This window comes from Rhinopithecus roxellana, chromosome 2, assembly GCF_007565055.1.
Source record: "Rhinopithecus roxellana isolate Shanxi Qingling chromosome 2, ASM756505v1, whole genome shotgun sequence".
NCBI classification, from domain to species: Eukaryota; Metazoa; Chordata; class Mammalia; order Primates; family Cercopithecidae; genus Rhinopithecus; species Rhinopithecus roxellana.
The window spans coordinates 185,540,413-185,684,591 of NC_044550.1; the positions used below are offsets into that span (position 1 = coordinate 185,540,413).

The 144,179-nt window shown below is 35.0% G+C and overlaps 1 protein-coding gene and 2 pseudogenes across 6 annotated transcripts; all 3 read left to right on the forward strand.

Moving 5' to 3' along the window:
• Window positions 1-44,170: 44,170 nt before the first annotated feature.
• LOC104668690 (UDP-glucuronosyltransferase 2A1) lies at window positions 44,171-112,698 on the forward strand. 6 transcript variants are annotated; one of them, XM_030925106.1, is made up of 9 exons: window positions 44,171-44,421; window positions 48,313-48,382; window positions 55,603-56,371; window positions 64,855-65,484; window positions 101,734-101,882; window positions 105,169-105,300; window positions 106,277-106,364; window positions 106,825-107,044; window positions 111,429-112,698. In XM_030925106.1, exons 3-9 carry the CDS (start codon window positions 55,657-55,659, stop codon window positions 111,706-111,708), a joined length of 2,214 nt encoding a protein of 737 aa, XP_030780966.1. In that variant the 5' UTR covers window positions 44,171-44,421; window positions 48,313-48,382; window positions 55,603-55,656; the 3' UTR covers window positions 111,709-112,698. The 6 variants fall into 6 exon arrangements, with proteins under 6 accessions (XP_030780966.1, XP_030780954.1, XP_010369749.1 ...); XM_030925094.1 differs by lacking the exon at window positions 64,855-65,484 and having other exon boundaries at window positions 111,429-111,711; XM_010371447.2 differs by lacking the exon at window positions 64,855-65,484 and having other exon boundaries at window positions 55,606-56,371; window positions 111,429-111,711.
• On the forward strand, window positions 48,912-50,104 carry LOC104668689 (annotated as a pseudogene).
• A 13,093-nt stretch (window positions 112,699-125,791) lies between the features above and the next one.
• On the forward strand, window positions 125,792-126,897 carry LOC115895240 (annotated as a pseudogene).
• The last annotated feature ends 17,282 nt before the right edge of the window (window positions 126,898-144,179 follow it).

A 144,179-nucleotide genomic window follows, 5' to 3' on the forward strand; every position in this document is an offset into this window, starting at 1 on the left:
ACAGCAGGATACTGGTACCAAAACAGACAAATAGACCAATGGAACAGGACAGAGTCCTCAGAAATAATACCACACATCTACAGCCATCTGATCTTTGACAAATCCAACAAAAACAAGAAATGGGGAAAGGATTCCCTATTTAATAAATGGTGCTGGGAAAACTGGCTAACCACATGAAGAAAGCTGAAATTGGATCCCTTCCTTATACCTTATATGAAAATTAATTCAAGATGAATTAGAGACTTAAATGTTAGACCTAAAACCATAAAAACCCTAGAAGAAAACCTAGGCAATACCATTCAGGACATAGGCATGGGCAAGGACTTCATGTCTAAAACACCAAAAGCAATGGCAACAAAAGCCTAAATTGACGAACAGGAGCTAATTAAACTAAAGAGCTTCTGCACAGCAAAAGAAACTACCATCAGAATGAACAGGCAACCTACAGAATGGGAGAAAATTTTTGCAATCTACTCATCTGACAAAGGACTAATATCCAGAATGTACAAAGAACTCAAACAAATTTACAAGAAAAAAACAACCCCATCAAAAAGTGGGCAAAGGATATGAACAGACACTTCTCAGAAGAAGACATTAATGCAGCCAATAGACACATGAAAAAATGCTCATCATCACAGGCCACCAGAGAAATGCAAATCAAAACCACAATGAGATACCATCTCACACCAGTTAGAATGGTGATCATTAAAAAGTCAGGAAACAATAAATGCTGGAGAGGATGTGGGGAAATAGGAATGCTTTTACACTGTTGGTGGGACTGTAAACTAGTTCAACTATTGTGGAAGACAGTGTGGCAATTCCTCAAGGATCTAGAACTAGAAATAACATTTGACCCCACCATCCCATTACTAGGTATATACCCAAAGATTGTAAATCACGCTGCTATAAAGACACACGAATACATATGTTTATTGAAGCACTATTCACAATAGCAAAGACTTGAAACCAACCCAAATGTCCATCGATGATAACTGGATTAAGAAAATGTGGCACATATACAGCGTGGAATACTATGCGGCCATAAAAAAGGATGAGTTAATGTCCTTTATAGGGACATGGATGAAGCTGGAAACCCTTATTCTAAGCAAACTATTGCAAGGACAGAAAACCAAACACCGCATGTTCTCACTCATAGGTGGGAACTGAACAATGAAAACACTTGGACACAGGAAGGGGAACATCACACACCAGGGCCTATCATGGGGTGGGGGGAAGGGGGAGGGATAGCATTAGGAGATATACCTAATGTAAATGACGAGTTAATGGGTACAGCACATCAACATGGCACATGTATACATATGTGACAAACCTGCACGGTGTGCACATGTACCCTAGAACTTAAAGTATAAAGAAAAAGAGAGAGAAAAAGACACATTATGGAGCAACTATTATGTGCCAGATAATGCATTGGCATTTTAATAAATATTATTTAATTCTCACAGAAAAAAAAAATTCATATGGAATCAAAAAAGGAGTGTGAATAGCAAAAGTAATTCTAAGCCAAAGAACTAAGCCAGAGGCACCGTACTACCCAAATTCAAAGTATATTATAAGACTACAGTAATCAGAACAGAATGGTACAATTACAAGAACAGACACATAGACCAATTGAGTAGAAAAGAAAACTCACTATTGAAGACACACACCTGTAAACATCTGATTTTTGACAAAGGTGGACAAAAACAGAAAATAGGGAAAGAACTCCCTATTCTATAAATGGTGCTGGTATGACTGATTAGCCACATGCAGCGGGATGAAACTGTACTCTTATATTTCACCCTATACAAAAACTAACTCAAGATGGATTAAATATTTAAAGGGAAGACTTCAAACTATAAAAAATATTTAAATGGAAGATTTCAAACTATAAAAATATTTGAAGAAAACCTAGGATAGAATTTCCTGTCAAGAGCCTAGGTAAAATATTTTTGAATAGGTCTCCAAAAGCAATTGCAACAAAAACAAAAATTGGCATGTAAGACATAATTAAATTAAAGAACTGCACAGTAAGAGAAGCTATGAAGAGATAACACAGACAATGTATGCCAAGTGTATACATTGCTGAATTGACAGACTTTTCAGTGAAATGAATGGTGCTTGGAAAACTGTGTATTTATATGCAGATAAATGAAACTAGACCTCCTATCTCTCACCATATATAAAAATTAAATAAAGAAGCATTAAATATTTAAATTTAATACCTCAACTGTGAAAATACTATAAGAAAACATTGAGGAAGCACTCTAGGACAGCGTTATGGACAAAGATTTCTTGAGTAAGACCTCAAAAATACAGACAACCAAAGCAAAGAGGGACAATGAAATAACATCAACCTAAAAAGATTCTGCACAGTGAAGTAAACAAACAACAAAGTGAAGAGACAGCCTACCAAATTGGAGAAAATATTTGCCAAGTACCCATCTGACAAAGGATTGATAAGCAGAATCTATAAGGAGCTCAAACAACTCAGTAGGAGAAAAAAAAAAAAAAAAAAAAAACACCCAGAAAACAAATTATCAATTTTAAAAATGGATAAAAGCTTTGGGAGGCCGAGGCGGGCGGATCACAAGGTCAGGAGATCAAGACCAGTCCTGGCTAACATGGTGAAACCCCATCTCTACTAAAAATACAAAAATTAGCCGGGCGCGGTGGTGGGCACCTGTAGTCCCAGCTACACGGGAGGTAGAGGCAGGAGAATGGCTTGAACCCGGGAGGCGAAGCTTGCAGTGAGTGGAGATCACGCTACTGCACTCCAGGCTGGGCGACAGAGCCAGACTCCCTCCGTTTCAAAAAAAACAAAACAAAACAACAACAAAAAAAAGGGTAAAATATCCGAACGGATATTTCTCAAAAGAAGAATGACCAACAAGTATATGAAAAAATGCTCAACATCACTGATCAGACAAGTGCAAATAAAATCTATAATGAGATATCTTATCCCAGTTTAAACGGCTTTTACTCAAAAAAGTAAGCAATAATAAATGCTGATGAGGATGTGGATAAGGGGGAACCCTTATACACTGTTGGTGAAAAGGTAAATTAGTACAGCCATTATGGAAAACAGTGTGGAGGTTCCTCAAAAAACTAAAAATATAACTACCTGTGATTCAGCAATTAATACTACTGAGTATATATCCAAATAAAGGAAATCAATATACTGAAGAAATATGTGCACATGCATGTTTAATGCAGGACTATTTACAATAGCCAAGATATGAAATCGACATCCATTTCTACCAATGGACAAATGGATAAGGAAATCCTGGTACATAATACACAATGAATTAATATTCAGCCATAAAAATAATGGAATCCTGTCATTTGCAGCAACATGGATAGATCTGGAGTTTCCTCCAGTTATGTTAAATTAAATAAACCAGGCACAGAAAGAAAAATATTGCATGTTTTCACTCTTATGTTGGGGCTAAAAACAAAAATTAACTCACGGACGTATAAAGTAGAAGGATGGTCACCAGAGGCTGGAAAATGTGGTGAGAATGAGGAGTTTAAAGAGAGCGTGGTTAATGGCTACAAAAATCAAGTTAGAATGAATAATATCCAGTACTTGGTAGCACAATATAGTGACCATAGTAAACAGTAAGTTATTGTATATTTTAAAAGAACTGAAAGAGTGGAATTGAAATTTTCCCAACACAAAAACAATAAATGCTTGAGGTGATGGGAATCCCAATTATCCTTATTTGATCACTATACACTTTATACTTGCATCCAAAACAACATGTACCCCATAAATATGTGCAACTATTATGTATCGATAATAATTAAAACTAATCTTTTTATCTTCTAACTAGAATATGCAACAGTTCATTAAGGGAAATAATAAATGGAGAAGTGCAAGCTGTAAATTCTCTTTAGCTAGGATTGTAGCTTGTCATTACTACACAAATCTAAAACTAACGACACTTTGAAATTTCTTTGCCAAAGATTTTTATTTTTTTGGAAGGGTCTTTAAGTTTCATTGTCCCACTTGAAAGTACCTCCGGTGTATGTGGCACCTCTAATTAATGATAGTGGAGTAAGAAACATATGCATAAGCTTTTGCCCATACTTTTTTTACTACTGTTTTGTAGTTAAAATGTAAGCGAATAAGAAATATGTAATTGGTGAAAATTGAATATAATTCCAGTTTCCAATCACCAGGGATTTCTCAACTTCTCTGATTTTGATTTCTTCATCAGTAAAATAAAGTTAGGATCAGAGAACTTTTGCTAGGGTTCAACATGAAACGATGTGTAAAAGCACTTTCAAAACTTTAATATAAAAATCCTTATCCTTTAGGGTATACTGCCATCTTGTGGATGATGGTTGATAGTGCTGAATAAGTATGACAGGTCCAAATTACTAGGAATTTAATAATTTTGTTGATGGCAAAATAATAGTTTCTCTCTCTCTCTCTCTCTCTCTCTCTCTCTCTCTCTTCTCTCTCTCTCTCTCTCTCTCTCTCTCTCTCCCTCCCCCCCCCAACCAAGATGAACACACACAATGTATTTATTGGGAAATTCTGTGGTTATTCTCCAAACGCTAGTTTGTTTGGTGTTTATCAAGAAAGACATTTTCAGGTTAGAGCTAGTGCTATTCATAAGTTAAAGTTAAAACAAAGATATAAGTACATTAAAGGTTTAAGGTGATTTCATTAGCAACATATAGACTCCATTAACAGGTTTAAAATAATTTTAAACAGTAAAATGACATAATTTTTACTCAATACTGTATATTAAAACTTCTAAATCTATTTCCACTAAAATGTAATTAATATCCAGGATTGTCTGATATAATTTTCAAGATCATTGAATTAAAATAGAATTAAGTTTTAAAATAATACTGGAAAATAGTATTGTCTCATCTCAAAATGTTCAATACCTAGTTTCCTGAGGAAGTAACAAAGTTAACATAACAATAACAACAAAATGATAAACAAGACATTGTAATCCTAGCGTTATTGTGTTTTAATATGCCGTTTGGAAATCACTCACATTTGAGTTTAAATGAGAGATAATTTTCCGGGTCGTAAGAATTAATTTGTTCAAAGTCATTCAATTAGGGGTCTATATAAATTCAAATTACAGAAAAACTTGATTGCAGATTTTTAAATAGAGAGTTTGTATCCATGTTGTATAATCATCATAGTTCTATGAGAAAATATCATTTCACAGAGAAAAAGCCTGGGGGAAAATGTGTGTGTGTGTGTGTGTGTGTGTGTGTGTGTGTGTTTGCGTGTCTGTGTTGTGTATGCAGGTTGAAAGGGGGAGCATGCATTGAATTTGATAGAACTGGTTATATTTCACTTGAAAATATCTTGAGACATCAAATTAAATAGGGTCAGATATTCCAGGAACTCAAATTCATCAATATAGTTGAGGAATTATACTAAAGTTTGGCAAAATTATTGTCACATGAGACCAGATTTAAAAAGCACAAAAATATCTAGGCAAATTCTAATACATTTCTAATTGTATTGATTTAAATGATCTTTTGCTATTCCTGCTGCCAAAAATTAATTTATTTTAGCCTATGGTAGTTGCATGAACATTTAAATAGAGCACAGATAACTGAACACTTTCAAATGTTTCCATTTGCACCCCCCCAAAAATCAAGTATGTAAAGACTAAAATATATTGTCTGTTAATTCCTGAAGCCCTTAATATAGTAAAATCTTCATGCTTTTCAGATTCAATTTTGGTTGAAATTTTTAAATATGTACTTCTAACTTTAATTGATTCTATTAAGCAACACTTGTAGAAAAGTCTTAAATGTAACCCAACACCCTTACTGATTTAAAAAAATAGCAGTGAAATTTCTTTTTCTTTTTCTTTTTCTTTTTTTTTTTTTTCATTATACTTTAAGTTCTAGGGTACATGTGCACACCGTGCAAGTTTGTTACATATGTATACATGTGCCATGTTGGTGTGTTACACCCATTAACTTGTCATTTACATTAGATATATCTCCTAATGCTATCCCTCCTCCCTCCCACAACCCCATGATAGGCCCTGGTGTGTGATGTTCCCCTTCCTGTGTCCAAGTGTTTTCATTGTTCAATTCCCACATATGAGTGAGAACATGCAGTGTTTGGTTTTCTGTCCTTGCAATAGTTTGCTCAGAATGATGGTTTCCAGCTTCGTCCATCCCTACAAAAGACAGGAACTCAACCTTTTTTATGGCTGCATAGTATTCCATGGTATGTATGTGCCACATTTTCTTAATCCAGACTATCATTGATGGACATTCAGGTTAGTTCCAAGTCTTTGCTATTGTGAATAGTGCCACAATAAACATACATGTTCATGTGTGCTTCACGTGTTCATAGCAGCATGATTTATAATCCTTTGGGTATATATCCAGTAATGGGATGGCTGGGTCAAATGGTATTTCTAGTTCTAGATCATTGAAGAATCACCACGCTGTCTTCCACAATGGTTGAACTAGTTTATAGTCCCACCAACAGTGTAAAAGTGTTCCTATTTCTCCACATACTCTCCAGCACGTGTTGTCTCCTGACTTTTTAATGATCGCCATTCTAACTGGTGTGAGATGGTATCTCGTTGTGGTTTCGATTTGCATTTCTCTGATAGCCAGTGATGATGAGCATTTTTTCATATGTCTGTTGGCTGCATAGATGCCTTCTTTTGAGAAGTGTCTGTCTATATCCTTTGCCCACTTTTTGATGGCATTGTTTGTTTTTTTTCTTGTAAATTTGTTTGAGTTATTTGCAGATTCTGGATATGAGCCCATTGTCAGATGAGTAGATTGCAAAAATTTTCTCCCATTCTGTAGGTTGCCTCTTCACTCTAATGGTAGTTTCCTTTGCTGTGCAGAAGTTCTTTAGTTTAATTAGATCCCATTTGCCAATTTTGGCTTATGTTTTCATTGCTTTTGGTGTTTTAAACTTGAAGTCATTGCCCATGCCTATGTCCTGGATGGTACTGCCTAGGTTTTCGTCTAGGGTTTTTATGGTTTTAAGTCTGACATTTAAGTCTTTAATCCATCTTGAATTAATTTTTGTGTAAGCTGTAAGGAAGGGATTCAGTTTCAGCTTTCAACATATGGCTAGCCAGTTTTCCCAGCACCATTTATTAAATAGGGAATCCTTTCCCCATTTCTTGTTTTTGTTGGATTTGTCAAAGATCAGATGGCTGTAGATGTGTGGTATTATTTCTGAGGACTCTGCTCTGTTCCATTGGTCTATAGCTCTGTTTTGGTACCAGTACCATGCTGTTTTGGTTACTGTAGCCTTGTAGTATCATGTGAATTCAGGTAGCGTGATGCCTCCGGCTTTGTTCTTTTGGCTTAGGCCTGTCTTGGCATTGCAGGCAGTGCCTTGGGCAGTATGGCCTTTTTGACGATGTTGATTCTTCCTATCCATGAGCATGGAATGTTTCTCCATTTGTTTGTCCTCTTTTATTTTGCTGAGCAGTGGTTTGTAGTTCTCCTTGAAGAGGTCCTTCACATCCCTTGTAAGTTGGATTCCAAGGTGTTTATTATCTTTGAAGCAATTGTGAATGGGAATTCACTCATGATTTGGTTCTCTGTTTGCCTGTTATTGTTGTATAGGAATGCTTGTGATTTTTGCACATTGATTTTGTATCCTGAGACTTTGCTGAAGTTGCTTATCAAGTTAAGGAGATTTTGGGCTGAGACGATGGGGTTTTCTAAATATACAATCATGTCATCTGCAAACAGTGACAATTTGACTTCTTCTTTTCCTAAATGAATATCCTTTATTTATTTCTCCTGCCTGATTGGCCTGGCCAGAACTTCCCCTCAAGACGAGCAACCCCAAGACACATAGTTGTCAGATTCACCAAAGTTGAAATGAAGGAAAAAATGTTAAGGGCAGCCAGAGAGAAAGGTCGGATTACCCACAAAGGGAAGCCCATCAGACTAACAACAGATCTCTCAGCAGAAACTCTACAAGCCAGAAGAAACTGGGGACAATATTCAACATTCTTAAAGAAAATAATTTTCAACCCAGAATTTCATATCCAACCAAACTAAGCTACATAAGTGAAGGAGAAATAAAATCCTTTACAGACAAACAAATGCTGAAAGATTTTGTCACCACCAGGCCTGCCTTACAAGAGCTACTGAAGGAAGCACTAACCATGGAAAGGAACAACTAGTACCAGCCACTGGAAAAACATGCCAATTGTAAAGACCATCGATGCTAGGAAGAAACTGCATCAACTAACAAGCAAAATAATCAGCTAACATCATAATGACAGGATCAAATTCACACATAACAATATTAACCTTAAATGTAAATGGGCTAAATGTTCTAATTAAAAGACAGAGACTGGCAAGTTGGATAAAAAGTCAAGATCCATCTGTGTGCTGTATTCAGGAGTCCTATCTCATGTACAGAGATACACATGAGCTCAAAATAAAGGGATAGAGGAAGATCTACCAAGCAAACGGAAAACAAACAAACAAAAAAGTAAGGGTTGCCATCCTAGTCTCTGATAAAGCAGACTTCAGATCAACAAAGGTCAAAAGAGACAAAGAAGGCCATTACATAATGGTAAAGGGATCAATTCAACAAGAAGAGCTAACTATCATAAATATATGTGAACCCAATAAGGAGCACCCAGATTCATAAAGCAAGTCCTTAAAGACCTACAGAGAGACTTAGACTCCCACACAATAACAATGGGAGACTTGAACACCCCACTGTCAACATTAAACAGATCAATGAGACGGAAAGTTGACAAGGATATCCAGGAATTGAACTCAGCTTTGCACCAAGTGGACCTAATAGACATCTACAGAACTCTCCACCCAAAAACAACAGAATATACCTTCTTCTTGGCACCACATCACACTTAACTCCAACACTGACCACATAGTTGGAAGTAAAGCACTCCTCAGCCAATGTGAAATAACAGAAATTGTAACGAGCTGTCTCTCAGACCACAGTGCAATCAAATTAGAACTCAGGATTAAGTAACTCCCTCAAAACTGCTCAGCCACATGAAAACTGAACAACCTGTTCCTGAATGACTACTGGGTACATAATGAAATGAAAGCAGAAATAAGGATGTTCTTTGAAACCAGTGAGAACAAAGACACAACATACCAGAATCTCTGGGACACATTTAAAGTAGTGTGTAGAGGGAAATTTATAGCACTAAATGCCCACAAGAGAAAGCAGGAAAGATCTAAAATTGACACCTTAACATCACAATTAAAAGAACTAGACAAGCAAGATCAAACACATTCAAAAAGTAGCAGAAGGCAAGAAATAACTAAGATCAATGTAGAACTGAAGGAGATAGAGACATAAAAATCCTTCAAAATATCGATGAATCCAGGTGCTGGTTTTTTGAAAAGATCCACACAATTGATAAACGGCTAGCAAGACTAAGAAAGAAGAAAAGAGAGAAGAATAAAATAGACACAATAAAAATGATAAAGGGGATATCACCCCCAATCCCACAGAAATACAAACTACCATCAGAAAATAATATAAACACCTCTATGCAAATAAACTAGAAAATCTAGAATAAATGGATAAATTCCCAGACATATGGACCCTCTCAAGACTAAAGCAGGAAGAAGTTGAATCCCTGAATAAACCAAAAATAAGTTCTGAAATTGAGTCAGTAATTAATAGCCTACCAACCAAAAAGACTCCAGGACCACACGGATTCACAGCCAAATTCTACCAGAAGTACAAAGAGGATCTGGTACCGTTCCTTCTGAAACTATTCCAATCAATAGAAAAATAGGGAATCCTCCCTAACTCATTTTATGAGGCCAGCATCATCCTAATACAAAAGCCTGGCAGAGACACACAAAAAAGAGATTTTAGACCAATTTCCCTGAAGAACATCGATGCAAAAATCTTCAATAAAATACTGGCAAACCAAATCCAGCATCATATCAAAAGGCTTATCCACCACGATCGAGTTGTCTTCATCCCTGGGATGCAAGGCTGGTTCAACATAGGCAAATCAATAAACGTAATCCATCACATAAACAGAACCAAACACAAAAAACACATGATTATCTCAATAGATGCAGAAAAGGCCTTTGACAATATTCAAATGCCCTTCATGCTAAAAACTGTCAATAAACTCGGCCTTGATGGGATGTATCTCAAAATAATAAGAGCTATTTATGACAAACCCACAGCCAATATCATACTGAATGGGCAAAAACTGGAAGCATTTCATTTGAAAACTGGCACAAGACAGGGATGCCCTCTCTCACCACTCCTACTCAACATAGTGTTGGGAGTGAAATTTCTTAATCAGATGAAAAATAAAAAACAACAGCTATTAAACAAACAAACAAAAAACAAAATAAAACAATCAAGAAACCTAACTTCAGAAAATTATCTACTTAATAATGAATAATTAGAATAATTTTTAAAAATCAGGATCAAGACAAAGATGTTCTTTAACATCTCTTCAATTTAATGTTTAATTTGATGTTTTAATTAATGCAATATACATATTTACATATTGTTTTCTAAAACAAAGAAATTGCTGAATTATTCAAAACAGAAAGTTTACCAGAATTGCTATATATTAAAATAATATACAAAAGTAAATTGCAGTCTTATACACACATAACAATCAGAAATGAAATTTTAAAATTACTGAATGAGACACTACAAATAATACAATATACCTAGTAATAGTTGTAACATGAAAAGATTATAGTAATTCTCAAATAAATTATCTCAATGGTTAATTCTGTGTTTGTATGAACTTGGTTTCCAAAATCTGTGATATAAATAATGGGCTTGATATGGTTTGGCTGTGACCCCACACAAATCTCATCTTGATTATCCCCACATGTTGTGGGAGGGACCAGGTGGAAGTAATAGGATCCCCGGGGGCAGTTTTTTGCTATGCTGCTCTCCTGAGAGTGAATGAGTTTCACGAGATCTCATGGTTTTATAAGCATCTGGCATTTCCCCTGCTTGCACTCATTCTCCTGTCCCCACTTTGAATAGTTGCCTTCCGCTATGATTGTAAATTTCTTGAGGCATCCCCAGCCAAGTGGAAACTGAGAGTCAATTAAAACTCTTTCTTTACAAATTACCCAGCCTCGGATATTTTTTCACAATAGCATGATAATGGACTAATACTGGGCTCAAAACAGCTAAAATACATTTGAAGGACAAAGTCATAAATACTCACTTGAACAGATATTAAGGTAAATAATAAATAATAACACAAGTAATAATATAGTGTAGTAACAACACAGTGATGGAAAACTAGCATATAAAGAAAGGTAGAGACCTAATCATATATGTGTAGCTAATATGTCACTGCATTTCATACCACTGGGAAATGGGAAAAATTATAGATTGCTTAATTAATGACCTGAAACAATTGTTTAACCACATAGAAACAAAAAGAGAACTGCATTTTTTTGTTTGCCTAACAAAACCAATGACAAATTTCTTAAAGAAACAGATTTTAGAAAAAATAATTTTTATTAAATATTATCTGTCAAATAGACATAGAGTACTTATATAATACATACTCTTAATGTATACACAATATAATGTTTATTACATATTAGTATTATATATGTTATGTTAACAACTCCTGATCTAGAAGTTGAGAGGGGCATATATTGAGTATTTTGTGTGTTATAAACTTTAATTCTATGCACTGTCTGGATTCAAGAGGATGCTTAATTGTCTAGCAAAGAGAAGGGTGTCTTCAACTGACCTATAGGGTTAGGGGAATATGGAGGTTCAAGGTTCTCAAATACATCAATCCATCTGTCCCAAACCTATGTCTTGGCTTTGGTGTAGGATATTTGAGCTGGCTAGAAAAAGTAATTGTTATGATTTCAGCATCCTTTGTAATTCTGATAAGCCAAAGATTAGGTCCTGGTTATGATTTTCAAGACAGTTTGCCCATTTGCTATGGGACATAAGGGTCTCTTTAAAAATTATACTATAAGTACTGTACTCTAAATACAGTATAGTGTATATAAGGCTACAGTAACCAAAATAACTGGCACAAAAACAGACACATAGACTAATGGAACAGAATAGAGAGCCAAGCTCTCCCACAACCATCTGATCTTTGAGAAAGTCAACATAAGCAAGCAATGGGGAAAGAATTCCCTATTCAATACATGGTGGTGGAGTAACTGGCTAGCCATATGCAGAAGATTGAAACTGGACCCCTTCTTTCCACCACATACAAAAAACAACTCAAGATGGATTAAAGACATAATTGTAAAAAACTAAAACCATAAACACCTTGGGAGATAACCTAGAAAATACCATTCTGGACATAGGAGTTGGCAAAGATTTCATTATGAAGGTAAGAAAAGCAATTGCAACAGAAACAAAAATTGACAAATCGGACCTAATTATACTAAAGAGCTTCTATACTGCAAAAGAAACTATCAACAGAATAAACAACCTACAGAATGGGAGAAAATACTTGCAAACTATGTGTCTGACAAAAGTCTAGTATCCAGAATCTATAAGGAGCTTAAACTAACAAGCAAAACAACCCCAGTAAGAAGTGAACAAAGAACATTAGCAGACACCTTTTGAAAGCAGACATACATGAGGCTAATAAGCATAGGAAAAACTACTCAAAATCAATAATCGTTAAAGAAATGCAAATCAAAACCACAAGATACCATCTCACACCAGTCAGAATTGCTATTATATAAAAGCCAAAAGATAAACAGATGATGTCCAGGTTGCAAAGAAAAGGTAATGCTTATATACTGCTGGTGGGAATGTAAATTAGGTCAGCCATTGTGAAGCAGTGTGGTGATTTCTCAAAGAACTCAAAGCAGAATTACCATTCAATCCAGCAATCCCATTATTGGGTATACACTCAAAGGCATATAAATTATTTTACCTTAAAGACATAGGCACACATGTTCATCACAGCACTATTCACAATAGCGGAGACATGGATTCAACCTAAATGCTTATCAGTGGTAGACTCAATGAAAAAAATGTGGTATATATACACAATTGAATACTATGCAGCAGAAAACAAACAAACAAACAAACAAAACAAAAAAAACAAGATCATGTCCTTTGCAGCAACATGGATGGAGCTGGAGGTCATTATCCTATGCAAAGTAACACCAGAACAGAAAACCAAATACATGTTCTCACTTATAAGTGGCAGCTATAACATTGAGTACATATGGACATGAAGAAGGAAACAACAGACATTGGGGCCCACCTGAGAGTGGAGGGAGGAAGGAGGATGAGGATCAAAAAACTACCTAATGAGTCCTATGCTTATTACCAGGTTGATGAAATAATCTGTACATCAAACACCCATGACACAGAATTTACCTATGTAACAAACCTTCACATGTACCCCTGAACCTAAAACAAAAGTTTGAGAAAATAATTATTATAAAAAAATAAAACCCGTCATGGATGGCTTCTGCTTTATATTGTGTCCTGAGATATACATGGCTGAATTGATTCTGTTATTTTCTTTCTACCTTACTTTGTTGAAGGTAATAAACACAGCTAACAGCTACGTAATCTTATAATTGTTATTGGTCCCATATTTCTTAAGTGTATATTTTGCACAAGAATAGTCCATCCTCTTCCATCTGTTCCTCACCACAATTCACCAATAATGAAAATAGTAGTAATTGTGATTGTACTGCATGCCAAGTGATATCTACCTCACTTCTACCAGTAATGTAGTTTTTATAGCTATATGGCCTAACATTGCTACAATATTACTCTCTGTTTTGAGTTCCCAAAGAAATAGGCTCTCAGGAAAAAATTTGAGTGCAAATTATTTCTGTAAGAAGCATTGCCAGGTAGTTCCACAAGGGCAGTGGGTAACATTAAATAGGGAAAGGACAAGATCCAATATAAAGGTATGACTAAGTCACTTACCACTGTGGGAAATTGTGCACACGTGTAATAAAAATCAACATAATATTTAACAGAATATTGTGTATTCTGTTCAATATTTAAAAATGTATAAAATAATATATCTTAATAATAAATACAAAAAATCATTACAAAGAACATGAGAATCAAAGAATTGAAGTCACAGTCATAAGAAGCAAACGAGCAGATAAGATATATAGAATTGTATCATAATATTTAATTTCTTTAGATGGCTATCAAATAGATTAGTATTTGTTTTACCTCACTTTGTGTGTGAAATTATGTATGACTATGTATAAAAATAGTTCAAATAAAATCTTTGAGATGAAGGTAAAAAATTGAGCTTAATACTTTTTATAACAGATTTATTTGAAAGTAAATTAAACAAAAGTACATAAGCAAAAGCATTGCAGAAAATAAAAACAACAAGAAAGACGAAGATTTTACAAAATTAATGCAGGCCAAAATGCCCAGAAAAAGCAACTTAAAAAGGCATGTTGTATATTGTAAAATATAACAAGAACATTTAATTTTTGTGAATTATGTTTTCTTGAAGAATATGAACTTTATTATTTCTTATTTACTTTCTATATGCTTATTTTGTCAATTAGTAAAAGAAGGTCATAATAATCTCCAAGTATAAATGGGACTCTGTCTATTTCTCCTTTAATTTTCATCAATTTGCTTTCTTTACTTTGATGCTCTTAGGTACATATATATTTCTGATTTTTATGTCTTCTTGATGAAATGACAACTTTAATTATCAAATCACCATTTTTCTCTAATAATTTCCCCCAAAATCTACTTTATTTGATGTTATTGTAGTCACCCCTGCTCTATTATACTTGTATTGCTATAAAATGTGTATTCTCATTTTATTTTTAAACTTTTTATTTATAAAATGAGTTTCTTCTAGACATCATATAGATGTCTAGAAAAACCAATCTGACAATGTCTAACTTTTAGTGAGAGTAGTGAGGAAATTTGTATTTATTGTGATTATTCACATGTTTGAAGAGAAATTTATTATTTTGCTATTTGTTTTATAAATTCATCTTATCTCTTCTTTGTTTTTTTTTTTCTTTTCTACCTTCATTTGAATTAGTAGAATATATTTTATAATTCTATTTGACATTTTTATTGGCCTTTTAGATATTTGTTTTGTTCCTTTTTTTGTAGTTGTATGTTCAGTTTGCAATTAATATCATCTTTTGCATAACAACTTTACAACAGTATACTTCCTGTACCTCCTCCCAGATTTTCTGCTATTATTGCCATATATTTTACATCCATGTGTTATAACTTCACAATACAATAAATAATAGTAGTTATTATTTTGGTTTTAAGCAGTCATTTAACCTTTAGTGATATTAAATAAAATTTTGAAACGTCTTTCATAATCACACACATATTTATAATTTTAACACTCTCCATTCACTTGCCTACATCCAAATATCCATTAGATATTATTTTTCTTCTGCCTTTAATTTTTTTGTAAAGTAGTGGTCTTCTAGAGAAGATTAATTTTCTTGTTTCTTGTAGCTATAAAAAATCTTTAGTCTTTATTTTTAAAATTATATTTGCTGTATATTTAATTGTCTGGGCATACATATATTTATTACAAGGATTGTATTTTTTTCAGGACTTTTTAGATTTAACTTTATTGTTTTCTATCTTACATTACTTTTAATGAGAAGTCTGTTTCTATATTTTCTTCATTCAGTAGGTGATACGGTTTTTAAAACTTTTCTACAATTTTGAAGGTTTTTTTCTTTATAACTGGAGTTCAATACATTGATTATGATGTGTTTGTGATGTTTTTTTGTCTTTTTACCTGGTTAATTGAATTTCTGGGATGTAAGCATATATAGAATTCACCAAATTTGAAAATAATTATTATTTCTTTCAAAATTGGTTTCTGTTGATGCTCCCTCTGTTAGGGAATCTAATTACATGCATGTTGGGATGCTTTGTTTATTTTGTAGGGGGAGTGAAGAATGGTTTTGTTCATTTTGAGTAGTTTATATTACACTATTTTAAAGTTTATGATATTTTTCTATAGTATGTCTAATCTGTTAATACTATCCAAAGTATTCTTAATTTTAGATATTGTGTATTTCATCTCTGGTAGTTTAATATAGGCTCATGTTTAGATCTTTTATTTTCCTCCTCACATGCTCACTTTTATGTTTTTCTGGCCATCGCTACTTTTTTTTCAGGTCTAAACTGTATTATTCATGTAAATTTAAAATTCACACACAGAAATACAGAGCAACTGCTAAGTATGGTAAAGATACATCCTTTCAAAAGCTCCAGGCAAGAAAACTTGCAAAATCAATAAACAAATATTAAAACTCACTAAAGAGTCTAACAGATTGTCTGAGAAAATATTGAGTTGTAAAACTCAATAGCATTCTCTAAACCAGATACAATTAGAAAATACAGCCAAACCTATCCTTGGAGGATTATCTTAAAGAAAGCTCAATAGCCATAAGCTGTTTATAATCGCTATTTTCAAGTCTACTAATTCCATCATCTGTGACATTACTGTTACTTGGTCTATTAAGTAAAATGGCATATTTTATATCATATATGTCACATATTTATGATTTGTTGAATATTTCAGAACTTTTCGCTACGATTTTACCTTGGTTACTGGACTTTATGTATGTATGTATGTATGTATGTATGTATTTATATTCTCTTAAATGTTTGGTAGTTTTGATCTGGTAGAGATAAATTTCTAAATGATCCATTAGAAGCTAGTTTTAAAGTTTATTAAATCAAATTCCAACATTTTATTTCAGAGTAAATTTTACACCACCAATGAGGTAATACACTTTAAGGAATGTGCTTTGATGTATGGAGACCTTTTCAACATGGCAGGAACCAATATGGACTAACTATTCCCGGACCACCTACTGTTTGTAGTGGTTTTATGCCCTATTATAGTAGTTTCCTCACCTGCATGTGCAGATCAGTATTCTGACAAAGACAATGATTATTGAAGGGGCTTTGATGATTACTGTTTTTAATTTTAAGTGGTTCTTTACTGAAGCAAAATAGTTCACATTTCTGAAGAAAAAATGAACTTAATTGTTTAGTTAGCTTCTAGTGATTATGTTTGCTGCAAGTTATTTTATTTTTCTTAACTTCATGGGACACCCTTCTCTCTTAAGCATCTGTTAGTCTTTTTATCACCCTCAAGTGTCTTTTATGTTTTTTAATGATTCAAAAAATTGATTTATTACTTTGTTTGGAAAAAAATATTTTATTTCTAGAGAGCAATTGAACTGTTTTATAACAAGTCATTACTCTACTTTATAAAATTATAGTGTTCTATCAGGTTATATTGTGGATCAAATTGCATCACCCTATCATATTATATTGTCATTCCTGGCTGAGACTATAATTACAGATAAATTTTTACCTAAAGTTTAATTATTTTTAATCTTAATCAAATGTTCTTATAGAAAGCAGATAAATCATTTTAAAATATATTTAGATAGAATATAATTGTCACAGGTATCGAGACTAAATAAATTTTTTAAATTAGGAAAAAAAATTAGTCTCTTTCTTAAAATGTTTTGCAAACTGGATCTCTCCCTTTTTTAATGAAAAATATTCTATGTTACTTTAACGTAACAAGAAGCCATGAAGCTAGAAGGAATAACTTTGCTTATTTTGCATCTTTTCCTAGAGAATAATACATTGTCACACCTGTGATTATAGTCAGAGAAGACTTGGGCAATATTTATTACACAATAAATGTGGCATAATTTTAGCAGAAAAGTATGTCTCTAAATGTATTACATCAAATTTTATTGTCTTTTAATTAAGATCCTCTTTCAGTATTTTAGTGCCATGATTTTTATCTCCTTATTCTACATATTTTTTGTGCCAATATTTATTTTATACTTTTAGAGATGATTTTCTTGAGTGTGTTTTCTTTGTGTAATTACCTTAAAATTTATATCATGGAGACTAGAGTGGTTCTGTGTTTGTATACTATTCTGAACATAAATATGATCCCTATTATATTTTTAGCAATTGTTAAATTATTCTAGCAAAATATCCATGTATTAAACTGATTCAGGTATGAGTTACAGAGATCTTATAATATTGTCTTTTCAGCACTTTTGAGTGCTCCACGTGTCTCTGGCGAAACGTACGTTGACTGCTTAGTATCATGCATCCCAACACATTACCTTACCCCCATATTTCAGTGTGTCATTTGCAGAGTTATATACTTTAAACACAATAAAACAAGAATTTAAAAAATTTTACGGGAGGTGTAGTTGAGGAAATAGATATATCTTTATGGCACAAAAAGAAAAAAAAGTTAAATGTTACTGTACTGACAAACGTATAAGCTTGGGCTTAAGAATAGACGAAAACAAGAAATGGGGAAAAGATTCCGTATTTAATAAATGGTGCTGGGAAAGCTGGCTAGCCATATGTAGAAAGTTGAAACTGGATCCCTTCCTTATACCTTATACAAAAATTAATTCACGATGGATTAAAGACTTAAATATTAGACCTAAAACCATAAAAACCCTAGAAGAAAACCTAGGCAATACCATTCAGGACATAGGCATGGGCAAGGACTTCATGACTAAAACACCAAAAGCAATGGCAACAAAAGTCAAAATAGACAGATGGGATCTAATTAAACTAAAGAGCTTCTGCACAGCAAAAGAAATTATCATCAGAGTGAACAATGGGAGAAATTTTTTGCAGTCTACTCATCTGACAAAGGACTAATATCCAGAATCTACAAATAACTTAAACCAATTTACAAGAAAAAAAAAAAAAAAAAAAAACATCAAAAAGAGGGCAAAGGACATGAACAGACACTTCTCAAAAGAAGACATTTAGGCAGCCAACAGACAAAGGAAAAAAAATGTTCGTCATCACTGGTCATCAGAGAAATGCAAATCAAAACCACAATGAGATAACATCTCACACCAGTTAGAATGGTGATCATTGAAAAGTCAGGAAACAACAGATGCTGGAGAGGATGTGGTGAAATAGGAACACTTTTACACTGTTGGTGGGACTGTAAACTAGTTCAACCATTGTGGAAGACAGTGTGGTGATTCCTCAAGGATCTAAAACTGGAAATACCGTTTGACCCAGCCATCCCATTACTGGGTATTTACCCAAAGGATTATAAATCATGCTACTGTAAAGACATATGTATACGTATGTTTATTGTGGCATTATTTACAATAGTAAAGACTTGGAACCAACCCAAATGTCCATCAATCATAGACTGGATTAAGAAAATGTGACACATAGACACCATGGAATAGTATGCAGCCATAAAAAAGGATGAGTTTATGTCCTTTGCAGGGCCATGAATGCAGCTGGAAACCATCATTCTGAGCAAACTATCACAAGGACAGAAAACCAAACACCGCATGTTCTCACTCATATGTGGGAATTTAACAATGAGAACACTTGGACACAGGGTGGGGAACATCACACACTGGGGCTTGTCAGTGGGTGGGGGCTGGGGTAGGGATAAGCATTAGGAGAAATACCTAAGGTAAATGACGAGTTGATGGGTGCAGCAAACCACCATGGCACATGTATACCTATGTACCAAACCTTCACATTGTGCACATGTACCCTAGAACTTAAAGTATAATTATAATAATGAAAAGAATAGTATCTTAAGACAATAAAATTGCAAGAGGAGCTGCTCATAAAACTAAACTAAAATTTTAAAAAAATGAATTTTGCTAGCTAGGCATTAACCCTTTCTACTATTTGTGGTTGAGATTTTAAAAACAGTAATATACATATAATGTTCATTTCTGTAAACAGATTATTAGGTATTATTACCTATCATTGTAACTAAAGATAAAAAAAACTAGGGTACTTAATGAAATGTTACAGTTTTGAAGACCTATAGACTTCATGATATAAAGGTAATGTTGATATTATCTTTGGTTATACATACTGAATTTTGACATGAATAACATATATGAAGAAACAATATAAAATTTTTACAAGATAAATGTGTGCTTTCAGAAAAGTAATTGAGTTTCTCTGTGTCATATTTTTACTCACTTGATATCAAAAAATATGTAAAATCAAAGAAATGCTTTCAAAATCAACAGAATATGGAAGATAGGCTCTCAGGATCTCTAAAATATACTTAAATGTTTTTTTCAATTTTAAAATTTCTTTTGAGTACACGGTAGATGTGTATATTTATGGGATACATGGTATGCCTTTCATAAAGGCATGCAATGTGAAATAACCAAAATAGCCACCTTATGGAGAACGGAGTATGTGTCTCTTCAAGCATTTATCCCTTGAGTTACAACTCAATTGCATCTTTTAAGTTATTTTATAATGTAAAATTATTACTCACTATAATCACCCTATTCTGCCGTAGGTCTTATTTATTCTTTCTATTTATTTTGTACACATTAACCATCTCCACCTCCTTTCTCCCTCCAACCCCTCACTACCACTCTCAACCTCTGGAAACCATCCTTCTTCTGTATATCTAAGAGTTGAATTGTTTTGACTCTTAGATTCCACAGGCAAGTGAGAACATGTGATGTTTGTCTCTCTGTGCCTGTCTTATTTCACTTAAAATAATGATCTGCAGTCCCACTAATGTTGTTGCAAATGACAGAATCTCATTCTTTCTTATGATTGAGTAGTACTCTGTTGTACATTATGTACCACATTTTCTTTATCCATTTATCTGCTGATGGACACACAGGTTGCTTCCAAATCTTGACTATTGTGAAGAGTGCTGCAACAAACAGGAATGCAGATATCTTCAATACAATAATTTCCTTTCTTTTAACTACATACCTAGCAGTGAGATTGCTGGATCATATGGAACCTCAATTTTTAGTTTTCTGAGGAACCTTCAAACTGTTCTTCATAGTGGTTGTGTTAATTTACATTCTCATCAACAGTTCCCTTTTCTCCACATCCTCAGCATCATTATTACTCTCTTTTGGATATAAGACATTTCAGCTGGGGAGAGATGATAGCTTATTGTAGTTTTGATTTACATTTTTCTGATGAACAGTGATGTTGAACACCTTTTCATATGCTTATTTGCCATCTGTATTTCTTCTTTTGAGAAATGCTTACTTCGCCTATTTTTTTAATGGGTTATTAGATTTTTTTTTTTCTGTAGAATAGTTCGAGCTCCTTATATACTTCAGTTATTAAACCCTTGTCAGATGGATAGTTTACAAATGTTTTCTCCAGTTATTTTGGGCTTTCTCTTTATTTTGTTAATTGCATTTTTTTTTCCTGTGCAGAAGCTTTTTAACTTGTGATCCCATTCGTCCGTCTTTGCTTTGTTTGCCAATGCTTGTAAGGAATTGCTTAATAAATTTTTCTGTAGGAGGATGTCCTGGAGATTTTCCCAAATGATTTCTTTCAGTAGTTTCATAGATTGAGGTCTTAGATAAGTCTTTAATTCATTTTAATTTGATTTTGGTAGATGGTGAGAGATAGGAGCTAGTTTCATTCTTCTGCATATGAATATCCAGTATTTCCAGTGCTGTTTATTGAAGAGCTTGTCTTTTTTTTTTTGGTGTATATTCTTGGCACCTTTCTCAAAAATGGGTTCCCTGTAGGTGTGTCATTTTTGTTTCTGGGTTTTCTATTCTGTTCTGTTTGTTGATGTGTCTGTTTTTATGTGAGTACCATGCTGCTTTGGTTACTGTAGCTCTGTCATATAATTTGAAATCAGGTAATGTGATTCCTCCAGTTGTGTCCTTTTTCCTTAGGATAGCTATGGATATTTTGGGTCTTTTGTGGTTCCATACACATTTTAGGATTTTTTTTTTTCTATTTCTGTGAAGAATGTCATTGGTATTTTGATAGGGATTGCATTGAATCTGTAGATTGCTTTGGTTAATATGGACATTTTAATAATATTGATTCTTCCAACCAATGAACATGGAATATCTTTCCATTTATTTTGGTGTCCTCTTCAACTTATATCACCAGTTTTTTATAGTTTACATTATAGAGACCTTTCACTTCTGTGGTTAATTCCTAGCTATTTAATTTTATGTGTGGCTATTGTAAATGGCATTACTTTTTTATTTCTTTTTCATATTATATGCTGTTGGAATATAGAAATGCTGCTGATTTTTGTATGTTGATTTTATATGCTGCATTGTTACTAAATTTGTTTATCAGTTCTAATAGTTTTTCAGTGGTGCCCTTAGGTTTTTCCAAATATATGATCATATCATCTGCAAATAGGACAAGTTGACTTCTTCCTTTCCAATTTGCATATCCTTTATCTTTCTCTTGTTGGATTTCCCCAGTTAGGACTTCAAGTACTTTGTTGAATAAGAGTAGTGGCAGTGGGCATCCTTGTCATGTTCCAGATCTTAGAGGAAAGGCTTTCGGTTATTCCCCATTTAGTATGATACTAGATATTGGTCTGTTGATGTCATTTGGATTCGTGTCCACGCCCAAATCTCATGCCTAATTGTGATTCCCAGTGTTGCAGGAGAGGCCTGTTGGGAGCTGATTGGATTACAGTGGGTGGATTTCCTCCTTTCTGTTCTCAGGATAGTGAGTGAGTTCGCACTAGATATAGTTGTTTAAAAGTGTAGAGTACCTCCCCTTTTGCTCTCTCTTCCTCTTGCTCTTGCCATGTGAAAACATGCCTCCTTCCTCTTCACCTTCTGCCATGATTGTAAGTTTCTTGAGGCTTACCCACTGGTGCTTCCTATACAGCCTGAAGAACTATGAGCCAAATAAACCTCCTTTCTTTATAAATTACCCAGTCTCAGGTAGTTCTGTATAGCAATGCAAGGGTATACTAGTATATTTGTCATATATGGCCTTTATTATGTTGAGGGTTGTTTCAAGACTGTGTTGGAAGGATGAGCTTGAGCACTTAAATGAGGGGGATGAGAAAATTAAAACTTTATTACTGTGAGCAAATATTACAACAAAAACAGCCTTGTAACAAGAGAAGAAAAAATGTAACCAAAGCTCAACAAAATGTAACCAGAAGCTCATCAGACCAGAGGAAGAGTCATCACTGGAGTCAGAAGGCAGATGCCTAGCATCCTGGAGTCAAAGTTGTAAGCAAATGTCACAGCAAAAGCAGCCTTAAGAGGTATAAAAGAACTAACAAAAGAAGACAACATTTAACCACAGCTCACCAGACCACAAGAAGAGTCATCACCAGAGTAGGAAGGCAGACACCTGGGATTCTGCAGTTGGAATTGGTGCTGTTCCCCAGCACACAACAACAGCCTTCAAACCTCCTTCGTGTAAGCTCCTTTTATTAAGTCCAGTTGTTACTTTGGGCACCCTCTTTTATTTGCTTGGGAAGGCCCTTCCTGAGCAAGCAACATTGAAACAATCATTATGGGAGCAATGTTCTGGGACGCCCTCTAGGACTTTATCCTTCTGGGAGCAGTGTTCCAGGACATGCTCTGGGACTTAACAGTCATTCCAAGAGCAGTGTCCCGGGACATGTTCCAGGACTTGAGGTAATTTCTGGGCTTTTAGAAAAAATCTTACACAAAGTGTTTACCTTTTCACCTTTGGTGCCCCTGTCTCTTATAGATGGAGGCATATTTTAAAATGGTGTTAGTGTGGCCATTTTTTTCTCTTCCTAAAAGGGTGTTTATCATGAGGGGATGTTGAATTTAGCGAATGCTTTTTCAGCATCAATTGAAATGTTTATATGATTTTTATTCTTCATTCTGTCAATAGGATGTGTCACATTGTTTGATTTGCATATGTTGAACCATCCTTGCATCTCAGGGGTAAATCCCATTTGGTTATAATAAATGATATTTCTAATGTGTTGTCAAATTCAGTTTACCAGCATTTTCTTGAGGATTTTTGCATAAATATTCATCAGAGGTAATGGCCTGTAGTTTTCTTTTTTGATATGTTTGTTTCTGGTTTTGTTATCAGGGTCATTCTGGCCTCATACAGTAAGTTTGAAAGTATTCTCTCCTCTATTTTTCAGAATAATTTGAGTAGGGTTGGCATTAGCTCTTTTTTAAATATTTGGCAGAATTCAACAGCAAATCCATCAGGTCCTGGGCTTTTCTTTACTGGGAGAATTTTTCTTACAGCTTTGATGTGATTACTTGTTATTGGTCTGCTCAGGTTTTGCATTTCCTATTGGTTCAGTCCTGGTAGATTGCATTTCTTCTAGATTTTCCAGTTTATTTCTGTATAGTTGCTCACAGTAGCCATTAATGATGCTTTGAATTTCTGCAGTATCAGTTGTAATATCTCTCCTTTCATTTCTAATTTTATTTATTTGGATCTTCTCTTTTTTTTCTTAGTCTGACTAATGGTTTGTCAATTTTGTTTAACACTTCAAAAAATGAACTTTTCTTCAATGATCTTTTTATTGTTTATTCGCTTAAGTTTTATGCATTTCTGCTCTAATCTTTTTTATATTTTTTCTTCTAATTTTGGGTTTGGTTTGCTTTTGTTTTTCTAGTTCTTTAAGATGTATCATTAGATTGTTCATTTGACATTTCTTCTCTTTTTTGATGTTAGGCACTTACACAAATAAACTTCTCTCAGTATTGTTTTTGCTGTATTTCATAGGTATTGTAGTGTATTCTCATTATCATTTTTCTCAGGAATCTTTTCAATTCTCTTCTTCATTTATTCACTGATTCTTGGTCATTCAGGAACATGTTGTTTAATTTTGATGTATTTGTATAGTTTCCAAAACTCTTTTTGTTTTTAATTTCTAGTTTTATTCCACTGTGGTCAGAGAAGATGCTTGATATTATTTCAATCATTTGGCTGTTTTAATACTTGTTTTGTGACCTAACATATGGTCTATCTTTGAAAATGATTCATGTGCTGAAGAAAAGAAAGTGTATTTTTTAGCTCTTGGGTAAAATATTCTGTTAAGACCTATTAGACCTGTTTGATCTATAGTACAGATCAAATCATCTGATTATTTGATCTGTACTATAGATCAAACAGGTCTAATAGATCTTTATAGAATGTTTCATTTTTGTTGATTTTCTCTCTGGAAAGATCTGTCCAATGCTGAAAGTGGGGTGTTGAAGTCTCCAGGTATTATTGTATTGGGGTCTATCTCTCTCTTTAGCTAGAATAATATTTCTTTTGTATGTCTGTGTGCTCCAGTGTTGAGTGCATATATATTAAAATTGTTATATTATCTTGCAAAATTTGTGTCCCAAATTGGTGGGTTCTTGGTCTCGCTGACTTCAAGAATGAAGCAGCAGACCCTCACAGTGAGTGTTACAGTTCTTAGAGATGGTGTGTCCAGAGTTTTTTCCTTCCAGTGTTCAGACATGTCTGGAGTTTCTTCCTTCTGGTGGGTTTGTGGTCTTGCTGACTTCAGAATTGAAGCTAGGTCTTGCTGGCTTCAGGAGTGAAGCTGCAGACCTTGACGGTGAGTATTACAGTTCATAAAGGCAGTGCCTCTGGAGTTGTTCATTCCTCCTGGTGGGTTCGTGGTCTCACTGGCTTCAGGAGTGAAGCTGCTGACCTTCGCAGTGAGTGTTACAGCTCATAAATGCAACATGGACCCAAAGAGTGAGCAGCAGCAAGATTTATTGTGAAGAGTGAAAGAACAAAGCTTCCACAGCTTGGAAGGGGACCCAAGAGCATTGCTGCTCCTGGCTCGGGTGGCCTGCTTTTATTCCCTTATTTGGCCCAACCCACATCCTGCTGATTGGTCCATTTTACAGAGTGCTGATTGGTCCATTTTACAGAGTACTGATTGGTCTGTTTTGACAGAGTGCTGATCCGTGTGTTTACAAAACTTTAGCTAGACAGAAAAGTTCTCCAAGTGCCCACCCGATTAGCTAGACATAGAGAGCTGTCTGGTGCACTACAAACCTTTAGCTAGACACAGAGTGCTGATTGGTGTATTTACAATCCTATAGCTAGACAAAAGTTCTCCAAGTCCCCACCCAACCCAGAAGCCCAGCTGGCTTCACCTCTCAAATTGACCCTTTAATCATTATATAGTGACCTTGTATGTCTATTTTTATAGTTTTTGTCTTGAAATCTATTTTGTCTGATATAAGGTTAGTGACTCCTGCTCTCCTTTTGTTTCCATTAGCATAGAATATCTTTTTCAATCCCTTTATTTTCAGACTATGTGTACCTTTATAGGAATTGCGTTTCTTATAGGCAACGTTCAATGGATCTTGTTTTTTCATCCATTCAACCAGTCTATGATTTTGCCAGCTATGTCTTTTGATTGAAGAGTTTCATCCATTTACATTCAATATGATTCTTATTTGACAAATACATACTTGCTCCTGCCACTTTATTATTCATTTTCTAATTGTTTTATGGCCTTCTCTTCCTTCTTTTCTTCCTGTCTTCCTTTCATGAAGGTAATTTTCTCTGATAAGACTTAATGTCTTGCTTTTTAATTTTGGTGTATTTATTGTATACATTTTAGGTTGATTTTACCATGAGGCTTGCAAATACTCTTACAACCTATTATTTTAACCTGATAACCACTTAACTCTATCTACTTTAACAAACAAAACAAAAATAAAACAAATAAAAACTCTATGTTTAAAATTTGTCCTCTCACTTTTTTACTTTTTATTGTCTCCCTTTACATCTTATTGTACTGAGTATGTCTTGAAATGTTGTTGTGGTTATTATTTTTTTGTTGGTTTATTATTTAGTCTTTCTACTTAATATAAGAGCAGTTTATACACCACAGTTACAGTGTTATAATATTCGGTATTTTTCAATGTACTATTACAAGGGATTTTTGTACCTTCTGGTGATTATTTATTGTTCATTATTGTCATTGTCTTTCTGATTAAATAACTTTCTTTAGCATTTCTTTTAGGACAGGTCTGGTGCTGAAATCCCTCAGCTTTTGTTTTTCTGGAGAGTCTTTATTTCTCTTTCATGTTTGAAAAGTATTTTCACTGGATATACTATTCTAGGGTAAAGGTTGTTTGTTTTTTTATTTATTTTTATTTTATTTGTTTTTTTCCTTCAGCCCTTTAAATATGGCATGCTACTGTCTCCTGGCCTATAAGGTTTACACTGAATACTCCGATGTCAGGCATATTGGAACCATTTTGCATGTTGTTTGTTTCTTTTCTCTTGGTGCTTTTAGGATCCTTGTTTTTTTTAACCCTTGACCTTTGGAAGTTTTATTTTTAAATGCCTTGAGGTGGTCTTATTTGGGTTAAATCTACTTGATGTTCAAAACCATCTCATACTTAGATATAATTTCTTTGTTTAGCTTTGGGTGTTCTCTGTTATTATTCCTTTGAATAAACTTTCTACACCTTTCTCTTTCTCTGCCACCACTTTAAGGCCTATAACTCTTAGATGTGCCCATTTTAGACTACTGTTTAGATTCTGTAGGCATGCTTCATTGTGTGTTTTTTTTTTTTTTTCTTATGTCTTCTGACTGCATATTTTCAAGTAGTCTGTTTTCAAGCTTACTAATTCTTTCTTTTGTTTGATCAATTATGCTATTAAGGGACTCTGATGCCTTCAGTATGGCAATTGCATTTTTTCAACTCTAGTATTTTTTGAGAATTTTTTAAATTATTTCAATCTCTTCGTTACATTTATCTGGTAAAATTCTGAATTCTTTGTCTGTCATCTTGAATTTCTTTGATTTTCTTCAACACAGCTATTTTGAATTCTGTCTGAAAGGTCACCAATCTCTGTTTCTCCAAAAACAGAGATACCTAGTGCCTTGTTTAGAGAAGTCCCTGGTGCCTTATTTAGTTCACTTCATGAAGCCATGTTTCCCTAAATGGTGTTGATGCTTATAGAGGTTCTTTGGTATTGAGGAGTTAACTATTTATTGTAGTCTTCACTGTGTGTAGTTATTAGTAGCTGTATTTTTTTGAAGGTCTTCCAGATACTTAAAATAACTTGGGTGTTGTGATCTCAGCTGTATCTTCTTCAGGGAGCACCATAAGCTCAGTAATACTATAGTTCTTGCAGGCTCATAGAGGTATTGCTTTAATGGTCTTGAACAAGATTTGGATGAATTATCTGTTTTACCAAGCAGAGACTCTTATTCCCTTCCCTTTCTTTCTCTCAAACATTCAGAGTCTCTCTCTCTCTCTCTCTCTGGTGTGAGCCACCTATATCTGGAAGTAGAGTGACACAAGAACTGTGTGGCCACCACCACTATGAATATGCTGGGTCACACATGAAGCCAACACAGCTCTGAGTCTCACCCAAGCCCTGCTGAAACAACTCCCTCACTACTATGTATTTGCTCAAGAACCTGGGTACCAAAATCAGCAGGTGAAAAAGCCAGCCAGGCCTGTGTTTTTCCCTTTAGGATGGTGAGGTCCTTCAGGCACTGGGTGGGTCCAGAAGTGCTTTCCAGGATTCAGAGATTAGAGCAAAAAATCTTATAAGGCTATATGGTATTCTATTGTATTGTGACTGAGCTGGCACTCAAACCACAGGACTCAGTTCCTGTCACTCTTCCTTCTTCTTTCAAAGGCAGAAGAGCCTCACCCCATAGCCACCTCCACCCCAGCCCACACGGTGTACTACCACACTACCACTGATGTTCTCTTAAGGCCCAGGTTCTCTCTCTTTCTCTCTCTCTCTCTTTTTTTCTTTCTTTAGTTATGTAGTGGTATTTAGTGTGTATTTATGTTTTAGGGTAGTATGGTATGGTTTTCTGTCGGAGGATAGAGACGATATATGTGATTATTTTTTAGTTGCTTCCCTACTTCATGAAGTTACTTCATTCCTTCTTCATTTCCTCTTCATCATTTCATTCTTCTTCCTTCCTCTTCCCTTTCTCTTCTCTTCTTTCTCTTCTCTTTCTTCTTTTTCCTTCTTCCTTCCTTCCTCCTTCCTTCCTTCCTTCCTTCCTTCCTTCCTTCCTTCCTTCCTTTCTTTCTTTCTTTCTTTCTTTCTTTCTTTCTTTCTTCTTTCTTCTTTCTTCTTTCTTTCTTTCTTCTTCTTCTTTTTTTTGACAAAGCCTTGCTCTGTCATCCAGGCTGAAGTGCAATGGTACAGTCTTGGCTCACTGCAATCTCTGCCTCCCAGGATCAAGCAATCCTCCCATCTCAGCCTCCCAAGTAGCTGAACCTACAAGCACATGCCACTACACCAGGCTAATTTTTTGTAGTTTTAGTATAGATGGGTTTTTTTCCATGTTGCCCAGGCTTGTCTGGAACTCCTGGGCTCAAGCAATCTGCCTGCCTCAGCCTCTTACAGTGTTAAAATTATGGCATAAGCCACGGTGTCCAGCCAGCCCAAGGTCTCGTAAGTTGACTTGTGGTGAATGTTGCTTTCCCTGGAACTCACCTGTTAAGGAAGTGGGCTCCTCTGTGGCCTAGGTTAGGTCCAAAAATGCCATCCAAAAGTCAAGTCCTTGAACTAGGGACTTTGAGAGCCCAAATGGTGCTCTACACCCTTATGGTCATGCTGGTACCTAAAGTGCAAGACAAAGTCCCCTTTAAATTTTCCTCTGCTTTTCTCAAACAGAAGAAGTTTTAAACCATATCCAACAGAGCTGATAATGTGCTATGTCTTACCTGAAGCTAGCATGTCTCACATATGCCTCTGAATGTAGAACCTGAGTATCACTGCTTGTTATTCAGGGCCCAAGGGCACTTCAGTTAGCAGGTGTTGAATGTTGTCAGGACTGGGTCTTTCCCTTCAAGGCAACAGGTTCCTTTTTGGCCCTGGATGTATCTAGAAATGTCATCTGGGAGCTAGAGTTTGGATTAGGGACTTTAAGACTTTCACTAGTGCCCTATCCTGCTATGTCTGAGATGGTATCCTAGATTCAAGATAAAAATGTCCCCACTCTTCTTCTCCTCTCAAGTGTAAGGAAGAGGTCTCTTTTGGAGCCATAAGCTGTACAGTCTGGGTTTAGAAAAGAGATGATGTCAGAACTCCCTTGACTGTCCTATCTTATGTCTCAATATATCACATGAGCCCCAGTCTACCCTCTCTGGGCCTGGTACAGCAGTAGGACTCACATAAACTTTGCAATCCTTATGTCCTAGACTGCCTTTCAAGTTTACTTGGAGACACAGAGCACTGTAGTCCTCTGTGGTGAGGTTTGCAGGCACTCAAATTCTGACCACTGGACTTGGTCAGGTCAAACCCCCTCTGACTAGGGCTGGTTTAAATGCTCCCTCTGTGGGTGGGTGTTAGCTGAGTTCTGTCTGGGTTTACTTTCTTCTCTGAGTTCAATACCTTCCTCTTGCTGTGTTCTCCTCGTCCAGTGCCTGGAAGTGCTCTCCACACCACAATGCTGCTGTGGAGTGAGGAGGGGTAGCACCTGCGATTCGTGACTTTTTTTTTTTTTAACTCTTCAATGCTTCTTTCAGTTATATCAAGTTAAAAGCTGGTACTATGAGCGATCACCTGATTTTTCTTATAAAGATTTTTTTTTTTTTTTTTTTTTTTTTTTTTTTTTTTCTGCATAGGTATTTGTTAACTTGGTGTCCTTGTGGTGTGTGGAGGAATATTGATGGAGGTTTCTATTCCACCATCTTGCTCCATCTCTTGTGAAATATTCTTAAATGAATACAAAATTTAATGTCTTGAAAAAAAATGGAGAACCCAATATCACGGTTTTTTTTTGTTTGTTTTTTGTTTTTTGTTGTTGTTCTTATTGCATGGCTTGATATTTGCATGGTTGTTTCTGGAGGAGATAAGGATAGCAAAGATTAATTTACTAGCTATAAAATCAGCTAGAATTTCCTAAGGAAAAAAGAAAAACATTTACTCGTTATTTTTCCAAATGAGAAGGCAGATTAGCTGTCAAAGACCATTGTTCTGAACTTTAGCTTTCCTCTTATTTGATATTCTATAGAAATTGACAAAATTTTAAAACCTCATATACTGGGTGAGTAGAATACAAAAATGCCACCTGATGAGCACAGGGATTTTTTCTGACTATGCTAAAATAAGTACAGATACAAATGTTACCCTTAATTTTTATTTTTTCTTTACCATATTGCATTATCACGTATCTCCAAATATCAGGTAGTATTGACAGATTATATTATAAGCAATACTCTTTGAGTGCTCTAAGTACAGAGAATGAAAATGGAAAAGAAAATAAAATTAGAATTTAAAGAAGATTGGAAGAAAATCACTAATTTAATTTAATAAAAAGTGACTATTTTTGTGTATCTCTAAAGTGTTTAAAATTATTCCTCATATAGATTTTGTATATGTTTTATTAAATTTATGCTTTGTAGAGGACTACGTGCTCACAAACAAGACGTTCCAGATAAGTCCTGCTCTTGCAAACAAAGCAGGGCGTTCCTTCCCTGCAAACAGGGAGGACAAAGGGGCCCATTGCAAACAGCAGACCCTGGGGGCTTGTTTATGTGTAAACATCTTGAAAATCCAGAAAGTCGGGGAAAGATCAGAAAAACAACGTGTCTTGTGACTTGGTAACATTCCACAAACGACTGTATAAAATAAAGCGGAGCGTGTCGTTTGGGGCGGCCGCCATGTTTGTCTTGTCTTATGTTGTCTTGTGTGTTCATTCCTTTGTTTAGGAAACATGTGGACCCCAACATCTGGCACAGAGAGCAGGGTCCGTGGCTCCACGAGAGCAAGGAACCGGAGGGGGAACACCCCGAGCAGGCACGGGGAGACTTCGGGCAGGTAAATAAATAAATGAAGGGGGACCCACGGGAAAATTATGGGGAATTCCACCTCTCTGGCCTCCGAATATTTGCAGTTACTCCAGGGACTGTTGATGTCTATAGGAGTAGAAGTTAGTTAAGGAACATAAGACTTTGAAGCGATTGTTTGCCCATGTTGAACAACATTGTTATTGGTTTCAATATCAAACCAAAGTGCAATTAAATCAAAAGGAATGGTTACAAGTGGTTAAAGTCCTGCCTCAAGCTCATCAGCGAGGGCAAACGATGCCTCTGACTTTGTGGACTTTGTGTAGTTCCATTACTCAGGCATTAGAGTTACTTGAAACTGACTCAGAGAGTGGCAATACTGCCACAGGAGGTGAGGCATCTGAAGCTTTAGAGAGGAATGATCCTAGAGAGAAACATATTTATGCCCTGGTTGCTGAGGACAAGGAATTGGAAGAAGAGCTACTGCCTCCTTCATCTGAAGGAAATTCTGATTTGCAGCGTATTTTAGAGATGTTACAACAGTTGTTAAAATTGCAAGGTGCCGCTGCTCCTGTTTCTCCTATCTCTCCACCATGAGCCTTCCCTGTTACCTTGAAAAAGATTTCCCTTTGCCTCCACCTCCAACCTCTTTGCCTATGTCAGGTCAGGTTTTCTCTGTGCCTTTTCCTCCTGTAGGAGAAAAGAAGGAATAGAAGGAAAAGGATGATTTCGAGGAATTAAATTTATTCCCAATAACACGGGCTGCTTTCGGCCCCAATGCTCAGTTCCCAAACGGTGGCCAGAATGTGACTTTTACAGCCCTACAATTTAAATTTTTGAAAGAAATGAAAGCTGCAATTTCTAATTATGGACCTCAGTCACCGTTTGTTCTTGGCCTTCTCGATTCCTTCTCTTCAGAACATATGATGATTCCTATTGACTGGGAAACGTTGGGACAGGCTGTCCTTGATCGTTCGCAATGGATTCAATTAAAAAGTTGGTGGTGGGAGGAAGCAAGAAAGAAAAGCTAGAAAAAATGCTACCCGAAATCCCCCAGGACCTACTGAAGAGCAGCTTATGGGTTCAGGGCAATACGCCACTCTTTATGCTCAGGCAGGCCTAGATGATATTGCTCTCACTCAGAATAAAGCCTTGTTTATAAAAGTGTGGACTAAGGTTGAAATAGTGGGTAAAATTTCTTTATCTTTTGCAAAGATCCTACAAGGAGCCACAGAGCCGTATCCAGATTTTGTAGCCCGTCTTCAAGATGCTGTATTAAAGACTGTAGGTTCAGGCCCTGCTGCTAAAATTCTTTTGGACACTCTGGCTTTTGAGAGTGCTAATCCCGAGTGCCAAAAATTGCTGCATCCTCTAAAAACTAGTGGAGCTGATTTAGATGAATACATTCGGGCTTGTGCAGGTGTTGGAGGAGCTATTTACAATGCTCAATTGTTTACTGGGGCACTTTCTAAGGCTTTAAAAGGCAATTCTAAACAAGGTGTATGCTATCAGTGTGGGAAACCTGGTCATTTTAAAAAGGAATGCCGGAAAAAATTAGGCTCTTCTGCTCTAAAAGAAAAAATGGTTACCATCTGATATGTGTAAATGATGTGGCAAGGGTTGACATTGGACCAATGAATGCCGTTCAAAAACTGATAAAAGTGGGAATGTATTGTCACCCCTCTTGGGAAACTGGAGCCGGGGCCCACAGGCTTGGGGCCCCAACAACTACAATGCAGGCCTACCCCAGTACCCAGTGAGCAGTAGCTTACAACATCAAGGAATGACCTCAAGTCTTCCTTAAAGACATCTTACCTTACCCCAGTTTCTCAGCTTTATGCTGTCACTAAGCAGAGTGCTGCTGCTGACCTAGCTATTGTCCAGCCTTATACTTTATCTCCTAATGGAGGAATATATAAGTTGGCTACTGGAGTGTGTGGTCCTTTGCCAAAGGGATATGTAGGACTTTTGTTAGGTCGAAGCAGCAGCGCTCTGTGGGGGTTAATGGTGGTCCCAGGAATTATTGATCCTGATTTTACTGATGAAATCCTTATTATGGTACAAGTTTCATAATTTATGCACCCAGAGGCAGGGAAACATATTGCACAATTGCTTTTATTGCCTTTTTTTCCTTTCTTATCTAGAGGTGTGTCTCGTCAAGGAGGTTTCGGTAGTACTGGGAAAACTGTTTTCTGGGAAACTTTAGTTTCTGATCAAAAACCTTTATGTTCATTGCAAATTAATGGGATACCTTTTGAGGGATTAGTTGACACAGGAGCGGATGTATCTATTATATGCTTGGCTCAATGGCCTGATCATTGTAAAAAGAAACAAGTATCGGTTACTGTATCTGGCCTAGGTACTGCTTCTATATTCTACCAAAGTGTCGAGCCCCTGAGCTGTGTAGGACCTGAAGGACAACAAAGAAAAGTGTTCTTTTATATTGTTCTCATTAATATTAACTTTTGGGGCCATGATCTTTTACAACAATTTGTTGCCTTTTTAAGCATTCCTAATATTTCTTCAGCTGCCAAAAATATGATGTTCAAAATGGGCTACAATCCTTTAAACTCTTAGCCACTGTCCACAAGCCTCAAACTTTACAAGTGAAGTGGAAAACTACAACTCCTGTTTGGGTGGAACAGTGGCAATTATCTAAAGAAAAACTTTAGGCTTTAAAGAATTTAGTTAAGGAACAATTGGCCGAGGGGCGTATTGAACCAAGTACTTCTGCATGGAATTCCCCTGTGTTTGTCTCATCAAAAAAAAAAAAAAAAAAAAAAAAAAAAAGGAAAATGGCACTTATTAACTGATCTTAGAGCTCTAAATGCTTGTATTCAACCTATGAGGACTTTACAACCTGGGCTTCCTAATCCAACTCTTATCCCACAAAATTGGAAATTAATGGTTATAGATCTTAAATATTTTTTTTTACTATCCCGTTACAACCCCAAGATTGTGAAAAATTTGCCTTTACTGTTCCCAAATATAATAATGGACAGCCTACTCAAAGACATCAATGGAAAGTTCTTCCTCAAGGTACACTTAATAGTCCTACCTTATGTCAAGGGTTTGTTCATAGAGCCTTAAATCCTGTTAGATGTCAATTCCCTACTGTGTTAATATACCATTATATGGATGATATTCTATTAGCAACTCCTGACGAAGTCCTACAAGGTCAAGTTTTTCAGGTCTTATAACAACAATTAACTCTATATAATTTACATATTTCTTCTGAGAAAATACAGACTCAATTTCCTATTCAATATTTGGGATACCTTTTAGCAAAAAAACATATTCGGCCATAAAAAGTTTAAATTCAAAGATATCAACTTTTAACCCTTAATGATTTTCAAAAACTGTTAGGAGACATAAATTGGCTTCGCCCCATCTTAGGCATCCCTACTTACAAATTGCGACATCTATTTGCTACCTTAGAAAGAGATTCAGATTTAAATAGTTCTCATCAATTATCCCCTGTAGCAAATATATATATATATATATATATATATATATATATATAGTCATCTGTAGAAAATAGAATTAGTAAAGCTCACCTTGATTATATTGCACCCAATCTTCCACTTTTGTTGTGTCTTTTTCATACTCCCCATTCGCCAATGGCCATTTTACACCAAGATAATAATATTCTAGAGTGGCTGTTTTTGGCTAATAAAGCCATTAAAAAAAAAATTCACCTCTATTGAAAACTCATGAAGGTTGGCAAGTGGCTTGCACTGAGTATACTGGTTCTTTTTCTCAGCATTATCCTAGTAATAAATTATTTGCTTTTCTGCAACAATATTTTTTACTGCCATATAATCTTATCTCTTACACTCCAGTTAAAGATCCCACCTTTTTCACTGATGCTTCAAGCAATGGAAAGGCTGGATACTGGACTTAAGACAATTCAAAAATTTCTCACTATCCATTTGAATCAGTACAACAAGGAAAACTTTTTGCCATTCTTATGGTTCTACAAGACTGGCCTCAAATCCCTTGTAATATAGTTAGTGATTCCCAATATGCTGTATATGTAACTAAATATATTTCTCAGACTTCTTTACCATTATTTCCTCAAACTCCTTTACAAAAAATATTTTCTTTATTATTTGTAACTCTTACTTCCAACGGGCTCAGGATGAGCACCAACTACATCATACTAATAGTTTAGGATTACAACAGCAATTTTCTATAACACGCCGTCAAGCCTGAGCTATTGTCAGAGCCTGCCCATCTTGTGCTCCTATTATTGCACCTTTTTAAAGTCTAGGTATTAATCCTTGAGGCATTCAACAAAATCACATTTGGCAAATGGATGTAACTTATGTTCCTTCTCTTGGTCGTTTAAAATATGTTCATTATACTATTGATACGTGGTCACATTTCCAGTGGGCTATGCCATTACCCTCTGAAAAGGCTAACTCTGTTATTACTCATTTACTTACTTGCTTTGCAGTTATGGGAGTCCCTGCTAAATTAAAAACTGATAATGCCCCTACTTATTGCTCTCGCAAATTGGCTGCCTTCCTCTCTTTATACCATATTCATCATTCCACTGATATTCCATTTAACAGTCAAGGTCAAGCAATTGTTAAAAGAGCCAATGATACCCTAAAATTACAACTTTTAAAACAAAAAGGGGGAAATGGGTGAGATTCCCCAAAACATCAAATTCTGAAAGCCCTTTTTACTTTAAATTTTCTCAACCATTGGCGTCAATTACAGCAGTCTGCAGTGGTGAAACATTTTCAACAGCCTTTAGAAAAGCCGCAAAACAGTAATCTGTGGGTGTATTATCCTTCATTACAAGGGAAATATTTAAAAGGAAAAGTTTTACAATGAGGCCAAGGCTATGCTCTTGTCTGTACAGGTGCTGGAAACAAGTGGTTTCCATCTCGACAGTTGAAACAGTGCCGTGGCGAAGAGGAGCCGATCCAAAGAGTTCCTCAAGAAATTCCAGGAGCTGAATCCGAGTGCTCAGAGAACATTACCTTCGGAACTCGACGTGCAGAGCCCCCAACATGGGGTCAACTGAGAAAGCTTACTCAGGAAGCTGAAGGGGTTGTTCAACAAGCTGGGCAGCCCAAAACCCCACTGACTTTATTCCTGGCTATGCTGGCCATAGTAAATTGTCAGGTAATGGCTGGGGAATTTACATACTGGGCTTATATTCCTTTTCCACCCTTATATCAAGGTGTGGCCTCGGGAGACAGAGAAGTCCCAGTATTTACTAATTATACTGCTTGGATGCCATCGCCTTTTTAAAACCAGAATCCTGAATTAGACACTGGCACAGTAAATAGTTCATATCAATTTGGGGTTGAAGGGTTACCTATATGTCTTGGGAGCAGTCCACATTGTCTGCACCTTTCTCATGAGGCTTGGGCTGTTCGCTCTAACCATAGTCATATCTCTGCCTTTACTATGATTATTGTAGCTCAAAGTTTTAAGTATAATCATACTTCAGTACTTAATGAAACTCTACCAACTACATTATCTTTATGCCCTACCCCTGATGTGTCCGGAGATGTTTTCCAATTAGAGTGGACTAGGTGTAGAGGTAGTGGGCCGTGATTATTATTAGAAGTAAAAGGAAAAAGTCGTAATTACCTTGTCACAGATTGGAGTGTACATGGAGATTTTCAAACTAAATTTAGTCATGTCAACCTACGTTGGCATAAAGGTAATCACAGCATTGCTGTGGATGGCAATGAAACTATTATTTGGCATGATGGTGGTCTATCACCCTCTATGCCACATTTGGCTAATACTTCACAAATACAAAGTCATATTTGAAAGTTGCTAGCTGCTGGTAAACCAATGTTCACTTTCATGGGAAACATGTCCTTAAATCTTACTAATATTGCTAACCCTTTCCATTTATCTTTGCATCAAAATAGTTCTGGATATGTTATTGCATGTGTAAGAAAGCCTTACTTGTTGTTGACAGGAATTCTTAAATGGGATAATAATACAGAGGTAGTTAACTGTACAAACAATTGTACATTCTTAAGTTGTATAAATACTAATTGGTGGAATAATAATTGGAATGAGTCTCATTCTGATTTATATATACTAAGAGCCAGAAAAGAAACCTGACTACCTGTAAACTTAACACGTACTTGGAGTGAATCTGCTGGGGTTACTCAAATTTACAAGGTTATGCAAGATCTTGTCCACTGCAGTCAGAGAATGGTTGGAATCATCGTGACCGTGGTGATAGGACTTGTAGCAATTGCTTCCACCGCTGCTGTTGCTGGATTAGCTCTACACCAGAGTATACAAAATGCAGAATTTGTGCAACAATGGCATGAACAATCACATTTGTTGTGGCAGCAGCAACGAGACATAGATGCTCATTTGACTGAACGAGTGGATAATCTGGAGCAAGTGGTTTCTTGGTTGGGAGATCAGCTAACAGTGTTGAATTCCCGAGCTTTGTTGAAATGTGATTGGAATACTACCCAATTTTGTGTTACTCCTGTTCCTTTTAACAGCACTGTATATAATTGGACTGAGATAAAGAGACTTTTAATTGGTCATAATAATCTTTCCCTAGAAATACAAGAATTAACACAGAACATTTCTGAAACATTTTGCAATCAGTTACCATTGCTGACTGGTGCAGATTTGATGACGGATATCACACAAAGTTTGACGTCTTTGGACCCTATGAGCCCTGTAAAAACTTTGCTGACCTCTGTTTCTAGCAATGTATTGATTGTTGTTCTTGCCTTTGTCATTTTCACAGTCTGCTGGAGACAGTGCCAAAGGGCAAACACCGAATCCCAGCGAGCCCAACATGTAATGATGGTTTTGAAAGAAATTCAAACTTGTAAATAAGGAAAGGGGAAATGTAGAGGACTACGTGCTCGCAAACAAGATGTTCCCGATAAGTCCTGCTCTTGCAAACAAAGCAGGGCATTCCTTCCCTGCAAACAGGGAGGACAAAGGAGCCCGTTGCAAACAGCAGACCCTGGGGGCTTGTTTATGTGTAAACGTCTTGAAAATCCAGAAAGTCAGGGAAAGGTCAGAAAAACAACGTGTCTTGTGACTTGGTAACATTCCACAAACGATTGTATAAAATAAAGCGGAGCGTGTCGTTCGGGGCGGCTGCCATGTTTGTCTTGTCTTGTGTTGTCTTGTGTGTTCATTCTTTAGTTTAGGAAACACGCAGACCCCAACAATGCTTAGTTATTTTATCTTTTTTATTGGATTAAGAACAATTTATCTTTCTTATTGTATAAAATTCTACATATATCTCAATTTAAATTTTATATCTTATTATTTTCCTCTATATACTCTTTTGAACTTTATAATAGTTTTCCAAATATTCCTCCATATGAACTGCAACTAAAGATAAATTACCTCTCCCTCTCTGTTTTTGACATAACAGATTGTCTTCTTTTGTCTAACTTTTCTCATCTATACCTCTAAACACACGTTTAATTGTAATAAAGATAATGGCCTCCGTGTCTTACTTTGAATTTAGTATCGGTATGATGCTGGCCTCACAAAATGAGTTAGGGCATATTCCCTCTTTTTCTTTGGATTGGAATAGTTTCAGAAGGAATGGTACCAGCTCCTCTTTGTACATCTGGTAGAATTCGGCTGTGAATCCATCTGGTCCTGGACTTTTTTTGGTTGGTATGCTATTAATTATTGCCCCAATTTCAGAATCTGTTGTTGGTCTATTCAGGGATTCAACTTCTTCCTGGTTTAGTCTTGAGAGGGTATATGTGTCCAGGAATTTATCCATTTCTTCTAGATTTTCTAGTTTGTTTGTGTAGAGGTGTTTATAGAATTATCTGATGGTAGTTTATATTTCTGTGGGATTGGTGGTGATATCCCCTTTATCATTTGTTATTACTTCTATTTGATTCTTCTCTTTTTCTTCTTTATTAATCTGGCTAGTGGTCTATCTGTTTTGTTGATCTCTTCGTAAAACCAGCTCCTGAATTCATTGATTTCTGAAGGATTTTTTGTGTCTCTATCTCCTTCTGTTCTGCTCTGATCTTAGTTATTTCTTGCCTTCTGATAGCTTTTGAATGTGTTTGCTCTTGGTTGTCTAGTTCTTTTAATTGCAATGTTAGGGTGTCAATTTTAGATCTTTCCTTCTTTCTCTTGTGGGCATTTAGTGCTATAAATTTCCCGATACACACTGCTTTAAATGTGTCCCAGAGATTCTGGCATGTTGTGTCTTTGTTCTCATTGGTTTCAAATAACACCTTTATTTCTGTCTTCATTTCATTATGTACCCAGTAGTCATTGAGGAGCAGGTTGTTCAGTTTCCATGTAGTTGAGCAGTTTTGAGTGCTTTTATTAATCCTGAGTTCTAGTTTGATTGCACTGTGGTCTGAGAGGTGCTCTGATTTTTAGAATTTTCAGCTTTTCTCCTCTGATTTCTCCCCATCTTTGCGGTTTTATCTACCTTTGGTCTTTGACAATGGTGACATGCAGATGGGGTTTTTGTGTGAATGTGCTGTTTGTTAGTTTTCCTTCTAACAGTCAGGACACTCAGCTCCAGTCTGCAGCTCCCAGCATGAGCAACACAGAAGATGGGTGATTTCTGCATTTCCAACGGAGGTACCAGGTTCAACTCACTGGGGCTTGTCAAACAGTGGGTGCAACCCACAGAGAAGGGCAGGATATTGCCTCACACAGGAAGCATAAGGGGTAGGGGAATTCCCTTTCCTAACAAAGGGAAACTGTGACAGACAGTACCTGGAAAATTGGGACACTCTCACCCTAATACTGTGCTTTTCCAACGGCCTTAGCAAATAGCACACTAGGAGATTATATCCACACCTGCCTTGGAGGGTCCCACACCCACAGAGCCTTGCTAACTGCTAGCACAGCAGTCTGAGATCAAAGTGCAAGGCAGCAGTGAAGCTGGGGGAGGTGTGTCTGCCATTGCTGAGGCTTGAGTAGGTAAACAAAGCAGCCAGGAAGCTTGAACTGGGTGGAGCTCACCACAGCTCAAGGAGGACTGCTTGCCTCTGTAGACTCCTCCTCTGGGGGCAGGGCATAGCTGAACAAAAGACAGCAGAAACTTCTGCAGACTTAAATGTCCCTGTCTGACAGCTTTGAAGAGAGTAGTGGTTCTCTCAGCATGGAGTTTGAGATCTGAGAACAGACAGACTGCCTCCTCAAGTGGTTCCCTGACCCCCGAGTAGCCTAACTGGGAGACACCTCCCAGTAGGGTCTGACTGACCCCTCATACAGCCTCTGAGATGAAGCTTCCAGAGGAAGGATCAGGCAGCAACATCTGCTGTTCTGTAATATTTGCTGTTCTGCAGCCTCCACTGCTGATACCCGTGCAAACAGGGTCTAGAGTGGACCTCTAGCAAACTCCAATTTCAGTTTTCTTAAATGTGTTGAGACTCATTTTGTGGCCTATCACATAGTTTAACTTGAAGAAAGTTCCATTCACTATTGAATAAAATGTTCATCCTGCAATTGTTGAATGAAATGTTCTATCTATATATCTATCTGTCTATCTATCTATCTATCTATTTATCTATCAATCAAGTCCATTTGTTCCAAGGTGTAGTTTAAATCCATTGTTTCCTTGGTGACTATCTGTATTGATGACCTGTCTAGTGCTGTCAGTGGAGTACTAAAGTCCCCCACTATGATTGTGTTGCTGTCTATCTCATTTCTTTGGTCTATTGGTAATTGTTTTATAAACTTAGGAGCTCCAGTTTTAAGTGCATATGTTTTTAAAATTGTGGTATTTTCCTGTTGGTCAAGGCCTTTTCCCATTATATAATGATCCTCTTTGTGCCTTTTAAATTCTCTTACTTTAAACTTTGTTTTGTCTGATATAAGAATAGCTACTCCTGCTTGCATTTGGTGTCCATTTGCATGAAATGTCTTTTTCTAACCCTTTACTTGAAGTTTATGTGAGTTCTTATGTGTCAGGTGAGTATCGTGAAGGCAGGAGATAGTTGGTTGGTGAGTTCTTATCCATTCTGAAGTTTTGTATCTTTTAATTGGAGCATTTAGGCCATTTACACTCAAGGTTAGTTTTGAAATGTGAGGTACAATTGCATTCATCATGCTCTTTGTTGCTGTGTACTTTGGTAATTTTTGTTATTTTTGTTTGTGTTTTGCTTTTAAACTTGTATTTTTGTTTTATAGATTCTGTGTGATTTATGCTTTAAAGATGTTCTGTTTGATGTGATTCCAGGATTTGTTTCAAGATTTAGAGCTCCTTTTAGCAGTTCTTGTACTGGGTTGGTAATGGTGAATTCTCAGAATTTGTTTGTCTGAAAATGGCTGAATCTTTCCTTCATATATGATGCTTAGTGTTGCTGGATACAAATTTCTTGGCTGATGCTCGTTTTGTTTGAGGAAGCTAAAGATAGGGCCTCATCCATTTTAGCTTGTAGGGTTTCTGTTGAAAAATCTGTTGTTAACCTGATAGGTTTTCCTTTATAGGTTGCCTGGTGCTTCTGTCTCATAGCTGTTAAGATTCTTTCCTTCATCTTAACTTTGGCTAACCTGATGACAATGTGCTTAGGTGGAAATCTTTTTGCAATGAATTTCCTGGGTGTTCTTTACACTTCTTGTATTTGCATGTCTAGGTCTCTAACAATGCCAGGGAAGTTTTCCACAGTTATTCCCCCAAACATGTTTTCCAAGCTTTTAGAATTGTCTTCCTCCTCAGGAACACTGATTATTCTTAAGTTTGATTGTTTAACATAATCCCAGACTTCTTGGAGGCTTTGTTCATATTTTCTTTTTCTTTTTTTTCTTTCTTTGTCTTTGTTAGATTAGGTTAATTCAAAGACCTTGTCTTTGAGCTCTGAAGTTTTCTTCTACTTGTTCAGTGGTATTACTGAGATGCTACAGAGGATTTCACATTTCTAAAAGTCTGCTGAAAGTTTCCTGAATTTTTGATGGTTTCTTTCTTTAAGCTGTCTATTTCCTTGAATATTTCTCCTTCAATTCTTGCACCATATTTTTGGATTTCCTTGCATTGGGCTTCACTTTTCTCTGGTGCCTCCTTGATCAGCTTCATAACTAACCTCCTGAATTCTTTTTCAGGTAAATCAGGAATTTCTTATTGTTTTGGAGCCATTGCTGGGGAGCTAGTGTGATTTTTTGGGGTGGCTGAAGTGCCTTGTTTTGTCATATTACCAGGGTTGGTTTTCTGGTTCCTTCTCATTTGTGTATACTAAGTCACAGGGAAGGTCTAGGGCTGAAGGTTGTTGTTCAGATTTTTTTTTTTTTTTTTTTTTTTTTTTGGTCCTATGGGGTGATCTCATGATGTAGTACTCTCCCCCTTTTCCTGTAGATGTGACTTCATGTGAGCCCAATTGCAATGATTATTGTCTCTCTTCTGGGTCTAGCCACCCCATGAGTCTACCCAGCTCTGGGCTGGTACTGGGGGTTGTCTGCACAGAATCCTGTGATGTGAACCATCTATGAGTTTCTCAGCTGTGGATACCAGCACCTGTTCCATTGGAGGTGGCAGAAGGTGCAATGGACTCTGTGAGGGTCCTAGCTTTGGTGGTTTAATTATCTGTTTTTGTGCTGCTTGGCCTCCTGCCAGGAGATGGCACTTTCCAGAAAGCACAGCTGTAGTAGTGTGGAGAGATACCCACAGTGGATGGGACCCCAGAACTCCCAAGGTTAAATGTCCTTTTTTTTCTTCTACCAGGGTGGATAGGGAAGGCCCATCAGATGGGGGTGTTATAGGCCTGTGTGAGCTCAGAGTATCCTTGGGCAGGTCTTGCTGTGACTGCTGTTGGAGATGGGAGTGAGACTCCCAGGTCACTGGAGTTGTGTACTTAGTAAAGAGGTGACAACGTGCTAGCAGCCTTTGCTTGCTCTTGGTGCCTCCTTGGCCTTGGTGTCTGCTCTGGCTGCACTGGAAGAGCCCTTCAGCCCGCTGCTGTGCTGTGGGCACCCCTTTCTGGGGCTGGCAGAGGCTGGAGCCAGCTCCCTCTGCTTGCAGGGAGGTGTGGAGGGAGAGGCATGGGCAGGAGCAGGGCTGCCGGTGATCGCGGGCAGTGCAGGGTCTGGATGGGCATAGGCTTGCTGGGCTCCACACTCAGCACAGCAGTTCCGTGCTTGTGGGGCTTGATCGGGGGGCACAGGCTTTCTCTGGGCTGCTGGAGTGCCCAGGCTAGGTGCTGCAAAGTCCCACAGTGAATGCCATTGAGAGGTGAAGCTGGATGGTTTTCTGGGTTGGGTGGGGACCTGGAGAACTTTTCTGTCTAGCTAAAGGTTTGTAAATGCACCAATCAGCACTCTGTGCCTAGCTAAAGGTTTGGAAATGCACCAATCAGTGCTCTGTCAAAATGGACCAATCAGCTCTCTGTAAAATGGACCAATCAGCTCTCTGTAAAATGGACCAATCAACTCTCTGTAAACTGGACCAATAAACATGATGTGGGTGGGGCCAGATAAGGGAATGAAAGCAGGCCACTCAAGCCAGCAGTGGCAAACTGCTTGGGTCCCCTTCCACACTGTGGAAGCTTTGTTCTTTTGCACTTCACAATAAATCTTGCTGCTGCTCACTCTTTGGATCCTTACGACCTTTAAGAGCTGTAACACTCAATGCAAAGGTCTGTAGCTTCACTCCTGAAGCCAGCGAGACCATGAATGAACCCACCATAAGGAATGAACAACTCCAGATGCGGGGCGTTTAAGAGCTGTAACACGCACCCTGAACGTCTGCAGCTTCACTCCTGAAGTCAGTGAAACCACAAACCCACCAGAAGGAAGAAACTCCGGACACATCTGAACATCAGAAGGAACAAACTCTGGACACACCATCCTTAAGAACTATAATACCGTGAGGGTCGGCAGCTTCATTCTTGAAGTCAGCCAGACCAAGAACCCACCAATTCCAGACACACTGGGAGGATATGGCTGCCTCTGCTGAGTCATGCAGGTTGTCAGGTAAGTGAGGGAAAGCCAGCAGTCACAGGCCTTACTCAGCTCTCATGCAAACTGAAGGGCCAGTCTAACTTCCACCATGTCCCCCTCAACAACTTGGAGTCTGTTTCCAGGTGGAGGGTGAGACCCACTTGAAAACTTGCCTGAGGCTTTCCACCTCCCAGCTGCCAAAGAAAAGGGCTTTAGTTTTGCCCCCTGTCTGTGAAGTCTGCATGCTGGATTCATGCCCTCCTCCAAGTACTGGCCAGGAGGCTTCACGCCCCATTCAAATTGTTACAAAGTTCAGGTAGAGAATTCCTTCTGCCTGTGGTATTTACCCCCTACTTCTCTGGTCAACCTCCTAGTGGATCCCTGTGGTGCCAGGCAGGTACGGGCTGCTTGGGGGACCCAGCGAGCTCCCAGGGCCTTTCTGCTATTTCTCCTACCACTGTATTTTGCTTGACTCAGCTCTCTAACTTGACTCAGCTCCAGGTAAAGTCAAAAACTTCCCTGACAAGCAGACATTCAGATTCTCTAGTGAGGGTGTGTGTTCAGAAGAGAAAGGTCTCCCTTTACAATTTCTGCATTTGGGACAGCCACAGTATTTATGGTGTCTCCTGGGACCTGAAGAAACAGTCTGCTTCCATCATAGGATCTGTGGGTCCTCTCAGGATTACTGGTTTGCTCTTGCAGTAGATCTTGAGCTAAAATTCACAGTGCAAACCTCTGTCTCCTGCTATGTCTGGAAGTGCAATCTAGTCCTGCTTCCCATCTTCCACGATGCCTCAGTCATCACAAATGATCTTTTAATAACACTATGACTAAGCATGCATACTCTGTAGTCAGATCGTATACATTTAAGTAATGCTTGTGACATTAAGTTTCTGAGTGATACTGGGCAAGTTGCATAAGCTTTCTATGCCTTAGCATTTTCATCTGAAAATGGGAAAAAATAATATTACCTACCTCAGAAAGTTGTTGTAAGAATTAATGTACATAGAATTCTCAAAATAGCACATGGAACATTGTGAGTGCACCATAAATGTGAAATTACAAAATAATCTGAAAATGAAATGAGATAAAAATTTATATTGAAGTAACAAGTATAAAATTAATCACAAGAAGAGAATCATTCACAAGAATGTAAAATCTGAGAAGCCATTTAAGAATGTATTGTGTGGTAAGCTGTTTGCCATATGGCCTTCAAAATTCTCCCACTATGACCCTAGGCTTGGCCAGGTCACTTGTTTGATCTAATAGAACTCTACAGAAGTAAACTATGACTTCAAGGTGTAATCCTTAAGAAACCTTGCAAGTATTATCCTCACTTTTTTGGGACAATGCCAGGGTGCAGCTAGATGGAGTTTCTTTACATGAGAGTCTAAGAACATTGTTTCAAGAGAGTGAAGGCAAGAGTCTACATCCAAAACTCAAGTGAAGCCACCTTAGACAATCTAAGTGGAGTGCGTTAGGGTTCTCCAGAGAAAGAGAACCAACAGGATGTGTGTGTGACTGTGTGTGTGTGTGTGTGTGTGTGTATGTATGTAGAGAGAGAGAGATACGTACATTTATTTTAAGGAAATGCTTCATACAATTGTGGAAGCTTGATAAGTCCAAAATCTGCAAGGTAGACCAGCAGGCTTGAGACTCAGGGAAGAATTGCAATTTGAATCCAACAGCAGTCTGCTGGCAGAATTACTTCTTACTTAGGTGTGATGCCAATTATTGTCTATTAAGGCCTTCTACCAACTGGATGAGGCCCACCCACATTGTGAAAAATAATCCAGTAAAATATTATCTCATTCCTAAAACACCTAGACAGAAATATTTAGAATGATGTTCGACCAAATATCTGGGCACTATGATCCAGCCAAGTTGGTACAAAAATTAGCCATCACATAGAGCCCCCAGGATGACTTTTGCTGCATGAGGTGTATACAGAGAAATCAGTAGAACTGTCCAACTCAGCCCAGCACAAACTTCTCACCCAAAAAATTGGTAGCAAATAAAATGATTGTTGGTTAAAGCTATTAAATTTGAAGGAACTTTTTTTGCAGCAATAAACAACTGATACACATAGGAAACATAACTCAGAAATTAAAATGAAAAGAAAATATTTGACATGAATTTTTCAAAATACTTTTTAAACATTGATACAAATTATTGTCATACATGATATGAAATATTGCTGTTTTACAAAGAAGTTTATTGGTTAACCTTGAAGTTGATAACAGTTTATCCAGTATTTCTCATTAATTATAAGTGGTGAAAATTGCTGTCATTGAATTGAGTAAAATGAGTCATTTCCAAGAAAAGCTTCACCAATTTAAACTATTTTCTTGTTACAGAGTTAGTCAGGTCTTTACCTGTCAGTCTTCATGGGAGGGTGAGTAGAATAACAGTGATCTTTTACACCTAGAAATGTATTGGAATCATAGGAAGTCTTCAGGTCTACTGTGTCCAGTGTTCATTACAAATTTTCCTTATTTTGAGTCTCTCTTTTGTCAAGTTGGGAATCACGCTGTTCAATATTTTCAGTTACTGGCTTTTCTCATTCTGTCCTAGATAGAAATTTAACCACTTGTAGCAAGTAAAAATCTTGGACAAGCAAACAACAAAAAAAAACTTTTATATTACAGTAAATATATTTGATATGAATTTTACAGTACAGAGAACCAAACAGAATTTTTTTAAATAGCTATCAATTATTTGGCTTAAAAGGAATGTGTGTGTGTGTGTGTGTGCATGCGTGTGTGTGTATGTGTTTGTGATTGGGATTATAAAAAGACAATAAATAGAGTATGATCAAACAGATTTGAGTGAAAACTATGGTAATCAAAAAAATTAACACACATGCTGTGTTACAAGTGTGAAGGCAAAAGATACATTACTATAAGTGAAAAGACTCAGAAAAGTTTCCATTTGAGGGCTCATGTTGAAATATTTGCATGAAGACTCATTTTATTTAGCTGAGAAGTTAATTATTTTAGCTGTTCAAAATGGAGAAATCATTATATGAAGTACACACATTACTTCTCTTTTATCAAGATTGAACTTGCACTCCATAAACTGATGAATATTTGTAGTCAGATGCATGCAATCCAAGCTAATTTGAACTTAAAGACTTGTGTGGGGCCTCCACTGTTCTCCTTTATTTCCTCTTTAATGTTATCATACAAAGTGTGTCTCTGTGGGACCATGCCATACTTATTAGCTGTATGAAATTTATTTCCACATTTCCATAAGTTTGTTTATCAGCAAAAACAACAAATGGTGACGTTCTATCTCAGTAATTAGTTGTTACTAAATATGACATATTTAGGACACTATGCCAAAAAAAATACTAAGTTATTTTTTGCTACTTCAAAATATTTGCACAAAGAAAGAGCAGTAATTTTCTTCCCCAAGGATGGTGCATAATGAAGGTGTGCAATTTTAAAAAAAGTTATTTCATGATCTACATTACTATCTTCTTTATGGCAAAGATCAATTAAACCACCCACTTTCATCATCATGAATCAGGAAAATAAATATATAAATAAATAAAAATAAAGACATTTTAATTTTCTTAAATTTCTTTTCATAATAATAATAAAAATAATTGTTTCATGCGTTTGAGGGACATTAAATGCTCATACTTATTCATAACAATCTCAAGATTACTAATTATTGTCAATCTTATTTTAGATATATCCTGACATACTTGGTTAGTGGGGGTGGGGGCAGAGATCATGAGAGTAAATGCAAAATTCAGCGCAAATAGTTGCTAGGGAACCAATAGAAGGTTACACCTTTGACAAAAGGTTAATCTGCTTCACAGTGTAGTGGGTGGAAAACGTTAAGTATAAACGACTTTACGTAATCTTTATTCCATTTAAGATCATATTACTGATTATATTATTCTTATTCACCTAGGATTTATTTACATTCAGCTTCTTCCTTAATGTCAAACGAGTGCTGTTAAAGTTCCTTCAGGAAACTTCAGGTAAGAAACTAGAAAACTTCATGATAATCAATATAAAATGTATATTTAAATTTATTTTCCATTTTCTTCTTAAAGAAATATCAATCATTGAAAGGTTGGTTTAGCTTTTGGTTTGTTTCATTGCTTACCCATGAAAGCGTTATTAGTTCTAATTTATAATTTGAGGGATTTTTCTCCCAGATTTTATACTTCAAAATAATTTTACAGATATTGAGGGAACTGTATGGACAGAGCAGTAAGTTGAGAGTTTTGTCTAAGTGTGAACTCACAGTCCTCTTTAGGGGTTCTTCTCATGCCTCTTGTTCCTACCAGTGGAGAGTTGTTTGATCCTTCATTAGATGACACATAAAGTAACAAATAAGAAACTTTATACTGACATATGGTGAAGACAAGGATAATGTAGACAAGTGACCACTGTGGTCTTTAAGACAACACATGAGGGGGCGACCTGTGGGCTGCAAGGAGGAGCCTTGCCTAACTTTCAGGCAGGGCAGTGCAGACGGCGGCAGGAGAAGCTTTCGTGAGCAGGATGAATGCAGGCTCAGATCCTGTGGTCATTGTCTCGGCTGCGCGGACCATCATAGGTTCCTTCAATGGTGCCTTAGCTACTGTTCCTGTCCAGGACCTGGGCTCCACTGTCATCAAAGAAGTCTTGAAGAGGGCCATTGTGGTTCCTGAAGATGTGTGTGAAGTCATCTTTGGACATGTTTTGGCAGCAGGCTGTGGGCAGAATCCTGTTAGACAAGCCAGTGTGAGTGCAGGAATTCCTTACTCTGTTCCAGCATGGAGCTGCCAGATGATCTGTCGGTCAGGTCTAAAAGCTGTGTGCCTTGCAGCCCAGTCAATAGGGATAGGAGACTCCAGCACTGTGGTTGTAGGAGGCATGGAAAATATGAGCAAGGCTCCTCACTTGGCTCACTTGAGAACAGGAATAAAGATAGGTGAGATGCTGCTGACTGACAGTATACTCTGTGATGGTCTTACAGATGCATTTTACAAATGTCATATGGGTATTACAGCTGAAAACATAGCCAAAAAATGGCAAGTGATTAGAGAAGATCAGGACGAGGTTGCAGTCTGTCCCAGAATAGGACAGAGAATACACAGAAAGCTAGCCATTTTGACAGAGAGATTGTACCAGTTTTGGTGTCATCTAGAAAAGGTCTTATTGAAGTTAAAACAAATGAGTTTCCTCACCATGGGAGCAACATAGAAGCCATGTCCAAGCTAAAGCCTTACTTTCTTAGCGATGGAACGGGAACCATCACCCCAGCCAATGCTTCAGGAATAAATGATGGTGCTGCAGCTGTGGTTCTTATGAAGAAGTCAGAAGCTGATAAACATGGGCTTACACCTTTAGTACGGATAGTTTCCTGGTCCCAAGTGGGTGTGGAGCCTTCCATTATGGGAATAAGACCAATTCCAGCCACTAAGCAAGCTGTTACAAAAGCAGGTTGGTCACTGGAGGATGTTGATATATTTGGAATCAATGAAGCCTTTGCAGCCCTCTCTGTTGTCATAGTTAAAGAACTTGGATTAAACCCAGAGAAGGTCAACACTGAAGGAGGGGCTATAGCCGTGGGCCACCCTCTTGGAGCATCTGGCTGTTGAATTCTTGTGACCCTGTTACACACACTGAAGAGAACGGGAGGAAGTTGTGGTGTTGCGGCCCTGTGCATTGGGAGTGGGATGGGAATAGCAATGTGTGTTCAGAGAGGATGAATTGCTTAAACTTTGAACAACCTCAATTTCTTTTTAAACTAATAAAGTACTAGGTTGTTATATGTGAAATCAGAGGACCAAAACACAGATGGAAACCATTTCCTACATCACAAAAACCCAAGTTTACAACTTGTTTTACTTTAATGTGTAATACTTAACTCAAGGTACAAGACAATTGCATTTAACATTGTTATAAATAAAAGAGACATCAGATCAATAATAAAATAAAAGACAACACATGAATAACCGGATGTAAGAGGTCATCCTCAGTGGGAATTTTATTTTCTTAATATTAATAGATTTTTAAATATTTATTTTAAAATCTACTTTAAATATAAGTTTTATGCTATACATCAAGTAAGTTTTATGCCAAATTAATTTTATTTATTAAAAAAAGAAAAACGATGGCCGGGCACGGTGGCTCACGCCTATGTAATCCCAGCACTTTGAGAGGTGGATCACCTGTGGTCAGAAGTTCAAGACCAGGTGAAACCTGTCTCTACTACATATACAAAAATTAGCCAGGCATGATGGTGGTCGCCTGTAATCCCAGCTACTCAGGAGGCTGAGGCAGGAGAATAGCTCAAACCCGGGAGGCGGAGGTTGCAGTGAGCCGAGATCATGCCCTTGCACTCCATCGTGGACAACAGGAGTGAAACTTTGTCTCAAAAAAAAAAAAAAAAAAAAAAAAAAGACATAAAGTTTTTCTAAAGAAAATACTTCTGTAAAAGTAATAACCAAGTAATAACCAATTGTGTTAATATTAATGACATGCTTACTCCTTTTGGGTGCAACTGTTAACCAGTAGAAGGCATGTGAGTTATCAGTGGCGAATCTTTACATGTCTGCAGCAACTTCAATTCTTGCCTCCTCAGAAGAAAGAATTTGACTGAGGGGCATAAGGAAGAGAAGATGAGACTGACACGAGTCTTGGAAGAGACTCAAGTGGGCACCTGAAGTGCCCCGTTTAACCTTGATCCTAGGACTTTATAGGCTCGCCTCTTTTCCATGATTCTTCCTTTAGGGTCGGCTGCCCACATGTACAGTGTCCTTCTTACCCTTAGGAAGTGAGCATGTACAGTCTGTTTAGGAAGCTGTATATATGCTCATCTGAGGCTTTCTTCCCTTTTTTGGTAAAGTGTCCCTAGATGGTTGCACTTCAACATTTTGCCTCTTAATGCACGTGCCCAGGAAGTCACTCCTCTCTGGCATCTGCATTCAATTAATGCTTTAATGTTAACAGCTGTGGATCATAGAGAGATTGTCTCTCCCAGGCACTGGCTGCAAAATTCTCATTTTTAGGGAGGCAGTGTGATAATCATCAAACTGTCACCTGACATTCCTAATGCTTATCTAATTACCTGTAACACAATTAAGCAAAGTATATATTTTATTATCATTATCTAAGATGAAAATATTTGAGTATGCTGGCTGGGCGCGGTGGCTCAAGCCTGTAATCCCAGCACTTTGGGAGGCCGAGGCGGGCGGATCACGAGGTCAGGAGATCGAGACCATCCTGGCTAACACGGTGAAACCCCGTCTCTACTAAAAAAATACAAAAAACTAGCGGGGCGAGGTGGCGGGCGCCTGTAGTCCCAGCTACTCGGGAGGCTGAGGCAGGAGAATGGCGTAAACCCGGGAGGCGGAGTTTGCAGTGAGCTGAGATCCGGCCACTGCACTCCAGCCTGGGTGACAGAGCGAGACTCCTTCTCAAAAAAAAAAAAAAAAAAAAAAAAATATTTGAGTATGCTAACTTCTTCTGAAATATGTTAGTTTTTTTCTCTGAACTCATGAGCGTTCACAAATATTGTAATCATATTACACTTAGTTTATTTTTATTTTTAATTTTTATGTGTACATAGTATATATATGTATATTTTATGACATATTTGTGATGTTTTGATACAGGGATAAAATGTATTTCTTTCAAAATTTTTCTGGCAAGGGCAGATTAGCTTTTCAGTGATTTTAAGATCAGAATAATTACAAACACAAATTCAGACCCACATTTTAGGCAAAATCTTTCTATTTAACAACCTCTTTATGCCTTTTGTTGTCAATATAACTTCATTTAGTTTTCTATTAAATTTGAAAACACAAATCAATCTAAAATTTAACCTGACTAGTGTGAGAAATTTTTTAATAGTGATCATATTTCTGGCTATTCATGCTGTATTAGCACATCACATGTATCACATGCATTTATGCATCTATTATGTAGTCCACAAAAATTAAAATAGAAAACATTTGAAAACACTAAAGTTCATCAGTGGCATAACACCAATTGCTTTTGTGCACACTGCTTGTCATGCACATCCAGGTACCTTGTACTTCAACACAAGTATCAAATATCATACCTTTCATGAAGACTTTCCTATCCTCCACCCTACCCTTAATCCCCGCAAAAAGCTGTAAGTAATCTCTACGGATCTCTGAAAACACTATACCTATGTCATTTCATATGAAGGCCCTTGTTAATTTCTCTAGGGAAGAGAAGAGAAGGGATTACCTGAAAAAGATAATACATTTTAAACATCACTTTTACTCCAGGTAATATACTTGAGGCTTAATAAATACAATTGTATCTATTTAAATATATAGTTTTCTTATATGTTGTATTATTACATAATTTATGGTATTTATTGTATATTCATTTTTAGTATATTAACAAATATGTTTATTTTATTTTATTTATATTCTCAAACTCAAGTTATTTTTAATTTTCATTTTGTATATGAGAAAATTTGGTCTAATAAATGTTAAACAGCATAATGTTAAGCTAGGATTCTTTGGCCTAGTTTATTCTAAAATCTAAATTATGTTTATAATATCTTGCTTACTATAATGTATTACAGTGATTTTTTGTCACAGATATGTATGCATTTTTCTTATCTTTCACTGATAGACTATAAAAGTAATATGAGAAAGATCTCTTGGCTTCCTCTTCTACCTAGTAGGTACTGCTGTGTGTGAATAATAGGTACCCAATAAACACATAGTGAAGCAGCTTAAGGTCACTGGAGCAGTCTCCCTGTCTGAGGTATTACCCAGAGGTCTTTGTCTTAGGACCAAGAAAATTAAGGTGCATGGACATCAAGGGTGAGGTTGGAGTGAAAGTCTAGTAAGTGAAAGGGGAAAGTTCTCCACAGCAGAGAGGGGGACCGAGAGGATTGCCATTTCTCAGTTGAATGCAAAGACTTTTATAAGCAAGCCAATGGGGTGGGGTGTTTTTTATTTGCAAAGGTGCGAATTTCTCACAACTCCACCCACTCCCTCTTGTGTGCATGCAGGCCCTGAGTTATTCCATATTATCCTGTTTCCTTACTGTGCATGTATCAGGAGATGGAATTTTCCATTGCAGACATCTCTGGTTCTGTGTAACTAATCTTATCTGTGCACATGCAGGCATGTCTTAGGCAAGCTTCCCTGTGTAAGTTCTCTTATTTGAAGAGGATAGGAACGAAAAAGAAAAGGAACATGCTCACTGAAGCCCACAGTGTGTATATGTATATGTCTTTTGCTGGTTACAAAAGACAAGGGTCTTTTATGGTCTACCTTGCCTCTTTATCTGTGCTTGAAGATTGTGCAGCTTCAGGCTGCCCTTTTGTTAGAAAGAATTTTACCAAAGGACCTTGTTCTAACTATCTGCCTAACTGGTTTCTTGATTTCTCCTCTCTCAATAGTACTTGAATAAAATACCATATTTACTTATCTAAAACTGAATCTGATTCCCAGCCAATAAATAAAATGAAGAAAATAACATCAGTGAATCATGACATCCTAGTGAATCATGACAATTATTTTAAAGTTTCTTGCCAAGTCACTATGAACCAGGCTGACACCAGGAAGGCAAAAATTTTGTGCACACCATAACATCTTCTGCAGAGAGCCTAGAATGGAAATACATTCAAGGAATTTTATGATCACTCTGTTAAACTTTGAACAGTACTTTATAAAAGTAATTGTTTGAATGAAACAGTTGATGTTTTCATACAGATTATTTTTGGTGATGAGAGAGCTTAGAAGAGATGATTTTATGATATCACTAAGAATATATCATTTATAATTTCAGAAGATTTATTAACACAAAAAAGATCACTCTGCTTATTCACAGGCACATGCATACAGACATAATATTTTCACAGAGATTGCTTTACTTAAATTACTTGATCCGATATTATCCAATGTGTGTTACACAATTTTGTATTGTGTTATCTTGCTTTTAGAAGGCTGCTATTCATATGGATTCCTTAGTTGGTAAGGGGACATGATACATTTTGATGGGGCAGTCTATCCCAGTGGTTAATACAATAGGCTGTGGGAGTTAGAGATCCTTAAGACTGCTACCATTAGTTCCCATCTTTTATTTATTCTTATTTTAGGGGTTCAAGTGCAGTTGTGCTGTCTGGGTACATTGTGTAGTGGTGAAATCTGAACTTTTAGTGTACCCATCACCCAAGTAGTGTACACTGTATTTCCATTGTACCCAATAAGTAGTATTTTCTTATTTTGCTTTAGGAACATGGCAAGTTATTCAATCTCTTTGGGCAGTGGTTTCTTTTTCTTTGATGTGGGAATAATTATAAAAGATCCATAATTGGATCTTTTTTAAAATAAGCAAGAAATGAAATTAACGTGTTAAAGAGTTTGCATAATGTCTGACATACAACGAAGACTTAATAAACGCTAGCAATCATTGAAGGGTGAGTCTGGATGTCAAGTAGCTGTTTTTCATGCAGGTTAGATAGCTTTTGAGCAGCACTTTTGGTAGATGTATGCTTGACTTAGTAATTCTCTTTAAATAGCTCCTATTCACTAGTAACATAACCTATAATCTCTTGCACATATTTTATTTTATTCATTTATTTGTAATATTTACTTGGTGATTAACATAAACTATTTTTGTAAACATGTTACTAAAGTAGTTATATACTATATGTGTTATACATATTATTTATAAGTATATTTGAATTTATAACTATATGAATTTATAAATATTTATAGTAATATATATTTATAAATATTATTTGACATAATGTTATATATTATAACTATTATTATAATGTCTAATTGTGACAAATGAAATTATATTAATGCATTAAAAATTTTAAAACTGACAGCATCAACAACTTTAAATTTCTGAATGAGTTTTGGTCCTAACTGAGGTTTCAATATCTAGACATGAATGTAGAGTTGAGATATACAGAAGCTTTTATCTAATTTAATTGTAAAAATTTAACAATTATGAAACACACAAAAAAAGATTGGAGGATTAAGTTCAAAAGGAGGATTAGACAGCAGGAATCATAACTAAAACATTAAAATTAAAGCAACAGGTTGAGAAGTAAGACACATTACCCATACATCTGTAAATACCCTAAAATATGGAGCTACTATGACTAGTATCACTTTGTAGAGAGAAGTGTTTTAAGGGTATTAATGGTTTGCCTCAAAACTGAGAAATCCTTTTGTCTTTCCTTTTCTTTTTCCTTTAAAAGCAGAGAAAAACATTTGCTTCACATCTCATCAAATCTTCTGCATCAAGCCACATCATGTTAAACAAGCTGCTCCTGTTCTCCCTTCAGATAAGTCTCATAGGAACCACTCTTGGTGGGAATGTTTTGATTTGGCCAATGGAAGGTAGTCATTGGCTAAATATTAAGATAATTATAGATGAGCTCATTAAAAAAGAGCATAATGTGACTGTCCTAGTTGCCTCGGGTACACTTTTCATCACACCAACCTCTAACTCATCTCTGACATTTGAAATATATAAGGTGCCCTTTGGCAAGGAAAGAATAGAAGGAGTAATCAACGACTTCGTTTTGACATGGCTGGAAAATAGACCATCTCCTTCAACCATTTGGAGATTCTATCAGAAGATGGCCATAGTAATCAAGGACTTCCACATAGTATCTCAGGAGATCTGTGATGGTGTTCTTAAAAACCAACAGCTGATGGAAAAGCTAAAGAAAAGCAAGTTTGAAGTCCTGGTGTCAGATCCATTATTTCCTTGTGGCGATATAGTAGCTTTAAAACTTGGAATTCCATTTATGTACTCCTTGAGGTTTTCTCCAGCCTCAACAGTGGAAAAGCACTGTGGGAAGGTACCATACCCACCTTCCTATGTTCCTGCTGTTTTATCAGAACTCACCGACCAAATGTCTTTCACTGACAGAATAAGAAATTTCATCTCCTACCACCTACAGGACTACATGTTTGAAACTCTTTGGAAATCATGGGATTCATACTATAGTAAAGCTTTAGGTATGTAACAAATTTTGTTTCTATTACTTGAATTTGAAAAAACAGAACTTTGTGGAGCACCTTCTTTATTTCTCATGTCTACTCTTTTTTAATTCCAAGTATTGATATACTATGTGTTACTATCACTTGATAGCACAAAAGAAGATAAAAGACATTGTACTTCAGAAGCACAATGTATTGTTTTCTAATTGCATGGACTTAAAGATATCAATTCAGTTCTTTTATGGATAAAATATAGTGACAAATGCTTTAGTCTAAAAGTCAGACTCTATCTCATGTAGATATTATGCTCAAAATAGAAATTGCCTAGAAACTGCAGGGATGTGTGGAGAAAGCCAGAAAATGTCAAACTTTCCACAAGCCTATTATTAATACTGACATTATTATGCATGTTTAAGAACATCCATATAAGTTGATAATCTCTGATCATCATTTAATAAATATTAAGGCTCATAAAGGAAATACATTAAGGCTTTATCACCTTTAATTGTAAGGTGTGAACTAAAACCATTGATCTAGATGATTTATCCATGCTAAGCTTATTTAACTTGCTTAAGTGTGATACGGTGTTTACCTGATAAATAAAAATGTAATCAATGGTACTAGCATCAAAAAGCCTATATTGATTATGTTGATATATTTATGCACATATTTGTCTAAAAATCAAACAGGCTTTGTCTATTTTTTTGCTTTTGAATTTTATCATTTATTCTTCATTAATTATAGATTTCTTACTCTTTACTAAGCACTCTTTTAGATAGGAAGACTAAAATAAAGTCCATCTGTTCAAGGATTTCACAAACAAATAAATCAGACATTAAAAGGAATATTTATTATGTGAATTACATAAATATGGAAATATGTACCAAATACAAAATGTAGAGGAGTTAGGTATTATGTTGACAGAGTGTGTTATTCTGAAAAACTTCAGAGTTCAGGTGGTGCATAAGGATACTTTAAAATACTGAATGTGAGTTTTCCTGCAAGGTAAGAACAGGGAAGGAAAAAGCATGCTCAAAGTTAAAGACAAAACAGCCCAGGGGCGATGGATATTTCTGATAATTTAGTATTGCTGAAGGTTCAAGTGTAAGGTAGGGAGGCATGGGGGAAGATGCTAATGACGTTGGAACCACAAGAATGAGTGAATTAATTCAATGAATATTTCAAAGTCTCCTGTACATCATTCTGAAAACATCTTAATCTAATAAGCAATTGAGAACCATCTAAAGGGAAATGTTATGACCTGATTTTCATTTTATGTAAAACATTTGGACAGATGTGGCAGTAGAGTTGAGAGGTGTGAGACTAGACTAAGTTATCACTCTAGGAAAGATATGGTAAGAGCCTGCCCTACACAAGTGGCTGATAAATGGAGGAAAATAGTGCAGTATGAGACTACATAGCAACACAATTAGGAGAGCAGGAGCTTATAGACAACATCCACATAGTAGTCTGTGGCTTTGAAAAGTAATTCAGTCTCCTTGCACCTGAACCTCATTTATGTCATCTCTGACAGGGCTACTAAAAGGACTAAATTTACATCTGAAAGGATTTAGAATGGTGTGGCCCAATCAGCCATGACAGTGAATATGGGAGAATAAAAATTAATACTGTATTGAATTTTGGACATGTTGTGTATGTGATACTTTGGGGAATATTTAGCAAAATCCAGTAAGCAGCTGGATATATGTGGTGAGATCTCAGAGGTAATTTCATGGGTTAGAGATTTAAGTGTCATCTAAATAAAGATGACACTTATGTAATTTTATCTCTCTTATGGTAATCTAGTTTCTATGTTTTCTGCTATCTTATTACATGCAGGTCACCTGCTATTTTTCTGCTTTCATACATAACATATTTCTGAAATTGTCAACAATCAAAAGATTTGAACTCAAGCAATGCATTTACATATTCTAAACATGATTTTCTTCCCAGGCAGGTAAAATTATTTCACAATACACAGTTGCAGCTGATACTTTGTATGTAGGGCTAAGTATTATATATTTAATGTTTACGTTGCTTTCTTGCTAAACCTTACAAATGCAGACATAAACCCAATGATAATCAGATAGAGGAGGAATGTTTTCCAAATTTGATAAGTTATATTTCTCTAAGATTTTTTATCTTATTGATACATAATAGATGCACATATTTTGGGGGTACATGTGTTATTTTGATACATATGATAAGTAAAGATCAAATGAGGATAATTGGAATATCTGTAACTTTAAATATCCATCTTTTCTTGATAACAGGAACATTCCAATTATCATCTAGCAATTTTGAAATGTACAACAGATTGCTAACTGTAGTCACCCTACTGGTCTATCAAAGACTGGGCTCAACTGTCTATTTGTACCCATTAATCAACCTCTCTTCATCCTCCCTCTCCTTACTCTTCCTAGCTGTTATTAAGTTCTGAGGCTGTAGCTTCTCATTAGTAACACTGACATATTAATTTATGTGCATTCATTTATTGATAACAAAGTAATAATGCACAGACTGCAGAGACTGTAATGTTTGCTAAGCAGAGCTTGTAAGGCCTGGGATGGTTACTAGCTAATGAATGAACAGCCTAAATGCTATTAAAAATAATTTAAAGATGACAAAGTGTACTAGGTAAAACAGTGGGTTGCATGAATGTTGGCAAAAGAAGAAAGTGAGATTTCTGTGTAGTGATACTTACTGACATGTTAGCTTCTTTTCTACAGACCTCTGTTCTAAAATAACTGTAAAGTTGATCTATTTCAATCAAAATAAATATGCATAGGTTAGTATGTGAATGAAGATGTGAGATACTACAGCCATGTGAATGATTATTATCAAAAGCTGGTAAGCCAGTTGTAATTAACACCGATAGCAAAAGTCATCATCTTCTCTGGGTGTGGCCTAGGATTGGTCTAAAATTCAAAAACAGATCTTTATCTCTTGGAAAGTAAAAGAAAAGCTAGTTATTCTATTATTCAGAGAATACAAACCTTGGTACGATGATTATAGATGAACCTTCAAGTGTCCTATAGAGATAAAAGTGAATGGGAAACATCTTATGGCTGAAACTAGATCTTAAAAGAGAGAGGAGAAAAAAATTGAAGTTTTGTGAAGCAATGAAACTGTCAAGATGGCAAAATCTCCTTCACATCCTCAAGAATGTGGTAAACTAAAAGGGACATCGGAGTAAGTGCAGCATCTCAGTTCAGGTAAGAGCGGAATGTACATAGACAGTCTCTTGGTCACAATTTATGTTTGTATTTTCAATCCTACCGCTTCAGTTTTGTCAACTGCTCATCATCAACCTTGGAATTCTAATTCTCATGATTACTAATCTCTTTATTTGCGAAGTTATCTGACAGTTTACTTTAACTAGGCTGGCAGTCTCAGAATCACATGTTCCATTTTATTTTGCCTGTAAGTTAATACTGGTAATAAAAGCACACTATTCTTTCAGTCTTAATACATGAGGCTAATCTTTCTTAACAATTTGTTCAGAGGAACATAATGCAGATTTCTAAAGATGTTCTTACCCTCTGATTTTGATATATCATGTTTCTGATCAAATTACCCTCTTTTGACTAGAATGACTACTTAAGTTTGTCTTTATTAAAACACAATATTCTTACTGATGCCAGGAACATGAACAGTCATATTTAAAAGACCAGGTAAGAAGTATTGACATGATAGAGTAACTTATTTCTGTGCAAGACTTTGTGGATGTAGAGTGAGAAAGGAGATTGATAAATGGAACTGACTTGTAAAAATAACTCCTTTCCAATTCGTAATTTGAATTGATGTTCCACATTTACTTAAAATTCTTTAATCAAATCATTGTAACAAATTTATATCCACTCAGACCTCGAACAGTCTCACCTGAGTAAATAAATAGAACAAGTCCCTAAGTTTACTTCTCTGCAGTGGAATGCAATAAGAAGCTCAGAGTGAGTCCTTAATCTCTGATAATTGGTAGAAATTGGATATTTATAACGTAAAATTACTCATTTTATTTCAGATCATGGGCATTTAGCTCAAACTGATGGATATCATAATAATGATAGCAGTATATATTAATATCTTTCTATGTACTAGCCACTGTGATAAGTGATTTACGTATATTTTCTCTCAATCCTTGAACTATTGCAGTTCATTGCAAGAAAAAAGTTGTAACACAGAAAAAAATATTGAGACTTGGAAATATCAAACATGTTAAAATGATGAGAAAATAGTATTCAAATGAAAATCTCATATCAAAGATTCGAGGTCATATTTCCTAATTCTAGAAATTGTTTTTTCTTTTTTTTAAATTTCAGGTGCAAATCTATCAACTGTTCAGAATATTTTAGGTTAAATTTTTCTTGGACACTTTTCTTCTTTTCAATGTGTTTAGCTTTTGAAATGTGCTATTCTATTTCTTGCCTATTTTTGATTTGTTGAATGAATATAATTGGGCCATTGTATCACTAGGTAACTTACTATTCATTAAGGGGTAGGTCATTATGTGATTCTGTTGTCTGGGGAGGGTTGTCTAGGGATATGTTTTTGGCGTTAAGAGAGCTTTATAAGCCACTTCTAACTGAAAGGAAGTAACGAGTCCCACAGTTTCTAATGTATACATTGAAAATTTTTTTGAATTTTTATGCATTTTTAAAAATGGAACCAGGTAAATTTCATTTTCGCTTTTATTAAAAAAAAAAAAAAAAAAAAAAAAAAAAAAAAAAAAAAACCACCAAAACTGGGGCACACTTTAAGGGGAGAAAAATGTAACATTTTTTGTCACTAACAATACTTATAATCCATAAGCATTGCATGTTGTTACCAACAGCACTTTACCCTTTGACCACTGTAAAAGCAAGGTTTTTTTGTGAAAAATCTCTCTATATTAGAGGTATATAACATGTAAAAATACATAACATTATATATGAATAATTAGGTGAGTAATCTCTAAGATGAATGCCATCTATAAAAACAGACTTTTTTGCAAGTCTATTAAATAAGAAATCTAGATTTTCAAAAAGAATGATCATAGTATCTAGATCTTTGCATGAACTCCGGACTCCCTGAGCATGAGTAATTAATATAAAATAAAGTGCTAGAAATGAAACATGAAATGTATATACTTCCATGATTCTTGATTTTCAGCAGTAATTTTAAAGAAGAAAAAATGCACTGGAATCTTTTCCTGTAGAATAATACATTTCTACTTAAGTCTTACTTTTTTCTTTTTCTCTTTCTTACTAATTATTCCTTTGCTTTCTTCTCTCCTTCCTTTTTTCCGTTGTTCTTCTTCTGTTTTAATGTACAGAATTTCTGTTTGATTAATCTTGATTGGTTAGACTCTTTGAAAAACCCTCTGGTATCATTCCCTTTTCTGCAATGACCCATAAGCTGAATGATAGTCACAGGCATTACATTGGAGATGTAATTGACATTGGGACATTGGAAATTCTTGGAGATAGTGATCACTCTATCTTTTTTGCTCCCACTCACGAAAGGATATTAGAACAAAAGGAAATGTGGAAGTTATTATTTGTGTGGATATAATCTTGAGTTTTATATGCCTATATTTCTTAACATAAGTAATTTGTAAACTTTGGTACTCTTTACATTGTTAATAACCTGTCACTTGTGGTCTGCCGAAAGACCACAAGTGGGACTGCCTTGTGGGGAAACTTTCAGTGTTTGAGAAATTCCAAACCCTAGATTCTCCAGTCTGTCACTGTAGGAGGAGAGAAAGAGTAGAGAAGGGTCAAGTTAATGAGATCTGATTTATTTGATCATTTAAAAAATAAGATTCTCTCCCTAAAACATCATGGGTAGCTATCACTTATGGAGCCCAGGTGCTGTTCTGAATAATTTCCCTGCATTGTGTCACACCATACCCAAAACTATAGGAAATAGGTGCCATTGTTCTCATCATTTGGTAAATGAGGAGGCTAAGTAACTTGCCTAGTTACAATTCAGAAAGTGGTGAATCATTTGATATTAGACTCCACTCTGAGGTAAAAAGCAACGTGCTAAAATATACTCAGTTTCTGTTTAGCAAAACAAAGCAAAACTAAAAGTACATCTAAATTTAAGCTTTTAGAGAATTAGGTAAATAAAAATCAAGAAACTCAAATAAAACTGAATCACTCATACCCAAAACAGTATAAAACCTGGTTTCCAGGCTTTTCTGGCCTTGGGGAGACAATGAAAAAAGAGCTAGCAGAGTTGAATCCTAGCCATCAGGTGCAATGTTCTGGGAGCACTTAGGAAGAGAAGACTTTCAGGCGAGGGCACGTCTTTAGTGGAAAAATATTTTCATACCAGAATGTTGTTTTGAGGATTATCAATTCAGGCTAATGGCATTATATACATTTTACTAAATAAAATGTTGTTTTTAAGGATAATCCATTCAAATTAAAAGCATTATATACATTTTATTGTTCTTCACTAAATTAGATAAATATTTTATTGCCCTGTAGACATTACTTAAAAGTGGAAGCTGACTAAAATCATTTTCCCCTTACTCTCGGTAATTTAGGGATATCTATATGTATTGAGATTTTGAAGCATATTTTGATAAGCTTTTATGTGCTATTGTAGCTACATTTGTGAGTAATCCCTAATTAATTATTATATTTTCCTCACATGTAACTCAATATTTGAACAAATCTAAGTATTTTCTAGGTAGACTTTCATGTTTTCTATAATGTTATGTTTTCTTTACTTTTTATTGAAAGTTTGACAGCAACAGATTCTTTCTAAAGATTTTTAATCCCCTTTTCCTGGGCTTATTTTGAAGATCATTAAGATTATTTACACTCTTCTCTGGCTGCCTTGTTTCAAAATCTAATTAATTTTTAAGGTACTGCCACTATATTCAAATTGAGGTTTACTCTTGAAAGGACATAAATGCAAAAATTCTAAAACCATCACTTCTCTCTCTTGTCTTTCCTATTCTCTGCCTTCCTGGTTCTTTTGTTATTCAAGGGCCTGAAATTACAAAAGTTAAGGGCAACTGAGTATAAATTTAAAATACACCACTTGGCCGGGCGCGGTGGCTCAAGCCTGTAATCCCAGCACTTTGGGAGGCCGAGACGGGCGGATCATGAGGTCAGGAGATCGAGACCATCCTGGCTAATACGGTGAAACCCCGTCTCTACTAAAAAATGCAAAAAACTAGCCGGGCGATGAGGCGGGCGCCTGTAGTCCCAGCTACTCGCGAGGCTGAGACAGGAGAATGGCGTGAACCCGGGAGGCGGAGCTTGCAGTGAGCTGAGATCCGGCCACTGCACTCCAGCCTGGGCGGCAGAGCAAGACTCCGTCTCAAAAAAAAAAAAAAAAAAAAAAAAAAAAAATACACCACTTATTTTCTAATCTTAATTTTTGATTTTTATCCTTTGAATCACTTTATTTGTTCTTATTTCTCTTTTTAATGGTGGCCTTTAACAATTTCAAAACAGCATTCTTATGTAATTGCTACTGTTCAGTTTGGAATTCACTAAGAATTGCAACACTATATTCATATCTGATACTGCTATATCCAAGTCTAGCCAGTCATTGTGTAGGTGGCCCATGGATTTCCTAATCAATCTTTAGACAAATTTATTAAACCTCTAACATTACTAAACTCTTGCTCTGTACCAAGAAGACGGAAAAGTAGCTTTACAGATACTATTGCTAATCCACAAAGTAATACAACAAATTAATGTCATTATCTCTCATTTTTCTTTGAGAAAACTTAGAATGGGAGGGTCTCGATAATTCCCTGAGGTCAGAAATCTTATAAAAGGACAATATTTGAATCTGAATCTGTTGAACTCCAGTGTCTACCTAACTTCTCTAAATAACAAAGTCTGTGCTTCTTTGGAGTACCAGGCCATATATTCTTCATTTGTGTCATATGGAAGAAACTGATAAATTCCCTGTAACAAAGGCATAGGAGACAATGATCAATTGGCTTTATGGAGAAGAAAGCTATTCTATATCAAATGCATAGTATTTTACTCTGTAATCCATATAATCTAAAACACCTTGAAATGTTTGAGCAAACTTCCTCTGAGAGAAAGTTGTTTAATCAATTTTGTGAAAAATGTATTATATTAAAGATGTATTTTATAAATCATAGTTATTATCCCAGAATATACAGATTGTAGGTTTATAACACCCCTGCCTCCTTTTCTTTAAAAAAAACCAGATTTTATTTCTGTTATTGAAATAATTATGTTAGTGCATATAGGAATTTGAATTATATTATATTTTAATCTAAAGATCAGTTGACCCATGACTGAATGTAACCATCGCATTAAATATTATTTTATTTAAAAATTGACCTAAATGTACTTTGAAGTTTTTTTGTTTGTTTTGTTTTTTTACATCTTGAAGGACCTACAGTAGGATGGTTTCCATAATGGATTTCACCATGACTAAGAAGTTTGTCCAGATGCTGGTTTTTAACTTGACTCTGACTGAAATTGTTCTAAGTGGGAATGTGTTAATTTGGCCTACAGATGGTAGCCATTGGTTAAATATTAAGATTATTCTAGAAGAGTTGATTCAAAGAAATCACAATGTGACTGTACTGGCTTCATCAGCAACTCTATTCATCAATTCCAATCCTGATTCTCCTGTGAATTTTGAAGTGATACCTGTTTCCTACAAGAAGAGCAATATAGATTCCTTAATTGAGCATATGATAATGCTGTGGATTGACCAGAGACCAACTCCTCTCACAATATGGGCTTTCTACAAAGAACTAGGAAACCTTCTAGACACTTTCTTTCAAATTAATATACAAATCTGTGATGGTGTACTAAACAACCCCAAGTTAATGGCCAGACTTCAGAAGGGTGGTTTTGATGTGTTAGTAGCAGACCCAGTAACAATCTGTGGTGATCTCATTGCTCTGAAATTAGGAATTCCATTTGTGTACACATTGAGGTTCTCTCCAGCATCAACAGTGGAGAGACACTGTGGGAAAATCCCAGCACCGGTCTCCTATGTACCGGCAGCCTTGTCAGAGCTCACTGACCAGATGACTTTTGGTGAAAGGATTAAAAATATCATATCTTATTTACTGCAAGACTATATATTTCAGTCCTACTGGGGAGAATGGAATTCATACTATAGCAAAATTTTAGGTAAGTCTAAAATTTTCTCTTTTTAATGACTCCACATCCCTTATTTGTGCTTATTGTTGTACGGCAAAAGATTTCCATTCCACTGCATATGCTGAGCTTAAGATAATGGACTTCTAATATCTCTGTACAAACAACTCCCTGATTATTCTCTTTGAACAAATCCTTAAAAATGAAGTGGTGGATTTAATATGTATGCTATTATTTCTTAATGCAAACAACTTTGTGTCTATTTAGGTAATAGCTTTTCAATGTATAAATCAATTTCAAAATATAAATGAAAGTGCCTGTATTAGGATACATTATAACACTACTCAAAAATACCCTGGCAAATATTTTCGAGGTGATGCATGATTTACTGTCCCTCTTTTGTCCTTCATTATTTTCTTTGTCTACAGAAAGCTTTGAAAAGCATAGAATCAGGCAATAGAAAACCAGAGTTTACACTCTACTCTAGTTCTCACTATCTGTCTTTACACTTCTCTGGGTACTTGGACACCATCTCTCAAATTAACTTCTCTCTATCCTGTGGCCAGCCTCACATTTCCTTTCATGAAGCATTCCTTATGAGAATCAAGCACAATAATATTAACCATCAAGGCCAGTCCTGATTGGTTGTTTATATTACTTATTTTCCCTGACTTTTATGAGCCTCCCTTTATATTTTTATTTCCTTCTCTCTTGAATGGTTTTGCCTCCAGATCTCTTAGTACTTGGGACACTAATTAATAGCAGGAATTAAAAGATGATGCTACCACTGGTACTTTCTTACAGAGGTAATGTGAAAGACTTTTTACATACCTTTTGACTTTCCTTTCTTTCTCCCTCACTCCCCTTGGTCCTTCTTTTTTTCCTTCTTTCCTTCCTTCGTTCCTTTCTTCGTTCCTTCCTTCCTTTCTGCCTGCCTTCCTGCCTGCCTGCCTTCCATTTTTACTTTTCTTAGTTCATTCTCTCTCGTTTTCTTTGTGTAAAAAAAGTATTTGTTGAATGCCAACCTAATTCCTACAACTTGGCTAAGTGGTAGGAATACAACAATAAGCAAAACAGATCAAATTATCTACTCTATCTCATGGAACTTACATTCTAATGAGAGGAGACAACCCATAAATAAAATGAATATATAAAATATGTGGATGTTAGCCTGTCATATATGCTATGTAATAAAGTAAGAAGAACAGATAGTTCTTAGAGTGAGGTTGCATATTTAAATAGAGCAGGCAGAGAAAGTATCAAATGAAAGAATGACATCAGGCCAAAGACCTGAGAGAAGTGAAGAAAGCCTTTTAGGAGTAGGTAAGAACAAGTACAAAGACCTGTGGCAAGCCATACACACAAGAATGCTCATCAACTCACTTGATCTTACTCTCATCTTTCACAAGCGGTATTTGTGTGTATCTTTTTTCCCCTCTTGATATTGCAAAACTCTTGCAATAATTTTTTATCAAAAACTTTTCAACTTTTTCATAGAATTTGTCTAGAGGAAAGATATTAAATATACCACATAAAAAACATATGCAAGGTAAATAAAATTTGAGTTTATTTTTGAAGATGAGGTAATTAAAATTTTATAATTCTGTGTTTTTAAAGTTGCTTTAAGGCATAATTTAACCAGATTTCCTTTTTTTTTTCTTTTCTGGCTTTCAAATTTTATATGCCTTCAAACCACATTTTTCTTTTAATTTAGGTATATGATTCACATGAGTATGTTTCAAGACATTTAAAATGTGTTCTATGATAATTGTCACTAGCCAGGTACGCATTGGATAGTGATTATTATAGTTACTGAATGAGTTAACAATCTATACACCTTAAATAAGAGACATACAAAAAGTAAGAAGGTGAAGGGTCCTGAAAAATGCATGTGGCTTCAGGTTCTGATTCCACTTGCTAACTGTGATCTTAGACAAGTAGCTGAAATTTTTGAGTCACAGTGCTTTCTCTTCTTTAAAATAGGGTTAAAAATTTCAGTATACTCGTTAGGAGGATCATATGGCATCATGTGTGACTATTCCATATCAATTATAAAGAATTATACTTATATTAAATATGATTTACACCAAACTACTTAGGAAGCCTGCAATGATAAAACCCTAGTTACATCACCATGGGGCTCTGTAAATGGAAAGTAGCCAAAAAAATCTGCCAAAAATAAATGGTTTCTGGTATGTACTAAACCTTCCTTCTCAAAGGAAGCCATAAAAAATTAGATAAATGTGAAAAAGACTTTGTAAAACAGCAAGCTCCCAACTTCTCACCTTTATAGAATAATAATCTAGGTTCAGAAATTCTATCATTTCAGAAATTAAATACCTATTTACTTAAATCCTTCATGCTGCTTATGTTACTAAACATATCTGAACAACAAATAACTGCCTTGAATATTTTATTTCAAATTAAGGTATACTATGAAGAACTGGTAAAATCACATTTTGTGTTTTGTTTGCCATCACATTCTCAAAGCATTAAGAACACCTGCTAACTGTAAACTGATATTGAAAGAGGGCAGATACACAATTTTACATAATTCTGTTTGACCACAGGAAAGCTATCAACATGTCAAATTTTTGTGGAGTTTCCATTACAGTAGTTGTTCTTCAGTTCTGTGTAGGAAAAATAGACTAGAGAAATGATATGTTAAATTGTGACAAAGAAAAACTCCAACTGTCTTGAAGGACATCGGAATAAGTACAAGGATACATTTGATTGCACCAGTTAAGACACTTGTTTTCTCTATCAGTGAGGAAGTCTTAACTGTGACAGATGAAATTAATAAAACAATTAACATTTTAAAAATACCTTTAATAGCTAAGGGAACAGGGATATCAGGAATTATGAAAATCATTGCTACTCATATCCAGAAGCGAATCTATTAATAAATTTTGGGCAGGCCAAGTGTTCCGCATGGCACCATCAAATTTAACTGAACCTTATTTCTCTCTCTCTCTTTTTATTAAAAAAATTTTTTTTTGAGATGGACTCTCACTCTGTTTCCCAGGCTGGAGGCCAGTGGCGGATCTTGGCTCATTGCAACCTCCGCTTCCCAGGTTCAAGTGATTCTCCTGCCTCAGCCTCCAATGTAGTTGGGATTACAGGCATGCCACCAGGACAAGCTAATTTTTGTATTTTTAAGAGAGACGAGGTTTCACTGTGTTGGCCAGGCTAGTCTCAAATTCCTGACCTCAAGTGATCCACCCGCTTTGGCCTCACAAATTGCTGGGATTACATGCTTAAGCCAACACGCCCAGCCTCTGAACCTTATTTCTTCCTCAACTTCTAAGAGATCTGCTGTACAGCACATAGATAGTTCTCACTGTAGAATTTGAGACTAGCCTTTGCTGCAGCAATGGAAAGGTTAAACCCTTGAACACTGTAGTGAAAATGGTTAGACAGGTAAGGCAACTGGAAACTGGATGAACTCCATTTTGCATGGGTCTTTTGGGTTTCCAGTCTGTCTCCATCCATCCCAGCGCACTGTAGATCGGGAGAGCAGGAAGCCCAGTAATAAGCTATATGACACTTGGCTGGTATAATTTCGTTTTCACTGTCAGTACCATGTTAGGCCCTCCTTCCCTGCTGATATATTTTATTTATTCATTTTTATTTGTTGACTTAATATTTAATTTAAATCTGAACTTTAATCTTTACTCCTCTTTTTAAATTTATTTTTATTTTTAAACATTTTTGTGGGTACATAGTAGTGTACATTTAGAGGGTACATGCGATGTTTTGGTATAGGCATGCAATGTAAAATAAGCACATCCTGAAGTCTAGAGTATCCATCCCCTCAAGCATTTCCTGCTGATAAATTTCAGATGGATTCTTAGATCTAATGTTACCTTATCCCAGCCCATGAAGAAAACAAATCTAACAGTTAATGAGACACTCCCGCACAGTATAAGATAAAAATGAGGGTAATGGGCCTTTTGTCTCATTCTAGATGTCAGTGGAAAATCATTCATTGTTTACCATTAAGTGCGATGTTTGCTCTAGGCTAATTTTAGATACGTCTTATTAGATTGAGGAATCTCCCTTTTTCTTTTTAATTCAAATAAATTATCATCGTAAAAGGATGACGAATTTTATCAAATGTTTTTCTGTGTCTGTTGAAATTATTATATTTTTCTTCTCTTTGTTCTGCCAATATGGTAAAATATATAAAGTGATTATCAGTTGTTAAATCAACTTTTTATTTTTGGAATAAACCCCAATTAACTTAAGAAAAAAATAGCCTCTTAACCTTCCCCCTCTATCCAGCTTGTCTGGAACTGAACTAGATTAATCACAGTAATGTATTATTTGTATTTCAACTATAGTTTCTTTTCTGGGCACAGTGTTTTATTTATTGGTTGTCTTCATTTCCTATCCCAACTCTAATTCTCATAACCTGCTTCCCACTCTTTCTCTGGAAAACTTGGAGCTTTCTGTTAATCTTTCCTCACATAAGGCTTCCAATTCTTTCTTATATGTAGCTTTCCTGTGATCAGTGTGTGGGTTGTTGTCGTTGTTTTGTTTTGTTTGTTTTTTGAGATGGAGTCTCTCTCTGTCGCCCAGGCTGTAGTGCGGTGGTGAGATCTCGGCTCACTGCAAGCGCGGGTTCCCGGGTTCACGCCATTCTCCTGCCTCAGCCTCCCTGGTAGCTGGGACTACAGGCGCCCGCCACCGCGCACCGCTAATTTTTTGTACTTTTAGTAGAGACGGGGTTTCACCGTGTTAGACAGGATGGTCTGGATCTCCTGAACTCGTGATCCGCCCGCCTCGGCCTCCCAAAGTGCTGAGATTACAGGCGTGAGCCACACTGCAGGCGGCCGGGTTTTTAAATTTTTGTGTAATCTTTCTGTAAAACATTTATCCTAAACTTTATAGCTCATTGAAGTTTCACGAAATAACTCCACTCTTGCAACCAGCATTCAAATTAATTAAAGAAAACATGAATGCAATCCTTAACTCCTCCTTCTGCTTATGAGTCCCTACAACTCCTATCTAAGGGTAAACACTTTCTTGGCTTCTAATACCATATATCAATTTTCCTTGACTTTAAACGTTATATAGATGAAACACACATTATGTACTCCTTTGTATTTTTTTCTTATTGATTAATATTATGTTTTTGAAATTCATATAAATTGTTGCATGTAGATATGTTGTGTTCATTCTTATAGCTATATGGAGTCTATATTGAATTAATGTATTGCATTTTATTTATCCATTCTACTGCTGATGGACATTTAGGCTATTTTGGTTTTGCCACTTTATGATGAACACTGCTTTGAACATTCTTGTACCTAATATTGGTGAATACATGTATGCTATACTGTTAGATATATTCGTGAGAGTGGAATTGACAAGTCATAGATACCATTAAAATTTAGTTTCCCAAACGGTTGTACACACTAGTAAACCTACTAGCCATATACTAGGGTTCCAGCTGTTCTCCATTGTCATCAACACTTGGTATTGTTCTTTTTGTTATTTATTTTCATTGTAACCATTTTGTTGATCTGTATTGTTTTTAATAAGGTATAGTTTTTATGTGATAAAAAGTACATAAAGTGTATAGTGTGATTTGTTTCATCAAATATGTTATGTGTATAACTAATATATCAATCATTCTCTGGGATTCCTTTCTAACAAGGCCACTACCCAGACCTTTTCAGATACTTAGGCTGAATAACTCCCACTTCTCAGTTCTAATTCTTCATTTTTACTCTCTTTTAGTTTTCTTTGGTGAACTTTTTACTACATCCTCTTATCATTTTGACTTTACCATCATGATTAAATTGTCACTCATGTCCGGTTTGTCAGCCATCAAGAATCTCTAGTGCATAACGTATTCCTTGATTACAAATAAAAAGTTGTCTTAAATATAGTTACTTTTTTTTTTTTTTGACCGAGTCTTACACTGTTGCTTGGGCTGGAGTGCAATGGCACGATCTCGGCTCACTGCAACCCCTGCCTCCTGGGTTCAAGCGATTTTCCTGCCTCAGCCTCCTGAGTAGCTGGGATTACAGGCTCCCGCCACCATGTCTGGCTAATTGTTGTATTTTTAGTAGGGACGACGGGGTTTCCCTATGTTGGCCAGGCTAGTCTCCAACTCCTGACCTCGTGATCTGCCTGCCTCTACCTCCAAAAGTGCTGGAATTATAGGCGTGAGTCACCACACCCGGCCAGTTAATTCTTTTTAAAAATATATTCACTAAGGCTGATTTCCATATTTACTGTTGTCATGCTTAAGAAGTTTGCCACCTGCCTATTTTTAGCTTGTCATAAATAGAAATTGTTGTCAGTGAGAGTGTGCTCTTTTGGCCTAAATGATGAAGCCACTGGATGTTTCAAAGAAATCATAATGTGGGTGTACTGGCATCATCAGCAACTCAGCTTCGACTCTGAAAGGTGCTGTACGTAAACTAAAAAAGAATTTCCCTAGTTGTGGAAAAAAAATTTACCTTATCTTTAATACAGGCCCCTTATTAACCCCCAAACCTAGTTCTTTTGAGGCTTTGTAACATTACATGTTATGCCTTCCCTCTTCCTTCATGGTAGCAAATCAAATTATTTTGTAATTTCTTTTATATTTATAGCAAATCAACTTGAACCTTTTAAAAATTTATTTTAATGTAATTATCTTTGAATTCATAGGCCATTTTGTTATTACAAACAAACATATAGGAATAGATCTTTCATTTTTGTGAATCTCAAAAATACAGATAAAAATATACATCATATAAGTGAACAATTTTAGGAATAAATAAAAACTAATAACTATAATGTGGTATTTATTGGATTCATACAAATTGTGGTGCTTTTATTATCCTTTTAATGACATTATTTTGGAATCCATGTTTCCAGATATTTTCTGTCTTTTCTTGACAAAAGTGCCAACTAAAGGTAGTGTGAAGTGGTAGCCTTGTGTTAAAATAGAAATTGAATTCAAACAATCTTTGTTTTTAGCTCAGTTGTGACTTCATTAAAATTGGTATCCCAACATCAGTGGAACCTAGTAGTATGTCAGTAGTCTTCAAATTCCCAAAATATCCTGATGTAGTGGCTACAGTTGTTCTCATTTTCAGGTTGTTAGCTGGGATAATTAGTGGACACATCCGGCAATGCCCATGTACACACTCCTCTCCTTGCTTGGCTGGTTTAGATACACAAATATCTGACTATATTGAAGTTATGGCCCCTCATCTCAAACAGTTTTCTTCATTCTGTTATATTTTGGTCTATTCTGTTATACACCTTGGAAAGATAACAAAACTATTTCTCAATATTGATGATTAGGCAGTAAATCTGTGGACAGTCTACTTTCTAGTGCTATAATCTTCAGTTTAGTATTAAAATTTATGATGACTAAACTCTCCACTGAAGCATTTTTCTAAACATTTGGATTATTATTACTAATTTTCACAATATATTTATAAAATATTACGATAAAATAAAAACAGAGAAAAATTAAGTAAGTCTCTCATTGACAAACGTCATTTTGAAAAAATAATGGGAAATAGATCTATTTACCTCCAAAGTCCACATAACTAATTTCCCTAAAATTGTATAGGTGTCTTTGTGATTCTAGGATTCACTCAAGTCCTAGCTCTCTGCTTTTCCAAAGAAAAGACGCCAATAGGAAGTGAAAAATAGAGTATTTGATATTGAGACAAGTATCACTGATTCTCTTTTTCAGATGAGAAAGTAGTGTCATAGTTTAAGAAAGAGAACAATAGAAAGGTTATGTCAATGGTTCCGTATCTAGAGAGCTGGGACATCCTATCACAGAAATCAGATTCCAGTTATTAATGACATGTAAATAATATTGTTAACTCTGCCACTTAGTCATGTATTCTTTAGCACACACCACAGTGTAATAATTGTTACATGTATGCATATATATAATATATGTATACTTCATATATAGTGTAATGGCGTGTTGTATGAATGTGGGTGTGCTGGAGACTTGGTAAATTAGGACTTCCTCCAGCAGTAGAATTGCATTCACAGTTTCATCTTTAGGGTCTGTATACCACTTCACTAACATAATAAAACATATATAATTTTCATACATCCTTGGCAACTTGGCTATAATATATAGTTTTTATTTTGTGACCAGTTTGACTGTTGAAAATATGTGTCTCATTTTAATTTGCATTCCTTGGGGTTTTCTTAGAGGCCTATTTTATAATTCCCTGTTTATAACCCTTTTCTACTTGGAGGAATATTAATATTCACATTGATTTATAGTAGCTCAGAGTAGAATGTGTAAATATTATTGATTCTGCAAAATTCAAATGAAGGTGGTTAAAAGGAGAGGGAATAGTAATGCTTGATAAAAACTATGGCTTGTGGTGCTGGGGAAATTACAAAGGTAGCTTTAACATAGTCAGGATAAGAGTGTAACCAGGAAGAGGTAGGAATGGAGAGTTATAGAGAATAAAGATACTGCATGGCAAATCTGGGAAGAGGGAAATTGCTTAAAGACCCTGTTGCATATGGACTCACTCCAACTACGTCAAAAATTGCAGGAGAAAAAAATATATAGTGGCCAACTGCAGATGGAGCTATTACCATTGGTATATCCTCATTAAAACAAAGAGAAAGACAAATGCCTACAAGAATAGAAACTTAGAGCTCTGATCCATATGGTTGGATTTTAGTTACATATTTTTAATATAATCTTCAATATCTTTAATAGTGTATTTTAAAGTCACATTTAAATATGAGAAATAAATTCCAGTAAATTATTTTTCATGTGGTATTTTGGAATTTTAACTATACTTGTACATTCAAGATTAAGGAAAAAACATTTTACAAAGAAATTTCTATTGCAATGATAACATAAATTTTGTTTTACCAAATTATTCACAATGTCTTACTGATTGTTCTTATGCATCTACTCTGAGACTTGATGATTCACTAGAAGGACTCACAGGACTCAGAAGCTGCTAGACTCATGGTTGTGGTTTATTATAACAAAATAACACAGATTAAAAAAGGAGAGAGAAATGAACTATGAAGGGTAGGCCAGAAAAGATCAGTTGCAGGCTTGCAGGGGTCCTCTTCCAGTAGATTTGCACAGGATTTATTTAATATTCCTAGCAAGGATATGTGGTGACAGGATGCAGTTTTATCAACCAGCTTACCTGAACCTTAATGTCTTGGGTTATTGTTAGGGCTCAATCACACAGATGTCTAGAGCCTGTTTGACTAACCTCAGTTACCCAGACTCCAGACCCTCAGAGCAAAAACTGGTGATCATGGTAAATCACATTGATAACATAAACTATCTGGTTAAACTACTGTAGACCAAGACCTCAGATACACAAAAACCCTCTTATTAGGCACTGTATTCCAAAAGATTGGAACTCAGCTCTTAGGAGACGGGTATGAGCCTGTCTTGAATATAAGAACATGAATAATGTACATGCTGAGAAATCAAGCATGTACATTTGGGAATATACTCTTTTGGGAATGTACAAGCTGAGAAATGTACAAGCTGAGAAATCAAGACCTGCAAAGTAACCCTTTGCAGTACACTTCCTGAATGAATGCTATTCAGAGTCCTAGGAAGCTATTGTTATTGACTGTATCACCTGGCTCGCTTTCTACTTGGAGGAGTGTTAATATTCCCATCATTTGTATAGCTCAGAGTAGAATGTATGAATATCATTGAATCTGCAAAATTCAAATGAAGGTGGTTAAAAGGAGAGGGAATAGCAATGCTTGAAAAAAACTATGGTTTGTGGTGCTGGGGAAATGACAAAGGTGGCTTTAACATAGTCAGGAGAAGAGTGTAACCGTGTATCACCTGGCTCCCTTTCTCTTTGCTATCAATTTGGGTTCAGTCAATAAATACCCTTTGAGACTAATAGCTGAGGTAAATTGAAAGATTGTCTCTCTCAGTGTAGACTATAACTTAATAGTGGCTATAGGTTTCTTTGAATTTCAATATAGACCATAATAGCATGTAGAAGTTATAGCAGTCTTTTTTCTTTTATTCAGTTTTTAGGCATTTCACATGTATTTTATTTTGTAAGCTGAAACTTTACATTTAGTATTAAGTAGAAGTGGGCATTCTGGATCATTTGTATGTTTGCTTTTAAAGAAAACACCTTTCTTCCTCCCATTTTTTTCTCCCATTTAACATATTTTAATATATGTTAATAATAACATATATATTATGTTAAATATATAACCGTTTGTATTAATTTAAAAAGTTCTCTTTTCTAAGTTTTAAGAATTGTTTTCATCAAATTTGAAGAGGTGTGGTTTAAGATAAAGCTCTAATTTCCTTCTTTTGCTTGTGGATATTTAGTGTTCCCGACATCATTTATTGAAGAGACTACTCTTTGTTCATCGTGTATTCTTGGCATCTTGTTGAAAGACCAGCTGACCATATATGGGTAGATTTCTTTTAGGCTCTCCATTTTGTTCCCTCAGTCTATGTGTGTGTTTTAATACTGTTTGGATTCTTGTCACTTTGTAGTGTATTTTGAAACTAGGGAGTGTGATGTCTCCAGCTTTGCTCTTCTTGCATAAAGTTGCTTTTTTTTTTTTTTTTTTTAATGGCTCCATATACATTTTGGTTTTGTCCTTTCTATTTCTTTAAAAAATGCCAATGGGATTTTGATATGGATTCATTAATCTGGATTGTTTTGGGTAATGTGGACATTTTGATTCCCTGAGACAAATTAAATATTCAACCTAACACCTAAAACCACAAAAATCCTGGAAGAAAACATAGGGAAATGCTTCTTGACATTGACCTTGGTTATAATTTCTTGGATATAACACCAACAGCAAAAACAGACAAGTGGGATTATATCAATCTTAATAGGTTCTGGCCAGCAAAAGAGACAATCAGCAAACTTAAAAGGCAATCTGTAGAATGGAAGTAAATATTTGTAAAACATATATATGATAAAGGGTCAGTATGCAAAAATTAATAATATTTTAATATTTTTTCTCTCCATTCTCTTTTAACCTGCTAATATTATCTATGACATTTACAAATTTTATATTTATCCCTCCCTCCATCTTGAGTTAATTTCAATGTGATACTAATGTTTCATATTTTCTTGCTCATCATTAATTACAGTTTGCTTATGATTTGATATATGAACACTTGCCTTTGTATTCATGAGTGATTATGAACCTTAAATATATTTGTTCTTCAGTCCTTTTCTGAACAGCTTGAATTGGCCTTTGGAGACCTTCCCTCCTTCCTTCCTTCCTTCCTTCCTTCCTTCCTTCCTTCCTTCCTTCCTTCCTTCCTTTCTCTCTTTCTCTCTTTCTTTCTTTCTCTTCTTTCTTTCTTTCTTCCTTCCTTCTTCCTTCCTTCCTTCCTTCCTTCCTTCCTTCCTCCTTCCTTTCCTTCCTCCTTCCTTCTTCCTTCCTCCGTCTCTTTCTTTCTTTCTTTCTTTCTTTCTTTCTTTCTTCTTTTTTTTCTTTCTTTCTTCTTTCTTTCTTTCTTTCTTTCTTTCTTTCTCTTTCTTTTTTCTTTCTCTCTTTCTCTCTCGTTTCTCTCTCTCTCTCTCTTCTCATCTTCTCTCTTTCTCTCTTTTTCGTCTCTCTTTTTCACTTCTCTTTTCTACTCTCTCTTTTCTTTTCCTTTCTTTCTTTTTTCTTTCTTTCTTTCTTTCTTTCTTCTTTCTTCTTCTTTCTTTCTTTCTTTTCCTTCCTTCTATTCTCTCTCCTCCCCTCCCTCCCTCCCTCCCTCCCTTCCTTTCTTCCTTCCTTCCTTCCTTCCTTCCTTCCTTCCTTCCTTCTTCAGAAGAAAAAATATTTATTATTTGGAATTTTGTTATAATATATGTGCAAAATAAATATGAGTCTAGTATGTACTAGTATAGTATGTAGTATGAGTCTAGTAGTATTGGTTCAATGCTGTTAAGAGACTCATTTATCAGACAAGTATTTTTCCATAAGCAGTAAATTTGATTTTTTTACAAATCTCTGAGTAATTCTGAAACAAATTTCATGTATTTATTAAGATGTATGAAATAGATAAATATTATGTTATTGTGGCAAAGGTTTTTTACTGTTTAAAATGGTTTAGAAATAGAGAATAGAAAATGTGTATGTGTGTGTCAGTATGTGCAAATACATATTCTCTCTTTGTCCATTGAAAACACATGAAACCCAGTAACAATGAATTTACCTAAAATGTACATCTTGAGTTTTATATGCCATTATCTAATAAAATAAAATATCATTCGCTGGAGAAGTGGTTAATTTTAAGTTTGAGGCAGTGAAAACAGAAGTTGAGTCTAAACCATCTAGTAATGCCAAAAAGTCAAAAGTGCTCAGAAATGATGGAGCCATGTCAGAAGAATACAGGAACTACTGTGAAGAAGTTTCCAAAATCTGGGACAATTTGAGATGCAAAATAAACAATCAGTATGATTTAATATAACATATAAAATAAAATTCATTAATATTTTATTTTATACTGTATACATAAACTGTTCAACCAACAAGCAATCTCTTAATTCAAATTAATGAATATAAAAAGAATAATGAAAAATTTTTAAATGACCAGCTTTCTTTAGTAGTAACATTGTATTTTATTTTTTATCTTCTGCTTTTATTTTAGTTTCCAAGGGTATATTGCAAGTTTGTTATCAGAGTATATTGCGTGTCACTAAGGCTTAATGTATGAATAATTCCATCACCCAGGTAGTGAACATATTACCCAATAAGTATCCTCAAGTCTCTTTTGGAATACTGATCTGCACATGCGTTTAAGGAAACTACTGAAAAGGGCATAAAACCACTAGAAATTGTAGGTGATCCAATAATAGTTACTTCATATTTACGTACATATATAAAAATCATATATATGTATGTAGTTTTTTTCACCATGGTTAAAGGTCTCCAAACATCAAAACAGTCTTTAGATGTGTATGGCCTCTTTGGTGGAATAAAATTTACTCTGAAATAAAATGTTAGAATATGATCTAATAAACTTAAAAGCAAGCTCTAGTGGAAGAAATTGCGAATATCTCTCTACCAGATCAAAGTGTCCAAATATTTAAAATAATTTTTAAAAAAATAGCCCAGTATCCAACAAGGTAAAATCAGAAAAAAAGTTATGAAACATTTGACAAAACATAAATATATAAGTGACAGCAACAAATGGCATATTATTAAATAGATAAGTTCACAGTAATGACATAGATGATAGAATTAGTAGACAAGTGCTCTAAAACAGCTGTTATAAATAGCTTGTGGTTATGGAGTAACTCTAAGATAACTCTTTGATGATAGTTTTGTTGCAATTCTAAACACCTCATTTTGTAACATTTTTTAGTTGTATCTGGAGAAGAGAATGCTACTGAATTTTGTAATTTGATATTATGTTGGACAAATTGTAAGACTTTAATTAATTTTAATATTTGTTTATTGAGTTTTTAAGTCTTCCTGCCTGGGACTTTTGAAAAGATACATCTTTACACTATTTAGCAGTTGCTCTGTATTTCTGTAAGTAAATTTTAAATGTACATAAGTGATATAGTGTAGACCTAAAAAAAAAATAGTGTATGGCCAAAAGAACATAAAAGTAAGCATATAAAGAGAAAAATAAAATATCTAAAAATGAGCTTATATTAAACTACCAGAGATGAAATGCACAATATCTAAAATTAAAAATACATTGGATAGTATTTATAGATTTGACACAGCATAGAAAAAAATAATTTAAAGATATAGTAATAGAAACTATACAAAATGGAAAACAAAGAAAAATAATCACTTCTCCCTTCCCCACAAAATAAACAGAGCATCCTAACGTATACTATTTCAATATCCTAAAGGAGCATCAGCAGAAAAAAAAATATTACAATAAATAATGCCCACAAATTTTTCAAATTTGGTGAATTCCATATACGAATAGATCCAAGAAGCTCAATTAACCAAGTGAAAAGAAAAATAAAATGCCTCTATCACATTACAATCGATATATTGAACAGTGATAAAGAGAAAGTCTGAAAAATGGAAGGAAAATTTAAAAAATACTTCATCTAACAAAGAAAAAAAGGAAAGAATGAAAACAGACTTCTCATTAAAAGCAATGCAAGCTACAAAACCGCAGTTACACCTAAAAATACTAAAATAAATTAAAATTATCATAATTAATACATATATTCCCAGCAAATTTAATACCCAGCCAATATAATTTTAAAAATAAAGGCTAATTTTTTTATTGTTGCTACAAGAACCAAGAAAATTAATCTTCTATAGACCACCACTTCTTGAAGAAATGTTGAAGGCAGAAGAAAAATGATCTCCAGTAAAAATTTGGATCTAGATAAATGAATGGAAAGACAAAAAATATAAATAAGTCAGTGAATAAAAAAGGCATTAAAATTTTTATTTAATATTACTAAAGTGTAAAAGACGGCTTAGAACCAAAATAGTAACTACTGTTTTTTATTGTATTTTGAAGGTATAATTCATAGAAGTAAATGGTATGGTAACAGTAGCACAAAATCCGAGAAGAAATACAGGATGTATACTGTTGTAAAGTTGTTATGCTAAAAATGATACTAACTGCAAATTCTACATACAACCCCCAAAAAACTAGAGCAAAAAACGAATATTTAATAAGCTAATAAAAATATCAACTAGGATCATAAAATGTGTTCAACTAATAAAAATGAAGGTAGGAAAGAAAAAAAAGAACAAAAAAGAGATGAGATAAATAAAAAAATAGCAAAATGATAAATTCCATCTCAAACATGTAGATAATCGCATTAAATGTAAAGTGCTCACAACCCTCACCAATAGTTAGACATTGTCAAATTGGATTTTTTTTTTTTTTTAAGAAAGCAAGACTAAACTCTGTTCTGTCTTAAGAAACTCATAAAGAAAAAGGTTAAAAATAAAATGAGAATATACCTATGATGCTAACAGTAAAGCAAAGGTGGAGTGGCTGCATCAATATTAGATAAAGTAGATCTTCAGAGAAATGATTATGAGAATAAAGGTCATTTTATAAGTAAAGGTGTTAATTAATCAAGAAGACATAATAATCACAAATAAGTATATACCTAAGAGGATCAAAGTAAAGAAAGCAAATTAATGAAAATTAAAGGAGAAATAGACAGATTTCCATTTACACTTGGAGATTATGATGGTCCTCTCTCAGTAATTGATAATACAAGTACACAGACAATAAATGAGGCAATAATAGAGTTCATATCATTCATGGAAAAATAATTTGTTAAAATTACATGTTTTTGTTATATTTCACAATATATAAGATGCTTCTTTGAGGTACTTGTTCTGGGCATTTTGGCCAGCATTAATTTTGCAAAATCTTTACTTTTCTTATTTGTATTTTCTGAAATGCTTTTGCTCAAGTCTTTATTTTTATTTAATTTACTTTCAAATGAATCTGTTTTAAAAAGCATTAAGCTCAATTTTCTACCTTCATCTCAAAGGTTTTATTTGAATTATTTTAATAATGTATCATATATAATTTTATACATAACATGAGATAAATCCTAATCTATTTGATAGCCATCTGAAGAAATTAAACATTACAATATAATTTTTTATACACTGGCTGCTCATTTGCTCTTTAAAACTGTGACTTCAGTTCTTTACATCTGTTATTTTTTTTGTACATTTTGTATCTATCATTAAATAACATAAAATATTATTTTATATTTTTTAAAATATTTATATAAACTACTCTGTTAAATATTATGCTATTTTTTTTACATGTATGCAGTTTTCTGCAGTGGCAAGTGACTTGGCAATACATTCATATTGGCTTTTGTCTTTTCCCTACCCCATTTTATCCACTGCCTTTGTGGTGTTACTTCGGGATGATTCTCAAAGAAATTATTTGTATTCAAATTCTTTTTTCAGTGCCTCTTTCTTGGGGAACTCAAACAGAGTGTTACATTGTAGTAATCCTAGGCTAGATAGCTGTAAAGACCACATTACTGGTAGAAATGGGGTAGTGGTATCACTTGGCATGCAGTACAATCACAATTACTGCGATTTTCATTTTTGGTGAATTGTCATGAGGAACAGATGGAAGAGGATGAATTACCTTGTGCCAAATCAACAGCTGAAAAGTGTGGAAGCAATAATAATTATAAGAATTATGTAGCTGTTAGCTGTGTTTGTTGCCTTCAGTAACAGGAGGTAGAAAATTTCAATTAATTCAGACACATATAACTCAGGGCACAATATAAAGCAGAACATATCCATGACAACTTTTAAAAAGACCCTTATGACCCATAGTAAGTGGGTAGAATGTGTTGAAAATTATAGCCAAGACCTAATTTTTGGCTTAGCAGAATTATAAATTATGCTGAATTTTTAGCAACTTTTTGTCAAGAAATCTACACTGAAGCCAAGACATAGGATGCAGACTGCTGGAATAATGTGTTTGAGGACCTTGAACCTCTATATTCCTGTTGACCCTATGGGTCATGTGAAGTTTTCCTTCTCTTTGCTAGACAATAGCAGCATCCCATTGTCTGGATATCATATATAGAATTGAAGTTCATAACACATGAAATCTTCAATACATGCCCCCCTCACCTTTGGACCTCTAGACCAAGAATTGCCAGTACAATATATAATGCATATATAATATTAAGATATAATATGCTATTCATTCAGTATATTGTATCCATTATATGGATTCCCTGTGTCTATTATGTAGATAACACATAATAACAGTTTTTCTCAAATCTGTTTAGTAAGTTTGTAATTGGTTTTGTTATACATAAAAATACAGTTCTCTTTTACATTCTGTGTAGTTAAGAATTGTTTCAGATCATTAATTAAATAATTTGTATTTTTCTCATTTCTCAGTTGTATGAAATACACTGGCATATTAGCTGTGAATACATTTTGATCTCTAATTTTTTGTATGCCAATTTCACATCTTTGTGTTGTTATACATTATATTATTACTTTGTTATGTATCTTGATACATGTTCAGGTAAGTATTCATAACTTTTTTCTTACAATTTATCTTGGCTATTTTAAGCTCATATGTTAATTTTTTATTTTTATTTTTAGAAAGAACCTTTTGGTTCAGGAGTACATGTGCAGGTTTGTTCTACATGTAATGTGGTACACAGGGGTTTGTTGTACTGATTATTACAAGACCCAGGTATTAAACCTAGTACTCAATAGTTATATTTTCTGTTCCTCTTTCTCCTCACACCATCCACCCTCAAGTAGGCCTTAGTGTCTCTTGTTCCCCTCTTTGTGTCCATGAGTTCTCATTGTTTAGCTCCAACTTATAAGTGAGAGAAAGTGGTATTTTGTGTTCTGTGTCTGCATTGTTTGCTAAGAATAATGACTCCCCCCAGCTCCATTTATGTTCCTGCCAAAAAAATTTTTCATTCCTTTTCTTTGGCTGTGTAGTTTTCCATGATGAATATATGCCACACATTCTTTATCCAATCTGTCATTGATAGGCATTTAGGTTGACTTTATGTTTTTGCTATTGTGAATCATGCTGCAATGAACATTCATATGCATGTGTGTTTATAATAGAATGATTTATATTCCTTTTGGTATATACCCGTAGTGGGATTGCTGGGTTTAATAGTAGTTCTGTTTTTAAGTCTTTGAGGAGTCACCACACTGCTTTCTACAATGGGTGATCTGATTTACACTTCTACCAACAGTATATAAGTGTTCCTTTTTCTCTGCAACCTCGCCAGCATCTGTTATTTTTTGACTTTTTAATAAAAGCTATTCTGACCGACATAAAATGGTATCTCACTGTGGTTTTAATATTCATTTCTCTAATAATCAGTGGTATTTAGCTTTTAGCTTTTTAATATACTTGTTGGCTGCATGTATGTCTTCTTTTGCAAAGTGCCCGTTAATGTCCTTTGCCCACTTTTTAATGAGGTTGTTTGTTTCTTTCTTGTAAGTTTGTTTAAGTTTCTTATAAATGCTGGATATTAGACCTTTGTCAGATGTATACTTTGAAAAATATTGTCTCTCGTTCTGTAGATTGTCTGTTTACTATTGATAGTTTCTTTTGCTGTGCAGAAGTTCTTAAGTTTAATTAGATACATTTGCCAAATTTTGCTTTTGTTGTGATTGCTTTTGGCATCTTTGTCATAAAATATTTCCTCTTTCTATGTCCGGAATAGTATTGACTAAGTTGTCTTCTAGGTTTGTATAGTTTTGGATTTTACATTTATGTTTTTAATACATCTTGAGTTGATATTTGTATGTGTTGTAAGAAATGGGTCCAGTTTCGATCTTCTGTATATGGCTAGCCATTTATCCCAGCACCGTTTATTGAATAGGGAATCATTTTCTTATTGCTTGGTTTTGTCAGTTTTGTAGAAGATCAGATGGTTGTTAGTTGTGCAGCCTTATTTCTGAGCTCTCTATTCTGTTTCCTTGATCTATGTTTCTGTTTTTGTACCTGTGCCATACTGTTCTGGTTACTGTAGCCCTGTAGTATAGTTTAAAGTTGGATAACGTGATAATTCCATCTTTGTTCTTTTTATTTAGCATTGCCTTGGCTTTTGGGGCTCTTTTTTGTTTTCATATATATTTTAAAATAGTTTTTTTTATTTCTAATTCTGTGAAGAATGGTATTAATAGTTTAATATGAATAGCCTTGAATCTCTAAATTGCTTTAGACAGTATGGCCATTTTAATGAAATTGATTCTTCCTATCTATGAGCATGAAATATTTTTTCATTTGTTTGTGTCATCTCTGATTTATTTGAGCAGTGTTTTGTAATTTTCATTGTAGAGATCTTTCACCTCCCTGGCTAGCTGTATTCCTAGGTATTTTATTCTTTTTTAGAAATTGTGAGTGGGATTGCCTTTCTGATTTGGCTCTCAGCTTTGCTGTTGATGTATAGGAATGACAGTGGTTTTTGTAGATAGATTTTGTTTCCCGAAACTTTACTGAAGTTTTTTATTATTCTCAAGCGGCTTTGGGGCTGAGACTATGGGGTTTTCTAAATATAGAATCATGTTGTCTGTGAACTAGAAAAGTTTGACTTTCTCTCTTCCTATTTGGATGCCTTTTATTTCTTTTCTTGCCTGATTGCTCTGGAAGGCCTTCCAGTACTATGTTGAATAGGAGTGGTGAGAGAGGGCATACTTGTCTTTGCCAGTTTACAAGGAAAATGCTTACAGATTTTCCCCATTCAGTATGATGTTGGCTGGGGGTTTGTCATATATGACTCTTATTATTTTGAGTTATGTTTCTTCTGTATTTAGTTTATTGAGTTTTTGCATAAAGTTATCAAAAGTTTTTGTGTACCTATTGAGATAATCTTGTGGTTTTTGTCTTTCTGTTTACATGATGAACCACATGTATTGATTTGTGTATGTTGAGCCAATCTTGCCTTCTGCAGATAAGGCCTATTTGATTGTCGTGGATTAGCTTTTAGATATGCTACTGCATTTGGTTTGGAAGTATTTTGTTGAGGATTTTTGCATCAATATTCATCAAGGTTATTGTCCTGAATTTTATTTTGTTTGTGTGTGTTTCTGCTAGGTTTTGGTAACAAGATGATTCTGAGTTCATTACTTTTTATCACAAATTTTAGAATGTGTTTAAGTTTCACACAAACAAATGGAATAATGTACCTGAAAAAGGTTATATTCCTTTTATGTTAGATTTATTTTTGGGTATGTAATTATTTTTAGAGTCTTCTTTAACGTTATTTTAAAATTTCACTTTTGTTTTTATTGGGTATGTAAGACTGCAATTTACTTTTGTATATTGGTTTGGTTTTATTTTATTTTATTTTATTTTATTTTATCTTATGTATTTATATATGTATGCATTAAGACAAGATTTTGCTCTGTCACCCAGGCTGAAGTACTAACAGTGCTGCTGATGGTGGCTCACTGTAGTCTCAACCTCCCAGGCTCAAGCAATTCTCCAACCTCAGTCTCCAAAGTAGCTGGACTACAGGTTTGCACCCCCACACCTGGCTAACTTTTTATTTTTATTTTTATAGAGACATGTCTCCCTATGTTGCTCAGGCTGATCTCAAACTCCTGGGCTCAAGCAATCCTTCTGTGTTGACTTTCCAAAGTGCTGGGATTGTAGGCATGAATCACAGCAGGTGGCCTGTATATTAAAATTATATCTATCAATATTGATAAACTTTTTTCTGACATAAATAATTTTAATTCCTACATTTATAAATGTATATACATACATTGTATATTATAATACATAACTTTTTTCCATATATTATTGCATAATTAAATTATAAAATTCAACATTAATTTAAAGTATGTTAAACAACATCTTTGTCTTGATCCTGAGTTTCTAAAAAATTTCTTCTAACCTTTCAATGTTGAGTAGAAAGTTTTCCGAAGTTAGGTTTCTTGCTGGTCTTATTTTGTTTGTTTTTTGTCATTTAATAGTTGTTTCATAATTTTCATCTGTCTAAGAAAGTTCACTTCTATTTTTTAACCAATAAGGGTATGGGGTTATACTTAAGGCTTTTCTACATTAATTGATATAATCATATAATTAATTGAACTTAGAATTACACTTTTAAAGAAATTTCAACCAAAGTTGAATCTGAAAAGCACAGAGATTTTACTCTATCGAGGGTTTCAGGGATTAATGGCCAATATACAGTCTTTGTGTATTTGCACATGAAACCTTATTTCAAAATGTTGTTAATATGGTCTATTTAAATTCTCATTCAACTGTCACATGGTTAAAATAAATTTATTTTTGGCAGCAGAAATAGACAAAGACCCTTTCAATCAATAAAGTCAGAACTATGTGTTAGAATTCACCAAGACATTTTTGTGCTTTTTAAATCTCTTCTCTTGTGACAAAGTGTTTTGACAACCTATCTCCCAATTAGATTGATTAGTTACGAGTTCCTGGGGTTACTGGTTCTATTTAACACCCCAAAAAATATTTTTAAGAGAACTATAACCAGTCTTACCAAACTTAATACATTCTTCCCACTTCAACACACACACACACACACACAAACATACACACACACGCACGCTTACTCACTGTCCTATTTCTCTGTGAAATAATATTTTCTCATAGAATTATGATGATCACATACACGGATACTGAATCTCTGTATAAAACATGTGGTCCAATTTTTCTTTAATTTGAATCTATTTAGAGCCCTAATTAAATGATGTCAAACAGATTCTTCTTTTTTTTTTTTTTTTTGAGACGGAGTATCGCTGTGTCGCCCAGGCTGGAGTGCAGTGGCGCGATCTTGGCTCACTGCAAGCTCCGCCTCCCGGGTTCACGCCATTCTCCCGCCTCAGCCTCCCGAGTAGTTGGGACTACAGGCGCCCGCCACCCTCGCCCGGCTAGTTTTTCGTATTTTTTAGTAGAGACGGGGTTTCACCGTGTTAGCCAGGATGGTCTTGATCTCCTGACCTCGTGATCCACCCATCTCGGCCTCCCAAAGTGCTGGGATTACAGGCTTTTGCCACCGTGCCTGGCCTGGATTCTTAAAACCTGGAAAATTTTCTCTCATTAAATCCCAAATGTGAATGATTTCTGAAAAACATATTTAAACACAATAATGTTAGGAATGTAAAGTCTTGTTTATCATTGTTTGTTGTTGTTGTTACTGTGTCGGTTTGTTTTTTCCTCAGGAAACTAAGTATTGAAGATTTTTAGATAAAAGTTATTGTTCTATTCTATTTTTAAACCTAGTTATATTTTATTTCAATTACCTTGAAAATTACATCAGAAAATCCTAGGTAGTAAGTGGATTATAATGGAAATATTTTTAGAAATGTTATTTCCCAATAATGAATAATAATTTATGCTATTTTAGTGTTTAAAATTATTTTAAAGAACGTATTAATGGATCCTGTATGTTGCTAATGAAATCTCCTTAAACTTTTAATGTTAATGTTAATATTTTATAATAATATAAAGTAATATCATTATTTTAACTTATAAATAGCGCTAGCCCTAATTTGAAACAGCCTTTCTTCCTGAATCTGAAGGAAACTAGTGCTTAGAGAGTGGCTACAATATTTAATATTAAATACGTTGTGTGTGTTCATCTTGGTTTTATACGTCTACTTATATACGCACATATAATTTGTTTTATAATATACATTTCTTATATGTTATAAACACATATATATTTGTATAAACATAAATAGATTTAAATGAACTTTATTTTTACGCCATCAACAAAATTACTAAACTCCTAATAATCTGGACTCATCATACTTATTCAGCACTATCAAGCATCATCCACAGGAGGGCAGCACTTCCTAAAGCTTGGTAAACTGTTGCCGAAAAAGGAAGTCTCAAGTGAGATTTAGCTTTAACCTAAGGCCTAACATTCAACAACTGCCAAAGGATGCACATATTTTTTTATAGTTATGAAAGTGTTTTTACACATAGTTTATTGTTGAACACTCGCAAAAGTTCTGTGATTCTAACTTTATTTTACAGATGAAGAAATCAAGATCAGAGAAGTTGAGAATTTTTTGGCAATTGGAAACTGAAATTATATCCCATTTCCACGAGCTACATATTTCTTATTCACCTACATTTTAACTACAAAGCAGTAGTGAAAAAAGCGTGGGCAGAAACTTATGCAGATGTTTCTTTACTCCATTGTCATTGATTATAGATGTCACATACTCAGAAGGCAATTTCAAGTAGGAAAACGAAACTTACAAACCACTACTCAAAAAAATAAAAAAAAAATGGCAGAGAAATTTAGAAAGTGTCATTAGTTTTTGATTTTTGTTATAATGAGAAGCTACAGTTCCAACTAAATGGAGGATTTATAGCTTATACTTTTCCATTTCTTATCTCCCTAAATGAACTATTGCATATCCTAGTTAGAAGACAAAAATATCATTTTTTTCTGTCTTCATTTCTCTCAAATTAATTGAATGAGTAAGCCAGTGGCTTTCTAGGAAATGGTAAACTGGAAGTTTCAAATGCTTCAGTTCCTTTTTGTTGGTGGGATACATGTTATAATTGTTTAAGTTTTCATTTTTAATTATCATGTATACATAACATTTGTACCTATTTACAGGAAACGTTGATATTTTGATGCAAGCATAAAATGTGTAATGATCAAATCAGGATAATTGGGATACTCATAACCTCAAGCATTTATCTTTTCTATGTTAGGAAAATTCCAATTCCACTCTTAGTTATTTTTAAACACACAATAAATTATTATTAACTATAGTCACCCTATTGTGCTGCCAAATACTAGATTTTTTCATTCTAACTATATTTTTGTAGCTATTAATCATGCCTTCTTTATACTCTCCTCACTCTCCTTTATACTCTCCTTTCCCAGCCTCTGGTAACCATCCTTCTACTCTGTATCTTCTCTATATCTTCATTCGTTAATTATTGTTTTTAGCTTCCACATGTGAATAAAAACACGGCATTTTTGTCTTTCTATGCCTGGCTTATTTCACCTGACTTAACTGGAGGAAACTCTAATTTCATCCAAGTTATTGCAAATGACAGGATTTTCACTTGTCCATTGATTCACCCATTGATGAACATATAGGATGATTCCATATCTTGGCTATTGGGAACAGTACTGCAATAAACAAGGGTGTGCAGATATTTCTTTGATATACTGATTCCTTTATTTGGATATATACCCAGCAGTGGGATTGTAGGATCATATGGTAGTTTTATGTTTTTTTAGAAACATCCACACTCTTCTCCACAGTGGCTGTACTAATTTTATATTGCCACCAACAGTGCACAAGGGTTCCCTTTTTCCACATCCTCACCAGCATTTGTTGTTGCCTTTTTTTGGGGGGGGGTGGAGGGGGGACAGGTAAAAACCATTTGAGCTGGGCTGAGATGATATCTCATTATAGCTTTTTACTTGTATTTCTTTGATGATTAGTGATGGTGACCATTTCTTCATTTGCCTGTTGTCTGTTCTTTTGAGAAATGTCTATTCAGATCTTTTACCCATTTTTTTTTTTTGGGGGGGGGGGGATTACTTGTTCTTTCCTTATTGAATTGTTTGAGCTCCTGATATATTCTACTTATCAATCCCTTGTCAGATTGGTACATGGAAAATATTTTCTCCCATTTTGTAGACTCTTTCTTCAGTTTGTTGATTGTTTTCTTTAATGTGCAGGAACTTGTTAGGTTGAGGGTGACGTGATCCCATCTGTCCATTTTGGCTTTGGATCCCTGTGCTTCTGAGGTCTTACTAACCATATCTGCCCAAAACACTGTCTTAGTGTTGTCTCAGAGTTTTGAGTTTTAAATCAGTGAGATTTAACTTAAAGATTAGAAAGATTAGATTTAAATTAGAGTGATTTAATTTTTCAGTGTGATTTGATGTTTGTATATGGTGAGAGATAGAGACTGATGTGGCTTGGCTCCTTTGTCCCCACCCAAATCTCATGTTGAATTGTAATTACCAATGTTGGGGGAGGGACCTGTTGAAAGGTTAGTGGATCATGAATTTGGGTTTTCTACTTGCTCTTCTAGTAATAGTGAGTTCTCATGAGATATAGTTGTTTAAAAGTGTGTAACACTTTCTCCTTATCTCTTTCTCTCTCCTGCCACCATGTGCTTGCTTCCCCATTGCCCTTCCACTACAATTGTAAGTTGCCTGAGGCCTCCCAACCATGCCTCTTGTACAGCCTGTGGAGCTGTGAGTCAATTAAACCTCTTTTCTTTATAAACTACAGAGTTTAGGTAGTTCTTTATAGTAATGTGAGAACAGACTACTCAGAGGTCCAGTTTCATTCTTCTACATATACATACCCAGCTTCCCAGCACCATTAAGAGTCCATTCCTTTCCCAATATATGTATTTGGCAGCTTCATTGAAAGACAGTTTACCATAGATATACAGATTTATTTCTGTTTTTATGATAGTGCCATGCTGTTATGGCTACTAGCTTTGAAGTATAATTTGAAGTCAAGTAACATAATTCTTCCAATTTTGTTCTTTTTGCTCAGAATGGCTTTAGCTATTCTTGTCTTTTGTGGTTCCATACAAAGTTTAGATACATATTTTTTTTCAATTTGTGAAGAATTTTATTCATATTTTCATAGGGATTGCATTGAATCTGTAGATTGTTTTGGGTGCTATAGACGTTTGAATACTTTTTATTCCTCTATTCTATGAACAGAAAACATATTTTCATTTTTTGTGTCCTGTTCAATTTTTTCATCATATTTTATAGTTTTCATTGTAGATATATTTCTTTTATTGATTCAGTTTAACAGGTATTTTATTTTATTTGTAGCTGTGGCAAATGGGATTACTTCCTTTTTTAACGTATGGTTCACTGTTGGCATATAGAAATGCTACTGATATTTGTACGTTGATTTTGTGTCCTGGAACTACTGAATGAGTTTATCAGCTTAAAACAGTTTGTGGTAGGGTTATTAGGTTTTTCTAGATATAATATCATATTTTTTGTAAATAAGAATAATTGATTTTATTTTCTTTGCAATTTGAATGCCCTTTACTTCTTTCACTCGTCTAATTGCTCTGGCTAGGACTACTACTATGACGTTAAGTAAAAGTTGTGAAAATGCATGTCCTACTCTTCCTCCAGATCTTAGAAGAAAGTTTTTCAATTTATACTCATTCAATATCATGTTTCCTGTAGGTTTGCAGTTTATGGCTTTTATCATGTTGAGCTATGTTCCTTCTATAATCAGTTGTTTTGAGAGTTTTTAATCATGAAGGGATGTTAATGTTCTCAAATGTTTTTTTTTTTTTTTCATCAAATAAAATAATCATATGGGTTTTGTCCTGGTACTGTTGATATGATGTATCACATTTATTGATTTGCATATGTTGAAACATTCTCGCATCCATGAGATGAATCACATGTAATAATGATGAATGATCTTTTTGACATGTTGTCGAATTCAGACTGCTAGCATTTTGGTAAGATGTTTGGTCTATGTTCATCACAGATATTGGTCTGCTGCTGCTGTTGTTGTTGTTGTGTCTTTGGTTTTGATATTCTAAACATAGTTGGAATACTATGTTTTGGAACATATTTCAACGATGTTTGGAATAGTTTAAGTAGAATTGACATTAGTTATTCAAATGTTAGGTAGAATTCAGCAGTGAAAGTCTTCAGGTCCTGGGCTTTACTTTGATGGGATAATTTTTATCACTGCTTTACACCATTATGTAATAATGGTTTGTTCAGGTTTTGGATTTCTTCACAGCTCAATCTTATGGGTTGTATTTGTCTAGGTAACTGTTTATTTCTAGGTTTTCCAATTTATTTGCATATAATTGCTCGTAGTGTCCTGTATTTCAATTTCTGTGGCATCAGTCGTAATGGCTACTTTTTTTGCCTCTGATTTTACTCATTTGTACCTTTCCTTCTTTTCATTAGTCTAGCTAAAGTTTTGTTGATTTTGTTTATCTTCAAATAAATAACTGTTTATCTTTTGTATTATTTTATTAGACACAATTTTATTTATTATGTTCTAATCTTTATTGTTTTTCCTTCTACTAACTTTTGATTTGGTTTTCTCTTGCTTTTCTAGTTTGCATTTCCTGTTTTTGTTTTTGTTTTGTTTTAAATTTCAACTTTTATTTTAGATATAGGGGTAGGTGTTTAGGTTTGTTACAAGGGTATATTGTGCAATGCTAACGTTTGTGGTATGCATTCTGTCACCCTGGTAGTAAACACAGTACCCAAAAGTTAGTATTTTAGCCCACAGCTCCCTTCTTCTGTCTCCACTCTAGAAGTCCACAGTGTCTATTGTTCCCATATTTAAGTGCATATGTGCTCAGTGTTTAGCTCCCACTGATAAGTGAGAACTCAGGATATTTTGTTTTTTGTTCCTGCCTTAATTCACTTAGGAAAATTGATTCCAGCTGCATCCATGTTGCTGTAAAATACATGATTTTGTTCTCTTTATGGCTGCATAGTATTCCATGGTGTATATGTACCATATTTTATTTACCCAATCCACCATTCTTGGCAGATGATTTCTTGTCTTTGGTATTGTGAAAAGCACAATGATGAACGTATTAGTACATGTATCATTTTATGGAATGATTTATTTTCCTTTGGGTATATACTCAGTAATGGGATGGCTGGGTGAAATGGTAGATCTGTTTTAATTTTTCTGAGAAACTTGCAAACTGTTACATATGTTGGCTTAACTAATTTACATTCCGAACAACAGTTTCTAAGCCCTTTTCTTCAGAACCTAGTCAGCTTCTGTTGTTTATTAACTTTTTAATAAGAGTCATTGTGACTGGTGTGAAATAATATATCATTGTGAGCAGGGTGCGGTGGCTCAAGCCTGTAATCCCAGCACTTTGGGAGGCCAAGACGGGCGGATCACGAGATCAGGAGATCAAGACCATCCTGGCTAACACGGTGAAACCCCGTCTCTACTAAAAAATACAAAAAAACTAGCCGGGCGAGGTGGCGGGTGCCTGTAGTCCCAGCTAATGTAGTCCCAACTACTCGGAAGGCTGAGGCAGGAGAATGGCTTAAACCCGGGAGGCGGAGCTTGAAGTGAGCTGAGATCTGGCCACTGCACTCCAGCCTGGGCGACAGTGCCAGACTCCGTCTCAAAAAAACATAAAAAATAAATAAATAAATAAATAAATAAATAAATAAATAATATCCTAAGTTTTCTTCAGAGATTTTTATACTTTGAGGTCTTCCATTTAAATCTTCGATCCACATTGCATCAATGTTTGTATACGGTAAATTGTGACAATCCAGTTTCTTCTGCATATGGCTAGCCACTTATCCCAGGACCATTTACTGAATAGGGAGTGCTTTCCCTATTTCTTGTTTTGTCCATATTGTGAAAAATCAAATGGTCGTATGTGGCTTTATTAATGAGTTTTGTTTTCTGCTCCATTCATCTATGTGTCTCTTTTCAAACTAGTGCCATGCTTTTTAAATTAGTGTAGTCTTATAGTTTGAAGTTGGGTAGTATGGTGCTTCTGGCTTAGCTCTTTAATTTGACTATTCTTGCTATTTTGGTTCCATATGCATTTTAGAATAGTTTTTATCTAATTATGTGATGATTTGGTAGTTTGACATGAATATCATTGAATGTGTAAATTGCTTTGTGCAATTTAGTCTTTTTAATGAAACTGATTCTTCCAACTCATGAGCTATCTTCCAGCTCACTATAGTATACAGAATAATTTTATATTTTATTTAAAATAATTCTAATATTTGAAATAATTATGCTAATATTTCTACTCTCCGTTACTTTTGCTGATTTTCAGACATGAAGTCTTGCTTCTTGGTAAACAGGAGCTGCCTATTAACCTCGGAATTTAATCTGTGGGAAGTGTTTGCGGCTAGGGTCAGTTTTTTTCCAAAATGCTTTTCTAGCTTGAATTTTAACTGGAACCTCACATGAGTGCTGACTATGTTAATTCTCAGAGAAGATATTTTTCTTCCACACAGGGACAAGTCAACACAGGACATTTTTCTTGCTGTACACTTGCATGTAATGGAATTTATTTGTAAGAGTGAGGGTAGATTTGGGGAGTTGAACTTATGTGAATGCATATGTGTAGTGAGGGACACTATGGCAACCCATTAGGCTTATCTACTTTCCCACCCTAAAACATACTGTGTATTTTCAGAAGGAATCATTCAAGTTTTACTAAATTGTGTATTTCAGAATTCCTGTTTTTCCTTTTTTTGGCAGTGTGCTGATTTTCATTTTCTTGCTGACTCAAAAGTGACTTGCAAAGGGAACAATTTTATATTTCACCCAGCCTAATGAAAAATATTCCCATACTTTTAAATTTATGTAATTAAGTTCTACTGCTTAACGTTAGCTAGACCTTAGTTTTCTCAGATAAAATAATTTAGAGGTATTTCTATGCTAACACAAAGATCTGGAGAAAAAAAAAAAAAAACTCTGAGCTATATTATGTAGCATTGCTCTTCATTTAAAGTACTTCATAATATATGATGAACCTTGTCATAGCATGTGTATATGTTTATCAGTTTTTTTCTTATCATTTCTGGTTTATCTTGTAGAAAAGGACTTCCATTCTCTAAGGTTATAATGTTACCTCTATTTTCTTAGAGTACTTTTATGACCCTGCTATATTTTGTTGTTTCTGACCTTTTTAAAAATTTGGCAAAATTAATAGCAATTAAGAATAGCCAGACTCGACGGTGAACACCTGTGATTGTAGCTACTGGGAAATTGAGGTAGGAGGATTGCTTGAAACCAGGAGGTCGAGACTGCAGTGAGCTGTGTTGGTGCCACTGCACTCCAGCTTGAGTGACAGAGCAAGATTCTGTCTCAAGACACACACAAAAACAAAAAAAAACAGTGGTTTTCTTTTTTAACTTCACTGATAACATTTATTCTACCTATTTTAAAATTATTTGCCAATTCTGCTAAATAATGGTTTTGCTTTCTAATTTTTATATACACAGCTCTCATCTAAATCCATCAACTGAGGTAGGCTTCCACTCCAACTATTATTTTTGAGAATCATAAAGAAATGTGAACTAAAAAACCAAAGATTATACTGGGTATGAAAAATATTAGCTAATTTAACTTCCTAACTAGTGGTGTGTAGCTATAGCAGTGCTAGCAAACTAATACAAGAACTAATAATAACAAAAGTTTATTTTCTTACGGTTCTGATGGTTAGACGTCCAAAATCAGGATTTGCCAGGTCTGTTTATTCTTGAAGCTTTTATAGTCACTATCTTACGTTCTCATATGACTTTTTCTCTGCATATGGATGTTCCTGGTGTCACTTCCTCTTCTTGGAAGGACATTAGTCATGATGAATTGGAGACCCACCCTTGAACCATTTTAAGCTTAATTATCTCTGAAGGCCCTATCTTCAAATACAGTCAGGCTTCATATACAAATTTTAGTGGAATACAATTCAATTCATAACACTGACTTATAAAATAGATTATTTAAAGTTTATGTTTAAAGTTTTACAGGGTGCATAATGTTAATCGGTTCATAAGTCAACTGAAAAAAAATATTTGTAATAGATATCACAGGAAAAAGGCTTAAATTACCTAAAATGCCATAACAGTTACAAGTCAAGAGGATAAATGGCTAAATAGAAAATGAAATGATTTGTACCCTGCCCCAGAAAATGTCTGAGGGTAAACACTAAATGATTAAACAATTTTAGGGTGCTTCATGCTAGAGACATAAGGACCATGAATTAAACGCAACTTATTTTTGGTAATAGCAGAAATGGAACAATGCAAGATTAACCCATGAACTTTAATTTATGCACATTTAAAAATATTTTATATATATTTTAAAATATGCATGTATTTTCAGCTTTTAGAAACTATATCAACTTTGATAATATATGAGTGTAAAGTTTTGCCTTCAGTATTAGAAACATGATGCTTCCAATGGAAACCAGAAGCCTGACTGGTTTTAATGTTTTCTCCAAAAATTTTATAGGTCTGCTACTTATGTGTTATTCCCTCAATATTCTATTATTTAGTTTTTTGAAATGTATACAAATACATGGGCAAAATTTCTACTTGTATTCAACATTAGTGTAGAGATACAGTCGTGTATTTCCTTTTTATTTTTCCCCAAGTTCTATAGACAGTTTTCCATCAGGTGACTATATCATGACATTCTGTCAAATGGCAATTGACTACAGATTTTTTTTTTTTTGTGTGGAATGCAGTGAACATTTGTTATGTTTCTCCTGTTCCATAAGAGCAATTGTATTTACAGGATATAAGCCATTTATTTTCACCCAATAAGTATAGGTATAGGTATAAGTGTAGGTATAGGTATAGGTATTGGTATGGGTATGGGTGTGGGTATGGGTATAGGTATAGGAAAAGGTATAAGTGTAGGTATACATATAGGTATAGGTATGAGTATGGGTGTGGGTATGGGTATAGGTATAGGGATATGTATAGCTATAAATAATCTCATGTCAGAGAGATTATACTAGTTTATACTTTCATGAATAGGGTGTTATATTTCCCATTGTTCTGCAAACTATTCAATTCATATAATGACCTTTATTGACAGTTGTATTGAGATATAATATACACTCTTTAAAATTCACAGTTTAAGTCTACAATTCAATGATTGCTGCACCTGTAATCCCAGCTCTTTAGGAGGTCAAAGTGTATCACTTGAACCCAAGAGTTTGAGATCAGCCTGGGAAACAGAGAGAGACATCATCTCTACATAAATAAATAAATAAATAAAAATTAAAAAAAGAAAAGAAAAGAAAAAAAAAAAAAAAGAATAGCTAGGTTTGTGGCGTGCACCTCTGGTCCCAGCTACTGAGAGGCTGAGGTAGGAGGATTGCTTGAACCCATAAGGTCAAGGCTTCAGTGAGCTGTGTTGGCACCACTGCATTCCAGCCTGGAAGACAGAGAAAAACCCTGTGTCAAAAAACAAAAACAAACAAACAAACAAACAAACAAATTCTTGTATATTCTATATAAGCCTGGGCCAGTTTTATATATTGCAGATATCCTCCTATAGTTTATTATTGTTTTCTCATTATCTTTTAATATCAGATAATGAATTGTAGATTTTAAAATTAATGGAACTTAATATATTAATTATTTTCTTTATAATTTTTCTTTATGCTCCTGAGGAAATCCTTTTCTACTATGAAATTTAAAAAAAAAAAATTTTTTATGCTGTCTTCATGGAAGCTATGGTTTTGCTTTTACTTTAAATATCTGAATTTATTTGCAATTATTTATTTTTTACAAAAATTACCGGACATGGTGGCGTGTGCCTGTGGTCCCAGCTACTCAGGAGGCTGAGATGGGAGAATGGCTTATACCCGGGAGGCAGAGGTTGCAGTGAGCTTAGATCATGCCACTGCACTCCAGCCTGGGCAACAAGAGTGAAATTCTGTCTCAAAAATAATAATAATAATAAAATAAATTATTTTTTGTGTGCATTTTGTAGACTTGAGTTCATTTCTTTGCATATTTTTCATTTTTTCCCTCTTTCCTTCTTCCCTGACTCCCTCTCAGCCTATCTGTTTTATTTTTTTCACCTTTGCACAAGTGTAAGGAGTTGTCCCATCACTACTTATTGAAAACATTTTTTCCTGCATGTCTGCATCTTTGTCATTCATGAATTTCATTACTTAAGTGGTTTTTTTTTTTTTTCACTATTTTACCTACTTTCCTTTATATTAGTTCTTGATATCTGATAAAATAATATTCTTTCCCCTTGTATCTTTTCATCTGGAGTACTTTATTTTTGGCTCTTTGCTTTTCCATGTGGATTTTAGAATCACATATAAAGTTCTACAAAAATTGTAAAGGTTTATGAAATTTGTAATTTTGAAATTTTAATGTTTTTAAATTTTAAATTTTTAAATTTTTTTAGACAGAGTCTCACTCTGTCACCCAGGCTGGAGTGCAGTGGTATGATCTGGGCTCACTGCAACCTCCACCTCCCAGGTTCAAGCAATTCTCTGCCTTAGCCTCTGGAGTAGCTGGGATTATTACAGGCACCCGCCACCACGCCTGGCTAATTTTTTTGTGTTTTTAGTAGAGACGGGGTTTCACCATCTTGGCCACGCTGGTCTTGAACTCCTGACCCTTAATAAGATTCATAATTAATCTATAAGTTGATTTTAGAGAATGGACATCTTTATGAATTTTGATATTCTTATCTGAGAACATGTTAGCTCTATTTACTTTTCTATTGTGGGTTTTAATACAATTTTGTAATTCTAAGCATGAATAGAGTATGTAACTTTTATAAAAATTATTCCAACTTTTCAAGTGGAAATTTGATTTTAAATTAAATTTTCATCTACTTGTGCACAGAAATTTCAGTTGCTATGTTACAGTTTTACATTGAGTAAAACTAAAACTTCTCTTGCTCATTCTGAAGATTTATCTGTATATTATTTTGGATTTGTTACATAACATGATATCAGACAGATAGATAGAACTCCTAAATCTTTTTTATTCTAAAAATTGTTTTTCTTGTTTAACTGCAGTAGTGTAAAATATTGCTGAATTAAAGTTGTCATTAGTATATACCACTGACTTTTTTCTCATCTTGATAAGAATGCTCTTACTATTTTAGCATAAAGGTTACATTTGATGAAACATTTTGTTTGGAGTGCCGTTGTTGGTGTAAAGAAATTATTTTCTATTTGTAGTTTACTGATAGAATTTGAAGATTATGAACAACTGTTGAGTTTTTATTGCTTGAGATGATAAGATTTTTCTCTTTTTACCTTTTAATAAAGTGAACTTATTTATTTTTCAATTTTATGCTATCATTTCATTGCTATAATGCGTCCAGCTTTTTCATATCTTTTGTTAAAATATTACTAGATTTAGTTAGATTATCATTTTAAGTGTAACAGCATCTATTTTTGAGTATGATTGACTTTTAATTTGATTTCTATTTCAATAATATACTTTTTATTGATTATATTAATTATTTAAGTTTTCTCAGTTTTACTCTACCCTTTAAATTCTCAAGTTGCATGTGTGGTGCAGTTCTCCTTTGCCTAAGAGCAGGAGTATCTGAGGGCCAGACTACTATGAATGCTGCTGCTCCTCTGGACCTGGCCACCCAGAGGGCTGTCAGCCTACAGACTGGTGCTAGGGAATGTCTACAAGGGATGTGACCTGTCCTCTAGTCTCCCATGAGTGGATACCAGCACCAGCTCTGACAGGGGTGGCAGAGGAATTACATAGACTTTGTGATTGCAAGGGATGTGACCTGTCCTCTAGTCTCCCATCAGTGGATACCAGCACCAGCTCTGACAGGGGTGGCAGGGGAATTACATAGACTTTGTGAGATTCCTTGGTTATTGGCCTTAGCAATGCTGACTTTCTCAAATTACTGTGGTAGTAATGTACTGGCATGTGGACAAACTCAGGACCTCCTGGTTACCCAAAGTGATGCAGGCAATAGTGATAGCGGAGGTCATGCACAAGTTTTTTTCCTTCCTGGTGTTGTGTTATTCTGCCTGCAGATGCTGTGATGGACTATCAGTTGGCCTCTAGCCAGGAGGAGGCACTTGAAAAAGAACTCCAACTGTAGTGGTAGAAGTGAGTTTTGTGTTTGCCTTGTGTTACCCAGGATAAGTACTCTTGGTTGGGAGCGGGCCATGGAGCTCCCCACATTCTCTGTCATTTCTGTTAAGCTACCAGGGCAGGTGCAGGGGCAAGGACAGGTGGAGGCTGTGTCAGTCAAGTCTGTGCTCTGGCTCCCCCTGTGTAGGCATGATCAGTGGTCACAATGAGGATCAGAGAGAAGGTCTCTGTCTGCTGGGGTAATGTTCAAGGGAGAAGTGCAGCTTCTTCTGCTGCACAGAAGAATCCACATGGGGAGTATGTGTAGCAGTAAGAAGTAAACCTCACCTGGCTCTTACACATTTGGCAAGGCAGGTCTCACATTTGCAGTGTTCCACTAGCATGAGGTAACTGGATTCCAGGCACACTACTCTCAAAACTCAAAAATGCCCCAGGTCATAAGCCTTCCCCACTGATATGGTTTGGATCTGTGTCTCTGCCCAAATCTTATGTCAATTATAATCCCTAATGTTGGAAGTGGGGCCTGGTTGGAAAGGATTGGATCATGGGGGTAGAGTATTCATGAATGGTTTAGCACCATCCTCCCTTAGTACTGTTCTTGTGATAGTGATTGAGTTATCATGAGGTCTGCTTTTTATTTTTTTAAGTGTATATCACCTTTGCCCTCACTCTCTCTCTTGCTCCTGTTCCCATCATGCAAAACAACCTGCTGCTCCGTTGCCTTCTGCCATGATTAGAAGCTTCCTGAGGCCTCTCCAGAAGCAGAAACCACTATGCTTCCTATACAGCCTATGGGACCATAAGCCAATTAAACCTCTTTTTTTAAAAAATAAATTACCCAGTTTCAAGTATTTCTTTATAGGAATAAGAGAATGGCCTAACATACCCACTGAGATATAAACTGTTGCTTTCAGACCATGCTCCTCTGAAGCAGGGGTGTCCATCTCCTGTGGCTGTGGCCATAGCACACTTCCTACTCGTTCCTCAATTCTGACCAAAGGGAGTTTGTCCCCACTCAAGACTGTATTGTGATTCTCACTTGGGAGTTTCTCTCAACCTGTGACCACAACCTGAGTTAGTTGGCAGACTTCCGCAAGGTCCCTTGTGATGTAGGATTAGGAGTGACTTTTCTCTGTTCCTGCTGGAGTCTAGGGGTGCACACAAACCATGTCCAGATGCTGCTCTTTCTCATCTATTTCCCACTGCTCACGGAAACAGCTCCAGTACTGGGTATGGTTAAGGCATTTCCCCATGTTCTGGATGGCCAGGTTTCCCAGTGGGAATACATATCCCATAGGCAGTTTCTCCCCACTCACACTTTTGGGACTCATAATTTTTCACATAGGTCACAGGATAGGCTGCTGCACACCACTTTTTTTCAAAGAGTTTATGGTTACTTTTGTTTTTTTGTTAAGTTCCTGTGTTGCTTCTTGTAAAAAAAAATCACAGCGTGAATCTCTACTCACTATATTGTCTTTTCAAGTGGGAGAGTCATGCTAGCAGTGTCTCCAGTATGCTGTCCTGGGGAAAAATGTTATCTGGCATTTAATTGAAGAGAGAATATGAATGTTAAATTTATCAGTATTTGCAGTTATAGTTTAATTTTAGTTGATTTATTATTGTGAAATGACACTTACACATTACTTCTTTTTCACTAACTAAAAATCCTCCCTCTTTCCTTCCTTTCTCAGACCCCACTCTACTCCCTCTCTTCTTCCCTGTCTCCATTTCTCCCTCTCTCTCTCTTCCTCTGTCTCTTTATTTCTACGTCTTTCTTCCTTTGTTCTCCCTTTTTCTTGCTTTCGTCTCTCTCTCCCTCTTTGCTTGCCTGCCTGCCTTCCTTCCTTCCTCCCTTCCTCCCTTCTTTTCTCCTTCCTTCCTTCAATTTACTTACTTACTAATTTCCTTCCTTATCTCTAGTAATAACTTTACATTAATTATTTTATATCTAATTCCTTACCTCCCTTTCTATTCCTGCATTTCCTTCCTTACTTCCTTCCTTCCTTCCTTCCTTACTTACTTCCGTACTTCCTTCCTCCTTCCTTCCTTCCTTTTGTTCTTCTTTTTTTCCTCCCTCCTTTCTTCCTTCCATCCTCTTTAATTTCTCCTTCTCCTTAATATGTAAACATGGTAAGTATTCTAGAAGACCTAACTGAATTTTTTCTTAATAGTTTTCAGGAAATTACGGTAGTTATTTTTCTCCTCAGCAAACATACAAGCTAATTTTATCCATTCAACTTTTTTTCTCCAGGAAGACCCACTACCTTGTGTGAGACTATGGGGAAAGCTGAAATTTGGTTAATCCGAACATATTGGGATTTTGAATTTCCTCGTCCATACTTACCTAATTTTGAGTTTGTTGGAGGATTACACTGCAAACCTGCCAAACCCTTACCTAAGGTAGGTCTACAATAGTGGAGGACTTTATGCTCCTCATAATAAAATACCTACTTTTCTTTTAAAGTTTATAGCTTCAATAACAAATAAATTTTGTTGGACATTTCGGTTTGCTACTCCACATCTATTTTCCTCATGATAGAGGTCTCCTATAAGTAATATTAGGTGTTTTGGACTTTACATTGATAATTTAAACTGAAGAATAAAATGATTCAAGTTGTGTGTTACAAATATCAGTGTGTCTATACCTTGATGTTGGACCTGGGGAGATAGAAAACCAGATCATAGAAATTACTAAGGAGACTGCCCTAGTCTTCTTAACAAGACACATAGCATTATGAACAGGAATATTTACCAAATTTCTTTTTTTTCACTTTTTTTTATTATATTTTAAGTTCTAGGGTACATGTACACAATGTGCAGGTTTGTTACATATGTACACATGTGCCATGTTGGTGTGCTGCACCCATTAATTCGTCATTTACACTAGGTATACCTCCTAATGCTATCCCTCCCCCTTCCCTCCACCTCACGACAGGCCCCAGTGCGTGATGTTCCCTTCCTCTGTCCAAGTGTTCTCATTGTTCAATTCCCACCTATGAGTGAGAACATGTGGTATTTGGTTTTCTGTTCTTGCGATAGTTTGCTGAAAATGATGGTTTCCAGTTTCATCCATGTCCCTACAAAGACATGAACTCATCTTTTTTTATGGCTGCATAGTATTCCATGGTGTATATGTGCCAAATTTCTTAAGAGATAAAGATGTCTTCATGAAAACTCTTGGGTGAATTCCACATAACTTGGTGAGTAAGAAGTCATTATTGAAGAAAGACAATGAAATGAGGCAGGGCTCTTAGGTTTTAATCTTGAGAATTTATTAGGTAGTTGTGACTTCTACTGTCAGGAAACAATTGGTAAAACAAAACAAAACAAAAACTCTTTTGCATTAACAATGGTGAGTTAGTTTTTGACCTATTTACTTTAAGGAACCAAAAGGATTTTCGGTAATTTCCTGAAATCATTTAAGTAGTACGAAGTGTAAATCCAAGCAGAAAGCATTTAGAAATAGATTCAGATTCATCAGCATAAAGTAACTATTATAAAACTGAGAGACTCAAATATTGTATTGGTTCTTTATAAATATAATGTCAAGTTTTATGGCATCAAAAAGAAATTATACATTACAATATGAAGTCTTCAGAGAAGAAATGTGGAATGTAAGAAATGTTATACAGAAAACGTTATACAGAAAAAGAAGCAAAATAGAGTACGGGTCCACATGGCAGGAACAATGTATTTAACTATCAATAGGGAGTGAGGAAACAGGCTGTTATTTATTTGGTTCATACACAAACAAAAGCAATCTTTTCAGAAAGTTCCTGGTTCCCATAAGAATACTAAATTTCTGTTTAGGGTAAAAGACATATTTAAGTTTAAAATTTTATTTCAGGATTCTAAAAATTTTATTTAAGGATTTTCTTGCCAGTCAAGTTATGACTGCAGGCAAGCTCTAGTGAATGTTTACTATAGGAGATAATGTACCAATATCTAAATAAAGACACAGAAATATACATGACATATCCATAGGTCACTGGATAATAACCCATGCCACACTATTATGTTTTTCCTCCCAAACCCACTTTTTACACAAACACACACAAATACACATGCTCTCACAATTTCACAAAGACAAATCAGTCATGTTTTACAATAGCAGACATTATGCCATTACGTGTTCAATCAATTTAAATATTGATATAGGCTTCGGAAATATCAATACCAATCATGGATTATGTTGATGATAATTACGTCAATCACTGGATACACAGAATACAAAAGTAAGAAGAGACTGTCAAGTGAAAAATCCATATCACTATGGTAGATTTGAATGTGTGTGTATGTTGTGTGTGTGTGTGTGTGTGTGTGTGTGTGTGTATTATTTTAATTAATGAATACCTGTTTGGAAACTAAATCAATATGGCAAAGCACCAATTCCTGGGACTTCAGAAATATTCTCCTGACATTAAGCCAAAAATTGCAATCTATTTTCACTTAAGATACTACCCTCCCCTAATAATTTGGCTAGTCAGAAACTGATCCCTCAGTGATTCCATTGTGTTCATGACAAATATTTGCACATGGAATGCAGAATACATCTCTATAAAGTAGCATTCACATAGATTATGATGTGAAAGGCCTTAATCTCAGATTTTGCAGTATCAAATTTGCAAAACTATAAGTAATGACCTGGGGAATTTTATTGGCAGAGAAATTTATATTTTACTTTTGCTTTAAGGCTCAAACTAAGGGCACATAGCTAACATCACACTCATGGCAGCTTATACATCAGGAAGAAGAGATGCACTGTCTCATAAGCATCATTGTGATTATAGTTGGAGATGCACTTTGTTGTCTCGCTCTAAAATATGTTACTATTAGATGACATTTTACACAAATTTTTTCTTAGACCTATTAAACAAGGAAGGCATAAACTTGACAAAAAGATCTTGAATGCTTAATAGAAATCAGTACATTTATTAATAATTGATTAGATACAACTGGCATGCTAATAATTTTAAAAGCCTAACTCAGTACCCTTTATTGGGCTTCCTTCCAAAAACCATTTTTATGAGTTTGCAAACATCCCTGTTGGTTGGTTAAATTAAGCCTTGGGGGTAGCAATTTCAGTTACCATGAGAAAGGTTGTCTCTTATTTAGTGTTCATTTCTGTCATGGTTTTGGTTCCATGCTTGGATTTGTAATTACTGATTTTATATTTAAGTTATACATTTCAGAGACATGTTTCCTCTTAAGGAGACTATATCTGACTGGGTACAGTGCCTCATGCCTATAACTCCAGCACTTTAGGAGGCCGAGGCAGGTGGATCACTGGAGGTCAGGAGCTCGAGACCAGCATGGCCAACATGGTGAAACCCCATCTCTACTAAAAATATAAAAGTTAGCCAGGCATGGTGGCATGTGACTATAATTCCAGTTACTCAGGAGGCTGAGGTGTGAGAATCACTTGAACTGGGAAGGTGAGTTTGCAGTAAGCGGAGATCACGCCACTGCGCTCCAGCCTGGGCGACAGAGAGAGACTCTGTCAAAAAATAAAAAATAAAAAAAAAAAAAAAAAAATAGAAACTAGATCTTTCTACATGTCAGAAGACAGACCAGGTTAATAATTTCTCTGACATATATCTTAATTTAACCTACTTAAATGTGTAAGTAAACTTATTTTTTCTTATGATGCTACACCTTTGTAATATAAAATATATTATGTATGCAGGAAATAGAAGAATTTATCCAGAGCTCAGGTAAAGATGGTGTTGTGGTGTTTTCTCTGGGATCAATGGTCAAAAACCTTACAGAAGAAAAAGCCAATCTTATTGCCTCAGCCCTTGCCCAGATTCCACAGAAGGTCAGTACAGCCTGGGATCCTGGTACACAACCTTTTACTAAGGGGAGACACAGTAACGTTCTTTCCATATGAAGATTGAAACTCATTATACCGAGTACCATTAGTAAGAGTTGTTAAGTAAAATTGTGTAATATATTAAAGTTATGTACATTAGCACACTGAATCATTTCCCTACTGAGCCTTGGCATTATTTTGGGAACACATACTTTTTTGAAGTCATTTATTTTTAATGGAATAGAAATGAAAACTTTAAGCCCCCACTGAACTTTCACTATTTGAAAATTTTTGTTCTCCACTGACTACTTTCAAAACTTCTGAAGTTTGTTAGCTACATGGCCCAGGAAAAGAGAGTATGTATACACAAAGCAGGGAGAAATCATGCTAAAAATGTAATTCAAATGTCTAGGTTTTATTACAACTCTTATCAAAGTGTAGTTGGTTTAGAAGTGGAAGTCTAGATTCAACTAGTCTTTCTAAGTTGAATAATCTCTAGCTAAAAACAATTAAAATTCAAATATTATAGTCCAACAACATGCATTTTCTGATTTATGTTATTCAATTAACCTTAATTTTTATCTCTACAATTTTGCATTACTATTCTTTTTATACTTCTATTCATGAAACATCCTAGGACTCTCTATATTTATGTATTGGTTAAAGCATATAGCACGCTTCATGATTTTTCTCCTCCATGTTGTGATTGATTAAACTGGTCCTGTTTATGTTCTATTTCTTCACTTAAAATCTAACTTCCAAAAGCTTTTAAGTGATATCAAAACAATAATACTATACTTAATAGATTATTAGTACAAGACTTTACAAAAAGGTAGATATAACAGTCCTACTATATATCTCAACGTTTGTAAACTTCTGCTTACATAATTGCCATCTTCCATGTAGCTGGCTAAATGATTTCTAAATAATTCTACCAACTTAAAATGTCCTTGTTGTGTTTTTCTTGCAAAATTTTCCACAGGTTTTATGGAGATACATAGGAAAGAAACCAGCCACATTAGGAAACAATACTCAGCTCTATGATTGGATACCCCAGAATGATCTTCTTGGTAAGATTGTGGGGGAAGAAAAGCTGTACAGTAGGACAATAGACAAGTTAAGTAACTGTTTCATAGCAAATAAATTCCATAAATTTTTAATAATTTAAAATTTTGACACCCAATTTTAAAGCAGATGTAATTACATAATTGGCTGGTTAATTTTATAGATTCATACTTTCTGTTTCACAAAAGAGCATTTTCAGTTAAGATTAATTACATTTCAAGTTTCATTTTCAGTTCAGATACCATCTCCTCAGTAATATATTCCCAGAAAATGCAAATGCTGTTAATTACTGCTTTTCCTGGGATCACAGTTTTCTGAGAGGGCAATGCCCTCTGTGATCTGCTTTTGTAGGAAACGTATCCTTCTTTAGAGAGTTATATTACAGCTTTTGGACCCTTTCTGTCTCTCAAATTCTGCTAATGTGTTATTATTACACACCCACTTCTCACTCCATCCTCAAATCAGGTCATCCCAAAACCAAAGCTTTTATCACTCATGGTGGAACTAATGGGATCTATGAAGCTATTTACCACGGAGTCCCTATGGTGGGAGTTCCCATGTTTGCTGATCAGCATGATAACATCGCTCACATGAAGGCCAAAGGAGCAGCTGTGGAAGTGAACCTGAACACAATGACAAGTGTGGATTTGCTTAGCGCTTTGAGAACAATCATTAACGAACCTTCGTAAGTACTAAGCCTCCTAAAGATTTGTCTAACATTAATTTCATTTTTTAAATACCAGAAAATGTACATTCTTTAATACTTTTGTAATTATTTTCCAATAACAACCATAACCTGTCCAATATAAAAACTATTTTATTTGCCAAACTGCTGAGGTGATTTCCTGAAATCAGGAAAAAAAGAAAATCCTAAGACTTCAAATATTCTTTCAATATTTTTCAAAATAAAGAATGGTATGATTATATAAATTCTCATTTTTTTCTGGGTAATCTGCTTAATTTTATAAACTAATTAGTAAGTGTGTACATATTATAAACTAATCAGTAAATACAAAATTGAAATGATAATATGCCCACTAATAATCATTCAGAAATAAGTATTAACACTGAGTATTTACCATTCTATACCTTTCATTAGTGTATGTATACACATAGAGAGAAAATATATAGGGTAGTGAATAATTGTTTAAATATTGATGGGTACTATCTGTGATATTTTAAATAAAATTTAAGTATAATTTTATCTGATTTAGCTTTTAGATTGAAATGAATCTATAAAATATATTGAGCTATATATTTTTGATGATATGTTTTAATTTTAGCCACATATAGTTCAACTCCTGCTTTGAAATTTATCTCTATTTCATTCCAAATTTGTATTACTTATATTGTAATTTTACTTTACCAATATTTGTCATTTTTTCTCACATTTATTTAGTCTTTTTCCTATATTTTAAGTGACTCAGTGTTCACCACTGAATTACAGATTATTTATTCTAAAATATTTAGGATTTATTTCTTGACTGATTATCTCACATGGAATTTTATTTCAATAAAGGCTTGGATATTGAATTCTCTGAGATAATGTTTAGCAATATTCGCTCACTGCTTTGTTATGAGAATGACTTCTATCTGAATATAATTTATTTAGCTCTTGCTTTCTTTCCTTCAGACCTGTGGAAATATTACTCATGGCCTTCCAGTTTAAATTGTGCTATAGGATTTCTGAGTCCTGCCTGACCATTTTATCATTTTGCTTTCTTTTCAATTTGGAAAAAGAAATTGTTACTTTTTAAAAATCAGAAACTCAATTATGGTGTATTCTTACAAATTATTTTATATATTTTTCTTCAGTTATACTGTGTCCTTACAGCACTGTTAATCTAGCATAAAAAAACCCAGTTTTTCTTTTCAGAAAGTAAATCTTTTGTGTATTATTTCTTAGAATACCTTTTATTTCCACTTTTTATCTTTACTTCTGGAGCACCAGTTTAGTCTTCCCTATGATAAAATATTTTGGTATGTTTTCCTCTATTATTTCCTAATTGTTCTAATCAATTTTTACTATTCTTAATTCGTTGAGATTGCCTCAAATAGTTCACAAATTAGTAAATTTATTATTTTTACCATGAGCATTGCTTGCTATTTCTAATTTCTTTATTAATTCTTTAAACTGTCATTTTTAACAACTTATTTCATCAGCTCACCTATCTCCTTATCACCTTCCTCTTGCTTTATAATTCAATTTTGATAGTGTATTCATTACCCTCCCGCTGTTATTATATTTTGAATCTCCTCTTCTTTGGACTATATGCCATACCTAAATGCATTTTTAGTTTCTCATTTATTTTTCAATATATGTAAGTGGTTATCAGGCTGTTATTTTTTCTTGGTCTTGGTGTTTGCTCTGAATTTGGTCAGGTGCCTTAAACTTGCTTCTATGTTGTATTGGACTTAATTGTTTTCATGCAGAGTCAAAGCTTGAAGAATAGATGTAATATTTCATTCAGTTTTCCTGAAGGCTGAGATTCAGGAAGTAGAGGAGAAGGTAAACTCGGATAGAATTTAGTGCTTTTTCTTAATGGAACTAACCTGCTTAAAACATCTATTCGGTGCCCTTTGCCAGGCATTTTAGACACGGGGGCAAGTGTACTCATTTCAGAAAAGAAAGACACTCAACACTTGGTTTAGATTCATACGAAGACTCAGCCCTGGTTGTCCACTTTTGCTTCCCATCCACATTCAAATTAATTGACTTTTATTAATACATACATGTTGTATAAGTCATAATTTTAGAAATCATAATTCAGAAGCTAAGTGGTGGGTTAGGAGCTTCTGCAAGACTCAGTATGAACTTTTTTTGACTTCAGTGTCTAGTCAATTAGACTATTACAAAATTGTTAGTGGCTGACAATTTGGTTCATTTTGTTAATTTTCAGCATAGGTACGGTCTGTGATTCTCTTTAACTCTAATGCTTAAAATGATCATTAAATATTATTATTGACTTAAAACTGTAAACCAAAAATAAAATTCTAAACCTCCCACCTAACCATCTGAATGGACTTCCTCCTCAACCAGGGCTCCTTTAAATTTAATCTTAGAGTCTGTTTTAGGCCATGATGGGAAGTGAGGATCAAACATGCCTCAGTATACCTCTCTGGCATTAGCATCAACACAGACTTTAAGTCTGATAAGAAACATTTCACAATCTATTCTCTCTGAAGCCTACTACCTGAAGGCTCCCTCTGCAAATAAGGACTTGGGTCTCTACAATCCTTTATCTTAACCAAGGCATTCCTTCCCTTTGATCGCAGGTCTTTAGACAAACTCAACCAATTGTCAACCAGAAAACGTTTAAATTTACCTGTAGCCTGGATGCACCCCCACTTCAAGTTGTCCCACTTTTCTAAACCAAACCAATGTATTTCTTAAATGTATTTGATTAATGTTTATGCCTTCCTAAAATGTAAAAACCAAGCTGCATCCCCAAAACCTTGGGCACATATGCTAAGGACCTCCTGAGGGCTGTGTCATGGGCCATGAACACTCATATTTTGCTGTAAGTAAATATCTTCAAATATTTTAGATTTTGACTCATTTCATTGACAAAAATATTGATACAAAAACCAAGAACTATAAATACTGTTAGAAATTTCTAAATAAATGCCTAAAAATTATTTAATTTAAAATACCGTCACTTTAACCCTAAACCAAATACTACCTCTGGGAACACAGGGTACAGTTTAGAGTATACATATGGATGTGTTTGTACTCCATTCTGTTATTCATTAAAGCAATTAATAAACATTAACAATTACATTTGAATAGACAATCATAATCTAATTATTCAGAATATTTTAACATATCAGTCATAAAACATTAGTATATAATAAAACATGAAATAATGAATTTTTGAGTATGGTCTTTAATTTATAGGAAAACATGTTTTCTTCTTATTATTATTTTTTGATTCACATGTACAAATTTATTTATTGTCTAAAGTATATTAGGATGATCCATGTGAAATTACTGTCTTGGCCCTACCTAAGGTTCAATGCAGTTGAAAGTATGAATATTCTTTTTCACTAGACAGACACACACACACACACACACACACACATTCAACACATGTAAACTACTCCTGCTGCTTAATTTAGTGTACCATGTTCTCTTGTAAATGATCACCGTATTTCCCATTCCCCAGTCCTAACAATATCCTGCCAACACCAGGACATCTCTACACAAACCCTTTACCTTCTCTCATCTTCATGAATCCAGGCTGGAACTTTTATTCCAGACACAAACCAAAATGAAACCTGTTAACTTTGGTTTAACAACTGGGGAAACTGCAAGTGAAGACATAATTTGCCTTATAAATATGTAGATATCCATCCAATATTATTTGAGAAGCCATTAGAACTGTTATCTCTGTGACTATTGCTATTGTGATGGCAAGTTGATTAAGAGCTCTAATTCTAGGGAGATGTTTCAATTGAAACATCAAAGTTCAGGTACTTGGATATGCCACTTCTTAAATCACCAGAGTAGTTTTGTTCAGTCTTCATGTTATAGATACAGACACTGTCCTTTTCATCACAAACATACAAATGTGTGCCACAGAGTAATTATCACAGTGCCAACATCTTAGAACTGTCAAATGACTCACTAATGCTTACTGCCAACATCCTTTGTCATATGAACTAGTCAGACATTAGAGGATATGCTTATGTATGTGTTAAATGATTTTTATCCCACCATATTAGGTTATGAACCATCTTGGTCTTGGAATCATCCTGCACAGTATAATTCACACAATATCAAAATTACTTTTGGAAAAATTATGCTAGATATATATGTTTACAAATGGCTTACTCTACTTTTTTATGTCTACATTTGATCATACTTGTGTTAAGAATATATTTCATCCACATCTTCCCTTTCATAACTCTTAAAATCCTATGCATTAGCAAAGTTCATTCAAAAATTATATTCTTTCTCAACATAATTATGGCCTTTAACTTGTATAGCAAATATATATCACATGTTTATCTTCAATGAAAATGAAAACAAAAATTATCTAATTTCTGCCTATTTATTTGTCTTCTAGTTATAAAGAGAATGCTATGAGGTTATCAAGAATCCACCATGATCAACTTGTAAAGCCCCTGGATCGAGCAGTCTTCTGGATCGAGTTTGTCATGCGCCACAAAGGAGCCAAGCACCTGCGCCCAGCTGCCCACGACCTCAACTGGTTCCAGTACCACTCTTTGGATGTAATCGGGTTCTTGCTGGTCTGTGTGACAATGGCTATATTTTTGGTCATACAATGTTGTTTGTTTTCCTGTCAAAAATTTGGTAAGATAGGAAAGAAGAAAAAAAGAGAATAGGTCGATTTTGGCATGATTATCATTAACTTGTGAGTTGTAGTCTTCTATTTCTCCTTTGTCTCTCCCTGCTGACTATACCCTCTTCCTTTCGCTGTTCTGACACTAGGATACTACCTAATTTTAAATAAGTGCTATTCATAGTATCAAATTATTTTATAGTTCACCTTAATTAATGATTAACATTATGCTGAATCCTGGTAATGCATACAGTGTAGATGGAATTTGATAGGTGTAAGGAAGAGTCAAATTCACAAGTTTTCATATATCAAATAATTCAGGGAGCCACCATAGGACAGTAGTGTGTTATGAGAAAGGTTATGATTTCCTTGTTTTAATAAAAATAAACTCTTCTGTGTGCTCAATTTTGCAGGAGTTAGAGAATGAATTTTAAGTGTGATGTGCATCCCTATTTAATGTCTACAAAATTTTCATTGAGCATATCCAGAAAATCACGGTGTAACTTGCCTGCCTTTCTTCAACGTATATTCTTATATAAGCTGTAGTGCAAGATTTGGGTACTGTCTTTAATAAATAAATCAATTGACTCTTTGATTTCAAGGAGAAAGTTCTATGTTATATGTTGAAGGTGAACAGATCACAGTTAGAGGATATAACAAAGAGAAATCTAGAAAATGATTAATGATTTTATAAAATTTTTAGTTAAGTGTACAAATAATTACATTAAACATCAATTATGTTTAAAAATCACTAATGTTCATAATATATAATCACTATTTGTAACCAAAAGTTTAATTTTATGCCAAAAAATAAAAAATGCTTACTTGGAATTTGAGGTCATTGCATTATTTTTGTCTTTATCTTCCACAAATTTAAATTTATCAATTAATTGTTATGCTATGTATATAAAAGACTAAGAGCTTGACCAAGGATATGGCATAATAAATTTTTACCAATGGAAAGCACTAGTTGAAGGCAAATGCTTTTACTTGATTCAGCTTTGCATTAATTTAATAAATATATTAAAGATTTTACTTTATTTACCCTTTATAAATTTAATGACATTTCTAACTAAAGTGTTAATTTCAATATTTGAAATTGAGAAAATAAATTACATTCATTGGCTTAGTAAAATTTTTGAAATTCTTCTTTCTTTCACCCTTTCTTTTTTCAATTTTACATTATTTTAAGTTCCAGGATACATGTGCAGGTTTGTTACATAGTAAACGTGTGCCATGGTGGTTTGCTGCACCTATCAGTCCATCACCTACGTATTAAACCTAGCATGCATTACCTACAGGCATATAGCTAGGCATACACTCAATTTTAATAGTTTGTAAAATCTAGAAATATAACCAAACATAGAGTCAACTGATATTTGACAAGAATGCAAAACTATACAATGAAGAAAAAAATAGTCTCTTTAACAAATACCAGTGGGCAAACAGATTTATCAATATTCAAAAGAATGAAATTGAACCCCTTACCTCAAGCCATATATAAAAATGGACTCAAAATAGATGATTAAAAAAAAAATCCAAATGTAAAAGCAAGAACTATAAAATGCTTAGCAGGAAGAATATGGGTATAACTTTCTAGCCCTGAATTTTGCAAGGCTTTTAGATATGACACCAAAAGCAGAAGCAACCAAATTAAAATTGATAAATTGGACTTCACTGAAATTAAATTTTTCGTACATCCAAGAACACCATCACTAAAGTCTGAAGAGAAACCAGACTTTGGAGGATATAGTTGCAAATTACATACATGGTAAATGACTTGTGTAAGAAATTTATAAAGAAAGCTCACAGCTCAATGATAAAAGAAACAAATGACCCGATCCAAAAATGTGCATAAGATCTGAACAGTCATTTCTCTAAGGAATATGTAAATGTCCAATGAGGACAAATGAACAAATGTAATGTCCAATAAGAACAAATGAGAAAAATGCTCTGCATCATTACGTTCAACATTATTACAGGAAAATGTTAGTAAAAATCACAATGAGATACCACTTGACTCTTACTAACACGGCTATTAACAAAAAGATAAATAATTAAAAGTGTTGGCAAGGATGTGGAGAATTTGGAATCTTCATACTTTACTTGTGTGAATCAAAAATTATTCAGGCATTTTGAAACAATCTGCCAGTTTATCAAAAGTTTACACATAGAGTTACAATATGACCCAGCAATTCTACCTCTAGTAGTATACCAGAGACAAATGGGAATGAGTCTATACAAAATTAATACGTGCGTGTTGATAAACAACATCTTAACCAAAACTGGAAGGAAAACTACAGTCATCATTGATAAATGAATAAACAATATGATGTAGAATATTATTTGGCAATAAAAATAATGAAGTCTTGATGCATGCTATACCATTAATGAAACTTTTAAAAACATTATACTAAGTATAGATGTCAAACAACAAAGATCACATACTGTGTAACTCCCTTCATATGAAATGCTCTTAATAGGAAAATCGATAGAGATAAAAAGTAGGGGAGCCGAGCGCAGTGGCTCACGCCTGTAATCCCAGCACTTTGGGAGGCCGAGGCGGGAGGATCACGAGCTCAGGAGAGGGAGACCACGGTGAAACTGCGTCACTATTAAAAATACAAAAAATTAGCCAGGAGCGGTGGCGGGCGCCTGTAGCCCCAGCTACTCAGGAGCTGAGGCAGGAGAATGGCGTGAACCCGGGAGGAGGAGCTTCCAGTGAGCCGAGATGGCGCCACTGCACTCCAGCCTGGGTGACAGAGCGAGACTCTGTCTCAAAAAAAAAAAAAAAAAAAAAAAAAAGTAGGTTAGTATTTGCCTAAAATGGAAGATAAAGAATGGCTAAGGGTACAGTGTTTCTTTTGGTGGGTGATAAAATACTCTAAATCGTGTTCCAGTTGTTGAGAAATTCTATGAATATACGATTAACCGTTGAATTGTATATTAAAAACTTTTTTTTTTGGAAGACAGGGTTCACTTATCACCAAGGCTGGAGTGCAGTATTGCAATCTCCACTCACTGCAGCCTCAACCTTCTGGGCTCATGGCGTCCTCCCACCTCAGCCTCCCAAGTAGCTGGGACTACAGGTGCACACCACCACAGCCAGCTAATTGTTCATTTTGTTTTTTTGTTTTTGTAGAGATGAAGATTCACTGTGTTGCCCATGTTGATATCAAATCCCTGGGTTTAAGCAACCCACCTTCCTGGGTTTCACAAAGTCCTGCGATTACAGACGTGAGCCATTGCACCCGGCCATTGAGTTGTACACTTTAAACTGATAAATATATGATATGTGTTTTGTATGCCTACACATTTTTTACACACAAAAGTATCTTGAACGATGACATCCAAGAAATGGTGATTCAGCTGTATAATTACTTTATCTTCAGTTCTGTGTCAAGGAGACTGCAGACAAAGAAGTCTCCATTTGTCACTGTACTTGACACTTCACAAACCTCTTACATGACTTAGGTGTCTAGAAAATACAAGTTCAAGTCTTACTGGGGAGTAAAACACTTGTAATTTTAAAAGACACATTAACACACACTTGTAAGCATGAGATCATCTGCCTTTTCTTGATCCATTTGCCATCCAGAAACTGATTGTTCAGATAATGTATTTACTTTGACATTACTATGGTTTGAATGTGTCCCTTCCAAAATTCAGGGGTTGCCAATGTGACAGATTATGAGGAGGGGCCTCTTAGAAGTGATATCGCCTTCTTCGTGAATGGGATGAAGGTCTTTATAGAAGAGGATTCAAGCAGCATTCAGCAGGCTTGCTTTTCCACCACATGAAAATACAGGATTGGTCACTTTTGCCATTCCACTTTCACCATGTGAGGATGCAGCAAGAAGGCTTTCCCTAGATACCAGCATCTTCCTCTTTAACTTGCCAGCCTCCAGAACTGTGAGAAAACAATTTCTATTCTTGGTAAATTATCCAGTCTCATGTATCTTGTTATAATAGCAAAGCTGCGTAAGCCAGATGTGTTGGAGTTTTCTTTTAAATTCTTGATGATTTCTCCTTAGTTAGAAGCAACAGCAATAGCATAGAGAAATAAGCATTGCAGTTAACTAGGATGCCTGTGAAATGAACTTCAGTTTTGCTCCCCCTACAGTTGAGTTGTTACTTTAGGTAGAGGAGTTGTGGAAAGGTGCTGGTAAAATATAGACATTGGATCAATATGAAATGAATTGAGAACTGTAATGAAGTGAATTGAGAACTCATATGAAGTGAGTATTGAATAAACTTGTACAGAGAGGTCATGCAGTGACTGTTCTAGACCTTTATTTTCCATTTTCCTTGATCTCAATAGACTATCTAGTATTAAATTTGAACTTTTTAATACATGTTGCACTATCGATGGATTGTAGAATTTTTTGACAGGATAGATCAATGCATAAAAGATGTGCGCAAAGATACATTTTGGACTGATATGGCACTACTACGAAACAATTATGAGGATATTCTGAATGTCATGAAAATCTGTAAAAATTTGGTTTTGAACAAGAAACTTTAAAAAAAAAATACAAAATTTGAGGTTTGATGTCATTCTTGCACATGCCAGTGGTCTCAGTGGTGAGCTGCTGACTGAGCTACTAAGGCATCCTTTTGTACAGTTTCTGCTTCTTTCCTGGATACATACTGGAGAAATATAGTGGAGGACTTCAATTACCTCTTTCCTACATGCATGTTGTTCTGTCAAAATTTTATAATCAAATAGCATAAATGGAGAACACTATATATATATATATATGTGTGTGTGTATATATATATATATATGTGCGTTTTCTTTTGACTCTTGGTTTGAAACATTCAATAAGAAATGGGATCACTTTTAAAGTGTGCCATCAGGGCCTGATGTGGTGGCTCATGCCTGTGGTCTCAGTTCTTTGGGAGGCTGAGGTGGGTGGATCATTTCAGGTCAGAAGTTTGAGACCAGCCTGGCCAGCATGGTGGAACCCTGTCTCACCTAAAAATGCAAAATTGGCTGAGCAGGGTAGCGTATGGCTGTAGTTTCAGCTACTCGGGAAGGCTGCCTCATCTTGAACTCGGGGTCAGAGGTTGCAGTGGGCCAGAATCACGCCACATTTCTTCAGCCTGGGTGACCGAGTGAGACTCCGTCTCAAAAAATACAGTAAAAATGTGCCATCAAGTTAGAAGTTTTAAATTCGTGGTATAAGAATTACCATGGATGTGCTTGAAAGAAACACACAGATGACCTTTTTCTGAGACAAGCTCTGTGTTGCACAGGCTGGAATATGGTGGCACGAGCATGGCTCACTTGTAACCTCAACCTCCCAGGCTCAAGAGATCCACCTGCTTCAGGTGGATCCACCTGCTTTCATGTGACTGGGACCACAGACGTGTGCCACCATGACCAAATGATATTTTCACTTTTTGTAGAGAGGAGGGGGAATTTAACATTGTTGCCAGGTTGATCTCGAACACCTGGGCTCAAGCGATCTGCTCGCCTTGGTGCCCAAAGTGCTGGGATGGGATTACAGGTGTGAGGTGTTTTTTTTTTTTTTTATTTTTTATTTTTTTATTTTTTTTATTTAAGAGACAGTCTTACCTCATTTTGTCATACAGGGTTGAATGACTTTCTAAAATTGCAGAAAGCATATTAATCTAAAATTTGTGTAATTTTTGTAAATTTGTAAATTTGTAATTTTGTAAATTTGAAATTTGTGTAAATTTCTGCAATCTAAAATTGCAGAAAGAATATTATATTCTTGCTGTTTATAATATTGTGGTCATACCAAAGAGAAAGAGTATTTCTCCCTAGATAAAATTACAAGTAAAAAATTTATGTTTTACTTTTACTCATAAAAGGTATTGTAGAATACAAAACGTTTTTCAAACTGGTTTCGTCTTTGATTGGCTTTTATAATCCACACTTCACAAGAAGAAATGCATTTAACTTTTAAGAATAACTTAGTCAAAAAGTATAATGTTACCTTGCCTTGCACAACCTTTAACTATTACAAATGATGTTATGTCCTTCCCCTTTGTCCAGTATTTTCCAAATGGTAAAAAGTTTAACATTTAAGCTTATACTGAGAAACCTTGGCACATTTCAGCAGTTTTGTTTTGCTTTTGGTGGAGAGCACCTGATCTCGACTTTACAGACAATGTATTTACTCTAAATTACACTTTTATAGACACAAGGGAAAGTGTAGCTTGTGAAGGCACTCAGGAGCCATAAAATGTGGTCAATCACAATAAATAACATAAGCTAAACAAAGTATTCACACTTTCATTTTTAAATAAGGAATTTAAGATCCATAGTAAAAGTTAAATGCTTGGAAGAGACACAAATTCAAGATGATAAAATATTAATTAGAAAATGCACAACATGCCTCAAGTATGTCAACACTGGACTCCACAAAGAAGGCATAACCATGAAAATAACACTGCCTTTATTTTGGGCTCTCAAAATCAAAAGTAAGATTAGAACTAATATATTTAATCTATCACAGATATTTAGTACACTCCATGCACTAACATTTTCTTAAAAAAAAAACGCTAATATTGTACAATGTTTCTGTGTTTTACATTATTTTTTCCCATAGTTGTTGAAAATTTTAGCCTCAATTTGAAACGTGACCTGCATAATAGGCTATAAGTTGTCAATAATTCTGTTTCTTTGGAAAAGTACAATTGTGATATTTACTCATTTTCCCAGATAGCTAAAAGGGAAAATAAGAAAAAATATACACTGGATCTGCAGTTAAGTTTTTGATAATACCAAGGATCAAAAACAGATAAAACAACATTTGTTGAAGATGAAAAGGTATTACACTGGTCTTAATAGAGATGTTGCCATCTCTGGGTAAGGATGCTGACTGAGCCTGTTCAGTTTCTTCACCTCGATGTGTTTTCTCTTCTACGACAGACCTCCAAGAGACAAGATCCATGTAGTCAGCCACACAAGGTCCATTTGACCTTTCTCATTCTTCTCTAGTCTTTTCTCTGTGACTTTTGAGAAAAATGCTCAGTTCACAATATTAGCTGCCTGCTTCTGATTGGTAGGAGGTATATAATAAAAATACTCCCACCAAAGCACTCAATGGTCTAGACTTGATACTTAAAATTTAATTTTCAGCATTCCTCAACAAGGATATCTTGAGGTAATAGAAGATATTTTGGTAAGTGAAAATAATTCCTGCTTGAAACACAGCTTATTGAACTCAAGATTTCATTTCTTTGAGTATTAGGCAGTTCTCAATAAATTGATGTATACTGAAGAATGATTCTAAAGAGGTTAGTGATATCCTTTTTGGGAATAGATTTAGAAAACTGAAGGTACTCTCCAGCTCTACAATTCTGTATTAGAAACAATAGGGAAATGAGAAAGTGCCTTTATATTGCAATCTACTGGATCTCTTGGCGGGGGACACCTATCTAACCTGCGTAGTAGTTGAGGAACAAGACAAGCTCCCAACCACATGAAAATCAACTTGAAAGAACATCAAATTCAGCCTGATCAATATACTGGAAACCCATAGCTACAAAAAATTAGCCGGGACGGGCGCTACACGCCTGTATTCCCAACTACTTGGGAGGTAGAGGCAGGAGGATCGCTTGAGCCCAAGAGGCCAAGGCTGCAGCGAGGTGTGGTCATGCCACTGCACTCCAGTCTGGGTGATGGAGCAAGACCCTGTCTCAACAAAATGAGACAAAAACATCGACTGCATTCCATATTCAGGTTCTGTAACAGTGACATGTCTACTGAATTATTTTTATTTCTTTTAGGAATGTCTATATCTATGGATTGTCACTATTAAAAAAAAAAAAAACTGTGAGCTTGACAAAGAGAATAAGATCATACTTTTTTATATTTTAAAGGAAATGGGATTAGTTTTACAGTGAAGAACTCTGTAAGTTTTTAATTGGTAGTCTGAAGCCCTACCTTTCCTTGTGCCTTTTAAGGTAAGTTTATATAAATATAAAATCAAAAAACTGTATGTTTTTTAGGTGAAATGATAAAATGCAAAGATAAAATGATGAATAATCTTACAAATATGGGGGAAAGTCTGCTGTTAGCGGATCAGATAAAAGCCTGTGGCCATCACTCATACAGGACACTGTAGGAAGTCATACGACCATGAATTAGTGAATTTCAGATTTATTTAAGCAATTAGATATACATTTTCCATATATTCATTTTTATCTTATAATAACTCAGCAGACGTCTTCCTAATATCTCGATAAACAAAGACATAGATTGATGAGGCACACATATATTTCTAGCACAGTTGTGTAGCACTGCGGAAATTGCATGTCCTTGTACAGATCAGTTTCCTTATTAAAAATGAAAATATTTATTTCCTATTACTTAAAGGACTCATCACAGGTGAGAAATACATTATCTTTATCTCCAGATGCAAAAAAAAAAAAAAAAAACCCTGTATTTTGAGGTTTTTAATAATTATGCATTTCTTTATTAAGTCCTCACAAGTCCATTTTAAATACATAAAACCCCATTAATGCTTGGAGATATATGTAATTAGTCTTTACTTTCTAAAATCTATTTTCCTCCATTTAAAAACTCTGCCAAAACTAAGGGTGAGCACAAATTTTTATTTCCACAATTTATGAAAACATTCCAGCTGCTATTTGCAAATATTTATATAAACAATATTCTTCAGTTCTTAACATAACCAAAAGCATTAGTGGGTACCAGATATTCAGACATTCTCTCAAAAACATCACATTCACTTGGAAAGCCAAAGTTCAGGAACCAGTTTGATAAATAGTAGAAACTAAAATGGATGCTCCTGGGAAACCTTTTTCCATGGATATGTTAAGATTACTTGATTCTGGGGCTAAAATAGTTGTTTACATTTGTGTCTTTAGAGAGAAAATAAATGCATATTCAATTGTATAGTGCATTATTTTAATAACTAGATGATGTTAGAGACAGTCTCCTTTACCTTTCATATATATGTGTATGTATGTGTGTGTATATATATACTATATAACACAAATTATTGATACAAATTATATTATGTACACGTTAGTGTAATTATTTCATTAATGCACAGATACTTTCTAAAGCATTGGCTGTATTATTCCAACGTATTTTGGAAAATTACACAGTCTATTCACATGACAATAGTCTCATTATGCTGTCTGTTATTTTACTCATTCAGGGAGACCCACTGCATTGTCTAAGACAATGGGGAAACAGAAATATGGCTAATTAGAACCGAATAGTATTTAGTATTTTCTCTCTCAAACTCACCAAGCTTTGATTTTGTTGAAGGATCCCACTGAAAACCTGCTAACCTCCTGTCTAAGGTAACTATCATTATCATTATAGAATAAAGTGAGATGCCTGTGAGACACTAAGAATAGGGTCACTGAAACTAAGGAATTAATTACTCAACACATAAGACAGTATAAACCATTTCCTCAAAAACTATTTATAAAGTGATTAAAATACACCAGAGGTAAGTGCTGGATTTGCAGAGAAACAAATTTAGGCACCTTTTCTACTCCCATAGACTTGAAATTCTGTTTGGAATTGTAGAATAAAAAGCACGTCATAAAATGTGTATAAAATGTTTTAGAAAGGAAGGACCACAATGCTTACAGAACATTCAGTAGGAATAGTAAGTACACCAGCAACACTGATCATAAAAGTGAGACCTGAATGATTTGCAGAAACAGGTCAAGTGAGAGGAAGACACAAAATGAAAGCAGGTAGAGTAGTAATGATAGTTCAGTTCCAAAGATTCCAAGTTTAGTTTAGCAGGAAGAGGTTGAATAAAGAGGCAGATTTCCTTAGAGAGATAGTTTGGAATCAGATAACAGAAATACATTTGAAACATGTGATGAAGGCATTGGGGAGCCAGAGGAAAAAAAAAAAAAAAAAAAAAAAATGAGCTGGGGAAAGATATGATCAGACTTCACTTAAAAAAAGCCTTAAGCTGTAATCCCAGCACTTTGGGAGGCCGAGACGGGCGGATCACGAGGTCAGGAGATCGAGACCATCCTGGCTAACACGGTGAAACCCTGTCTCTACTAAAAAAAAAAATACAAAAAAAAACTAGCCGGGCGTGGTGGCGGGCGCCTGTAGTCCCAGCCAATCGGGAGGCTGAGGCAGGAGAATGTTGTAAACGCGGGAGGCGGAGCTTGCAGTGAGCTGAGATCCAGCCACTGCACTCCAGCCTGAGTGACAGAGCAAGACTCCGTCTCAAAAAAAAAAAAAAAAAAAAAAAAAGCCTTAAGATACAGTGCCTGGTTTTGACTGCAGAGGGCTAAGACTATGCAAAGTAGCATTTAGGAGATGGATGTAACAGTTCAGGCAACAGTTGATAAAATTATTCAAGAATATTCTTATCCGAGATGACTATGACTACTCTAATAATAGTAGTACAAATCTTATAATTGCATTGTGTGGGAAAAGCAGTTAATAGAGACAAAACTATTAAAATATATTTGATACCTAGTCAGTGATTTGAATTAATGTTGACTAGTAACATTATTGCTATTTCTTGTTACTAACACTATTAATTTCCTAATATGTGCCAGACACTTCAGATCAGGGTCAAGCAGAAGGAAGCCAGGTATGGAGAGAGGTTCAGATACCCCATAAAATACAGTAATAGCTAACTTTCAAATATGTACAATACAACTTTGATCTAAATATTGTGTTAAATATTTATGAGATATTCTTTAGTTTTATATCCTATATAGTTTTCCTATAATCACCTTTACTAATTTTTTTTGCTGTAAACCTGAAGTTACATTTAATGCTTATATAGCAAATGTATGTTAAAAATGTGTTCATTATACTCTAGTTTATGAAGATTGTTTGGTAACTCCAAAATCAGTACTTCATTTTGGTATTAGGCATATACCAAATGGCTTAGCTATAGATGACCATAATGATCACTGCTGTCTATGCTTTGTAGTTTGTCACTGAAAAGTTAACAGTAAGTTGAACAAAATTTAGCATCATCACAATTTTGGAAAATTTTCAAATGCCTTATTATTTATGAACTATCAGTCAGTTCAATAGTTAAAGAATTTACAATGCTAGCAAATATGATAATATTCTGAATATAAGTGAAAATGTCACTGGAATTTTTTTTTTTTTTTTTTTTTTTTTTTTGATATGGAGTCTCGCTCTGTCGCCCAGGCTGGAGGGCAGTGGTGCGATCTCGGCTCTCTGCAAGCTCTGCCTCCAGAGTTCACGCCATTCTCCTGCCTCAGCCTCCCGAGTAGCTGAGACTACAGGTGTCCGCCACCACACCCGGCTAATTTTTTGTATTTTTAGTAGAGACAGGGTTTCACCATGTTAGTCAGGATGGTCTCGATCTCCTGACTTTGTGATCCACCCTCCTCGGCCTCCCAAAGTGCTGGGATTACAGGAGTGAGCCACAGTGCCCCGCTGTCACTTGATTTTTTTAATGGAAGAAATGCTTAGTAATTTGTAATTAGAAACAAGTTATATGCAATTTCTAAGCAGAACTAACTTAGTTCTCATATATAAATGATTGCATATATTTGATTTTTTGTAAATCATCAGCTGTCAGACTTAACTTATGGCACAAGTGAATAAAAGTAAATTATCTCCAATTTAGTTGATTTAAAAATAAAAAGCTTAATACTAAATTCTGTAGATGGAAGTGAGTATAGTAAATACATTAATAAAAAACGTGTAGATGATTAGTAATTTATTATTATTCTTTACGTTAGAATTGTGACTGCTTAACAATTACTTAAATGTTTGACTTTATCACTTATTATCTTCTTTGTCTAAGTCACTATGTGTGAAACATCATGATTGCATTTAATCTAATTTAATGTAAAAATAAATAAAAAATAGATTGGTGCAAATGTAATTGAGGTTTTTGACATTACTTTTTTAAAAACTGCAATTACTTTTACACCAACCAAATATTTCATTTATTTAATTAACTATTTATTTATTTATTTGTTTTCACTTCAGGTTTCCATAGTTCGGTTACTTAACCTGTCCTGTCCTCATATCCTTACCAGCTTTATGGAAGGCATTTAACTAGGTGACCTCTTTGTCATTTTAGAATTCTTACAAATATGCTATAATTTGAATTTGACTCATATGACAAGGTCCTTTTTTTTTTTTTTAAACTTGCACTTTAAGTTCAGGGGTACAAGTGACGGTTTGTTCCATAGGTAAACTTGTGTCATAGGGATTTGTTGTACAGATTATTTCATCACCCAGGTATTAAGCCCAGTACCCACTAGTTGTTTTTCCTGATCCTCTCCCTCCTCACAACTTCTACCCTCTGAAAAACCCCAGTGTGTGTTGTGGCCCTCTGTGTGTCCACGTGTTATCATCATTACAGTCCCTTATCTGTATGGTTCTATGGAAATTTGGTGACAGGAAATCAGATACATTAGTACCAATACTCAGCTGTATAAGTGGGTATCAGCCAAACAGGTTGAAAATGATCCAACAGAAAACTAACTCTTTCACCATTTGTTATTTAAAAACTCAAAATCTAACTTCATTACATTACTATCCCAGTCCTGGGGAAAAATACAATAAACTATAACAGTTTCCATTTTATCATACACAGTCACATCATTTATGGCCAGAAACAAACTACCTTTGTTTCCAGTGTAGTTACGTTGCACAGATAACTTCCCAATAATTTTCTGGTTTGTCTGTCTCCTAATTTGAATGTTACACCTACACTTTCTCCTAATATATAGATATTTCAAATACAACTAAAAAATAACAGCCCTTCTTTTATTATCAGTGACTGTATTTTCTATGGGAATGAATCCCCAGTCTTTATTATGAAGTGTTAATGCATATTGTGATAGAGTGTGGCCTGTCCTTCCTCTATTCAAGAATCACCACCACCCCGCTCCCTGCTGCCCTGGACACCACGCCCTATCACACTCTGTGACTTTACTATTTCTCTAAAAGAACATGTTCTATCATGCATTCTGGTTTTGAGGGCTGGAGTGGGGGATAGGCAGGTTTTCTTTATCCATGGTGTACCCTTTCTATTTGTCCACTTGACAATCTTGTATTCATTCTTCAAGCCTCAAGTCACATACCACTTGTGGAGCCTTCACTTTTCGCCCCAGAGGTGCTTCTTTCTCTGAGATCTAAAGCAATTTTAATGCAGTTTTACTGTAATAGTAATTTGTTATCTAGAGAACACTGCCCATTTCATTGCTTCATATTGTGCATTGCTCATTTTATATCTAAGACTTACAACGAATAATTATTCAGAAATTCATCGAATCCTAGGTCATCCAAAAACCAAAGCTTTCATAACTCATGGTGAAGCCAACGGCACCTATGAGAGGATCTACCATGGGATCCTTATGTGAAGGCGGCTTCCTTTGTTTGCAGATCAACCTGATAACATTGTTAACATGAAGGCTAGGGGAGAAGCTGTTAAACTGGACACAAAAATGATGTCAACTACAGATTTGCTCAATGCATTAAAAGCAGTCATTAATGATCCTTCATGAATGTACAGGGTTTTTTTTTTTTTTTTTTTTTTTTTTTTTTTTTTTTTTTTTTAACTACATAGCATGTATTGATGAGTTCTTACATGAAGACCAGGGGAGCAGCAGTGACTCCGAACATGAACACAATGCTGAGTACATATATGTATTTTTTAATGCTTGAAGACAATCGTTAAGAAACCATTGTGAGTATCACAATCTGTTGTGTGTGTGTGTGTGTGTGTGTGTGTGTGTGGTTTTAATGGAAACATTTGACAGAGGTTTTAGGATAGTGCATACGTTTTGAAATAGTTGAAAAGTGAAATAAGAGAAATTGCTGCTGATGGTAACAGAAGGATTATGAGGAAGATTGAGAGCAAACCTGAAGCAGGGAACCATGAATGTCATGACAGTACTGACTAATTTATGCGGGTCTTTCAGTAAGAGAGCTCATCAAATGTTATATTTTAAATAAATTTTATTTTGTATATTGAAGGTATACAAAGTGATGTTATGGGATATAAATACAGAGTAAAAATTTTACCACAGTGAAGCAAATAAACATGTCCAGCATCTCACATTAGTTGCACATTTTCCCTTATCTTTAAAACTCTTTAAAAATAATTCATTTTCTGCTACCATCCTTGCTCATTACCCAGCCTGTGGTCCACTCCCACCACCAGCTGGAACCCTGGGGACTACGACGTCCCTCAAACCTTGCTTCTAGGAGACAAAAAGAACATCCAGTCATGGATAAAAATGAGCTGGTTCAGAAAGCCAAACTAGTCGAGCAGGCTGAGTGATATGATGACATGGCAGCCTGCATGAAGTCTGTAACTGAGCAAGGAGCTGAATTATCCAATGAAGAGAGGAATCTTCTCTCAGTTGCTTACAAAAATGTTGTAGGAGCCCATAGATCATCTTGGAGGGTCATCTCAAGTATTGAACAAAAGATGGAAGGTGCTAAGAAAAAACAGCAGATGGCTCGAGAATACAGAGAGAAAATTGAGAGGGAGCTAAGAGATACCTGCAATGATGTACTGTCTCTTTTGGAAAAGTTCTTGATCCGCAATGCTTCACAAGCAGAGAGCAAAGTCTTCTATCTGAAAATGAAAGGAGATTACTATCGTTACTTGGCTGAGGTTGCCACTGGTGATGACAAGGAAGGGATTGTGGATCGGTCACAACAGGCATACCAAGAAGCTTTTGAAATCAGCAAAAAGGAAATGCAACCAACACATCCTATCAGACTGGGTCTGGCGCTTGACTTCTCTGTGTTCTATTATGAGATTCTGAACTGCCCAGAGAAAGCCTGCTCTCTTGCAAAGACAGCTTTTGATGAAGCCATTGCTGAACTTGATACATTAAGTGAAGGGTCATACAAAGACAGCACGGTAATAATGCAATTACTGAGAGACAACTTGACATTGTGGACATCGGATACCCAAGGAGGCAAAGCTGAAGCAGGAGAAGGAGGGGAAAATTAACCGGACTTCCAACTTTTGTCTGCCTCATTCTAAAATTTACACAGTAGATCATTTGTCATCCATGCTGTCCCACAAATAGTTTTTTGTTTACGATTTATGACAGGTTTATGTTACTTCTATTTGAATTTCTGTATTTCCCATGTGGTTTTTATGTTTACTATTAGGGGAGTAGAGCCAGTTAACGTTTAGGGAGTTATCTGTTTTCATCTTGAGGTGGCCAATATGGGGATGTGGAATTTTTATACAAGCTATAAATGTTTGGCATAGTACTTTTGGTACATTGTGGCTTCACAAGGGCCAATGTAAAACCGCTTCTGTGTTTAAGCAAAGAAAACTGCCTACATATTGGTTTGTCCTGGTGGGGAATAAAAGGGATCATTGGTTCCAGTCACAGGTGTAGTAATTGTGGGTACTTTAAGGTCTGGAGCACTTAGAATGCTGTGGTAGAAACATACCCCATGGACACCACAGGTTAAACCATGTGTATCTGTGGAACACTCAATCTCAATGTGCACATCTTTGACTACAGCTGCAGAAGTGTTCCTTTAGACAAAGTTGTGACCCATTTTACTCTGGATAAGGTCAGAAACAGTTCACATTCCATTATTTGTAAAGTTACCTGCTGTTAGCTTTCATTATTTTTGCTACACTCATTTTATTTGTATTTAAATGTTTTAGGCAACCTAAGAACAAATGTAAAAGTAAAGATATAGTAAAAATAAATTGCTTGGTATTGATTACTTCATGTATATCAAGCACAGCAGTAAAACAAAAACCCATGTATTTAACTTTTTTTTAAGGTGTTTTGCTTTTGTGATTTTTTTTTTTTTTTTTTTTTGATACTTGCCTAACATGCATGTGCTGTAAAACATAGTTAACAGGGAAATAACTTGAGATGATGGCTAGCTTTGTTTAATGTCTTATGATATTTTCTTGAACAATCCAAGCATAATTGTTAAGAACATGTGTATTAAATTCATGTAAGTGGAATAAAAGTTTTATGAATGGACTTTTCAACTACTTTCTCTACAGCTTTTCATGTAAATTAGTCTTTTGGTTCTGAAACTTCTCTAAAGGAAATTGTACATTTTTTGAAATGTATTCCTTATTCCCTCTTGGCAGCTAATGGGCTTTTACCAAGTTTAAATACGAAATTTATTGTAACAACAAAACTAATATAACTACTGTTTCCATGTCCCATGATCCCCTCTCTTCCTCTCCACCCTGAAAAAAATGAGTTCCTTTTTTTTCTGGGAAGGGGGGAGATTGATTGGAAAACAATGTAATATGTTCCATTTAAAATTTTGGTATATGACATTTTCTAACTTAGGAAGCCACAATGTTCTTGGCCCATCATGACACTGGGTAGCATTAACTATAAGTTTTGTGCTTCCAAATCACTTTTTGGTTTTTAAGAATTTCTTGATACTCTTACAGCCTGCCTTCGATTTTGATCCTTTGTTCTATTTGTCAGGTGCACAAGATTACCTTCCTTTTTTAGCCTCTGTCTTGTCACCAACCATTCCTACTTGGTGGCCATGTACTTGGGAAAAGGCCGCATGATCTTTCTGGCTCTACTCAATGTCTAAGGCACCCTGTTTCCTTTGCTTGCACCCCACAGACTATTTCCCTCATCCTCTTTACTGTAACAAATCTGTCCTTAGTTGATGAGATTGTGTTTATCTCCCTTTAAAACCCTACCTATCCTGAATGGTCTGTCATTGTCTGCCTTTAAAATCCTTCTTCTTTCTTCTTCCTCTCTTCTCTAAATAATGATGGGGCTAAGTTATACCCAAAGCTCACTTTAACAAAATATTTCCTCAGTACTTTGCAGAAAACACCAAACAAAAATGCCATTTTAAAAGAGGTGTATTTTTTCTTTTAGAATGTAAGCTCCTCAAGAGCAGGAACAATGTTTTCTGTATATTCTATTGTGCTAGTACACTGTAAATGCTCAATAAATATTGATGATGGAAAAAATAATTCATTTTCATTAAATCAGAATGACATAATGAGACTCTAATTGCCATTATATTTAATGCCTTCCAAATTTTTCATGCTAACATTTTGTCCCTATCACTGATAAATTTTAAACTAACAGAGCTTTCAAATTTGACTTTTAAAAATTATTATAAAAAGAAGATACTAGTATACATGTAGCTATATTCTTTGTTTTATAGCTGTGGCTGCTTTTCTTTGAAACGAAATATAAAATCAAAAAATAATTGACTTGAAAGAAATAAGTTGTCAAAATGTCTCCAGCCAGAAATACGAGGCTTCCATATAGCAGTTTTTGGTTTTGACATGGTAAGCCAAATACTGACACGCATTCTTATTCTTTGTCTATTAGTCTATAATTATTTCAACAGCAAAACAAATGGAAGTACAATGCCTCAAATTAAAATATTGAGCACCACTTAGATTCTAAAAACCACAATACAAAAAAGAGAGTAATAATTGCAAATGTTTACTGAGAACCTCTTTATTGTGAGAATAATTCCACCAGGTATCCTAAGATTCAAACTAAATATAACCAGTTTCATGCTTTTAAACATTAATCCACTGATGTAAGGTCAATACTAACTCCTGATCAATACTAACTTCTTATCAGTTTTGTCTGGAAGTGGACCTGAACCTTGTCATAGATTTGTTTCCTATCTCTAGGCTTTGATACTATTTTGAACCTTGTATTCCACATCCATTACTATTTTGAACCTTGTATACAACATCCATTAATAATTCTTATAGCAGATAATTAAACTTTGTATTCTCAAATTATACATATGTGTATATATATGTATATATGTATATATATCTGTGTATATATATGTGTGTGTGTGTGTATGTATATTTCCTTTTGGCTTTAACTTCTTCCACTCTCTAGGCTAGAAATACTTGTTCTCTCTTAAATTTTCTCTTCACATCTTGAAAACTTATGCATTCAACAAATTCTAGTCCATAAACCAAAATCTCTATAATCACTTTGAAATAAAATATTTTAGTTTTCATCCATGTTATGTGGCACTCATTTTAAACTTCTGCAAAAAAATTTCACATATTTATCTTTTCTAGTTTATTCTATACGTTGTTGTCTATTTGATTTTATTTTAGCTGTAGAGAGAATGTTACATGGTTATGGATCATTCATTATGCTCAGGCTATGAAGTCTTAAGAAGTCTTCTGGATTGAGTTTGTCACACACCAAAAAGCAACCAAGTACCTGTGCCAACTGCACACAACCTCACCTGGTTCCAGTTCTGCTCTCTGCATGTGCTGGCGTGCATAGAAATTCTTACTCTATTTGTCATAAAATATTGCTTTTTTGGTTATCAAAAGTTTGTTAAGTCCATAAAGAAGGAAAAGAAATATTAGCACTCTTTGAGATCTAAGGCTGGTAGGCATGACACCAGAGATCATTCCATTTAATTCCACATCTATGCAGTAAGTTGTGGCAAGATTCTCCTCTACATTTCATAAAACCTGTAATTCCTGATTTATTTAAATATTTTACTCTTGATTAAACATTAAGTATTGTGTAATTATAATTTTAGAAAACCTCAAATAATTGAATTTTTATGCTTACAAGGGTATATTTTTAAAGTTTAAAAAAAAACAAGATTCACTGGAATTTCTTTTTTATTTTTATTTTTATTTTATTTATTTTTTATTTTTTATTATACTTTAAGTTCTAGGGTACATGTGCATAACGTGCAGGTTTGTTACATATGTATATTTGTGCCATGTTGGTGTGCTGCACCCATCAACTCGTCAGCACCCATCAATTCATCATTTACATCATGTATAACTCCCCAATGCAATCCCTCCCCCCTCCCCGCTCCCCATGATAGGCCCCGGTGTGTGATGTTCCCCTTCCCGAGTCCAAGTGATCTCATTGTTCAGTTCCCACCTATGAGTGAGAACATGCGGTGTGTGGTTTTCTCTTCTTGTGATAGTTTGCTAAGAATGATGGTTTCCAGCTGCATCCATGTCCCTACATAGGACGCAAACTCATCCTTTTTTATGGCTGCGTAGTATTCCATGGTGTATATGTGCCACATTTTCTTAATCCAGTCTGTCACTGATGGACATTTGGGTTGATTCCAAGTCTTTGCTATTGTGAATAGTGCCGCAATAAACATACGTGTGCATGTGTCTTTGTAGTAGAATAATTTATAATCCTTTGGGTATATACCCAGTAGTGGGATGGCTGGGTCATATGGTACATCTAGTTCTAGATCCTTGAGGAATTGCCATACTGTTTTCCATAATGGTTGAACTAGTTTACAATCCCACCAACAGTGTAAAAGTGTTCCTGTTTCTCCACATCCTCTCCAACACCTGTTGTTTCCTGATTTTTTAATGATTGCCATTCTAACTGGTGTGAGATGGTATCTCATTGTGGTTTTGATTTGCATTTCTCTGATGGCGAGTGATGATGAGCATTTTTTCATGTGTCTGTTGGCTGTATGAATGTCTTCTTTTGAGGAATGTCTGTTCATATCCTTTCCCCACTTTTTGATGGGGTTGTTTGTTTTTTTCTTGTATATTTGTTTGAGTTCTTTGTAGATTCTGGATATTAGCCCTTTGTCAGATGAGTAGATTGCCAAAATTTTCTCCCATTCTGTAGGTTGCCTGTTCACTCTGATGGTAGTTTCTTTTGCTGTGCAGAAGCTGTTTAGTTTAATGAGATCCCATTTGTCAATTTTGGCTTTTGCTGCCGTTGCTTTTGGTGTTTTAGACATGAAGTCCTTGCCCATGCCTATGTCCTGAATGGTACTACCTAGATTTTCTTCTAGGGTTTTTATGGTATTAGGTCTAACATTTAAGTCTCTAATCCAGATGACATGATTGTATATTTAGAAAACCCCATCGTCTCAGCCCAAAATCTCCTTAAGCTGATAAGCAACTTCAGCAAAGTCTCAGGATACAAAATTAATGTGCAAAAATCACAAGCATTGTTATACACCAGTAACAGAGAAGCAGAGAGTCAAGTCAGGAATGAACTTCCATTCACAATTGCTTCAAAGAGAATAAAATACCTAGGAATCCAACTTACAAGGGATGTAAAGGACCTCTTCAAGGAGAACTACAAACCACTGCTCAGTGAAATCAAAGAGGACACAAACAAATGGAAGAACATACCATGCTCATGGATAAGAAGAATCAATATCGTGAAAATGGCCATACTGCCCAAGGTTATTTATAGATTCAATGCCATCCCCATCAAGCTACCAATGAGTTTCTTCACAGAATTGGAAAAAACTGCTTTAAAGTTCATATGGAACCAAAAAAGAGCCCGCATTGCCAAGACAATCCTAAGTCAAAAGGACAAAGCTGGAGGCGTCACGCTACCTGACTTCAAACTGTACTACAAGGCTACAGTATCCAAAACAGCATGGTATTGGTACCAAAACAGAGCTATAGACCAATGGAACAGAACAGAGTCCTCAGAAATAATACCACACATCTACAGCCATCTGATCTTTGACAAACCTGAGAGAAACAAGAAATGGGGAAAGGATTCCGTATTTAATAAATGGTGCTGGGAAAACTGGCTAGCCATAAGTAGAAAGCTGAAACTGGATCCTTTCCTTACTCCTTATACGAAGATTAATTCAAGATTCACTGGAATTTCAATCTGTTGATTTGAAATCAGAAAGACTAGATGTTTTCACTGTGCATTTTAACAACATCTTCTGTATAAACAAAATACAATCAAACAGAATGTATGTGTTTCTGTCAAAGAAAATCAAAGCGAGGTCCTTGTTAAAGATTGCAAGGCAGATGTTATTTTGACTACTGAAGTAGGGGATAGAGACTACTGTATAAACTGAGCTCAACTCCAACGGAAACAAAGGTAATGAGGTTTATAAAGAGAAAACTGATATGAATAAAAAGGAAATATGAGGAAACAAAAATGAGGAAAACAAGGGACTAGTAGGACTATATGAAAGTAGAATATTACATCAAAAGGAAGTGGAAAATAATTGCTAATTGCTCAGGAACATCAGCTAAATAGCGTATGTTTTGCAGTCTGGCAGGTTCATGCTATTTTCAGCAAAGTCTCAACATGAAGGCTGGGGTCACTTTTCAGGACAAATCCATCACCTAGTGCACATATAAGCTGAGCTAAACTTGGCCAAGTCTCTTAGCATGGTGTTTAGGCAAGTCTTTTGTGTTACACAGAAGTTTAAGTTCACATTCTATATGAAATACACAATATTTCCTCATGAAAATATTCTTTGTTTCAAAAATGCTAGATGGTCATAACTGGCTTCCTGTCTAAAACTATGCAACTTGGTAAGCTATTTGTTTAGAAACTCTAAAGATATTTTCCTCATATGGCCTTAAGTGTGCTTGAGTTGCCATTTTTGCCTTAGTGGTGACCCTTTGTAATTGGATAGTAATACACAAAACAAAAGGAGAAGCTAGTTCCTTTTAGTTAGGAATGATAGATGGAGCCCAAAAAGTTTAGTCCAGTCCCTCTAGATTATAAGGTTACAAGATTTCTCTTCTGAACTAAGATGTCACACTTCTTAGCCTTACCTTGTCAAGTCAGATACTTCCAATTACTTTAATACCTGGCATACTGAGGATATACAAACCAGAAATGTATATAGTCATTTTACTTACTATCCTCTCATAACACAGAAAAAATAAATTGTAGATTGAACAAAGAACCAAATATTCTGTACAATAATTTTTAAAGTCTATGCTGGAGAAAGCATGATAAATGACAAAAGCTCTCTAAATCTTGCCTTTAAATTTTGGTCATTATAGCCTTTAGATTCAGAACAAGAATTGAAAAGCAAATCACAGAGAAGAAAGAAACCAACTTAAGAGCAGTTCTTTTGTCTGATGAGATATATCTGAACAGTTGAATGAAAAAAAAGTATAATAATTTATGACACATGGCAAATAATTTTACAGTGCTCATCTATAAATAATATTTTTAACAATAATTGGTGATAAAACTAAGTATGATAATGTCTAGAAAAGAAATATACCCTGAATATTTTATTAAACTGAACATATAGTCAATAATAGTGAAATACAAGGAAGGAAAAAAGTAATGTATTAATTCTCTTTAATTATTTTAATGTGTTTTTTTTTTAAAGGGGTAAACCTTACATGTAAATATTAGCCTAAGTCAATAATGAAGCTCAACATGTACTATGGAAGCTAAATACCAGTTTATTTATATTTTCTTAAAAAAAATCATCTGGAAATGTATTAATAACTTTGTCAAAATAGATCTTCTTTGCAATTCTTAGACCACATAGCCAGATACATAAATTTATATCTATCCATAGGAGATCAAAGAATACTTTCACTTTGGTTGGTTTAATTTTGAAAAGTCTTTTTATGTAAAGTGATATATACATGTATACTTAGGAAAATATGTACATATAAAGGTATACTTGATAGACAGTCATCAAAATCCCAAAGTATATTAAATTCAAAAAATTATAATAATACTGTGCATCTGTCTTTTTGATATTGATTTAGCAAACTTTTAAATGTCTCAGCCATTAACAATATGTAAACACATAAACTTTAAGTAATCACATAGAATGACTGAATGTATGTAACATTCTTCATCTCTGTGATAATCTCTTTTATTTTTATTTTGAATATGATACTTAAAGACAGGAATGTGCAAGCACCACAGAGGTTGAAGGCAAAAATCAAATAATTGTGAAGTTAGTCTTGAAAATAACATATAAAGCTGAGTCTATCTATGTCAAGGACAAATTGTATATGTAGGAGTTTTCTATATTGATTCCTGAGCAGAATGCTACATTTCCTAAAAGATAAAACAAATACGCTAATTGAAAATGTCCTTCTTATATTCTTTAAGTATATTTTTAAGTATATTCTTTAAAATACATATTATTAAAACCCAATAATCTTCATAAAAATTACTGAATAACAGTGAAGAGCTGGACCTTGGGAGGGAAGTGTCTTCCTGCCTCCATACTCTTGCAGTCACTCCAGTGTTCTCTATTGATGAAGCTTACCACTCAGACAGCTGGCAAATGAGGAATGTTTACAGGGTCCTGATTCAACATCACAAAACTTTATCTGCACCTGGTGAACAATCCATCGAAAACTGGTAAACAAATTTCAAATTGCTCATTTGTTAGTATCCCCAAAGTTCTTGTACCATTGGCCATTGAATCTTAGATTCAGATGAGTAAGAGGCATGGCTTTCTTTAGAAAATAAGGTTTTTGTAAGTTGGGGCATATAGAGTTTCCAACAAAGATGAGCTTAGAGTTGGCCCACAGAATTTTCAGTCCCACTGGTGGTCTGTTTCCTAATGTCCAAAAGTATAATAAGAATTGAGATCCTAGTAAGTTTCAATCTGCTCTTCTGGGCCCCTGTGTACCATTCCGCTATCACCAGTCATATGCCCAACAAACCAGCCCTGGAGTCGCCAGTTATCTGGTGCTTGGTCCATAAATAAATATTAATTTTATCAGTGCAAAATATAAAAATGTATCAGTGATTTTATTGTAAATCCCTAGTTATTAATCTGATTAATCACTTTCTTGGTTTATAATCCAGTCAGAATTTTGTTCATATGCTGTCCTCAATTTTTCATGTTGCATTTTTTTCTATAGATTCTTCTGTGGTAGAGATATTTTACAAAAAAAAAAAATAGTTGTTAATTGAAAGAGATCTACAATCCTGAGTCATCATGACTGTGGTTCAGAGTGACTGCCAAAGGATATAAGGTTAGCCAAGGTCAGATAAACTAGTAAAAATTAATGAATAGTCCTTGGTCAGATAAGGTGATCTTTGTAGTTGAATTGATCAATCATAATGAGGACATGCAAGTTGCAAGAGTTGGGATAGCATGAAATAAAAATGGAAACAAACACATTGAATCAGATCACAAACATTTCAAAAAAGCATGGAATCAGTTGTTAAGATCAAGCAAACAACTAGAAACATGGGAGCTTTAGAAGAAAAGCAGGTGATGAGGACAGCTCTAATGTAAGTTGTTGACAAAAAAAAATTTTGTTTTCATCAGTTTCTTGGCAGTGTCTAGAGCATTAGATGATTTCTCTTGGGGGCAATATTTCATATACTTAGGGAGCCAATTTCTAATTTCAAAAATAAAAATATCTATTTTATTTATTTTATTTATTTTTCCATAGGTTATTGGGGTACAAGTGGTATTTGGTTACATGAGTAAGTTCTCCAGTGGTGATCTGTGAGATTTTGGTGCACCCATAACCTGAGCAGTAGACACTGCACCCTATTTGTAGTCTTTTATTCCTCACCCCTCACCCCCTCCTACCCTTACTCACAAGTCCCCAAAGTCCATTGTGTCATTCTTTTACCTTTGCATCCTGATAGCTTAATTCCCACATATCAGTGAGAATATATGATGTGTGATTTTCCATTCCTGAATTACTTCACTGAGAATAATAGTTTCCAATCTCATCCAGGTTGCTGTGGATGCTGTTAATTCATTCCTGATTATGGCTGAGTAGTATTCCATCATATATATTTGCATTGGTCCACGATTTTGCAATTGTGAATTATGCTGCTATAAACATGAATGTGCAAGTAACTTTTGTATATAATGACTTATTTTCCTCTGGATAGATACTCAGTAGTGGGATTGCTGGATCAAATGGTAGTTCTACTTTTAGTTCTCTAGGGAATCTCCACACTGTTTTCCATAGTGTTAGTACTAGTTTACATGCCTACTAGCAGTGTGGAAGTGTTCCCTGATCACCACATCCATGCCAACATCTACTGTTTTGTTTTTTTGATTATGGCCATTCTTGCAGGGGTAAGGTAGTATTGCATTATGTTTGTTTGGTTTTTAGAATTCATGCTTCCTATCCCATCCCATCTTTGTCTTATGTTAGTGACTCTTTTTTCTCTGCATATTCAAATTGTGCTTATTTATAATTTTTATTCTGTCCAGTTTCAGTGCCACACACCTATAATTCCAAAACTTTGAGAGGCCAAAGTGGAAGCATTGCTCGAGCCCAGGAGCAACATAGCGAGAGCTCGTCTCTACAAAAAAATTGAAAACATTAGCTGGATATGGTGGCATGAATCTGTGACCTGTTCAGGGGGCTGAGGTGAGACAATTGCTTGAGCTGGGAAGGTTGAAGCTGCAATGAGTTATAATCATATCACTGAAAACATACCACTATGGGCAATACAGCAACACCTTATCTCAAAAAATAAATAAATAAATAAAAATAAAATACAAACATCTCATTCTGACGTTTTTCTCTATCTGCAAATCTTGGATGTAAATCTTTCTATTGTATATGATTATTTTCTTATATGGTTTTCTTTAGGAAATTTTCAACAGGTATTGATTTATGAACTCTGCATGTAAGACCATGTCTTCACAATTTTTTAAATTGACTCTGCTTTAGTCTAGGGAGATCTCTAGTTCCATTACATTTGTTTTATTTTAGTTTTTTTAAGCCGGAATTCACTGCACTCTAAATTGTATTCTGTACTTCCAAGGACTATGTCTCATTTGGTTTCCTCCCAAAAGTCACTTTTTTTCATAGCTTTTACAAGGATCTAATCATAGAATTCCCTCTAATGTTAACACTTGGTGGACATAATGTCTTCATTTTATGCTAGTCTGCATATGTTGATCAATGTCATTTTTTCTTCTGGAAGTATATATTTCTGGAGCAGAAGAAGTGGGAAAAAATTGAATCACTTATAATCATTTCAGTATATTACACTGTATGAAACACTGAAATGTATGTATTTTTGTACATGTAATTTGAATAGTGGTGCATTCTTTTTTAATCAATTATTATTTTTAAAAAAATTTTTATTGCACTGTAGTCAGATATGTCTAAAATAAATACTTTAGAATTTGTTGAGATCTCATCTGTGACCTTGCCTGAAGCCAAGGTCAAAGAAATTTATAAAATTGTGTTAGTCAGTTTTCACACTGCTGATAAAAACATACCCCAGACTGGGTAATTTATAAAGAAAAAGAGGTTTAATAGACTCACAGTTCCATGTGGCTGGGGAGGCCTCACAATCATGGTGGAAGGCAAAAGACATGTTGTACATGGCATCGTACATGGCGACAGGCAAGAGAGAAATGAATGCCAGCGGGGAAATGCTAGACGCTTATGAAACCATCAGATCTCATGGAACTCACCCACTATCGCAGGAACAATATGGGGAAAACCGACCCCATGATTCAATTATCTCCCACCAGGTCCCTCCCGTAACACATGGGGATTATTACAATTCAATGAGATTTACATGGGGACACAGAGCCAAACCATGTTAATACTCTCATATACTCCTTCAGGGTTTGGGAGACAAATAGCGCTACTTAACTTTAATGTTCATCCAGAGTCAGGATAACTTTTTCTCCCCTAAAACATACATTAAAGCATTTCCCAGTAGAATTTATGTGGAACGGGAAAAAAAATAGCAACATCAATCTGCTTCTTGCTATAAAATTGAGCCATTTAGGGAAGGTTTTGCTTTCAGTAACTACTTTTCAGGTATGTTGTGACATTGAACATATGTTTGTAAAAGACAGTTTACACTAATAATTATTATTTTTATGTAGCCATAATTTAGATGAGCATGTCTTATTCCTTCTCTCTTTCCTCAGAAGACTGTTGCTACACTCTTCTCATAACCATAATATGAAAACACTACATAATTTGGCATGATTAAAAATAGGATAATAACAATTTTTTAAATCTCTGCAAACTGTGGTTAACCATAATCAGTAATAATGCAAAAAATACAAAAATTACAACAATCTTATGAGATAGTCACAGGGATATTCCAGGCCCTTCTGAAAGCTACAAATCAGCAAAGCACTTTATGATCAAAACTTTTGAGTTAAACAACAACAACAGTTGCCTTTATTAGTAAGAAGACCGTTATTCAAACTGCACAAGAAACATCCTCCAGGTTAAGGTATAAACTAAACTTAAAAACATATTAAAACTTTGACACTAAGAGAATTATAGAAAGAGTTGACAACAGAATTTTTAACTCACGTAGATAATTGATACATATATTAATTAATTAATTATTATTATTATGCTTTAAGTTCTAGAGTACATGTGCATAACGTGCAGGTTTGTTACATATGTATACTTGTGCCATGTTGGTGTGCTGCACCCATCAACTCATCAGCACCCATCAACTCGTCATTTACATCAGGTATAACTCCCAGTGCAATCCCTCTCCCCTCCCCCCTCCCCGTAATAGGCCCCGGTGTGTGATGTTCCCCTTCCCGAGTCCAAGTGATCTCATTGTTCAGTTCCCACCTATGAGTGAGAACATGCGGTGTTTGGTTTTCTCTTCTTGTGATAGTTTGCTAAGAATGATGGTTTCCAGCTGCATCCATGTCCCTACATAGGACGCAAACTCATCCTTTTTTATGGCTGCATAGTATTCCATGGTGTATATGTGCCACATTTTCTTAATCCAGTCTGTCACTGATGGACATTTGAGTTGATTCCAAGTCTTTGCTATTGTGAATAGTGCCGCAATAAACATACGTGTGCATGTGTCTTTATAGCAGCATGATTTCTAATCCTTTGGGTATATACCCAGTAATGGGATGGCTGGGTCATATGGTACATCTAGTTCTAGATCCTTGAGGAATCGCCATATTGTTTTCCATAGTGGTTGAACTAGTTTACAATCCCACCAACAGTGTAAAAGTGTTCCTATTTCTCCACATCCTTTCCAGCACCTGTTGTTTCCTGACTTTTTAATGATTGCCATTCTAACTGGTATGAGATGCTATCTCAACATGCTTTTGATGTGCATTTCTCTGATGGCCAGTGATGATGAGCATTTTTTCATGTGTCTGTTGGCTGTATGAATGTCTTCTTTTGAGAAATGTCTGTTCATATCCTTTGCCCACTTTTTGATGGGGTTGTTTGTTTTTTTCTTGTAAATTTGTGTGAGTTCTTTGTAGGTTCTGGATATTAGCCCTTTGTCAGATGAGTAGATTGCCAAAATTTTCTCCCATTCTGTAGGTTGCCTGTTCACTCTGATGGTAGTTTCTTTTGCTGTGCAGAAGCTCTTTAATGAGATCCCATTTGTCAATTTTGGCTTTTGCTGCCATTGCTTTTGGTGTTTTAGACATGAAGTCCTTGCCCATGCCTATGTCCTGAATGGTACTACCTAGGTTTTCTTCTAGGGTTTTTATGGTATTAGGTCTAACATTTAAGTCTCTAATCCATCTTGAATTAATTTTCATATAAGGAGTAAGGAAAGGATCCAGTTTCAGCTTTCTACTTATGGCTAGCCAATTTTCCCAGCACCATTTATTAAATAGGGAATCCTTTCCCCATTTCTTGTTTCTCTTAGGTTTGTCAAAGATCAGATGGTTGTAGATGTGTGGTATTATTTCTGGGGACTCTGTTCTGTTCCATTGGTCTATATCTCTGTTTTGGTACCAGTACCATGCTGTTTTGGTTACTGTAGCCTTGTAGTATAGAACTAATATACTACCATGGTAGATACTTTAACATTTTTCGCATAAGTCAGAATTATTTTTTTCCAAATCTATCCTACAAAACATGTAACAAAAGATTGGTTCATTGTACGGTGAAACTAGTAAAAATTATCAATCAAAATAACAAACAGACTAATATGAATATAGGTCATAAATGAACAGGCAATTCACATAGAAGACAGAAAAAGTCACTGATACTTAGAGAAATAAACTTTACGTTAATGAGTTCTTTTTCCAGAGAAGATTTACAACTTAAATGAATCTAAGAAATTTTTTTTTGATGAAGTGCAACTTGGAATAACGTTTTCACATTAAATGTGAAAATACTCTTTGGCTCCATAATTCTACTTTTGATCCCATTTTTCCATTTTTGCTTTGGTTGCCTCTGCTTCTAGGGTATTTCTCAAGAAATTTTTTGCCCAGACCAATGTCCTGGAGAGTTTTCCCGATGTGTCCCTGTATTAGTTTTATAGATTGAGGTCTTATATTTAAGTCTTTAATCCATTTTAATTTGATTTTTGTGTAAGGTAAGAAGTAGGGATTATACCATTATTCTGTAGATAAATATCTGTTTTCCCCAGAACCATTTATTAAAGAGACTGCCTTTTTTGTAATGCATGTTCTTGGCAACTTTCTCAAAAATGAGTTTACATGTGTGGATTTGTTTCCGGGTTCTCAATAATGTTCCATTGACTTATGTTTGTCTTTTGATGTCATTACCATGCTGTATAACATAATAATGCTGTAGTATAATTTGAAGTCAGATAATATGATTCTTCCAGTTTTGTTCTTTTTGCTCAAAATATCTTTGATTATTCTGGGTCTTTTGTGACTTCACATACATCTTAGGGATTTTTTTTTTTCTATATCTGTGAAGAATGTAATTGGTATTCTGATAGGCATTGTGTCAAATCTGTAGAATGAATAGGAAATATAAGCATTTTAATAAAATTTCTTCTTCTAATTCATGAAAATGAAATATCTTTTTCTATTTTGTGTCCTCTTCAATTTCTTGCACCAATATTTTGTGGTTTTTATTGTAGATATCTTTCAATTTATTGGTTAAGATAAATTTTAAGTATTTAATTTTATTTGTTGATCTTGCAAATGGGATTATATTTTTATTTCTTTTCTAGATTGCTTACTGTTGGTATATAGAAACGCTACTCATTTATGTGTGTCCATTTTGTATCTGCAACTTCATGGAATTTATTTATCAGTTTTAATTTTTTTTTCTTTGGTGAAGCCTTCAGGTTTTTTGAAATATAAGACATACCATCTGCAAACAAGGATAATTTTACTTCTTCCTCTCAAATTTTAATGTCCTTTATTTTTTTCACTGGTCTTTTGGCTCTACCTAAGACTTCCAGGACTATGTTGAATGACAGTGGTGACAGTGGGAATCCTTATTGTGTTCCAGATTTAAGAAGAAAGACTTAGTTTTTTCCTGTTCAGTATGATACTAACTGTGGGTCTGTCATAGATGGATTCTATTACGTTGAGGTATGTTTCTTGTACACTCATTTTGTTGAAGCTTTCATCAGGAAGATATGTTAAGCATTATCAAATGCATTTTCAGCATACATTGAAATGTTCATATGGATTTTGTCCTTCAATTGATAAGATGTATTGCATCGATTGATTTGCATATACTTAATTTTCCTAGCATCACTGAGATAAATCTCAATTGGTCATAATGAATGATTTTTATATAATATGCTGTTGAATTGGATTTATTACTATTTTGTTCAGGATTTTTACCCCAATATTTATCAGTGATATTAGTCTGTAGTTCTCTATCTTTTTTTTTTTTTTCCAATGGGTCTTCTTCTGGTTTTCTGTTAGCCCCAGAGAATGAGTTTGGAAGTGTTCCTCTTATTCTGTTTTGGCAGAGCTTGAAAGGTATTGATATTAGTTTTGCTTAAAAAAAAAAAAAAAAAAAAAAAAAAAAGCTTTTTAATGTTTGGAAGTATTCAACAGTGAAGTGATTGGGTCCTGGGATTTTCTCTCCTAGGATATGACTTTGATTTTGTTACTTGCTATTTTTCTGACCAGGGCAATCAGGCAAGATAAAGAAATAAAGGGTATTTAAATAGGAAAAAAAGTCAAATTATATCTGTTTTCAGAAGACATGATTGTATATTTAGAAAACACCACTATCTCATCCCAAAATCTCCTTAAGCTGATAAGCAACTTCAACAATGTCTCAGCATACAAAATAAATGTGCAAAAATTACAAGTATTCCTATACACTAATAGTAGACAAACAGAGAGCCAAATCATGAGTGAACTCCCATTCACAATAGTTACAAAGAGAATAAAATACCCTGGAAGGAGTGTGAAGGACCTCTTCAAGAAGAACTACAAATCACTGCTCAAGGAAATGAGAGAGGACACAAACAAATGGAAAAACATTCCCTCATGGGTAGGAAGAATCAGTATCATGAAACTGGCCATATTGCCCAAAATAATTTATAGATTCAATGCTATCCCCATCAAGCTACCATTGACTTTCTTCACATAATTGGAGAAAACTACTTTAAACTTCATATGGAACTCAAAAAAAGTCCACATAGCAAAGACAGTCCTAAGCAAAAAGAACAAAGCTGGAGGCATCATGCTACCTGACTTCAGAATATACTGCAAGGCTACAGTAAAGAAAACAGCACGGTGTTGCTAACAAAACAGATATATAGATAAATGGAACAGAACAGAGGCCTCAGAAATAACACCACATATCTACATCCAACTGATCTTTGACAAACCTGACACAAACAAGCAATGGGGAACTGATTCCCTATTTAATAAATGGTGTTCAGAAAACTGGCTAGCCATATGCAGAAAACCAAAACTGGACCCATTCCTTACACCTTATACAAAAATTAACTCAAGATAAATTAAGGACTTAAATGTAGGAACTAAATCCATAAAAATCCTAATTCAGGACATAAGCATGGACAGATTTTGGGTCTTTTTATGGTTCAATCTTGATAGACTGCATGCGTCTAGGAATTTGTTCATTTCTCCTAGATTTTTGTATATTTTCAGCATATAGTGGTTCATAGTAGCCACCAATGATCCTTTGAATTTATGCAGTATCAATTATAATGTCTCCTTTTACATATCTGATTCTATTTATCTATGTCTTCTGTCTTCTTTTTAGTCTAGCTAAAGATTTATCAATTTTGTTTATCTTCTCAAAAAAACCAACTTTTTGTTTCATGGATATTTTGTACTTTTTAAATTCAAATTAATCTATTTCTGCTCTAATTTTATCCTTTCTTTTCTTCCACTAATTTTTTGTTCATTTTGCTTTTGCTTTTCTTATTTTTAAAGAGGCATTGTTAGGTTACTTATTTGAAGTTTTTCTGTTTTGTTGTCAGCACTTACAGGTATCTTTTTTAGTACTGCTTTCACTGAATCCCTTAGGTTTAGCATCTTATGATTTTATTATATTTTTGCAAGAAATTTTTTAATTTTTAAAAATTACTGCATTGATCCAATAGTCATTCAAAAACCTATTGTTTAATTTCTATGTTTTTATATGGTTTCCAAAATTTCTCATTATTGTTTTATAGTTTTATTCCAGGGTGTTCAGACAAAATGCTTAGTATTATTTCACTTTCTTTTCTAAATTTTTGAAAATTTGTTTTGTGACCTAATATATGGTGTCTTGTCAAGAATGATCTGTTCTTCAGCCACCGGATGAAATGTTCTGTAAATATTTGTTAGGTTCACTTGGCTGATTGTGCAGATTTGGTCCCATGTTTGTTTGTTATTTTATTTTATTTTTTTTCTGAGAAATATGTCCAGTGCTGAAAATGGGGTATCAAATTCTTCCATTCTTATCTTATTAGGGTCTATATCTTTCTTTATCTCTAATAAGATTTACTTTGTATATCTGAGTGACCCAGTGTTGAGTGTATATATATTTTAAATTTTTATGTTGTCTTGCTGAATTGACTACTTTATTAATGTATAGTGTACTTCATTGTCTTTCCTATAGTTATTGTCTTGATATCTATTTTGTCTGATATAAGTATAGT

What these genes read in the sequence shown, in the direction of transcription:
- LOC104668690 (XM_030925106.1), top strand. Translation starts at nt 55,657, where the DNA reads ATGTTAAACAAGCTGCTCCTGTTCTCCCTTCAGATAAGTCTCATAGGA. An exon ending in ATACTATAGCAAAATTTTAG is followed by an intron (nt 65,485 to 101,733) that starts GTAAGTCTAAAA and finishes TTTTTTCTCCAG; the next exon opens with GAAGACCCACTACCTTGTGT. An exon ending in TTGCCCAGATTCCACAGAAG is followed by an intron (nt 105,301 to 106,276) that starts GTCAGTACAGCC and finishes AATTTTCCACAG; the next exon opens with GTTTTATGGAGATACATAGG.